General features: G+C 26.9%; 10 protein-coding genes and 3 long non-coding RNA genes across 37 annotated transcripts; 6 read left to right on the plus strand and 7 right to left on the minus strand.

The window, feature by feature from the left end:
- Positions 1-13,107: 13,107 nt before the first annotated feature.
- Positions 13,108-18,175, minus strand: LOC114120758 (uncharacterized). Its single transcript, XR_007603454.1, has 7 exons — positions 18,076-18,175; positions 17,927-18,018; positions 17,559-17,695; positions 17,228-17,480; positions 14,288-14,425; positions 14,167-14,223; positions 13,108-13,149 (listed from the first exon to the last, which is right to left on the minus strand). It is a non-coding gene; the product is annotated as an uncharacterized LOC114120758 (long non-coding RNA).
- LOC114120869 (mitochondrial chaperone BCS1-like) lies at positions 15,127-25,313 on the plus strand. 3 transcript variants are annotated; one of them, XM_027982938.2, is made up of 7 exons: positions 15,127-15,416; positions 18,138-18,491; positions 23,408-23,547; positions 23,658-23,852; positions 24,068-24,304; positions 24,394-24,496; positions 24,569-25,313. In XM_027982938.2, exons 1-7 carry the CDS (start codon positions 15,412-15,414, stop codon positions 24,849-24,851), a joined length of 1,317 nt encoding a protein of 438 aa, XP_027838739.1. In that variant the 5' UTR covers positions 15,127-15,411; the 3' UTR covers positions 24,852-25,313. The 3 variants fall into 3 exon arrangements, with proteins under 3 accessions (XP_027838739.1, XP_027838741.1, XP_050054090.1); XM_027982940.2 differs by having other exon boundaries at positions 15,128-15,416; positions 18,162-18,491; XM_050198133.1 differs by lacking the exon at positions 15,127-15,416 and adding an exon at positions 17,360-17,502 and having other exon boundaries at positions 18,162-18,491.
- On the minus strand, positions 18,377-21,490 carry LOC126549313 (uncharacterized). Its single transcript, XR_007603456.1, has 3 exons — positions 19,278-21,490; positions 19,108-19,206; positions 18,377-18,503 (listed from the first exon to the last, which is right to left on the minus strand). It is a non-coding gene; the product is annotated as an uncharacterized LOC126549313 (long non-coding RNA).
- LOC114120868 (regulatory-associated protein of mTOR) lies at positions 24,941-35,812 on the minus strand. Of its 2 annotated transcripts, none has more exons than XM_027982936.2 (25): positions 35,393-35,812; positions 35,191-35,293; positions 34,848-35,089; positions 34,620-34,766; positions 33,649-33,815; positions 32,339-32,398; positions 32,150-32,250; positions 31,919-32,067; positions 30,664-30,852; positions 30,404-30,598; positions 30,263-30,337; positions 28,856-29,113; positions 28,276-28,419; positions 28,087-28,192; positions 27,806-28,009; positions 27,616-27,749; positions 27,471-27,541; positions 27,282-27,390; positions 27,004-27,209; positions 26,731-26,907; positions 26,366-26,628; positions 26,129-26,281; positions 25,507-25,660; positions 25,333-25,446; positions 24,941-25,256 (listed from the first exon to the last, which is right to left on the minus strand). In XM_027982936.2, exons 1-25 carry the CDS (start codon positions 35,543-35,545, stop codon positions 25,064-25,066), a joined length of 3,867 nt encoding a protein of 1,288 aa, XP_027838737.2. In that variant the 5' UTR covers positions 35,546-35,812; the 3' UTR covers positions 24,941-25,063. The 2 variants fall into 2 exon arrangements, with proteins under 2 accessions (XP_027838737.2, XP_027838736.2); XM_027982935.2 differs by having other exon boundaries at positions 24,941-25,259; positions 35,393-35,809.
- A 303-nt stretch (positions 35,813-36,115) lies between these two features.
- LOC114120768 (E3 ubiquitin-protein ligase ZNF598) lies at positions 36,116-44,283 on the plus strand. Of its 2 annotated transcripts, none has more exons than XM_027982790.2 (8): positions 36,116-36,399; positions 36,501-36,706; positions 39,273-39,521; positions 39,597-39,808; positions 39,900-40,012; positions 40,105-40,279; positions 40,477-42,076; positions 43,269-44,283. In XM_027982790.2, exons 2-8 carry the CDS (start codon positions 36,506-36,508, stop codon positions 43,401-43,403), a joined length of 2,685 nt encoding a protein of 894 aa, XP_027838591.2. In that variant the 5' UTR covers positions 36,116-36,399; positions 36,501-36,505; the 3' UTR covers positions 43,404-44,283. The 2 variants fall into 2 exon arrangements, with proteins under 2 accessions (XP_027838591.2, XP_050054087.1); XM_050198130.1 differs by having other exon boundaries at positions 36,504-36,706.
- Positions 44,284-47,585: 3,302 nt separating this feature from the next.
- On the minus strand, positions 47,586-51,957 carry LOC114120806 (transmembrane protein 104 homolog). 3 transcript variants are annotated; one of them, XM_050198131.1, is made up of 13 exons: positions 51,686-51,957; positions 51,489-51,624; positions 51,209-51,338; positions 51,022-51,143; positions 50,852-50,957; positions 50,646-50,757; positions 49,929-49,993; positions 49,730-49,860; positions 49,570-49,663; positions 49,402-49,495; positions 48,887-49,302; positions 48,510-48,623; positions 47,586-47,906 (listed from the first exon to the last, which is right to left on the minus strand). In XM_050198131.1, the coding sequence occupies exons 3-13, from the start codon at positions 51,230-51,232 to the stop codon at positions 47,685-47,687; spliced, it is 1,500 nt and encodes a 499-aa protein (XP_050054088.1). In that variant the 5' UTR covers positions 51,233-51,338; positions 51,489-51,624; positions 51,686-51,957; the 3' UTR covers positions 47,586-47,684. The 3 variants fall into 3 exon arrangements, with proteins under 3 accessions (XP_050054088.1, XP_027838646.1, XP_050054089.1); XM_027982845.2 differs by having other exon boundaries at positions 51,683-51,957; XM_050198132.1 differs by having other exon boundaries at positions 51,478-51,957.
- Positions 51,958-58,035: 6,078 nt separating this feature from the next.
- On the plus strand, positions 58,036-67,457 carry LOC114120831 (synaptic vesicle glycoprotein 2A-like). Of its 6 annotated transcripts, XM_050197244.1 has the most exons (14): positions 58,036-58,236; positions 58,412-58,536; positions 58,860-58,954; positions 61,588-61,656; positions 63,185-63,346; positions 63,484-63,646; positions 64,165-64,286; positions 64,359-64,603; positions 64,694-64,866; positions 65,203-65,332; positions 65,402-65,522; positions 65,777-65,933; positions 66,945-67,072; positions 67,158-67,457. In XM_050197244.1, the coding sequence occupies exons 2-14, from the start codon at positions 58,520-58,522 to the stop codon at positions 67,226-67,228; spliced, it is 1,653 nt and encodes a 550-aa protein (XP_050053201.1). In that variant the 5' UTR covers positions 58,036-58,236; positions 58,412-58,519; the 3' UTR covers positions 67,229-67,457. The 6 variants fall into 6 exon arrangements, with proteins under 6 accessions (XP_050053201.1, XP_027838681.2, XP_027838678.2 ...); XM_027982880.2 differs by lacking the exon at positions 58,412-58,536 and having other exon boundaries at positions 58,865-58,954; XM_027982877.2 differs by lacking the exon at positions 58,036-58,236 and having other exon boundaries at positions 58,298-58,540.
- Positions 67,458-69,136: 1,679 nt separating this feature from the next.
- LOC114120854 (cryptochrome-1-like) lies at positions 69,137-75,935 on the minus strand. Of its 3 annotated transcripts, XM_027982914.2 has the most exons (10): positions 75,499-75,930; positions 74,578-74,801; positions 74,390-74,498; positions 73,983-74,125; positions 73,514-73,698; positions 72,720-72,952; positions 71,327-71,494; positions 71,094-71,234; positions 70,811-70,962; positions 69,137-70,387 (listed from the first exon to the last, which is right to left on the minus strand). In XM_027982914.2, the coding sequence occupies exons 2-10, from the start codon at positions 74,748-74,750 to the stop codon at positions 70,141-70,143; spliced, it is 1,551 nt and encodes a 516-aa protein (XP_027838715.1). In that variant the 5' UTR covers positions 74,751-74,801; positions 75,499-75,930; the 3' UTR covers positions 69,137-70,140. The 3 variants fall into 3 exon arrangements, with proteins under 3 accessions (XP_027838715.1, XP_050053460.1, XP_027838717.1); XM_050197503.1 differs by lacking the exon at positions 75,499-75,930 and having other exon boundaries at positions 74,390-74,485; positions 74,578-74,704; XM_027982916.2 differs by lacking the exon at positions 69,137-70,387 and having other exon boundaries at positions 70,824-71,018; positions 75,499-75,935.
- Positions 75,936-79,843: 3,908 nt separating this feature from the next.
- On the minus strand, positions 79,844-84,502 carry LOC114120757 (facilitated trehalose transporter Tret1-2 homolog). The gene is made up of 6 exons (XM_027982771.2): positions 84,366-84,502; positions 82,257-82,634; positions 81,420-81,709; positions 81,067-81,297; positions 80,704-80,952; positions 79,844-80,116 (listed from the first exon to the last, which is right to left on the minus strand). The coding sequence occupies exons 1-6, from the start codon at positions 84,406-84,408 to the stop codon at positions 79,868-79,870; spliced, it is 1,440 nt and encodes a 479-aa protein (XP_027838572.2). The 5' UTR covers positions 84,409-84,502; the 3' UTR covers positions 79,844-79,867.
- Positions 84,503-87,186: 2,684 nt separating this feature from the next.
- On the plus strand, positions 87,187-97,940 carry LOC114120859 (repetitive organellar protein). Of its 6 annotated transcripts, none has more exons than XR_007603236.1 (15): positions 87,189-87,473; positions 89,868-89,979; positions 90,100-90,227; positions 90,410-90,486; positions 91,182-91,300; positions 91,371-91,459; positions 92,238-92,483; positions 92,729-93,245; positions 93,408-93,539; positions 93,928-94,470; positions 94,893-95,017; positions 96,538-96,684; positions 96,790-96,911; positions 96,977-97,078; positions 97,618-97,634. XR_007603236.1 is itself a non-coding variant. In XM_027982924.2 (15 exons), exons 1-15 carry the CDS (start codon positions 87,395-87,397, stop codon positions 97,740-97,742), a joined length of 2,667 nt encoding a protein of 888 aa, XP_027838725.2. In that variant the 5' UTR covers positions 87,190-87,394; the 3' UTR covers positions 97,743-97,916. The 6 variants fall into 6 exon arrangements, 4 of the variants coding, with proteins under 4 accessions (XP_050053463.1, XP_050053461.1, XP_027838725.2 ...); XM_027982924.2 differs by having other exon boundaries at positions 87,190-87,473; positions 96,973-97,078; positions 97,618-97,916; XM_050197505.1 differs by having other exon boundaries at positions 87,191-87,473; positions 90,076-90,227; positions 96,973-97,078; positions 97,618-97,912.
- A 17,710-nt stretch (positions 97,941-115,650) lies between these two features.
- Positions 115,651-120,527, plus strand: LOC114120739 (farnesol dehydrogenase-like). 6 transcript variants are annotated; one of them, XM_027982752.2, is made up of 8 exons: positions 115,651-115,804; positions 116,224-116,416; positions 116,482-116,652; positions 117,672-117,840; positions 119,561-119,690; positions 119,907-120,036; positions 120,210-120,344; positions 120,430-120,527. In XM_027982752.2, the coding sequence occupies exons 3-8, from the start codon at positions 116,521-116,523 to the stop codon at positions 120,472-120,474; spliced, it is 741 nt and encodes a 246-aa protein (XP_027838553.2). In that variant the 5' UTR covers positions 115,651-115,804; positions 116,224-116,416; positions 116,482-116,520; the 3' UTR covers positions 120,475-120,527. The 6 variants fall into 6 exon arrangements, with proteins under 6 accessions (XP_027838553.2, XP_027838554.2, XP_027838552.2 ...); XM_027982753.2 differs by having other exon boundaries at positions 116,224-116,342; positions 116,473-116,652; XM_027982751.2 differs by having other exon boundaries at positions 115,652-115,804; positions 116,473-116,652.
- Positions 116,659-117,299, plus strand: LOC114120741 (uncharacterized). Its single transcript, XR_003592150.2, has 2 exons — positions 116,659-116,807; positions 117,052-117,299. It is a non-coding gene; the product is annotated as an uncharacterized LOC114120741 (long non-coding RNA).
- A 2,968-nt stretch (positions 120,528-123,495) lies between the features above and the next one.
- LOC114120756 (kelch-like protein 1) lies at positions 123,496-132,460 on the minus strand. 2 transcript variants are annotated; one of them, XM_050203837.1, is made up of 12 exons: positions 132,309-132,460; positions 132,154-132,247; positions 131,350-131,442; positions 131,011-131,245; positions 130,160-130,335; positions 128,579-128,672; positions 128,326-128,523; positions 127,861-128,181; positions 127,562-127,717; positions 124,882-125,110; positions 124,584-124,816; positions 123,496-124,151 (listed from the first exon to the last, which is right to left on the minus strand). In XM_050203837.1, exons 2-11 carry the CDS (start codon positions 132,189-132,191, stop codon positions 124,593-124,595), a joined length of 1,764 nt encoding a protein of 587 aa, XP_050059794.1. In that variant the 5' UTR covers positions 132,192-132,247; positions 132,309-132,460; the 3' UTR covers positions 123,496-124,151; positions 124,584-124,592. The 2 variants fall into 2 exon arrangements, with proteins under 2 accessions (XP_050059794.1, XP_027838571.2); XM_027982770.2 differs by having other exon boundaries at positions 132,322-132,455.
- Between the last annotated feature and the right edge of the window lie 2,872 nt (positions 132,461-135,332).

The following is a 135,332-nucleotide window of genomic DNA, read 5'->3' on the forward strand; positions in this document are numbered from 1 at the left end:
AACGTGATTTAAAAATTAAAATTACTCTTCGGTTTAAACTTGCTTACGTGCATTTGGTCCGAAAACTCGAAATTTGTCCGATAGACTTCACCGAGTCATACGGTTAGTTGAATCCAAAAGGATTTTTCGGTCAGACGTATTTTATTACCCCCAAGCGACTAGACTACAAGAGTATATAGACTTATAATATGTTAAGTAGCGGCGTATCGTATTTCATTATGGAGTCGCGGCTATCAATTAGCATTAACGTCAACTGCGGTGAAATCCCCAAAAATTGTCTAACCAAAATCGGTGTAATCGTGCAAGCCGGCATTAATGCAACACTCTAAGCAATGTGTTGATTGTGGACATCGGACACAATAATATATTAACATTTAGGTAGGCAGGTACTATCCTGTATACAATATACATATCATCGTCTTTATATGTTGGTACGAAATTGTATAATATAATATTTAATTGATGTTGTCTGTAGAATTGTGTTTGAGGCTATTAAGTGTTTAATAGAGGTAGGTAGGTATTATACTACTTATATATTTTGAATTTTAATATATATGTTTCAATGTTAAACCCGTCCGTCTGACCGACGACGTCGTAATAAACTATAGATACCTACTCAATAGAATAAAATAATTAGTAAAACGTTTTTCAGAACAATTTTTTTTTTTTACTGAAACCAATTCCAGCGTTAAGGCCACGTGTTATAACCGCATAATGTAGCAAGACGTTATTTTGAATTGCATCTAATTAAGAATATTTTTTAAACTAATACTTTTAAGATTTGACACGGATAAGAACTATAGGTACAATTATACACAAATCATTAACATAATGTTTTCCTATATTAGGTATACCTATATTGAGTTTTAATTTTTATGTATACCAATACTCATAAAACAGCAATAATTATAGAGACTTAATAGGTATACAATTAGCTTGTTAATCGAACATTTATGTCTGACGATAAAACAAACTATAAATAATAAATTATAATGCACAATTTAAATAAAATACCCACCTAATTATTTTTTTTCAATCGATTGTTCTTAAATATCGAATAATTATTATGAAGCTTGATTGAACTTTATACGGTATATCAGTATGTAGGTATGATATATATTTAATATTTAACGAAACACTGTGGCGATTAACTGTTCTTGAGCCAAGGAAAGTAAATATTATTGTAAATTTATTTTGAAATGTTTGATTCGAATCACGTATCTTATTTTTCTTCTTGAATCAAAATCAAATTGAAATATTACGTCCAGTGTTATAGAAGCGCTGAAGGTATTATATTATTAATTCGAATATCCTATGACAGTATAATGTATAATAATATTAATAATGGCGATGATAATTATTAAGTGTTGTCGATTTCACATTTTGTGTTGACGGAAGACAGAATAATCACACGTTATAGAATAAACTCTAAATAATATAAAATAATATATATTTGTGTAGTACCTATATAATATCATCATTATGTGTATAAGTAATAATTTACGCCTACAAAGTTATATAGGTATGAACACATTATTACATTAACGAGCAAAACCGAAATAATTGACGAAGAACACGACGAACGAGTAAAACTTCCCACAGTGATTTATAATGCTCTGAGATATAAATAAACACAGCCACGCGGGACCAAAGAGAAAAAAATGATTTCTATAAGCAGCAAAACTCTGCGTCGAACATCAAATGGTGTATTATATTATACCAGTCGATATATATATATGTGTGTATTCTTAACACTAATATAGCACCATCGTATAAATATATACAGCGTCTTCTGCAGACCGAGACAACTACGTATATAATATATTAGTTTGGTTTTTATTACTATTACATACTTAACAGTTAACACTCTTCGACTAAACTGGCGTTAAACACGTAAACATATTATATTATATTAATAGTAATATACCTGTATATATAGAAATGTGCACTTAGCACATTATAGTGCGTAATGCGTACTATCGTACGCAATAAATTTTGCTGTACGATTATCTAGTCCTAGTGTGTTTTTGTATGCAAACTGTTCGATTTTCGAACTGAAAATCGCAAACACTATTAATAGTATCCAATCCTTACAAAGTATTGTACATAATGGTTGATATAGTTTAATTTGAAAATTGAATCAATATAAAACTATAAAACTGTCACCATTTTTGTTCACTTGCTATAGTAATATCAAGCAACCTATAGTTTATACAAATCTAGTAATGCAGGATAGTTAAAAACGGATTTATAGACTATAAGCACATTTTCAGTTGCCAGGGTATATAGCTATTGAACGGATATACTTCCTAAAGCCGGTTAAATTGTATCGTTACAAGAGACACAAACTATGACCCACAATCCAATGATTGTATAAATATTAACAACATTAAATAAAAAATAAAGAAATACATTCAATTTAATTGTGACTAGTGTTACATATAAAATAAAATGTCATCACGATATTAATTCTAATATTTTATATTATTTTAAAACATGATAAGCTACAAAATAACATGGACTAAAAGTTATTATTCTATTATTTTATATTTTTTCTAGCTGTTATAGTCTGACTAATCTGGATTAAAAAATGAACAAATATAAAATATAACGCCACCTACATCAATGTATTTAAGTTTTAGTTCACCTCAGTTCACGGGTAAATCAGTTTCGGTGTACCTATTATGAATTAATTTGACCGAGATAGGCAATCCGCCTTTGTCATATAAAATGCAGCACTCAATGTATTTTAGAACGTGATTTAAGCTATATATACTCAAATCTGTTTTAATATTATATCCTAGAACAATGCCTAAAATGTTCGTCGAAATCGGTTGAATAGTTTTTCAGTTTATATAAGTTAAATAAATATATTAATATATTTTTTATATTATTATATTTTATGTAACAAACAGCAACAATAAATATACAAAACTGATATTAAATTTTCGTGAGCCAACATTTACACGTAATCGGCTATAGGTCGCAATTCATAAACCAATGAGCATCAACCCCATACCTATAATGATATATGAATTCGATAGCTTCTGCGGTTTCCTAAATTACCAAGTATTAACAAACTACAATATTATATTTAAAATTAATAGTTTGAAGAGCATTAGTGTATATGCTATAATTAATAATTATCATGATATATATTAATTTTTTTAATTTAATTTTCACTGAATTAAATACATTATTGGCATACTAATATACCTACTATTCTATTATTAGATGTTCGGACAGCTTTTCCCTGCAATGTTATAGATGTATATTGTACATCGAGTACCTATCTGTATAGTTATATGTACGTAAAATCGTAACGCCTATTTCGACGTATGTATACGGGGATAAATTCTTTATTGAAACGTCAATCCAAAAACCACAACACCGCAAAATGTAAAGTGGCTTAAAAATGCGCATAGGTACCACTGACTGGTACCAAAGTACCTATGTATGTATGGTACACAGAATTTATTTTATAACAAAGCGCGCTGAGCGGCACGATAAAAATGAGTATAAATCTTAAAACATTTGCAACGGACTATTAAATCCGTTCGACTAATAATGCGTAGGTTATATAGTGTCGGTGATGAAACGAAATGAAATAAAAAAAAAATTCACACAATAGCCGAAAATCGGTGTCTGGCCCGCAAACAATAATCACCGAAGCCAATACAACATAATAATAATATACACTCATATATTAATATATATAATACGATGATTTACGCGTTATAAAGCTTAGCGGCCATTTTATTTTTTGGTTAATCGTCATTAGACCCAGTGGCTGAGGGGGGGAATCTCCCTCATTTTCGTTTTTCGTTTTCGTATTTTTTTTTTTTTTTTTGCAGCCGGTTTATATCATCCGCCTCGCGATGATCCGCTTATAGCCGAGACAGACCCGCTGCAGCGTTGTGTTGACTTATTCATGTGTAATGACCCTTCCGTCGCTGGTTTCGCACGTTTCTCGCAGCAGGCGCGACGTACATAATATATATATTCTTATATTATACGTCTGTGTGTACACACACATACACGAGCGTATGATACGTACCTATACAATATACATACGAATACAAATAGGCACACACACGTGTATATTATACTAGTTCTCCCCTGCGGGTAACCCCAGTAACCCCCCCGGTACATTGTTTGCGGACCGCGCGAGCTGGTAACCGAATTAGAGTACTTAGCGACACCCCTCGTGGCGGCGGTGGCGAGAGGGTTCGTGGACCATTGGCAGCACACACATACATATTATATATATTATTGTATTCACGAATGTCATATTACCGGCGCAACTACCACTATAATGCTCGTAGGAACTATTATTATTATTAATAATACTGTCTTCATTGTCGTGCAACACTAGGGCGACCGCCATTTTATCGACGATTGCGTGTTACGCGTATATATATGTATTATATTGTTCGTGTGCGGACTTATATTTGTGCATTTTTGTGTGTTTGTTTGTGAGTATACGAGTTAGGTCGAGTACCTACCTCTATAGTCGCGTGATGGTTAACCGGCCGTGTCTCTGCCGACGCAGAAGCCCTTATTATCGCTGTTAATAACGGCTTAATAACTGAAACGCCAAAATATGCTATCCTTGCCAAAGATCATACGGTCTGATACAGTCCATACAGACGACTTAAAAGGATGTCCAGTATTTAATAAGACAGTCTTCAACCGCCAACAAGCACCTCAAAAAACATAACAACAATCATAAAATAAAACCATCCGACTGCAGCGTCTCCTTACTCTGTCCAAAACATTTTATGGCTCATCCTTTGCTTCTGATTACTTTATTGTTAAAATTCCTTTCAATAAAAATGCTATCAATAATACTTCTTTAATACTTAATCTGTAATCTCATAATTAATTTACCTTCGTATAGCTATTTATATTGATATGTCGCGTATTATTATTATTATTTTTAATTTTAATATATTATTATTTATATTATACGTGCACATTGCACAACACTACAGGTTTTGAACTCAGTTTTCAGAACAATAAAATGTTTATATACTACCTATATACTTAAAAAATTTTATCTCGTTTGAACAATGTCTCGCAATACACGCATTTCTGTAAATAGTGTATTTATTTGTTTTTCGAAATCACCATGCATTTTTTTTAAATTCTTGTGTATTTCTAAAAAATCTATATCTAAAATCATATTCAGTAAATGGAAATCGATGAATGAACATTTAGTTAAGGACTATAATATTATGTAATATAATTTATATATAGATCATATTATATTATGTACTAGTAGTGTTGTATTTAGTCATAACTCATAGCTTATATTATGATTTATAATAGATATTATACGCGTCAACTTCAATAATAATAATAATTATCCTGACATTTTTATTTTTTTAATTAATAGATATTAGGTATACAATACGCGTATTTATTGAAGTGTCTACATTTTAAAGAAAAATATTTAGAATTCATGGATAACACTAAATATTGAACCATAATTAAAATTTAAACTCGCTGCAAGATTTGGTCACACATCTTCGTAAGAGTAGTAGAATTATCTTCAGCTTAAGTGTACTTAAAGTATTTAATAAGCAATTTCAATTTTTATTTACAAAAATCAGTAATTTATAATTGAATATGAGTACATTAGATGTTGGATTTATATAAATTTATATAAATTACTTAAACAATTCGACATTACAAATTATTAAAAAAAAACCTACTGGCTATTACCTTTAATCTTTATAAATAATAAATTATACTAAGTATGCACAATTAATATACTCAAATTTTTCAATGACATAATAATATTACAACACTTCGTTTATTTTCATGGCCATATTATATATAATATTCGCGTATGTGTTAATACTAACAATAAAACTTCTATGGTAGGTACCGAATATTAAGTGCTAAGTAGGTACCTACATTGCCAATAGAAATTTAAATTTATTCTCCGTAATGGTATATTTTTTTACGAACGATGTAGGTATTACTGTATTAGTATAGTTTTATATTACTAGTATTCAACGTCGTCATTTTAGATGATTTAATAATACATTATTTTAACTAAACAATTACTGCATACTTTTAATAACATTGTGAAACATTTAACTAATTATTTACCTACATACTAAATTTTAGTTATTACTATTGCTTACAATAAATACACCATATTTTACTACCTATTAAAAAGTTTTTAATTTAAAGGCTAGTTGTGTGTGTGTGTATTGATTGTATCCCAATATTTTGTTATTCAATATACCTAAACGTATAAGTAAACTAATGTTAGTAAACACCAAGCATAATATATACAAGTTAAATAAATAAATAAAAATTAGTGAAACACGATGAACTTAGCTATTTATCTGACGGTTATATGTCGGCCGAGTACCTATAGTACAGCGATGATTTCCACAATAATTTCGGTAATCACGGTAGTCGATCTGTGGTAAATGCGGTCATCAAATAAACTTTTTCTTGGTGTACGATGTGTAGTTCGAAATAATGTTATATGTGATCTATATTAACCTTAACAATAGTTGCAAAGATTATTGCAGTCTTATTGCGATAATATACACCGATGAATCATATATTGTAACGATAAAATATAGTAAAGCAGTGTTTTCTGTAGACTTCTTACAGCGTGCGATATTGTGATAAATTGATGTTGACACATATAAGAGCTATACAAGTACGGAAAGGGAGCAAATAAAATAGTTTCTTAAAACTTATTTAAGCTTTACTTAAATTTATAATCGTACGTAAATATCCAGTTTATTTTTTAAGATTTTAGTTATATTATTATCGGAATTAAGAAAAATGTAAACAGGAAATATCGCGTATATACTATAAAGTATAAATATCGTAATTTTAGTAGGTAGTCCTTATAGTTATTTGTGGTTTTTCTTGGAAATCAATAATCATTTTGCAATTAGAGATACCCACAAGTATAGTTTACAAACAATTTCCGATCAATAATACATGTTATGTCATGTATAAACGAACAAAAAAACGTAATTGCAATTAAAAACCACAAGCATCATCAAAACCTTACACCCGCCAAGCTATAATATATACCAAAACTGTTTAAGTAATATAAATTGTTAAGAATATAATCAAACATTTTGCTTATTAAATTAATTATTCTACATGCACGGTTTTATTAACAAAAATAATAACCTAAAAAATATATGTGTCGTAGTGTTTGAACGATTATGTGTGGTATTAATGTATGGTCATTGGTTAACGATAAGTACTGCGATCAAGCATGGTCAGGAATTGTTAGCTCCTGTTTATGGTTAACCACCCCCATTCTTAATGGTGAGTGGTGACACTATGTCCTACATACAAGAACACAATATTTTCTACAATCCTACCATACTATAAAAAAAATAATTCTTACATGCATATAGTTGCTAAAGTTTAAAAAAAAATTGTTTTCATAATATCATGGTTAGGTAGGTATATAAAATTTAGTCAACCGTGGTTTATATTGAACGATATTATATTAATAGGGCTGATTGGTATACTTAGATTCCAATAGTATTTGAGATTTGAAAGAGACTAGCTGAGGCTCAGGTTTGACGCTTTTCTATTATTACAAAACCCTTAATATAAAAAAATGTTGTAAATGTGTGAAATTTTCAGTTATTATTTATTTTTAAGGAGGTATAAAGATTGAATGCAATTAGTTCTCTCTTCCTCTTGATATTTGCACATATAATTGCGTACACATAAGACATTAACATACATATTATAGGTCATAGTATATGTATAAACTATGTGTCTATGTATTGATTTTATTTTAAGTATATGAAAGAACGGATGATGTTTGTAAATCAATAATCATCGATTATTAACATCAGGTACCTTAACATTATAATAATTCATCAGTTGGAGGTTGAACTGTATTAATAAAATAATATATCTGACTTCGACGGATTTTTCGCCAAGTACGACTAAAACATTAGCGCGTGACATTATTTTACATTATTTACGAAGACTGTCGAGGATGCTAATTTATAAAACGTCTCGATAAAATTGAAAATAAAAAAATACATGTTACACACACGATGTATATAATATATTATATTATATGCATATTATATTTGCCGAGGAATGTATACGGAGTATAATAATGAGGTAATTGAAGACATTGGAGACGTCCGATGGATACGTTTACATTTGAATGGCGCCTCATCCTCGTGTCGGTCATACTGATGAGTTAACAATATTATTTTACTATGGTACATACGTGATATTTTTGTACATATAAACTGCTATGGCAATAGTAATATTACATATTATATACACAGAAATAAGAGAGTATGAGACAGCTGTTCCATAGCGGTAGTATTTCGAATTATAAATATAATAGCCAAAAGGCAGTATACATATTATATATATTGGATAAGCAACGTCACGTGTATGCACACGCTCAAGATATAAAAAGAAAGACTCGTGAGAAATCGTAATGGACGAAAATGAAAAAAAAATCAACAGATAAAGTTATTATAAATTTAATATTATACCATTATATGTCTAAACCTTTCCTATCATTATAATATACACATTTTATTTTACAGTAAAAAAAAATTACATATAATATGTATAATATTAATTTAAAATGTAGGAATTGCGTGTGTATTTTATTTTTAGTTTAATAATATTATTTATTTATTTACTTATTTCCTTATCTTTCTTTTAGATTCTGAACGGAGTAATGAATGTATTGATTTTACAATGATGTGTGTTTTTTTTTTTTTTGTTTTTTTTTTTTTTATGTCTGTCGACAACATTTAGAGCAGTAAAAATGCTTCGATTTTTGACTTCAGCCCCTCTTTAAAAAGGAAATTGAATCTAGTTGGTGTTTTGGGGGATTAGGTTAAGTTAAAAATTTTCAATATTTTTAAAATGAATCGAGAAAAACCCCAAAAAAATGAGGGAAAAACGGGATTTTTACGCAAAACCAGTTATTACGTCAAAATCGAATTTTTCATTTTGCTATAACTCAAAAACTAATCGATGTAAATACTTGAAATTTTCACCAAATGTTTATATTAGCGCTCTCCGTACACAGTTAAATTTTCAAAGAATTTTCAATTTTTCTAAGAATTTTTTTTTTTAAATAACGATAAAAATTTTTTGGCTGACCTGAAAATCTTGAAAATTTAATACAAGGTTTCTTATAAGTTGTTCTTAAAGTAATAAAAAAAAATCCGAAATCGTTAGTCACAATTTTTTTTTATAAGTTCTTAAAGTTCGAATTTATACGAAATATGTCAAAATTGCGAAAATTTGCAAGTAATTTTGTGGTTGGAAAATCATAAAATTTTTTTCTTTTATAACTAAGGTTTAAAAATTTGGTACAAGGTTCTCCATACATTTTTCTTCAAATATCTGTAAAAAAAACTCTACCGGATTCAGACAAAAAAATTTTATGAGTGTTTGAAATTTAAATTTTTACAAAACCGCGTTAAATAACAATTTATCCTCAAACGATTTTAAATATTTGTTATTATTCAAAAAGTATAAGTCGTAGATACTTGAAAATTTTACCAGCTATTTAGATTGGTATTTTCTTTACATGATTTAATTTTCAAAATATTTTGAGTTTTTTTGAGCTATTTATAGACAACTGAAATTTTCAATTTTTCTGAAAAAATTTTTTGAAGTGTCGATAAAATTTTTTTGGCCCTATCAAAATACTTGAAAATTTTATACAAAATTCCTCATATGTTATTCTTATAGTGATTAAAAAATTATAAGAATACATAGGCATAATTTTTTTTTTTAGCATTTGAAGTTCAAATTTTGACCAAAACTTGTCAAAATCATGCATATTTGCAAATTATTTTGTAGCTCAAAATTCATAAAATTGTTTATATTTATATCTAACGTTAAATATTCTAGACTGACAAATCATCTCCGTTCAGAATCGTTTTTCGTATACAATGATACCTATCATTGCATTCAAATTTAATCTACCCTAGTCCGAAGTCCACCCCACCCACTAATGTACAGCAGAACGCGCGGTACCCACTTGCTCGCTTTTTTATATATTATGCTGAAAATAAAGATACATATTATGACTTAGCATGGACATTCAGATCTTTTCTAATTGTATAGATACCCACTTTCATTGATCTTAGATGTAAAATGTACGAAAGTTAAAAGTTGGAATTTATACCACAGCACAGCAGTTAGGGATTGGTTTCATTGATTTATACAGCTTAAAATTTTAAATCAAATAGACATTTTAATTGCTATAAAGTAATGTGTACCCAAATCATGCTTTTTGTAAATAAATTTAGAAAAAATAAAAGATTATTATTTAGAATAAATAAGTAAATTTTGCTTTAAAATATTTTATTTATTTTTTTATCTACACTATATTTGATTGTATAGCTATACGGTCAAAAATAAGTATATCAATCAAAAAATGCATCGACGTATGATATCGAGTTGTTGAGCGATATTTTTTAAGAGTACCTATTCAACTATTATTTATAATTCGTTATTTTTAAGAAATTAAAATGATATTTTTTCAATTTTTTCAAAATAATTATTTTTATATTATGTTTTTTAATATTTAATTTTAAGGTGGTATCCCCTAAAAAGTTTTCAGATTTACGACATGGTTTTAGACTTGTAGTATGTATGTTGACATTTCAGACGATTATCCGTTGTCAAAACTTAGAAAGTTATCACACTATTTTTTCCAACTCCTATTATTACCTACTCGTAAATAATAAATATTATGTAGTTTTGCAACATACGTGATTATAATAAGAAAAAACCAAAAACTTATTTTACCATTCTCGTGTTGAACATTAAATTAAGGTTTATTAAGTATTATGATTATATGGTTTTATAAAAATGTTAGCATAACTCGACGCGCACGCCTATAATAAACGATTCATTAAACACCTCTGCAGCTATCTATGCCACGTGGCAATTTCATTGTTTTGTCTCGCCGATATTATTACAACCTCGTTGATTCTGCACCTATCATATTATTTTTATTAGTATTGTTATTACTGTGACCTATCGCCCTATCCTCCTACTTAAATTACTTAAATTTTATCGACCAGTGGCGTATTTAGACGAGGTATTGCTGTACACATCGAGTGGGCAATCGAGTAAATTTAGATGCACATATATATATAATATTTTCTTATATTATTATAATATATATGTTATGTATATATTATCTTATAACTCTTAAGTGATATTATAATAATGTATGCGAATGTTGGTGATTTCCATATAATTAAAGGTTTATAAATACATTGTGCGTGTGTGTGCGTAGTTCTCAGAGTTTAAACTTTCAAGCGATGTATAATTATAATAATAATATACACATTTTGCAGATTTCGTTGCACCTTTAAAATATACATATTATAATATCATATAATATACAAATTTTGCCTACATTTCTAAACAATCTCAGGTCTCAGCTACTTCATATTTTTATATGATAATATCGTGTAGGCTGATTTCATTATATTTAAGACCTTATTATAATATGGGTATTGGGTAGGCTTTCTGAAGATTTTATCTTAACTATTTAAAAAAATAATAATAATTCCACTGTATTATCCGACTATAATTATCATTGAATCTCTATACCTATGTAATAATATAAAGTATTATATATATTACATACTTATATATATGTATAGGTCACATGGGACATCTAAAGCTTCATTATAATTACTTAATATTTTGTTTTTAAAATAGTTAACAAAATTATAATTGTTGCTCTTCCCACCTTGCCAATAATAACTTAGTAACATTATGTACTTTTTAATTTGTATTTATTACAACTTCCTAATTATTAATTATCATTACTCTTTTAAACGAAATAGGTTCAAACCGACTCGTTTAATTCCATATAAATTCAATTTTTTAACCACTTGTGACATTTTTTCTACCACAGAGTATTTAATACTTCATAGATTTTTACATAATAATCAGTTAAGGCTCGTAAGTCCATTCATGTAGAAATATATGAAGTATTAAATACGCTGCGGTAGAAAAAATGTCACAAATGATTGAACAATTGAATTTATATGGAATTAAACGAGCCGGTTTGAATCTATATTGTTTAAAAGAGTAATTATAATTAATAATTAAGAAGTTGTAATAAATACAAATTAAAAAGTACATAATGTTACTAAGTTATTATTGGCAAGGTGGGAAGAGCAACAATTATAATTTTGTTAACTATTTTAAAAACAAAATATTAAGTAATTATAATGAAGCTTTAGATGTCCTATGTGACCTATACATATATATATGTATGTAATATATATAATAATTTATATTATTACATAGGTATAGAGATTCAATGATAATTATAGTCGGATAATACAGTGGAATTATTATTATTTTTTTAAATAGTTAAGATAAAATCTTCAGAAAGCCTACCCAATACCCATATTATAATAAGGTCTTAAATATATAATGAAATCAGCCTACACGATATCATCATATAAAAATATGAAGTAGCTGAGACCTGAGATTGTTTAGACATGTAGGCAAAATTTGTATATTATATGATATTATAATATATATATTTTAAAGGTGCAACGAAATCTGCAAAATGTGTATATTATTATTATAATTATACATCGCTTGAAAGTTTAAACTCTGAGAACTACGCACACACACGCACAATGTATTTATAAACCTTTAATTATATGGAAATCACCAACATTCGCATACATTATTATAATATCACTTAAGAGTTATAAGATAATATATACAAAACAAATATATTATAATAATATAAGAAAATATTATATATATATATATATATATATATACCGCTCAACAACTCAGACCAGAATTAGACAAGGTTATCAAATAATTTCTTGTCAATTATTGATAATTTTTAAAATAATTTTCCCAATAGTTGCAGCTGTGGTGCATATGAACTTTGGTATTCCTGGACAGAAAAAATATCCTACCGCAATGACTACGCAGGTTTGTTGTAACTGCTGGGCATACGATGGACCAAACTCAGCTTTAGATTTATACACCTCTTTTGATTTCATCTTGATTTCTTTTTTCACTGGAAATTTTGCTTTATTTTCCGTGATACGTCGATGCATTTCTTGATTGATATACTTATTTTTGACCGTATAGCTATACAATCAAACATAGTGTACATAAAAAAATAATTAAAATATTTTAAAGCAAAATTTACTTATTTATTCTAAATAATAATCTTTTATTTTTTCTAAATTTATTTTCAAAAAGCATGATTTGGATTTGGGTACACATTACTTTATAGTAATTTAAATGTCTATTTGATTTAAAATTTTAAGCTGTATAAATCAATGAAACCAATCCCTAACGTTAAAAATTTACAAATGACAACCACGACTAAATAGAATATAGATATTTCCCTGGTGACCTAGGGACTAAAATATAATGAACCAGTATTCAAATGTTATCAATAAATCTAAAATTCAACTAAAAGAGCTCTTCAAACAGTTTAGGAAGTATTTGATCATCAACAATATCTGAATTGACTGAATTATAAAAAAAATAAACTTAATCAAAATAATTGATTATTGTATACTTGAATTTAAGTATTTAATCATTATCATTATTACAGGAATGTAAAAAGCTATTTACGATAAACTGATACAAATTGTATACGTTAATACACGCAATTATAGCAAGTTTATTACTAATTTTCAATTTATAGTACTTAAATATTTACCACCAGGAGAAATGTTATTTCAATATTTCCAACTTTAGAAGAAAGAAGGAATAATGTTTAATGAAAGAAGAACAGATATTTTTAACCCATCCATTCAATCCCCGCTAATCTTTGCGATACTATAGTCCATTAAATCCAGTGTTTATTTCTGATCTTTTATCCCGGGGGGTTGAGGGTATCGTACATTTTCAAGGGGGGTATGCCTTAGAAATTGCATCACAATATACAATTTACGTAATAATGTCATACCTTTTTTCGGAGGGGGGGGGGTATTACCCCCCCCCCCCCCGATCACCCCCCTGAAATAAACAATGATTAAATCTTTGTCCATGAAATTAACCAATTTTGAATTATATAATAACAATTATTGAAACAATCTGAATTCACAGGTTAATATTATTACTATATATGTACGTAGTGAAATTTAATATTACCTTAATCGACGAACGACAGGATGATATAAATCTCCACGAAAACGACTGAAGCTAGAACTATGTAAAAGAAAAACCCGATTTAAATAAATCATAAAATAAAACGTATTTTGATGCTATTTACGTGAGTTCTCTTTGTCGACCGATAATCCCATGGCTAACTTTCATAATCCTTGAATATATCATATCTAATTATTATACAATAAATAATAATAACTCCTAATTTGAAATAGGATGCAATGATAGGTTTGTATTAATTAAACTGTGAAATAATTGTTCAAAAAATTAATAAATTGACAAAATTATTAAATAAAAGCATATTATATAAATAAACATAGCGTTTCTAGGGACACTCAAATCTAAACAATATTTACTTTTACTTGGCCTAACGCGTTTAATTACAACGTGATTATAACGTATAATCATTTATTTATATAAACTAACCTCTGAAATATGTAAAACAGCAATATTTAGTATAAAAATACTAATTACTGATTAATATAAGATTATAAACTTTGAGTAATTTAAACTTAAAAGTTAAAATGGGAAACACAGCTACACCGAATAATAATAAATTGTCATTTGACTGCAATCATCTAAAATTCTAAAAGTATGAGTGAATTTAACGCATAATTTGAAATCGCTAGTTATATGTTCACGACATTTCTGGTTGATGCATTTTAAAGTTAAAAGCTTAAAAATATAATATAAGAGTGTAAGTTGTTCATACTTTAACTAAAAAAAAAAAATCAAAACAAGTGTGCCCCTGACTTATAGGCTACACAAATTACATTTGTGGTTATCGTGATACATAAAATTGTGGTTACCACAGACCACAGTTATAATTTGTGATAATAAGACGTGTGGTGGTAATTGTGGTGATACGGACTATCTCCACATAATCATAGATAATAAAGATCTTTATTATCTATGGTGGTAACGTGTCTCTTGTGTCGTTATCATTGCCGAAACAGACGGGACCGGTTTTGATAACACTTAATCTTTATTTTATTATATACTATTTAAATGTTGAACCTAGACGCCTAGTGTTATTAATTTATTACCTTACATAGTTGCATATTTTCGTTTTTGTTTTTCAATATTTCACCGTTTTTAGGTACTTTCGTAGGAATATTACTGTGCTCTAAACATTCATGTTTACAAAACTTCAAAAGACTATTGAACACGGCGTTCTTATATCCGTCACACATAATCATTTCTGGATAACATAAATCACCGTCAGCAACGATGTCGTAAGTAGTACCCACAAATTGTGTTATTATAATTTATTTTAAAAAAATGCATCTTTTATAAAGTTGTGAATTTCTTACAAATTTGCATTTTATTTTTGCATTGATGAGTAAAAACTTGGGAAAATAAGTGAAATAAAAAAAACGAATGTTCATTTTTCCTTTAAAACGAGTACCTATTGTATAATTTTTGTAATCGAAATTCAATGTCGAAATATTTAATTTAGTGGTGGAAAGGGTTAACTTTTAATAGTACATTGGAAACTTTATTTCTAACCAAGGGGGTAAAATCACTTTATCTTTACTTTTACTTAAATAGTGAAAATAACTTGAAACGTACATTTCTAGTTTGAACACTTCAATAAGTGGACCGTTGGATTTAATAAACATTGAACTGGATACGTTTGAAGTTAAAAATGATGCTCTCAAATGTTTAATAATATTAGGTATTCATGAGACGGTACTTCCGTGTTACATCGACTACCTTAGGTGTATAATTGTGTTATCTCGACTACTCAAATATTTCCTAGACTACCTTTGGTTTTTGGTTTCATTATCTTCCATAAAGGTTCTTAAACGTTGAACAGATTCAATTTCATCAATATCAAAACGCCTACAAATTATTTTATAAGTTATAAACCTAACCTAACCCTATATTGATTTCTTCTAGGTACTACCTCCAATTTTTAATTTATCTATTAAAATTAGAATTTTAAATTTTATTTTTGTATTAAATACAGAGATTAGAGCTCTAATGTTATTTCATAATTTAATCTACAGTACATTTTCGTTTCAGAGCCCAAATATGTGTTAACATATTTTTTTCTGTTTTCGTAATCAACTAAAAATTAAAATAATAATATCAATATATAATTTTAGGTACTGGTTTGTTATAGCCCCGCCACGGCAAGTGAAAACTTTATAGCCCCGCCATTCAGGTTTGTTATCGCCCTGCCATTCATATAACAACAGAATTTAAGTTATATTTAGGTATGTGGTGGCCCGTGGGCGGAATGCATTGTGGGGGCCCCTTATGCATAAACAAAAAAATATTTTTTTTTATTAAAATATCATAAAATTGTTGGGCCCCTGGGCTGCAGCCCACTCAGCCCTCCTTAACCTTAACTGGGGCAACGTAAACGTAGAGGAACAGATAGAAATTTTTTAGACTCGTATTTGGCAGTATTTATGTGGTGATCAAAACTGAAGAATAGTGATTCATTTGAAACCATTTTAAAAGATATAGCAGAATTTTGGGAATAACATAACGCATAAACATTTTTAATTATATCATTGTTTTATAATTTTATATTTATAATTATTCAATTTTTTTTTAATATTATATCAATATATCGTTAATAAATAAATATTTTTAATTATACCACTGTTTTATATTTATTATTATTCAATTTTTTAATTTTAATACATATACAAGTATATATATTTATACGATGTATTTATTGTTATATGAATGGCGGGGTGATAACAAACCTGAGTGGCGGGGCTATAAAGTTTTCACCTGCCACGGCGGGGCTATAACACATAATATATAATATAATATAATCACATAATCACCTTCTGCCACAACTCACAAGTTAGTGATACAGTGTAAAAAATTGCATATGGACACCAAAACACTATTTTATAAATTATAGATAGGTACGCATAATATACCTATAGGCTATAAAGGTATAATAACTATGTACCCTAAATCTAAAATGCCAGTATTATTTGTTGGCTACGTTATGCGATTTAATACCATTGCCGCGTAACCGCATTATACTATAGTGAACTAATAAACTTTAGTTATTTACGTATCACTATCCAAGTACCAAAATTGGTCGTCCACAAAATCATATAAATTCTTGAGTGTGTTTTCAATCATGCTCTCGTCTAGTTTAACGAACTACATATTGGCAGTGAAATGCTCGATTCTCAAAGGTTGTGCAGTGTGTGGTACGATGGAGCCATCAGAGTGGTTCTCAACTCCATGACAGACATGACGTGTAATCCGGGTGGAGGAAAGTCAATGGAATATATTTTATCAAATACACTGCACCTTACAATCTACATTACGAAAATATTTGAGGTATATAGTATATTATAATATTATTAACAATTACCACTGGTACAGTAGATACCAACCTTCTTCCGGAATCTCACTTAGCACTTGCCTGTTTCGGTCTCAAGTTGAGACAAATTCCCACTCCTCAACAAGGCCTTGATTATATTCCAGAAAACGTCTTGTTATGTTTACCACCAGTAGAATGCATCTCGTGGTACTGTAAGATAGTTACAATTATTAGATAAATGTCTATTAAAATATATAACTAAAATTAATTTTTTATGAATAGACTTAATGTATACTACTTTGTTGAATAATTCGTTTATAAATAATATTACATAGGTAATCAATTGTTGGGCAAATCCATTGTTAAATATTTTAAACTATTGATTGATACATCTAATTATAAAGAATAAACTACATACTTATGTTATTAGTTTATTTTTACCGTATTTTATGCAAAATTATTTTGTTGGAATGTGGAATATGAATTATTATAGAGGTGTCTTTGTACGCTTAATTTCCAATGCATTTTCGCTCCTTCGGGGTAAAATTTATATAACTAGGTTACAATATAATATATAATATGATATTTACCTAATTAAGTATAAATTACGCTAGTAATACTAGCGTATTTTTTATATTTGATTATACTTAAGGTACGCTTTGTGTTCAATCCACAGTGAAAAGATGCATTTATTAAAGCACGCCATAGTGGTCGCTGTATCCAGTAATTACGTGTCCAAAGTCGTAGGACTGGCCAGCCTAAGCTTGGCTTCGATAGTCATCGATGAGACAATAGGACTGATTAAACGGTACTTTTGGCAAAACTACGTTACCGAACTCGAAGTTTCCAACTCGGATAAGTGTTACCATTGGCTATTGCAATGGATTTCCAAGTACAATGAACACCTGTTGCACTTCAGTGTCACCACCGTCTGTCGGAACACTGAGTCCGGACACGCGACGTCAAAGTTCGACTACGAGCCAAGTTCCGGCGAACACATGTTCAAGTAAACCCGATTCTGAAACGATATAGCATTATGTCTTGGTAGTTAGAATTTTCAGTTGCAAAAAAAAAATATACGGAAAAAAATATGTAGTTGAGGTTACTAGAATTGTAATAATTTTAACTATATTTTATAGTTATATATAGGACAGCTATTATATTAGTTAATAATACTACATTATTATAGTTATCCTATTATAGCTATGGTAACTATAATATAGTAGTGTCAACTAAAACATTGTAGTAATTTTTTAGTACTGAATACTAAATGTTGTAGTTAGTCAACATAAATTGTATAGTAGCTTCTATACTATACAATTTAGTTAGCAATACTTAATCTTTAAAACCCTTAGTTCTGATTACTAAACGTTTTAGTTAATTAACATACATTTTTTAGTAGCTTCTATTATACAATTTAGTTAGCAATACTTAATCTTTAAAACCCTTAGTACTAAATACTAAACATTTTATAGTACATTGTACTATATTAATTAAATAATTGAAAATATATACCATTATACTTCAATAAATAAAATAAATAAAGTCAGAGATAAATGTAAGAATATATTTTATTGTTATTTAATTATAATTAGGTAATACAAATGATATAACATACATACCTACTTTATTTTAATGGTATAAATATTAGTCCTGCAGGTATGTTAACAAATAAATAAATGATGTAATTTTGCGACAACAAATGTAAACTTTACGACCATCTTTAAAAATGTATACTATAGTAATAATTAAACAAAAGTTATATATAGGTATTAGGTATATTTATACTTACATGTATACAAATGACAACAAAAACCTATGCAAAAACGTATTGATGACAGGTGACAAATTAAAATTTAACACTTAAGAAAATTTAAATTTCAAATGACGCAATGACGATGACGGACACGGAAAAAAAACAGTAAAAGGAAAAGCCGATTTTCGATCACTCAATCACTGCCATAGAGGTAAAAAACCCGAAATAGGTAAAAATAAAAGTAACAGTGTAACCACGAGCCGTTGTCCAGTATGACCGGCACCCGTTGTCAGGTGTAATATTGCAATAATTACTAAAACAATTTAAGCAATAATAAAATACTAAAATCTTTTAGTTGAAATAATCAAAATATAGGTAAAAAAACTAAAAATATTCAACTATAATTTTATAGTTAGGCTTACCATCTAAAATTAGTATTTCTTACTATAATTTAGTCAAATTAACTAAAATATTTTAGTACATATTTTTTTCCGTAGCAACACATCCGTGTAAAAACATCGCTAAGTAAAAAAATCACTTAAATTAAAAAGTTGTGATATCAAAAATTGGCTAAGTAATATCATAAATTCATTAAATATAGAAGTATTTATAACTGTTTTAATGTTTATATTTAATGTATAAGTACCTTGTGTGTTTATATTTTAGTGTAAGTAATAATTTTACTTAGCTTGGCAAATATTAGAAGGATGTATTTAAATATTTGTATTGTTCTATAATTTAACTATTATAAAGATATACAAAATGATGCGATTATTTACCTATGAAGAAATCGAGACATAGTGCATTTGGTTTCTTAGTCGTAGAAACTAGAAACATAAATAATAGTAACTGCGCAGAACAAAGTAAAATTATTATTTACACTAAATAAATACAAGTTACATTAAATACAAACAATTATAAATACTTGTATATTAATGAATTTATAAAATTACTTAGCCAATTTTTGATATCACAACTTTTATAATTTTTTTTTCTTAGCGATATTTTTACACGGAGTGTTTTTGATGAGATATCACTCATTTTTTTAATAACAATTTTGCAATTATGTATATAGTTAAATCTTTTATATTTGTTCGGGAGAGAGGAGATATATTATTATATAGTTAAAGTTTTAATTTCTGCTGGAGAACGATTTTATATGTCTTTATCACCACGTGGCCACCGGTCGTAATAAATATTAGAATCATTACATTTAACCCATTTATTAAGATGTCGGATAATGCATGTATAATTAGTTGATGTCATTGATTTACCATGGTGGCAAATCACCAAGTGTAGTTTATAGGTACACGTTGCCATCAATATTTATTTTTTCATTTGGTAATGCATTCATAACTAAGTCAGTGATTTAAACAAATCTAGAGTTTAATACTATAATTACTTATAAAATAATAATAGTTACGTAGACGTTAAAGCAAATTCAAGGCAGATCTGAGACAAATAAGAACATTACTAATTAGTAATTACTATACTACTGTCGGTTTTAAATTGTTTCGTTTAATACCATAGTGTTTATTTTTTATTTTATTTTATTTGCGGCCAGCACAAACACATACTTCGTGAAATTGTTGAATAAAATAGCGTTTTGTTTAATAATTATGCCAATACTTTAGCAGTTTAGCGCATTACTAAGGCTGTACTTGAATTTTTCACAGAATTATCTACACACCAAACTGAGCTATTCGTGAAAGTTTCAAGTCAATTGGTTCATTAGTTTAGGATACAGGATAGCTGACATGATTTTCGTAAAATAACATTGGTTGCAATGAATACAATGAATACAAGTTGGTTCTCTCGGCCTAATATACATCGTCGTCGCGCGCTGCTTTCTTTTTTTTTTACTTTGCTCTGCGCCGCGAACGCGGCGTTGGATATTTATGGATTATACATTTATATCATCAAAGAAGAGATGTATTTAATACCCAAAACGTTAATTACCAATAAACTGCTATATTACAATTGTATTATTTCACAGTGGTACGTCTGTAAAGTTCGCACCGACACCTCAATACCAGTTTTTGGAAAGAACGTCGTTCATGAACGCACGTTCACGCGTTCACGTTCATATGTAGTGAACGATACGTGAACGTCACTCGTTTTATTAAAAAAGAACGTGAATGTGAACGACGTTTATATTTTTAACGAACTTGATCGATTTTTAAGACGTTCAATTTATTTACTATTTAATAAATATATTTATAAAATATATTGATATCTTCCATTTTAATTCCTAGGATATATTTAATTTGAATAAAAAAAAATTAAATACGTGAAATTGACATACAACAATAATGTTATGATTTCCACGAATTTGTAATGAACCTAATCGGCTAATCATAATAAAAATGAATAGCTATAAGTATAAACCTATAGTAGACGGTATCGTGTTTAAGTCTGGGCTTTATCGTTGATCATTTATTCTGTACCGTCGAATTTAAATTTAATTACTGGGAATCCCAAAACGAGGGTGCGCAGTCGCGAAGAACTCGCACGGAATTTATTTATAGTTATGATTGTTGTGAAATCTGTACAATACTACAATGTACTTACAGTATTCTGTGAAATATCAGTTATCATACATTTAAAATTGTTCAGTAACAAGCACGGTCTTGGAATAAGAGGTATCTAGTATAGTGAATCGGTTGTTGTAGTGCACTAGTGCATTGTGCGTAGTGTGTACTTGTTTGTAGACCGTCTATAATATTTACTATTACAGTAGGTAAATGATTAATAAAAAAAAAAGTAAAAAAAATAAATAAAAGCGTTCATTTTTTGAAAGAACGTGAACGTGAACGCGTTCGTTTGAAAAAACACGAACGTGAACGTGAACGAGTTCCTTTTTTAAGGACTGAACGTGAACGCGAACGAGTTCATTTTTTTAGTGAACGTTCCGAACACTGCTCAATACATACCTTAATATACTAGGACTATAACACGACCAAGTGAAGAAGGTATCAAAAATATATTAGATTTTTCCTTTATTATTTTCAATATTTTCTAGTATAAATCGAAATACGATTAATATATCAATGCTATCTTGATTAGTTGAGATTGTTTCAAAAGTAATAAAAAAAAAATTGATAGGTTGTACAAATTTACTGCGTGCTAATTTATCCAGAATCCTGGAAAATAAAAAAAAATTCTCAGCACTGCCTTATCGAACGCTTATTAAGCTTTAAAAACATATTTTACTTTAGTAGAATAATTTTACGCAGCCCTCACTTCTCAGTTCTCTGCTATCAAATTTTTCTTCAAACCTGTAGGTACTAACGCATGTTGCAAATATTTAAAAACTAGGGAGAACAACACTATAAAATATTGTCTGTTCTTTTCCATATACATTCACTTATAACTATAGTTTACATTACATACAACTCGAAAAATTCTAATGGTAAATATAAAATCCAAGAAAATTGAAGAGCTTCAATAATATTTAACAAATTAAACTCTAAATTTTCAATTCAAATTCTTAAAATCAATTTATAGTGTTTTTATGTAAATATAATCACTTCGAACAATGTGCCGATGGTATGTCAAGTTAACATTATATTTAGTTTTTGATTTGCACTTTGAAGAGACATCAGTATAAAATTCTAAAAATATCATGTAGGTATTTGTAACTAGGTAAAATTAAAAAAAATTCTTAGCAATTTTATGATAATTCACTTAGTAATGGACCCTTGAATATATATGCTAATTCTAATTTCACTACGTCAAATTGATACATCAAAGTGGCATCTTATTGTTGTATAAGAACTTTGTTGTTTTGATATAGCCGTATAGGACGGTGATTATCCTAAGCTATTTCAAGCATCCCAGTAAAATTTAAAACTTAAATATTTAGTTAGGTATAGGTAATTATTTTATCAATTATAGCTTGTATAATGCAAGATCAATACAATTGGTCATAAAGGCTGTGTGGAGTAAAATATTGTCTTTCCAACTAAATACTTAAATATATTATAATCTACTTGTTCGGACAAATAATACCGAGAACCTCACTTCAAACATAGCTTACGCTCATTTTTCCATCCACGATAAAGTTCAATTCATTCAACTCCAGCTTAAACATTATAGATATTCAGCTATTACATTAATGATTTGTAATAATTATAATTTATAACTTATATATGTACTCTCTGCAGGTACAAGGGTCATACAATACGCGTTAAACGCGATCGCAGCTCGATGATATCTAGTGAATACGGTTCTAGACCGTACGAGACACTTAATTTATCTACTTGGGGCCGAAATAGACAAGTGCTGAATGAAATCCTAGAAGAGGGTTGGTATCCACTATATCGGTGGTAGTTATTAATTATTATATTATATTGGTCTTTTACATTGTGAGGTGTAGTGCATTTCATAAAATATATTCTATTGACTTTCCTTCAGCCAGATTATACGCCATGTCAGTTATGGAGTTGGGCACCACTCTGATGGTACCCTCGTACGACACATGGCACAACTTTGGAGAGCCCCGCATTCCACGGTCATTGTCGTCTGTTATACTAGACGAAGGCGTGATCGAAAATATACTCAAGGACATACATGATTTTGTAGACGACCAATCTTGGTACTTGGAAAGGGGTACGTAAATAACTAAATTTTATTAGTTAACACTTTAACATGGTAGTGGTACTAAATTGTTTGATAGTCAATACATAACATTGGCATTTTAGACTTAGAAAAAGTATCTAATCCTTAGTAAGGACATAATCTACACCAGACAGTAAATTGTTCGAATTAATACAGTAACAAAATAAAATTTAGCTAAAAAATAAAATGTTACCTTGGTATTCTAGGAATACCGTACCGTAGGGGTTACCTGCTCTATGGGCCACCAGGCTGTGGTAAGACATCTATGATCATGGCGTTGGCTGGCGAGATCAAGTACAACTTGTGCGTGTTAAGCCTGAATGACTCAAAAATGTCTGACGATCAATTAGTTCAATTAATGGGAGAAGTACCGTCCAAATCATTCGTGCTCCTGGAAGATATCGACGCGATGTTTGCCAACAGAGATGGGAAAACAGTCATAGGTATATTATGCGCATATCTTGTATTAAGTAAAAGAAATATTCAATATCCATACTCAATTTTTTTACACATTATTGTTAACTTGTGGCAGAAGGCAGTACTAAAGTGACATTGAGCGGTTTGCTAAACGCTTTGGATGGTGTCGTATCGTCCGAAGGCAGAATACTATTTATGACTACCAACTACGTCGACAGGTGAATAACAATAATAGTATAGTCTGTAAGAAATAATAAACCACTGCTAAACATAAATAATGGTTATTTTAGATTGGATTCTGCACTAATTCGATCTGGCCGAGTGGATTACAAACAGTACATTGGAACATGTTCAGATCATCAATTGTCTCAAATGTTCATTAGGTTTCGTCCAGAAGGTACAACAGACGACAAAAGTAGATTTGTAAAAGATGTAAGAAAATATAGCAAACCGGTCGTCCCATCTCATTTACAAGAATTTTTTTTGTTACATCGGCATAAAGAACTAAATTATGTGTTTGAACATATAAACGATTTATGGCAGAACGTACAAGACATTCAATTAACAGAGTAACAACAATAATATTTATAGTATTAATTTAAAAATAATAATAAATTAATTTTTTATGTACAGAAAAATACTAAGTACATAAAAAACCAATGTTCAGTCGAATAGCAAATTTTTGAGCACAATAAAAGAAAGTGTCATGAGTATTTAAAGTGTTAGAAAAAGAATAACAAAAATTAATTAACATGAAAAAAAAAACAAAAAAGTTTATACGTTCATTATCTTTTGGGATCAATTGAGTATAATGCTATAGTTCCGTCCATAGCCCCAGTAGAAAGTAGCACTTTTTGGGGGTGAAACTTGGTAGTCATCAATGGTGAATAACGTGTACTCATGAACCAGTCTGTCAACTTCAAAGAGTTCAACAACTGACCCTCGGTGTTGTAAAATAATAACATCTGATTTATACTACTGCTAAAATTAAAAAATTAAATTACTCAAAATATATATTGTTATTTTTAAAACAAATTTTATAGTTTATACTAACCATGCTATTATATTGCACATCGAGTGAATGGCTGCGGATTGCATGTTGTTGACATGAAATTCTTGCTGTGGTGCATTATGGCCAAACTCAAATGTTTTTATGTCTCCATAAGCACTATTATATTAATTAATCAGTTAATATTTTTCTTTGACTAAATTAGATAAACGCATTTACCTAGCAGATACAACTGTAGCATCTTGTAATCTTAAGGTAAGTATTTTACTATGATGTCCTATGAAAGAAGCTATTTTTGCTTCGTCTGGTGGAAGTCTTTTATCAAACACTTTAATTGAACCGTCTTTACAACCAGCAGCAAATATATTATTTTCTGTAAAAAAAAATACATAAAATAACTTTGGTATAGTACTATTTTAAATTGCCATGTATTTCAATGTTTGCATTGTTAAATTATTTGATTTATTTGATCAAAAAGGGTTATGAATTATCATATAAATATACATCTAAATAATATAAATGGTTATTTATATATACGTTTTCTCTTTCTTTATTAATTTTTTATCATGACCATATATTCTAAGCAAACAGCCATCAGAACATCAAATGTAAAAATGTAAAAATTGGTTTTTATTTAAATTCTGAATGCAACTTTTTAAATTTATGAGTGCTATAAAATGAAAGTATACTTAATATACGTTATGATCATACATATCTCCACTTCTAATCAAAATATATTATTGATTTGGATTAAATAAAGAGATTTTAAATGTATAAAATATATACTGTGTTTAGATGTTAAGTGATCTTTATTATTAGTGACAGTTAAACTCTTAATTACCTTTAGATTGCATGGACATGGTTGTCACAGAAGCATTGACTCCTGTTGATAAAGCAGTCAGTTTAGTTTCAGTCTCAATATCCCAAATTTTAATAACTCTTGAATCTCCTGCACAAATTAAATGGCACGACCTTTGATCCCATTGCATAGCCACTGATAATTGTTAAGTAAAACATTAACATATTATGTATAATATTAAATGATTCATCAATATTTGTTAAGATTAAATGTACTAACTGGAAGAACTCTCAAAACTAGGACTCTTGCAAATAGGTAATGCATGCCAGCCAGTAACTAATTTAGGAGGTCCGTCAATACATTGAGACCAAACTTGAATATTTCCGTCATTGTACCCCGCCAACACTAGAGGAACATCGTGGCTATTAATTAATTCTACAGCAGATAAATGTGGAGATAATCTATATGACGATTCGTTATTGTGACTTCTGACATCTGGTTTCCATTGGCACAACTTATAGCTACTATGATAATCCCATACTCTATATTCAAAAAATATGTTTTAAAAGCAATTATATCAGAAAATAGGATTTGTTACCACTGTTCTATACATCAATTAATAGTTTTAAAATATTATTACTTACGTTAAATAATCTTTTGTAGCTACAATGACATGAGGGTCATAAGGATAAAACACCAATGAGTTTGGTGATTGTTTACATTTTGATGAGAATATTTGATGTTCTATCTTACAATTTAAATTATTTACTCTGTTTTGTTCTTCTAGTGCTTCTTTACGAAGCATCATGTTTCGAGTATACCTATTGAATACATTTTAACCATTAAAATAATTAATATTACTTATTAACTATTATATCAAAAGTTATCAAAACAATATTTGTTTTAATATAAATCACCTCCAGTCACGTTCATAGTAAATTGCACTCTCAAAGTCACCTCCATCATTCATACCACTCAATGGATGAGCAAAATTTTTAGACACCCATTCGAAAAACTGAGATTTTAATAAACTTTTAGTTATATTTGTTGTGTCCTTTTCACAATCACTTTCTATATTTGGGGGTGAAGATGATGATGAGAGCATGGTATTTTCTTCTACAATCTAATTGCACGACGGATGTATTAATAGTTAATTCTTCTAAAACAATTTGTGTACATAATAGTAGTTACATACAGTGTTGGGCACAATGTTTTTTGTCCTAGAATTGGATCTTGATGGAGTAATAGGTACTCTCTGTCGAGTACGAAGGTCATGTACAGACAATGGAGGAGAATCTCCTTGACTAAAATACATCATAAAGACCATTTAAAAATACTGTACATAAATAAATAAAATAAATGTTTAAATTAATCAATTCAATACCTGAGATAACTTTTAGAAGACGGAGATGCAGGTAATGAATGTGATGCACGACTATCCGGCTTGTTTTTAAGCTAACCAAAATAAGTGATAATTATTGACAATTATTTTTAAATAAAAATATTGCATACACACATTAAGTACTTACCTTCTGTCTAATGTATTTAGTTAATTTTTGTGCAGTAGCTGCAACATCTGGAAATATATCATGCTCCAAAGCTGTCAAACCCTTCCATAGTTTAGAGTGATTATTGTTATAGGCTGATATTGTTTGATAAGCATCTAAGAAAAAGTACTTTTGAAATGATGTCTAATCCACATGAAAAATATACACATACCCAAGGTAACTATTGATGAAGACGAATTTGTTCTTCTCAAATGATCAGATTTTGATTCCTCTGGCATTTCATCGGAAATGCTAGGTCCAGGCGATATTTGAGGTGATGTTAAAGTGACTGTTACATTAGTAGACTGCATAGACTGCATCGACAGTTTCTCTCTTGATCCCTTTCTAGACAGACTAACTGTTTTACCATTTGGACCTGTAATAGGATTAATAATAATAATTGATTTTATTTTAGCATCTATGAATTAATTTACAATTCTTTATTGAACATACTTTTATAAAGAGATCCATATGATTTTTCGGTTTGTTCCTGCATTGCTATTTCTAAAAAGTATCTTTCAAATGTGATAACAGTCCATTGAAGAGCAATTACAACTTCCTAAATGTTAAATGACATTTATTATTATTAATGAATAATAACCAACTAAATAACAAAATGCAATAATTTATTTTGATTATTACCTCCCTGACCATAGGACTCATATCTTTAGCAACAGTATTTAATAAAGTCAAAGCAATATTTAGATCAACTTTTATAGCATAATTAGTACGATCCTTATCACAGCTTACATAAGTACCAAGAGCAAATACTGCTGCAGCTCGAACCTAAAATATAAATTTAATTGTTATTTGTTGATAATGGGTTTTATCTTTACTTTTTTAAATAATAATATGCTATTCATAACTTAATTAAAAATTTAAGTATTCTAAAAAACCAATAAAAAAATACAGATAATATTTTTACTTTTATGTTTAAAAACAAATTACATCATTCTAATATTTATGCTAACAACACAAAATTCAACTCTAATCCAAAATCTCTTAATATAAATATTATATAGAGCATTAAATTGATTTATCATCTTTTTTTTTTTTTTAGTTGAAAAATTAAACTTTAGTTGTTATCAAAATATATAATAATATATTAAATAGCAAAGGCGGAGTCTATTCAGTCTCATCCTAAATTTTCATCACTATAAATAACTGTTATACCTTTTGGAAAATTAAAAAATATTATTATTTTCATGAACAATCAACTTACTTCAGGTACTTTATCTTCTAGTAAAATGTAAAGTTTTTCATGAGCTATATCCCTTACACCAACCCAACGAGCTTTATCATAATCAGACCAAAGCTGTGCAAGACACAAGGTCAACCATTGTTTGTATGGAGCACTAGCATTGGCTAATTGTTCAAGACATATGCATACTAAATTGTTCTTAAGCCCAAGTTGTTGGCCATTTTTATAGTTTTGCATTAGTCGGGATAGTACAACAGTTCCCAACATCCTTTGTTCTTCCTAGTTATCATAAAAACAAAAAGCAATTTTTAATAAACCCACAAGATACGAATATATATATACATATAAACAATAAAATAATACTTCAATAATATTTGGTCAGTAACTGCTAAAAATATAAATTTTTAAAGTTGTGTTTCTAATATACTGTGTCGTGTAATGTTAATATTCATTATAAAGGTAAAGTTTTATCTACATATAAAATAAATATACTGAATACAACACAGTGTAAATAACCCAACTTAAGAATTATTAATTATTAATGACATCAAAAAATACTTGTTAGTTGTTTGTTATATTATTTTATTACCAGATGACTGTTTAAAATACTCGAATATTTATTTATAAACTGTGATAAAATTTCAAATAAAAATGAATAGTAATATAGTTAATAATACATATTTAACAGTAACACATAGTAAATACAATAAAATACAATAAAATAAGACAGTTTTTAAGTTAAATTTCACACATTTTAATTATATTAAAGATATGTTTTATTTTAAAAATTAAATGGTGTTATTAAATATTACAAGAAATTAGTCATAAAAATTATTTTAAAATAAATTAATAGCATTTGCAAGGTAGGTCCACATTTGATATTAGATAGTAGATATATACTAACATACTAACATGATAGTACATTTTTAAAATACAATATTGAAATATATTATAAGAAGTATTTACCTTTTTTCCATAAATATATCACATAACTACACTAGACTTAACCACAAAAAAGGATATCAATCTACAGAGAAATATTAATCATTAATATCAATTTTTTTATTAAAGGATGCAGGCAGATAATTATAGCTAGTGGAATGATACATTTTATACAATGTATTAGCATGTTGATAACAAACAAGTACCCATTTCTTTAATACACATAAAATCATTTAATCTGACATTATCATATGAGAAGAAATAAATTAGTTTAAGAATAAGATAAATATTTTCACATTTCTAATTGTAAGTATAAATTACTACAAATATGACAAAAAGAATAATTATGTACCTATTAAAAATATAACAATTATTAAAGAGTACAAAGAAAATCCAAACAAATACAATTTAATGAATTTTATCAAGCAAATTTTTTAAAGAAACGGAAAAAGTAAAAAAAAGTATTAATACAATTTTTATACTTACAGGTAACCGTATATCTTCAACCAGTTGAAAAAAATACTTAAAACCATTCTCCCTAACAATGTCAGTTTGACAAGTCTAAAAATAAATATAACCAATCATTTTTTTTTTCTATACTTATATAATTTTTTTTTGAACACTTACATGATCTACAGCCATTATTTTAGCCCAAATAAATGCCAACATTGGTCGAAGTTCAACAGCAAAACTTTGAAGTAGTTTCAAAATATATGGAAAAATACCTACAGATAAAGTCAAATTTACAGCCCATGGCCCTAAATCTAAAAATCTACCCAACAAGTCTAATGCTCGAAGTCTATGTGCTTGACTTAATAGAACCTGAACAACAACACATAATAAAATATTATACATCAGATAATAATATGCATTGTTGTTTTTATTACTTGGAGCACAATAGGAAGCTGTTCAGGTGCACTACGTTGTTGTGTTGGTAAACAAGATGTATGGTCAAGCCAAATTTCAAATGCAGTCAATTGTTCTTCAAAAAATGTTGTGCGCACAAAAAAACCATCACCATGTTCTTGAACACGTTGTAACTGAGACAAACACAAATCTAAAATATGATCCCAAGACTGTAAACAAAATATTTACAATTTAACAGTTTGTATAATTGAATTAAAATAAAGATGTTAAGAATCAAATCATTCATTAAGACAGTGGTTTTCAATCAATGTGCAGGCACGGCGCCAAGGGGGGCAAGGTGGGGCTCTAGCCCCCCCCAGAAAACAGATCAGCCCCTTCGCCAGCCCCCCCACTAAAAAATATGTACGATAGATATTGTGTAAAATATCAATATTTAGCTTATATAATATATTTGTCACAACTAAAAAAATTGAGGAATAAATTAAATTTATTATTTGTCTAATAAGGAAAAAATTTACTACAATTTCAATAAAATGTGTTTTGAAATTTGTAAAATAAGAAAAAATCTTTTATTTATTTTTTATTACCTTTATTGAGTAATAATTACTAGATGAAAATGAACAAATAAACGTATCCCAAATCATTGCATTAAAGATGATTGAAACAAATTGTTCATTACTAAACACAATTACTTTAATTTATATTTATGAAATGTAGGTAAGTAAAAGAAACATATTCATTCACAAAGGTATGTAATATTAAAGTCATAAAGAACTTATCATTTTTGTGTATCATGTCATCATTATGAATATAGTTGTTGAAGGTCTGTGATTAGACATTTTATTACATAAGGTACAAAAAAAAATATTTGACATTATTCTTAAAACATTTTTAACTATTCAAAAGTTTGTATATATTCTCTGTTTAGACTCTTAGAGTATACAATATAAAACGTATGTACTATATAGATAATAGCTATATTATGTTATATGATACGAAAATATTTATATTTCATTAAAATAACCTCAGTATTTGTTGAAAAATTTTAGCCCACGTAAAAAAAATATTTGCCCCACTCTGCCTCCCCTGGAAAAAAATTCTAGTGCCGTACCTGTCAATGTGCTGTGAAAAATCTATTAATAGTTGTATAGGGTATGTATTTACCAATGTAATTATTGATATACGGTGATATTATATAAATTGGTGTGGCGCATTGTTAAAAAGGTTGAAAACCATTGCATTAAGAAATATGTTTTATTTTTATTTTCTACAAACCTGCCACATGGGATGATTGTGCATTGCGGGTAATTTAGGTGAAGATACTGGTTCACAATCATATGTTCTCATAATACGTTCGGCTAGTAAAAAGTTTCTAAGCAGACTTGCAACTAACAAATCTTGCCGAAATAATGTTTGAAAAGTATCTTTATAATGGAAATAAAATTTAAATTAAAGTTCTCATATAGTGCTTATTTTAAATTGCGTTAATAATTCTTCTAATCATACCTCTAGGTAATATGTTCCAAGCTATTGTATCGGTAATAGCAGTAAATACCCAGTTTAATTCCCCTAACATTGTTCGACGATCATTTAATGTACCAGGAATTCTAATGGAAATAAAATATTTAATAAATAAATAAATAAAGTTGAATATTTAATTTAATTAATAAAAATCATTTTTAATACAAAACTCACTTATCAACAAGATCAAGAATTAATTTTGAACAATGTTTTGACATATTTTGCATTACAAACCTGGAAATATATTTACAATTAAATCTTACATATTACATTAATTTTTTATTCATATTGTTTATAGGGACTAATTTCTGTAAGTAACAACTAATATTTTTAAAAATGATAATTAACCGTCTATTTAAATAAATAGATTTTTAAAATACATAGTAAGGTGAACATCTAACTATCTAAGAATTGTATAACATTCTGGACACAACAGAACTTATCAGATGGATTACATACAAAAATTAACTTTATCAAAAATACTAAACATTATTAGGTTGTAGATAAAACAGTACATTATCTCTTTAATTAATCATTAAATATTATCACATACTAATATTTTCATACTAAATAGGAAATTTAATTGGAAAATATGTTCTGTAAATAAATTCTTATCTAAAATATGTAATGTATGCAAAATATGCGAGACACAAAGACAAAAATTATAAAATTTGACCTCTGTAAAATTTAAATTGAAGACAATAAAATAATACTTTAATTGAACTAAATGATAATAATATTATGATTATGAATTTTTTTTAATCTTTAATATAAATAAACTTTTTTCTAAATAGAAATAACAGTAGGATTATTGGTATTCTTAAAATTACTTATTTATTGTTTCCGAGTACTATTTTGTTTTCAGAAAGTTAAGAAAAAACATTAACTCCAATTTAAGGGATAAATAAATGGTTTAATTTTAAGTGAATATAAAAAACATTCAATTCATTTACTAATGAAATATAAAATGTATCAAAATACATTTCTGCATTACTCAACAGATATATTTCAAATTACAGTAACACAATTTTACAATGCTTTTTAGTCTATTAATTATTATTGTAGCAATAAAAATGTCTAACATGTTTATTTATCTGATAATATCTTTATTAGACATTTGAACTTTACACTCAAATGACGTAAAAAAAAGTGTTTCTTTAATTTTGAATACTAACACAATAATTTCCTAATGAATATTGAGACATAAAGCAGTAATATTGAGCCACCATAAGTCATAATGTATAAACAGTGATTTTAAATTACAGGTCACGCATTGATATAATTATAATTTGAATGTAAAATGATAAAAATTATAAAACTGCCTTTGTTAAGTATACGTACTACATAATTATATTCTAATCATAATTGATTATAAATTATAAAAATATATTGATTTCCACAAACTAAATAGCTTATGAACAGTTTTGTTTTATTTTAAAATCAAAAATAATTATAACTTAAAATAAATAAATATAATAAATTACCACCGAGCAGCCATTTTAATTGGTGTAGTCAAGCAGGAAGTAAACAAATCAGCAGGCAAGTCTGGATGCATTGGAAGTGTTTGATCTATTTGACATGCACCCAGTTGAATGCAATTTTTAAATTTTCCTTCTTTGCTTGTATACAATGGGTTTTGGGTAGCATTATGCTAAAAATTAAAGTAACAAATATTTTAATAAGTACAATGTGTATTGAGTATTCATTACCATATAATATGAATGAAAAAACATGTTTATGAAATATGGTTTGTTAAATAATATACATATAGCTTAACGTAAAAGCAAAATGGATATTACTAAAAAAAAAAATATTTTACTTTTTATTTTAAAAGTAGAAACAGAAGTTACTTTTTATTCAAAGTCAAAAATAAAATAATATGACAATAATATTTTAAAGTACATTGTATATAAATATTTAAATTATACTAAAAAACATTTAAACATTAATGGTTTAAATTCAATAAATAATAAAAATTAGATACTTTTTGTAATATTTTATGGAATTGAATCAATTTATTATTGATGAATTCAAATAATTGGATGAAACATTTGTACCTATAATTAGAGTAGTTATCATTAAAAAATTAATGGAGTCAGTACAAATATGCTTTTATTTTAGTAATTAATATAAAATTACATAAATTTAAAATAGGTGCTGTATAAAATTTGTTATTTTATATAATTCTACATTTATTAAAAATAATAAAACATGACTAATTAAAATATATATATATATTAGTTAAGTATCTTCTTACTATATTTTACTTGTTTTTTTTTTCACTAACTCAAGAGTTAAAACAAATTTAATTGCCAATTTATTTTTTTAGATAGAAATCAATATTATATAAGTATTTATCATATTATCTTAATTTCAAAGTTTAATTCTAAGCTAATAATCAGTAAATAATAATAATAGAAAAAAAACTATAATAACAAAACAAAATAATATATACCGAATCTTCTTTTGCATGCTGTTCAGCAAATTGGGCAAAACATTTTATTATCATTCCTGCATTTGAACAATCATAGACATAAATTGATGGTGATCCCATCCAATTTTGAAGATCATAAATGGACAATGGAATGTATTGGGTATATGTCTAACAAAATTGTTATGAATTATAAATATTAAAATGTTTATAAAAAATAATAGTTAAAAAATAAAAAATAAAACAACTAACCCTGTTAAAAACCCAAATTTCACCATTTACTGTAGGTTTTGGAACACCATGTCCATTATAGTGGAAAAGGACTCTTTCTTCTTTTGCATTTCGTCTCAAGGAATTGCATAATTTTTTTACTTCCTCTATAGTTGGGTCTAACGATTGTTTGTAACGTGCTCTTGGCTGCCACCTTTCGTATTGTTTTTGTAAATTGCCACCAATTACTTCCAATGCTTTCTGAGAAACCATCATCATTGGATCTAATTTTATTTAAACACGTTCAAAAGACCAAAAAAATTTATTAAATTAAAACATTAAATCAACATTGTTTTTTTTAAATAATAGTTGTGAAATTTAATACCTATCCAACACTCTAGTCGGGCGCAAGGCTGCACTTTTAAAACGTCTGGTGGGTCTACGCCTACATTTAGACACATGACAAGTGCAACACTCACAGTTTTCATCTGAATCCACAAAATAAAAATAATTTATAATAAAACAAAGTTAATAAGTTAATGAAAATTCAAGATGATGTTCTTCTGAACGACGGACAATACACTCACCCGTTCTTTGAGGCGCCATGAATTTACCACAGCATCCACGGGCTTGATCTCCTCCGTGTGACGTTTTTTCGTGAAGCATAACGGTAGTCTCCAGTCGGCGGACTCGACGCCGTCGGCGCTGCCGGATGATAATTTGGACGACGCTTCTTCCATTCATGCAGACGTCCACAAATGACATTCAACAGTGGTAAACACGCGTGCTTACGTCCTCAACGAAACGAGATTGAATGGTAGAAAATTGACACGCGGTGGTTTTTGTGTCTAAATGCGAATCTATTTTGAGTTTAGACCGTATCGTGGGCGTTGGTTGACGTGAAAAATTTGAAAATTATCGAAACCGCACACCTAAACAACAACAGACTCGCGGGTAGTTGTAATACGTCTTGTACTACGCCCGACCTCGTGTTTGCTATCAGACACAATCGTCGTCACGTTATCATCCGACCATCCCCTCCATGCCATAGATAAACCGTCATCTGGTTAGGTTCACGTTCGATCGTTATCTTGATGTAATGCACGGTCTTGAATCGTGGTGAAAATTAGTGATATTGTTCTGTGGTGATATCGTCACCGTCGTTGTTGTTGTTGATGTTTTTTATTTTATTTTTTATCACATTACCATTTTCACGGTTTTAATGGTAACAACGGTCACCTACCGAATCACAACCGAACGACGGGGCACCGTCCTCCACCGCCACATGTGATCGTGTGATTATTATTATTATTATTATTATATTTTTCTTGCAAATTTTTTTTTCTTATTTTGAAAATATCAATTTGGGTTTTAATTATCAATTTTTTTTTTTATTTTCTCATTCTACTCACTTCAAAATCGTCATTAAGTTGCCATCAAACGATTACATTATTCTTGACAGTTAACTTTCACTAAATACACACATTGACATGTATATATTATAATTAGTACACGTTTTTGTATTCGTACATGCGCAACATATATTTCGTTGATACATAAATTCTTCTTTTTTCCGTGAACAGTACCAGATACGGTAAGTTGACAATACTCATCTATGTCATGGACAACACATTTTAATGTTGAGGACAACTTGCTCGTATTAATAAATTATAATCGTTTGTTCTTTTTGATTAGAAGAAATGGACCGAAGACCGTCATCTTACAGATCGCGTCCAGCTTCGTCCAAACCAACAGGTCCTAGTTGCGTGATATGTTTTAAAATGCAATCAATTTATTCAATTGGTACGTGCGATCATCCAGTATGTTACGAGTGTTCGACTACCATGAGAGTGCTCTGTGATCAAAAAGAGTGTCCAATATGCAGGCGAATACTGACTAAGGTTTTTAATACAATATCTTAATCTTAATGTCTAATATCTATAGCATTGTTTAACTATTCTAATAATTATTATAATAATATGTAAATACTACTTACTACCATTATAATTTCAGACTTAAATGAGCCTTATCAGTTGTAATAGTAATATGTATGTATTTTTTCTTTTAAACACAACTAAGATTAATAGTAGATATCTGCCGAAATTTCTAACGTTTATTTACACAAATGAAAAGAAAACACTTTGAGTCTCAACGCTATCTACCTAACAATAATAAGTAATTTTCTGGATAAATAAAATAAAATAGTAATACTTGTAACAGTGAAATTTTTTAGACAAATTATTTGAATATTTTTGTTAAGACATACCTACAATGTTTGATAATTTATTTTCAGTATTTAATTATTACTGTGAATTATAATTTTGTTTCTTGTAAATCACTCTTTAGTCACTATATACCTTTACCTTAAATTTTTCTTAATCATCTACATGACCTACCAATAAATATATTGCTTGTCCTATTTTTCTAAGTCTGAACTTAACATTTTTATATCAAAATATTGATGTTAATAAATTATAATACTATGTAGTTTAGAAAAGCATTTTAATAAGCAATCTATTTTAATATACCATGTTTTTAATAAAAAATTCGATATTTTATTTTTAAACTAGACACTAAGTAGATATCGTCGCTTTAAGATATTTATATCATGTGTTATCTTCATTAAATATTTTGAAATAGCTGCTGTGGTATGGTAAATATATTATTTTTGGATTATTTTAAATTTTTAGTACACTTCTTTGTTTTCATAACAAAATAAATACAATTATAGTAAATTAATTATTAAAGTTTATAAGTTACAGGATGAAGAGGACATCATACCTGCATGTTGTCTCCCTGATCAAAATATACAAGCAACTTTGCGTTTAACAAAATCTATTTTGTGTGTGTTTTAATATTAAAGAGAATTGGCATATTATTAAACTAAAATTAAGACTAACATTTTTCTGTTTTAAATCAAAATATTTTTAAATTACAATATTTTATATTATCATAACTTATTTAAAAATTATTGTGCTATAAAAATGGATTTGGTTAATTTTTTCTAAATACTAAAATTAACAGTAAAAATTGGTTTTACTAAACAGTGAACATACATTTTTCATGTCATTTGTCAGGGACAACACGCTTGGGTGTGATGTCCTCATAAGAACTTTCATCAAGTTAAGTATATTTTAATAAGTAATTTTATGATTTTAAGTAGTTACATACTTACCTATCACTAACTTAATGTCACTATCCATCTCCACCAATTATAATTATTTTTATGACTTCTTACAAATTTTAAATTTTAACAAAATCTAACCTTATGGTTTAACCTGTCGTTACTCGCATAAGGTTAATTATTTTTATGAGTGTTATCGTCAAAATAAATATTCGTACATTTCTATAGCCTCGAATAATGTATTTATAGATAAAATGTAACTAGTTCTGTGTTATCTTGGATTTTCGTTCAGTTGCTAGAAGTACTTAAAGTAACTGGCATCAGTGTTTTGGAAATAATTTACCCCGTACGAGTAATTCATTCTCAGTTTTTTGTTCATTATAGTTTTTGATAATTTTTTTATAATGTAATTTTATTTTATGATAATGGTCTAAATAAAATTTGGATCAGTTATTTACATTTAGGTTGGTTTTCTTAACTTATAATATACGAAAAACAACTAGAAAAAAAATAGTAAATACCCCATGCGAGTAAAAGTGACAACAGAAACAATGCGAGTAAAAATAGGTTAATAGTGTTTATACCATTACAATTTAAATATACAACATTTATGAATTATATTTTATTGTTTATACTGTAATAATTGTTCACCAGTAAATTTTTATTTTTATCTTGACAACCTTAGGCTTATTTTCTCTACAATTTCTATTGGATGCAATCCCAATGTGTATTATGTATCACTCATGTTATATTACACAATCATGTTCATACATTTGTTCAAAGAACTTTATTCTTTTGATTTTAAACTATTGGCTACAATATTTTTATTGCATCTAATTTAAAATAGTAATCTAAATTCTAAAAATGCAGTTGGTGTATTCATAAAAAGCTATTTTCATCATACATAACATAATATTTAAACCAAGTACATAGTGCCTAATACCATATAATCAGTAAACATTTATTAAAATTAGATTTTTATTGAAATGTGCCATGTGGTATGGCTGTCATCAAATTTAAATTATCTAATAATAGTGTATACAATGTATAAAATAGATCTATAAATATAATTTACAAATACCTTGTTACATCTACTAAATCATGTAATTGCATTTTCAATCTGGCTTGAAATCTTCATTTGTGTTGTAGAAATAAATAATTGATATATATTGATTCTATATATTTATTTAATAGTATACAAAATAAAAAAAAGTATATTAAAAACTTTGAATACATCATAATTCACTGTGCTTATAATATATAAAGTTGATTTAAATTGTATTTTAAATACAATACACTTAATTTTTAAATTATTTTTATTTTATTTTATTTTTATTTTTTAGGTAATTTTTACAAAAGATGAGTTGGATTTGTTTAAAAATTTGGATGATCGTTCATATCCCCGATATAACAAAAAATATGGCATTGCATTTGGTGATCTTTCTGTGGAAAATTCATTTGATCAATTATTACGTTGCTACTGTAAAAAATGTTATGATCATCCAGAGTTCATGTCATTCGAACAATTAGCTGCACACATGGAACGAAATCATCGTCTTTATGCTTGTCGCCTCTGTGTGAATAATTTAAAGGTAATTACATCATACATTTATTTAAATATTTACACAAGTAAATTTATAATTGTATTTTTACTTAATTCATTATAGATATTTCCAAGTCAAAGACGTTGGTATAACTCCGATGAGTTAACTAGGCATGAAGAATGTGGAGACCCTGATAATACATCTCACCGAGGCCATCCTGAATGTCAATTTTGTAATGTTCGCTACTTAGACAAAGACGAACTTTATAAACATCTAAGGAAGGAACATTTTTATTGTCATTTCTGTGATGCCGATGGTATTCAAGACTATTATATGTTTGTATTAATTTGTTTACATAAATAAATTTATCAACCATTATATGTATTTTTACTTATTTCCTAACCGAAATGTGTTTATATTTTTTAGGTCATATGACTGGTTGAGAAAGCATTATTACGACAATCACTACCTTTGCGAAGAAGGAAATTGTGTAAACGAACAATTTACGTCAGTTTTTCGTACGTCGATTGACTTACAAGGTAAATATTATTATAAACAATATCATTTAGCCAATTTATAATTGTTGAATATTATTATCATATTAATGTTTTCATTTGTTTTTGCATCATAGCTCATAAAGCACAAACACACAGCAGGGACTTGGGAAAACAAGGATACAAAGAAGCACGTACTTTAAAACTTGAGTTTAACTTAAGACCGAGACACAATCCAACAGTTGAACCTGGTAGACCTAACCAATACCAACCACCACGCCAACCACCCCGTCAACCTACATCTGATAATTCGTAAGTATTATATTAATTCATACACAGTAATCAATTAAACTGTCTACACTAAAATTGTCTAAGTGTTAATTTAATTAAATTAAAAACCGATCGAAAATATTAGCATACTCCATTAAATAGCTCGACTATTTCAAATAAATATAATGATTACCTATTTTGCAACCCTTGTTTAACTATAATCAACATCATTTATGTAGTTATAACAACAACAACTATTCCAACGGCCACACGTTGCCGACGACATCATCAGATCGTGCCATCAACGTACGCAACACTGCAGACTTCCCATCTCTGAACGGTCAGCACACAACGGTGTTGCCATGTGCACGCACTAGGAAACAAAACCAATCGGTCAACACGCAAGACTTGCATTCATTCCCTGCCCTGGGACAGGATCCGCAACCGCCAGTGGCATCCAAGGCCCAGAAACCGGCAATGAACAGTATCCGAATGGCCGCGGTGTTGAAGAAACCAGCAGAACCTCCTAAACCGGACCGAAACAAAGACACTAAGGTGCCTTCAGGCCCACGATTACCCAACCAAGCCAGGGACTTTCCGTCGCTGGACGGCAATCATAACCACCAGCTACAGCAGCAACAAAATTTGCAACATCCCAGGCTGACCGCCAATAAAGAGATTATGGCGGCCAGCAGTTCGGGTGGCGGAAGTTGGGTGTCTAAAGCCAAGACGGGCAACGAGAACGACAAGAAAAAAGTGAAAAAAGAACCGGCAGCCATCAAGAAGAAAATAGCTGAGGCGCCAAAGGTACCAGGCCCATCGGATTTTCCAAATTTAAACAAAAAATATGAACCGTCCAAGAGCAACCTCGCCAAGTTAGGTGGCAACAAAAAGAAAACAGAGAACAACTCGAAGAAAACCCCACCTGCGGAAAATAATGTCAATGGAAGCGGTGTCGTTCAAAATGGGAAGAAAAACACTCCGACCGTGGACAGCAACAGTAGTAATAAGGAAAATGTAAACAAATCCAATACCAAAATCGTTGACGCTGTGCAGATGTGCAACGGTGGTGCGGCCGGTGACGTGTCGTGCAAGACTGCGACCGCAACAACTTCGAATAATAATAAGGTGGCTGCTGGCAAGACTGAAGTGATAAAGTCCGTCGTAACAGCCCCGGCCGAACAGCCTAAGAGAGAGCCGTCTAAAAAGAAAGAGGCTGCTGCTGTTGGCCGAACATCGGCACAACCTGATGAAGAATCCGTTTCTGACACCAATAACCCAAAAGACAAAAAAAAGAGGAAAAAGAACGAAAACCGAGGAGAACAACAACCTACATCCCAGGCCGTGCACCAACAGCAAGAAAATCAGCATCAACAACAACTACAAAACAATCACATCAAAACATCGACACCGAAAATACCGCCAGGATTCGAGAACGCGTATCACCAACAGCAGCAACAGGTCAGAGCACCCCCCGGGCTATCCGGTAATCGCGGACCATCTCCTGCAGCACAGAACCATCACAGGATCAAAGCTCCTCCCGGTCTGTCGTTAACCGACAGCGGTGGTGGTGGTAAATCGTTCGAGTACTTACATCCGACCGACTCATCAGTCCGAAATAAAGTGCTCATCAATAACCTAATGGCTGCGCTCATACCTGCTCGCGACGAACGTTTCGACACGTTTGAGAAGTTTAAAGAAATGTCCACGTTATTTCGCAAACACGTCATTACTGCGTTTGATTTTTACTCGTACTGTGTCGAAGCACTTGCCCCACACAGCTTCGAGTCCGTCTTCCAAGAACTTGTGTTACTATTGCCTGACATCCAAAAGCAGCGGGTACGTACTTACATTTAATATTTATTTTACTACTCAAATGGCTTATAACTTTGTTTATGATCAACGTCTTTATCTAGCTTTTTATTTATTCTTTCTTAAACCCCTTTACGTATTGATCTTTCAATAATTTATGTGTACTTTTTAGTTTCTGAACGAAATTATGAATGTATTGATTTTACAATGTGTGTGTGTGTTTTTTTTTTTGTTTGTGTGCACCATAACTTGTCGAAATAATGCTTTGATTTAAAACATCAGGGGTGGTTTCCGATGGCACAGTGAATATCCTTGGTGCATTATAGAGGTAATAAGTAAGAAATTTCCAGTAATTTTCTAAAGAATCTGGAAAAACCACAAAAAATAGGAATTTTTACGCAACACCAGTTTTTGACAAAATCAATATTTTTATACTGTATGTTGTAACTCGTAAACGATAATTACTGTAAAAACTTGGCATTTTTACCAAATTTTTAAATTAGCATTATATGGTTAAATTTTCAAAATATTCTAACTTTTTTTAGCTATTTATATAGACAACTGAAATGTTCGATTTTACTAAATTTTTTTTAAATGCGTAAAATAACAATTTACTATCATAGAATTTTAAATTTTTGTTATAGATAAAAATTACTAGTACTTAGTAGAAACATATACCAGTTGTTTAAATTGGTATTTTTTGTACAAGATTTAGGTATTCAGGTCTTTAAAACATACACCACCTTTTTCATCATCCAATGAAAAATATATATATCCTATAGCCTATAGGCTAGATAAATATGCTGATAAATCATCTCCGTTCAGAATAGTTTTTGGTATACAATGATGCCTATCATTGGATTTTAATTTAACACACTCATTATAGTGACCTACACGGCTACACTATCTCCGAGGTCCACTCAAAACCTACATCAGAGCGTTACCCACTTGACCACCCTTTTTTTTAACGTGCATTTTTCGCTTTAGCGTTTTAATTTCACCCTAATCATTCCGGTCAAAATTGTTTTTCGTATGCAGTAATTTATTATTGTATTTAAATTTAATATATGTATTGAATGAATTTCATAATTATGAAATGCACCAGAGTTCAACTGTGTAGCAAGAGCAGACCAATTTTTTTTGAATAAATAAAAACATATAAGTACTTCAACAAATATTAATATTAATTTAATCAGTTTTTTTTTTTTTACTTTTGAAGGAATTGCTGTATATTTACAACCGAAATAGTAGACACGAGATGAACGTAGAGGTGTGCAAATACTGTCGTCAAGTGTTGAGGACCAGTGACTTGGAATCCCATATGTCCGTTCATGATACGACTGCGCGTAGTTGAAATGAAACTGATTCGCTTGTGTCTGTATAGCACAATCGAATCGTCAACGTCGATCGTGCCTCCCCAATGTAATTATTAAATTATCATCATTATATTCTAATTTTAATGTAAACTTTTTAAATTGCGCTTGCAATTATAATAATACTACCTATATGTATAATTTTCTTTTTTTGTTCTTTTTTGTAATTATTTTTATTTAATTACTTATGTAATTAATTTTAATTTCTAAAGAGAGCTAAGTTTAGTGTTTAACACTTTTGAAAACATTATCAACAATAATATGTTTCCAAAGCTCAATGTGCTTGTTAAGTTTATATTCGTATATATATTATTTACCTATTATTATTATAGTTATTTGTCGGCTGTTCAAATATTTACAATAAGAAAATAATATTTAAAAAAATTAATATTGCCGTTTAAAAATTGACGATTAAAGTAAAATTTATTATCATACTGCGATGTATCATATATCTAATATTTTATGTATGATACAACTACACAATTGTATAATAACAGTAATAATAATACTAATAAATATATTGTGTATTTGTATATATGGGCAGGTCGTGGTGTTTAGCTCGGTAGCTCGAGTGATATTATACTTGTATCATGTACCTATGTCGTATGTGTATTTTGTATCATTTAGAAACTAATCGTTTTTAATACAGTATAATACACACTACAAATTATTATATTATTATATGTACATCCGACTACTTTCTATGGGTACAGATATTATGTAATGTATATTATTTTTAATTTTAATGTAAGGGAAACACATTGCATATTAATATATTATGTACCTATGTTTTCAGTCGATCAGACAATAACATTATACTAGACTGTAATAAAGAAAAATAAATGTGTATTTGTAAAAGAAGGGAACTTATTCAATTTTTTTAAATTGCGTCCAAACTATTAAAACTACCGCATGTTGGAGTATTCTCATGGAAGCCAGCAGTATCCTATACTCATAACAAAACATAATAATAATCGATTATTACATCATATACGAAAGTGAAGGAAAAATAGTTCTGATACTTTTATGGAAAATGTAATAAATAATAATTTATTATTACGGTTATGTTATTATTATCATTTTTGGGGTATTCTAAATAACAACTGTCTTAAAAATATTTTGTTTCTATCACGTGCAGAGGCGCTATTTAGGAAGGAAAAATATCAGATAGAAACATTAGCACCACTATTTTCTGTTTTTTATCGACTCTTCGTTGAATTATCTATCGTGCCGATGACCTACAAATAATCTAAATTATACATTTTTTATTGAAATTCCGGATCCTAGTTATAACATTAATCACATTATAATATGACTACAATTGCTAATATTCTAACCTTCGAGATGAGAAATTATATAAGTATTATCTATAATACTGTATGTTGATGTCGATTATTATCATTAATAATTGTCTACATGAAAATTAGTAAAAAATATTTAATTAATAATTAAAATGTATTATATAAATAATATTATATGTTTGGCCTTAATTGTTATCATTGGAATTTTCGACACGTCATGTAGCTTATTATTATCGTTTAATCATACTTTTAATAATATTGAGTGATTCATTGAAAAATTATCAACTTTCTAAAAAAATTTTATAGTTACCATTTTTTAAATTTTGGAAACGGACTGAGATAGTATCTTAGTCCGTGATTTTAGACGAGTATAATTTAAGAGTTATAATTGCTTAAATTATATCGATATGCTTATGGAGTGGTACACAGGAGTATCCCGCAAAATGTTGATCCACTATACTCAGCTCGCCAGAATTTAAAATACTCGTTTGAAATTTAAAATACTTATTTTTCTACTTCAGAATATGAAATTACAAATGTACGTTTTCATTCATAAGAATAATTAACTAAAAAAAAAGAAAATATAAAAAAATTAATTAACATATTTAATATACCTACCTAATTTTTTCCAAAAATGTTATTTTGTAACGATATTTAAAAGAAATAATACTTTCAAAAACGTTATAATGAGTGTTACATTAAATAGATCACTCCGTACAATAATATTATTTTATGTTTAACCTTTTCTAAAAAAAATGAACAATATTTTTGTATATATAATGCTAATACTGGTGTCTGGTGGTTTTAGTTTATTCTTACTTTATTTACTGTATTCTAAACTACGTACCTAGTTTTAAGTTATCTAAAAGTGTTTAATCATAACGGAATGGGTCAATATTAAATCAAGAAAATAAATAAATAAATAAATCACAATAATATTTTAGTATTGAATAATCACATGTATTGATTTGATAAAATAATTGAAACCGAATCAAATATTACTTAACGCATATACCTAAAATTGTGCTATTTTAAAATATTGATGTAAAATTTAAAAAACACAATCAATGTGTATATCCAAATGAATGTTGCTATGTCTGTTAATTTATTATTATACTCGTATAGATTTGATTAATTATTTAATTAGTGTGTAATTTTATTTATTCTTAGGTATATTATTTTTTATCAAATAAAAGCTTAAAGCACTTAATTTGCTTATAAAAGGATGTTCGATTTTGGCATTTAAACAAGAAACATTCCAAATTGATTTTGAAGTACTAATAATTATTGGCATTAGAGACTAATTTGGCTATTAAATATCAAGTAGAAATAAAAATAGGCCTTTTTCAAATTGGGCAATAAATATGGCGCCAAGTACAACAATTTTGACTGACACACGATTATTCTCACAATGACGAAGTAAATATAATAATAGTAATAACTTAATATACATTTAGAATTTTGAACAAAATATTTTCTGACCCAACCTATAATTATATAATATATTATAATATTATAATAACCTATAATATATATGTTCAAAGAATTTGTACCTGCCTAACATAATATAGAGTGCTTATTAAAGCCTAAAGGAATATATATATTAAGTAAATAAATTTTCGTTTAGTATAGGTAATAAAACATATAAAAAGACGATATGTCGCTATTATCAGTAGAACACAACAAATAACAATGTACCTAATTATATTGGACACGCGTTGGTATGTATTATTGTATATCACTTATTATTCACTATATTATCCTATGCAATATCAGTAAATGTACCTACTGGTAAATTCTAACTGCAATTGAAGTTGAAAGTGTAGTGCAAATTTCATATTCCATTTCGTTTTCTGTCGTGTCGCAAAATACATGTTGTTTTTATATTTTGGCGCAAATTACATACGTAATTAAATGATTTAAATATACATATTCGTTGCACAAAATAGTAAATACCATCTCCCAAGCCTAGACTATATTATAGTCCAGGGGTTGGCAATAGGTAGCCAGCGGGCCAAGTCCAGTCCGCGAAGAGGAAATAACTGGACCGCCAAAAATATTTTTCTTTAGATGGGTTTGAATTAATTTAATCAACTATTCAATCCTTAGCTCTATGTTCAATTCACATACAGAGCACTTGAAAAGTGTATGCTCGGCTGCATCACGGACTAAGATATATCTGAGTTCGTAGCTGTGCCTGAAGAGTTAGTAACTGTGCAAGCAGTGTGAGCAGCTTTAAGCTTTCCCCAATAGATAAAATTGTGGTGATAGTGCTTTAAGCACCCATATCTAATTAACATCTATGTGAGATCTCCAGAGAGTCTGTTTTAGGTCCAAGCCAAACCAATCTACCTATCCATGTGTAATGTGTATACTCAGCTACACAACAAACCTATGAAGGGATATTACCTGATTGCTACTCAATGAATTAAAGTTGCTGTCTTGATTCGTGAATGGAGTATAGAACAAATACAAATAATAATTAAAAACAATAATTTTAAATTCAACAAAATGTATTTTTTATGGTACAATAACTGTATGTATATGTTTGATGAAATTATCACAATAATTAATCGCTGGGACAAAACAAACAAAGCAACCATCGCAAATACAAAATTAGAAGAATTTATAAATAGTAAACATTAAACATTGTAATAACATATGTTGTAAACTTATATGTTAACTAGTAAAATCATGTAACATTTTATACATCAATTTTTTTTTTTTTACTTATGTTTTTTTTATATATAAAATATAATTGAGAAAAAAATATATATTTTTAATAATAACACTTATACTATGTTAAATATTATGTATACACATAACGTGACGTAAATAATCATAGTCTTTATATCTCTTAAATAAAACTTTAGTAAATTATATGAATGTATTTATTATAAGTTAAAACGGTAGACAAACATAATAAAGAGTGCCAAGTTAAAATGAGTGTGTGTCCATCTTTCAGTTCAATTCTTTACTTATTAAAGAAATGGTCAAAACTACCACACATATCACTGTCCATATTAGAATACATATTGGCCAGTATTTAGACTTAAATGGAGAACAATAATCGTTTTTAATTGCGGCAACTTGTTGTGGAATTTCAGCACGTGCAGCCATGACCAATAATGCAGGGGTTGCATACTGAATACCAGTGCCAGCGTATACAGCGACAATTGAAACCTGCAAAATTTAAAATCATCATTTTAAAATGCTACACAATCCTACTACTTTTGTTATAAAATATTCATATAAAGATGTTTATTAAATCAATAATTTTTAATAGAAATAATAATACAACTTTAGGTAAACAGTTGTTTTTTCTGTCTATAGGTATTTTAAAAGCAATTTTATCTGCAATACAATATAACTGTTTACATTAAATAATTTGTGTTCATATTTTGTTTTAATGACTATGATGAGTTACTAAATTTAAACATTTAAACAGATTAAGAGGAGAATGGCACCCATAAACCTCCCTGATAAAAGTTTATAAAGAAAATGAACCAATTAGAACTTTCTCGTTACTAAAAAAATAATTCACAATTCACATATCATAATTAATTTAAATTAAAACACAATATATAATATATTAGCAATGAATCTGTGTAAATATTAATTTTTATATTTTACAATATAAAGTATTAATTATAATTTCTTATACATGATATACATTTATAAAATACTGTTTTAACGTCGAAAACAATGTAAAAATGTCATTACATTTTAATTTTTAAAATATAAGCAATTAATGAATGTATTGTACAAAAATAATTAAGTATTTACCAAAACTTCAAGACGAGACACAAAAGCCGCTAATAACACAGGTGTAATTAAAGAAAACAGTGGAATAAATATTCGCTTCCAAGCCCAATGCGCATCACTTGGAAGAAACAGCACCTACAACAACAATATATTATATGTTACTTAGGTGAGTATACATGATTAGTTAACAAAATTTATTTTGGAATAGATTAACTTTAAAACATATAATTTAATATGCAGTAGTTTATGGTTTTAAATTTTTATTATTATTTATAATCAATTGGTAATATTTATGTTACATTTTTTTTAAATTGATATTATACTAAATAATTTTAAACCTTATGGATTAAAGTTTAATCCTATATATAGAAATGAAAATAAATAAATCTTGTGCTCACTTGGAGATTATTTCTTAATGTAATGGCAATCACTGGAAAACTAATACTGATTGTAAGTACAGGAAAAAGAATCAATATTAAATCAATCAGTCTATAAAATGATCCAGTATCTTGTGTTGGTGTGAAATTGATGGTATACAATTCATTTACTTTTGGGAATGCAAAAACACCCGTCATACACAAACACATGAGCAATGTGAATACTAATAAGAAGATAGCAGCCACTTTTAGCAGTATTTTGTTTTTATTTTTGATAGGTGAAATCACGGACGGGATTGAATGATGACACATAAACGCATAAACTGTTGCGCCTATTAATTGTGGCATAGCAATAAAGTTTGCTGTTGGTGTATGTCCATGCTTTTGGGTTGGAGACAACAGTCGTATTGATGCTAGACCGATCATTGTAGTAAAAGCTAAAAAAAAAAAATGGGTAGAATAAACCAAATTTAAAGATTTATACTAAAAAACCAAATAAGTAAAAATATATTTTATTTATATAAAATAAAACTTACCAATGATACGTATGAAGAAACTTACAACTTGTAAGTATTTAGTCTTTTGGGCATTAAAAAACGTGAATGGGCCTATTATTAAGATATACAGCAACTATTTTTAACAATTATTGTAATATTAATACGTATTATTTTAGTAAAATTATTATTATACAATTGCATACATACCAAATAGCTTAAATAAATTTCATGTTTAGTGTACGAAGAATCTTCCCAACACAAATTTGACTTATTAGCAGAATTATTATTCAACTTGTAATCACTAAATAGTTTAATAAATTCAAAATAATATTAAATATTTATTTTAATTAATCCACAAATAATTTACCAGGTAAAGTCTACAAGTGATTGTCCAATTGCCTTATAGTAAATTGATAAATCACCAAATAAATAACCACTGATGGAAAAAAAAAAAAAAACTTTGGCAAATGGAGGTAATAGCACTGTCACCATTTCACCCTGAAATAATTAATTATTAAAAAAATTGTGAAATACAAAAATAATACTTGAAAATATAATATTTTTACCAATTCTATCCTATTATCAAGTGAAAGTAATTCAACAGATTCAGGAGGAAAGTCCATTAAAGAACCTAAAACAAAAATAAATGTTGGAGTATATTACTTAAGGTGTATTATTTGTTTAATTTATTTTTTATTTTTAAAATTGAAATAATAAAGAATAATTTCAATAATAAATAGATAAAAATAATAGAAATAACTAAGAAATAATAATATTTAACAATCATTAATTAAAACATTAAAAGGAGTCTATTTTTTTCTTCTCTTTTTAACTCATATACAATATAGAAAAATTTATAATCAGACGACCTTATGTTAGTTTTAATATTAAAGTTAATTGACCCATTATACAGCTTAAGTTAAAAACATTATTGGTGCTTTTATTGTCTTTTTTACAATAATAAAATATTTACAGAAGTTACGTGTAAATAAAATATTTAGAATTTAGAAATTTCATATGAAATATAGGGTAGATCACAAAAATATTTATTATTTCTTATAACTTTAATTAAATTAATATTGATTTTATATTTTTTAGATTTTCCGATTATAGATAATAAATAATAAATAAATTGTAGTAATTCAATATTATCATGACATTTGTATGCTAATTATAATAGAATCCAATTTTATAAATGAAATGCCTATCATTTAATGATATACCTACTGTGTAGTGTATGATTATAAATTAATAATTATAATTATATTAAGTATGTTGCATACTGGATGTGGGTAAAACTGGATTGTCAAAAATAGGCGATTCATTTTCACTGTTATAACTATCTGTACTAGCATTTGAAATTCTGTCATAGTTAACTGATGAAACTTGTGGCAACTGAAAAAAAAATATTTTAAGTATTTTTATAGCAAAAACAGTGACATAGCATAATATTAAAAATACAAATTGTAGCTCAGAATATTTTACTTACTGATTTCAATACCCTGGTAACACTTTTCATCATTTGTAATTTACGAAGTTGTGTTATAGAATTTGTAATTGTGATTGCTTCTATAATGAATGAGAATGTAATGTAACTGAAAAATTAATACATGTTATTTAATCAGTTCTAAACATAACAATAATTAACCATTGTATTACCTTATAAAAGCCATAAGAGCAATTACTAAACCACTCAAAAGCCATCCAGTTTCTCGGACAACAGCTGGCAATGTCAGTGAACCCGGTCCAATAATTAGGTTAAAAACAAAGACCAAACCAATCTGGAGAAAAATAGATATTGATTAACATTTTATACAAATAAAAAGTGGGAAGCAACATTGCTTACAGGTGTTGAGTATTGGGAACTCATGGTTTCGTTTTGTACAGGGCAGTATCACTATATTATTATGCCCGTAATATCTACAGGTACGGTTTTAACGTGACAATAGCGAACAGCGACATGGTACACAACTTGTCTGCAACAGAAATATAAGGTAAAACGTTAAATTGCTCACAATATGTACAAAACAAACGAGCAAACGATCATAATAATATAGCACAGAATTTCAATAATGTAAATTAATATATAAAAAAAATAATTTAAAAGACACCTACTAACTACCTACCTCACATTACCGAGCGTCGATTTGTAACGACAAACGAATATGACCGTGACGGGGAAACACCAATGATGAATGTTTTAGAAGTCGACTACTACCAAAAATACGTCCTCGAATAACAACGGTAACGGTCTAATCTAATCTGTTCCGATTGGATTTTATTATTATTATTATTATTTATTATTATTCTTTCAACTCACTACTGTTAATAAAATATATTGAGATGGCCGTAAAGAAGAAACAAAAACGTGCAAATGTTAATCGCAGTAGCTGCTCCTACTAGACTATTCGTACCGTGTTGTGTCCGTTCAAACAAAAAGATATTTTGTTTATCTATGTATTATTATTTCCATTGTTTATTTGTGTTGTAATATCATAGTTTTAATATGTTGATATTAATGTTATATTTTGTAAAAACTAAAAAAAAAAGTAAAAACCGTTTTCAAGTGGCATCGGATATCAGATATCAGTCGTAAATCATTGTTTGAAACCCAAGTCATAGATAACACTATTTACGTACGGTGCTTATGCCTTATTGGGTAATCGTTTCTGCGACGCAACGAACAGTCGTCGTGCACAGTGACGCACGATTTGTCATTGTACGAGATTGGTTTAATTTTTACGTATTGTCACCAATTATTGTGGTATTGGTTACCACAACGGTTGTACTCATTGACCGTCCGCTGGATAAAAAAAAATAATATTTTACGAAATTCGTTTTTCTTCTTTTACCTTTCATACAGAATAGTAACGTGTAATAGTTGATTACACGGCGCCATGCATAGACTACTAAACGTATCTTTAAATCAAAGTCGCAATTATACGACCATCCAATAATATAGTAAACGTGCAAGCTCATATATGAGTATGATAAAACGGCGAACGTTGACAATTACCTTTTATTCAATCGGGTTGTAATCAGTTTTCTATTTTTAAAATAAATTGAATTTAAAAAATGTTAATAATTTTTACCTAAAGGCCAGAGGATGTGGTTCAAATTTAAAATAATCTAAAAAAAATTATTTTCATAATTTAAACGCCTATATATTATTATATCATATTGTTATTGTTATAAACATTTTATGTATGTTCTACGATTCGTAACAGCCGTAAATGAATGATTAAATAAAGTTTTAAATATTTATTTGTATATATTATTTTTTTAATGTTGCGTTGACAATCGCATCACGGCAACAATAATGACATCGAACAAAAATATCTCAAATTATCAAGTTCACTTAAGTCATTAATAATATGTAAATATCCTGTTAATCCTTAAAAAATGACTGGGACGTTTATATTTCAAAAAGTTTCTACACTTACCAGTTACCAGCGATCACTAGTTCTCTTAGAATAACTCAATAACGTTGGTATAAGTCCCAATGGTTTCTTTTTAGCTTTGCGGAGGCTATTTCATTTGTTGATTCATAGGTAGAGCACTTATACGGCCGAAATGTATAAGTTAAAACTTCAGATTTATTAACCGACATCGTCCTGAAAATCAAACAATCGAAATTAATATATAATGAATGATTTTATTTTCAAACAACTCTCATTATTTCAAATTGTATTAATGTTTTTGAAAATATTTTTCTTACATAATTTCCAGTCAAAGAAAGTAACATTTTTTTTTAAATAAATATTTTCATTGTTACAAGTTTCGGTTTTTTTACGTTTTCGAATGATGACATACATTTTAATTATAATAATAGAAATAAATTCCAATTAAAAGGTTTTTTTCATAAAAAGATACAACGTAGGTACTTACATATTATTCACTATATTCAAATAGTAAATATTATAATTCTATGCATAATTCATAATATATTAATTTTTGAAATATACCACCTCTCCACAATACTGAACAAATAAAATATTAGGTATAGCCCTTGTCCACCAAAAAACCTGTTACCTGTTACATAAAGCCTTTTTCAGCCAAAAACAAAAAAAGGTACTATTACCGACATTACCGTTTCTGTGAAAACGTATTTTAGTGAAAATATAATTTGGTAATTATGTACCTAATTATGTACAATCAAGTTATAATAATAATTTATTAAATTAAATTAAATTAAATTATAGGGTTTTTTAAAAAAATGACAGCCAAAAATTAAAATATAACATAATTAAAAAAAAAAAAAAGAAAATATCTTTGACAAAAGTGTACCTAATAATGGCTGACATTGAATTGAATCCCGCAAATACTTTTAGGTTATCGGAGTTCAGTCCGACCAATACTGTTATTTGTTGGGATGTTCGACTTGTTCGAATTGAGTCCCTTCAGCCTATTAGCGTTACCAAGAGAGTCCACCACGTGGAGATTGGTAGAGTAGTAAAATCGTAAAAAAATTTCTTTTTCTAATGTTTCTTAACATAGTATTTTTGTGTTGCTTCTTAATTTTATATATGTATCAGTCTGATATATTCCCAGAAGAGTATCCATAAAATAAAAATATTTGGATGGCCCGAATAAAAAAGGCATTTAATTTAGAGTGAAAACTTTCACAATTATTAGTGGTCCGATAAGTGGTTGCTGAAAATCCACTCCAAACATTGGGAGGGGGGACTGTGCAACATTATTGTAAACGTAATTATTTAAAATATAATCTGTAAAACTGTCAATTTTTTCGTCATCACGTGATTTTATCGCCATCAAATCTTGTATTCCTTTGACAGATCTAACTGCTGAATTGTACACCACTAGCTTTGGTCCAAATGGAATCGACACCCTTTAATTTTAACATCGGCCAAGACTTGTATAATTGCATTGTTGCGTATCCGATATTACGCTATAATATGATGTACAAAGTTCAAGGTCGCCACTGGTAGTTAGTTATGACATTTTATCCATACAAACTCAATTTAAAGATATTAAAATAGTAAACTGGACTTAATTCAAACATATAAAAAAAGAAAGGACTCAATTCGATATCAGGATATTCAATAATACCTATCTTATAATAATCAATTTTTATTTTGTTGCAAATTACATTTCCTATTTCATATTACATGCAATGGTACAAATTAAAAACTCTCCACAAAACTTGTGTTATTATCGCAGGTAACTGGATCTATTATAATATGTTACTATGCAATAATATTACAACTACGAAACATCAAAATGTATAATACAATGGAAACTCTAAATTCGTATCTTTAAATTATTAACAACAATAACTACTATCTATATAATGGTTATTAATAGTTATAAATATAATTATATTAATTTAATAATTCATTCTGTCCACAGCTACTTAATAAATAATTATTATTTTAATTTTCAATTAAAGTTATTCAGTGAATCGTTCGATGTATTTAAATATTATAATTTTGACTTATTAAAATAAAGTATTAAATGAGCTAAATTCAGCTAAGCTGCCTAACATTATTTTTGTTTTACAAAAATTTATATGATGACCGAATACTAAAAAAAAAATACTTTAATATTTACGTTTTAAAAATCTAATCTAAATTATTATGCTTGCACATATTATGTTGGACAGGTAAAAATTTTACTAAAATTTTAGTTATCTTAACACACATTTTTTCATTCTATTACTTAAAACAGTTAAAACCCAATTAAGATTTTAGGAGTTTAATGTGATTGATGTAATTGATATCTATTATGAATTTTTTTATTATAAAAATAAATCGTAAAAACTATCCAGGTGCATTGAGTTAGAAACTTTCTTCATATATTGTAATTTTTACTATTGGTTATCATAAAATTTTATTACTGTGATAAAAATTGCTTTAATTTTGCCCCTTATAATAATTAGCCGGCATTGGGCATTTTAAGGACGTTTCACTATATGGTATGAATTGTAATCTAACCTAACCTTGGTGATAAGTAGAAAAATATAAACCTACAACCAACTCATAATTACAAGCTAAAATTATTTGAACTTATAATCATATAATAATTTTAGAGGTTAATTTAGGCAATGTGAAATATATACATTTTGACTTGGTCATTATTTTTTCACTAGAAAAGTAAAATGTATCTAATACAATTGTATAATTTAACAAAAGTGATTTGTTTAGAATTTAATTAAAACAAAAAGCACATTTTTAATCATTTAGATCATTTTAATTTATTTAATTTAATAATATAATGTCTATCGTATATATTATTTGTATTTAATTATAATTAAATAATCAGAAATATTTATTATAAATTATAATATAATTTAATCGATTTATTAAGAAATAGAAAGGATCATATTGATATCATTCACATTAATATGAAATGATAATATTAGTATATTACTATAATATTATGTAAAAAAAAGGAATAAGATAATCAATCATTTTATACGGAACAATTAACAAACTATTCAAAAACGGTAAAGATTAATATTAATTCCTTTACACAAAAATTAAAATTTGAATAATACCTATTATTTTAAGATTTATTTTTCTCTCTCTCTTTTTTTCATATTAATACATATTGTCTTGTTTATGTACAAAAGGACTCAGCACTTATATTCTAAAATAAAATAAAGATACTTGCCTTAAATTAGTTTTGGATTTCAATTATGCAATATTGTCACAGAGGTAGTCAAATATAAGTAGATGGAATGAGAGAATATACTTTCCATAGTATATATATTATTTTTTTTTCAAAAATAATGTAAATAAAAATCAGCTTCATTGAGATAAAAAATAATTTCACCATCACTGGTGCCATGTAGAATAATTTGACCAAATTGCAGAATTATCATCCTTATTTTAAAAGAAGTTATCTAAATTTAATAATATTTTAGTACATCATATATATAGGTAAATACCTATATAATAATATTCAAAAGTTAGTTACTATCTGATGACTGATGAGTTTTCTAAAATAATTTGAATAATCCCTGTTTCAATTGGTACATTTATCGACAAAATTAATCTGTTGGTGGACCTAAGAGTCTATTATATTTTTCTTTCGATACAGACTACTTAGAGTGTAGGTACACCGTAAACTGTACACTGTAGTATTGTACATCTTTGTTTAGTAAATAGCTGTAATGGATGTCTTAAATTTGAATTCAATATTAAATCAGTGCATACGAATAACGAATCTGAGTGAAGATAGTGATTATTTTACTAAAAGTCTAAATTTTTATATAGTTTGGGGATTATTATTATAATGCACACAGAACAAATAAAGAATAGGTACTTAAATTTTGTGTTTATTAAGATTATACGATATTTGTACTAAAATAAAATATTATTAATGATTTTTTTTTTTAATTACACTAAAAATAAACTATAGTCTACACTTTAATTTTCTTATAGTACATCTCTACGATAAGTATGTCATAATAAAATCAATTTCAGGACCTAAATGCTCACTATAACAGGAATTTCACTAAACAAAGCTACAAACATGCAGAGTTTTAATAGCTCAAAATTCAAAAAATTGTATCAATTTCGAATTATATTTTATTAAAATCAATTATTATTTGTAATTACTTACAAATAATTTTTCTATACTAATTATATATTTTTATTACCTTTTCAATCATATGTATTTTCAAAACTTTAAAATTAAATATAATAAACAAAACTAAATTATGCTTATAAAAATTAAATAAAATTACGAAAATATAAATTCATATAGTTATTTACTATTTAGATTTAGACTGTTCGTTTGTAAAACAATTATGTTTCATTACCAATGAATATTTCATCATGTGATTAACATCCATATTGAAAAAAAGTATTAAGACATATTGGTGTAAAAAAATATCCTCAGAATATATTATTATCTATCATTTTTTAATAAATAATTTTACACAAAGATTATTAAAAAAAAATAAAAATAATAATTTTGAGCGAATGCGTTTTGTTTATGTTAACGTGAGCTAAAGAGAGAAAAAAAATAAAGCGGCTGGCATCTATTCTTCTTAAGTTTTAACCGATAATAAATTAATGGTAGGACCTTGAACCCCATTTGTACGCAGCAATATTATATTCTAACCAATTTTGTTTATAAGAGATTAAGTACAGTTAATGAAAAATGTAGTATTTCTGCCAGAATTTGGCGTTTTAATTGGTTTAAGGCTTTAAGCTAGATTTTGTTAAACTACACTTTGTATTATTAATTATTAGCTATTATCAGTTATCACCGTATATACTTAGTTGGTAATTAGTAAATATTAGAAGAAAAAAATTTGATTTTTGAAAAGTATTGATGGTTTTATTTCAATTGAGTATTCAAAACTATTTTGAAATTATTAGATTAATTGATTTTCTATTGTTGTTTTTGATTTATGTATAATACACGTTTTACTAAAGGTAGTTTTATTGAAATTTATTTATTTTTTGAATTAAAATTAAAGTCGTATCAATAAATAAGAACTACAAATTATACTTAACAATTAGAACGATAATTTTAATCATACGACGTAGTAAAGTATTTATTAAATTATACGTTACACTAGCGGGGGATGGTGGTGTCAAATAACTAATCACTTGATAGGTACCTATTTAATATACTTTATATGTTTGCAATTTTTTCAGTTTATAGAAAGACGCTGTTTGAGGTGCTGCGCTTATATATGTTTACAATGTTGTGTTTAAAACTGATCTTAATATATGTATGTAAACATTAATACTATAATATAGGAGTTTTGAATAAAAGTGTTTAGTGTTAAATTTTTTTTAAGCCGTTTTTATAATATCTAATATTAATTATAATTACATAATATAGATTCGATAACTGGAAGTTAAGTCATTGGACGTTCTAATTGATAATATATAGGTATCGTCAATCGTTTGTTATTTATAATATATTGTCACATGACACATAATAGTATACGAATGATTATGGTTTTATAATTATTTATTGTTCGGTTAAACGCTTGGCTCGTTATGTTACTATAATATCAACAGATTGTAAAGAGCAACGATGATGATACACTTCTGTAATATTATAGTTGTAATTACAAATCAATGGATCGACGACTTTTCGTCATAGATTTCATGCATTTCCATGTGATTATTATGACTACTCTATACCTATAGGGATTTAGGTCGTGTAAAATATGTCTTATGAGAACAAGTAGGTAATTTATTTTTGTCTTATACAATAGTACCGACCGAATGGCTTGCGCTGTAAAGTTGTTAATTAAAAATTAAAATATTATAATATTATGAAATTTATATCTGCACTCCCTACAAATAATAATAATATATTGTATATTCCAGTATTATAAATTAATATCAATATATTATTGTTATGTCATAATATATGCACAAAAACTACGTACATTTTTTGTTTTACTTTTGTTAGTTTACTTAACAGTAAAAACGGTCGGTATTTGAAATATTTATTGTAATTCCTCGGAAATAAAATATTTGTTTATAATATGTGTGTATTGGGAGGCCAGGCACTACCCAAATCATGATTTTGCAATTGGAAAATGACATTAAAGACAGTATTGAATTCCACGAAGATGGCAAGAAAACATCTGAAAAAGGTAAGAAACAATTTTTTTTAAGTTTATGACAATAATATTATGTTTTCCAATAAATGGATAATAAAAATATATAATATACATTTTTTTGAAAAAATGTTTTTTATATATGAATGAATATTTCATAAGTTAACAATAGTAGTAGTAAAGTATTTTATATATATAAAATTTCATCTCATTTATTATTGTTATATTTGTCCTATGATCTATAGACTATATTAATATAATTTTTGAAAAACGGTTTAATTTACAACTGGGAATTCCTTGCTGTATAGAAGGTTTTGACTTTTTGAGTAAATTTAATGATTGAGCGAATTACTGTACTGTGTTGGTTAAATTTTTAAAATACATGCATTTTATTTTATACCTATTAAGTCATTGTACTTGTACGAAAAAACGAAACTGAGTAAAGGATATGAGTGTATTAAAATTTAAATATATATTTCTAAAAATAATTTGTCTTATTAATTTATATTAGTTTTAACAACTTACGTTGGTTGATTTCATTTTCACAAAATAGATTACATATAATTTATAACCCAATATACCGGAACACTATCGAAAGGCATGAAAATAAATTTGTGTTAAAATATTGGAATAATTTTAACAGTTTTATAGTATGTAGAAAATTATAATATAATTATAAATCATTAATGGAATAAATTTATTTATTATTCAGTATATTATATTATCACCGATTTATGAATATGTATAAAATGAAATAGTTTAAAACAATAGTAAACCAAATACAATAAGAACATGGTAGAAGAAAAGAAATTCGATATTTTTTTGATTATATTCATATTGATTTTATATAAAACTTGACATATAATATGTCAAGCATACAAAACAATAAGCAAATTTCAATCTCATCCAAACTATATGTAAAAGTGACAACTTAAATCTAAATAAAGGGTTAAGGAAATTTCTTCAATATTGCTTTTTAATTATAAAATGGTGATGCAGTTATTCATTTTTCTTACAATATAGGTATCCATTGTATATTTTACTCATCTAAATCTTAATAATATATTAAATACACTTAATATAAAAAGATTTTATATTTCTTATAAAATATTAGTATTAGGTTATTATAGGAAAAATAAATCTCGTATAGCATTTTATCAATATCCATAATATTTGTGTACAATTTTAACAAAATTAAAATTGTGAATAATTAATATAACCAATAATAGATGTGTATGTGCAGTATCGTAAAAAACTTTTTATTGATTCAATCTATACATTATTATGATGTTTAATTACCTACTCTAATACTTATACTATTATACTAATGGTAATGATACTAGTATTATTTGTTATAGTTGTATACAAATTACGTCTCGAAATAAAAAATCTAGTACCTATATCTCAGTTCCATTTCCATTTTAATATGGTTAAAACAGATTATATAAGATCTTTATTAATTGTAAGAACATCATTTCTAAGAAAATATACAAGGTTCCCATTTTTGAATTAGATGAAATTGAGTATATTGTTTTGCTTATGATATTGTATAAATTTTAGTAATAAGTAAATGTTGGCTATATGTCTGCATAAGATGGAAAAGAAAAATTATGTTTTTACGTTGAGATGTAATTCGTGTAATGGTTAAAATATTCTGTCGGAACCCCATCATACAGTTGTATGTAATAAATTTAATTAAAATTGTTATGTTCAATATTTTTATAATAGGTTTTGTACAGTCCATGCATAAGTAAAATATAGCCATTAGCCATACACATAAGAACAACACACATTTTACTTAAAAACTGGAGATTTCAAAATATGAATTAAAATAATATAAGATAGTTATCATATATTTATGTAAAAATATATTTTTTTAAAATGGATGTACTAACTTAAGCTAATTATAATACATTATCATGTTTATTCATAAATCATGTCAGTTTGTGTACTCTATTATTTAAATATATTTACATAAATAAAGCGTTTCAAATGTTTGTATTATATTATATGATTTGTTAATCATGCGTATTTAAATAAACGTACCGTAAATGTCTAATTATGAACCATCTGCTTATAATCATTAGTAGAACATTGCTAAAAATCTAAAAATTGTAAAACTCTATAAGAACAATTCATTATTACTTACTAAATGGTATATATATTCGGTATTTTTATGAATTAACCGCGCGTTTGGTATTTATACCTATTGTACAGATATACATAAAATTATAGTATAATCAAATTGATTTAATATACATTTTAATGAAGGATAAATAGTTAATATATATTTAACAGGATTTCAAGTATTTAACAAGACATATAGCAATGACAGGTTACTAAAATCATACTGAACAATGTTTCATGATTATGTACGTGACCCTGTAATCACCTAATTATATGAACAACAAAAACAAAAAAACTAAGCTAAAATTCTCACAAGATAATTAATTTGCTATGATGTGTGCCTAATGTTAACTAGATACTATGTTTGCAAATTAGTTTAATTTTTACATATAATATATAACACATTCTGTAGACTCTTCCAGAACCATACTCATCTTTGTAAAACTAAGTAAAACCATTTCAGTTTCATGATCAATAATCAATATAAGCATTTAATAATATTATTATTTAAATTGATATTCAATCTGTTTTAATGGTTGTAGGAACAAAAGATGATATCGATAAAATTGAACCTACTCCGGCGGATTTCGAAACTGCAATTAGCCATACAGGTAAAATCTATATTATATTATACATTATTGAAAATCACAAAAATGTTAAGTTTAAGTTTAACAATGTTTTGTAACATTTTTAATTTAAATTTATTCAACTATTTCTATCGGTCCTTTATAGCAGATAAAATCATTAAATTTTTAATTTTTGAATGGTATAATAGTTAATGATATTACTTATTAATAATCTAGTATAATTAATTTCTCGGAATTTCGTATGTTAGTACATACATTGAAAAACGAACAAATGATTAATTAATTATAATTGTTCAACATTTAAATAAGAATATTAGTGAAGGGCAAAGTGCTAATATGAACCGAGATAAAGAATGTTTTAAGAGTTATTACTTATTAGTTATTATACTGTATAATATAATAGTCAAATGATATTTTTTAATATATTAATTTAACAATTCATAGCAAAATAAAGAAAATAATTTGAAAAACAATCAGAAATTTGTAATTCCATTGTACGTTAACCTTGAAGTATTGTTTTTCAATATTTATTGAAAAATTTTAATAAACGCTTAGCTTAAGCAAAAATAGTTTTAAAAAATTACACTGCATCAATTACCTAAAACGCCTACACCAAAATTGCTTATAGAGCATTATTTTTGTTTTTTTCGCAAAAAACTGTTTCCTAAATTTACGCCAAAAATGAAAAAGATACGATTACCATTTTCACAAAAATGCGTTTTTGTTAAAGACGTTTTTGAATTCTGACAAATATTATTTTGAAACCAATTACAAATGTAACAATCATGTGTATATATTAAAATAAAAAAAAGTACTAAGCATTGTAGCGTGCTTACTTTTTTTTGCTTCAGTCAAATTTATATTGGTTTGAAATAAGTATAAAATCAATGATACTTTTAAAATTGTTTATTAACTTAATTTGAATATAAAAATTCATGTGATGATGTATCATGCGTAAAAGTGCTTTGGACTCAACGACACTGGTACATCTGACTATATATAATGTATTGCATTATATCATATTATATCATATCCATTAAATTTAAATATTTAAAAATGTTATAAAAAATGTAATACAAGTAATAGTAATACCGCCAATTAATACAATTAAATTAGAGTTAAAAAAAAATAATAATCATAAATTTATCAGAGGAATTTTAATGATTTTAACTAGGCATTAAAAAAGTTAAATAGCTAAATCTCCCCTTACATTATTTTTCTATATACTTGACAAATATTTAGATGGATGCGATGTATTTTATATTTTCGTTATCGATTATTATAAATGATTATCATTGTAGATTTTAATTGTGTTAAGTCTTCATGGCAATTAATAAATTGCAAAGCACTTATAATGCACTATTATAAAATTATCGGTTATTAAACTTTTTTTAATAAATATATTCTTTGTTGGAAATGGGAATTGCGCCTTTTTCGTTTTTAGCAAAAAAACACTGTGGTGGAAACGATAATATCCGTTTAATATGTATTAATACTTAGCCACCTAAGTGATTACTATTATCGTTGTTTTTTATCGACACATGCATTTTAGGTTATGGTATTTATAATAAAAGAATGCTCGTGTTGTACATACCTTTAACGCTGACTTCATTGTTCTGTACCAGTTCACCGTCGTTTATATTGCCAGCGGTAAGATGTTACTTCGATTTGTCACCTCTGGAAGAGGGTTCGCTGTTTGGAGCTGTTTACGTAGGTCAGTTCTCAAATATTAGCACTGTAATATTACTTATACAGTATTGACGTGAAACATTGTAGTGGTGATTTGTAGTTATACTGATTATACTAATAATTCGTACGTATTGTTGACATTATAGTGATTTTTTTTCGCAGGTATGGTTTCAAGTGCTTTTGTCTGGGGTTTTCTCATCGATACGCTCGGAAGACAAAAATTGTTATTCTATGGCATACTGTTGAGTGGAGTTATGGAATTTCTATCGGGACTCGTTCAAAGATTTTGGGTATTGGTAGTTCTCAAATTCATTTGTGGAGTCGCGTGAGTATTTTGTATTTGCTCTTTTGATCAGATAAAAAATTTGGTATGAATTTAACACATCAAACATTATACCTGAAGGAATGAGCAACTAAAATTTTTAGAAGTGCCATTTTTTTAAAGTTTCAAGTATCACAGCTTGCATTGTTTGTTGAATGAAATTTTTTGCACATTGTGTGGCGACTAAAGCGGCTACGCCAGTTTTTACTTGTCCATCCCTGCACTAAATTATAATATTAAATGCAGTAGGAGACTACAGTTCTTCTAAAAATTTCAGGATAATTTAAAAAAGTTTTCAGTAATTTGTGAACGTATTAAATAGTACACTAATACTTAATCATATGTTAAGATTATAATTTATATGAAGTTTACTGTAAAAATAAAAAATGTTATTAATTTGTAGCACCGATGTCTAGTAACTAATGAATCTTAGTTAAGCCTCCCATATATTACAAGCTATCAGATCCTTTAAAGCAAAATCCTAGCTAAACTATTAATTAAATGCATCACCTTTTTTTTAGAACATGTGGTCCGTATTCTCTCGCATTTACTTTTTTGTCTGAGTTCTATGATAAAGAACATCGAGATAAAATCGTATTGTACGCAGGAGGATTTTCGTCCTTTGCTTTTGTTTTGCAGCCTCGTACGTTTTTTTTTAATAGATTATTTTTTATTATAACAATATTTATATAATAATTAATTATTGTTTGTACAGTTGTGGCTTATTTTTTAATTCCGATGGATATCAATTTTCAACTTTTTAATGGATATCTAATTATTGATAATTGGAGAGTATTCCTAATAACTTGCTCAGTCATGGTATTTTTAGCAGCATTCTTAGTTTATACCATGGACGAAAGCCCAAAGTTCCTAATGGCCGTTGGTCGCCATAAAGAAGCTCTAAATGTATTTCGAAAAATATATTCACAAAATACAGGCAATCCACCGGAATCGTATCCCGTAAGTATTAATACCTTAAATATAAAAATATTAATTAATTAATTTGAATTTTATCAAAATATTGTAATATATAAATAAAATATTATTTAGATTAACGTTTTAAGATCAGCAATATCAGAAGAACAATCTTTAAAATCTATGCCATCGATAACTATTTCGAAGTTTATAAGAAAAGGGTGGATCCAAATAAAACCTTTTTTTTTGCAACCATATCTAACCCCATCATCATTGACATTTTTGTTGCTATTCATGACAATGTTAACGTAAGTTTAAAATATTTAGTTAATAAAAATTAGAATAAAATCAACTTTTTAAATATATTTTATCAAACAATTTTTTATAGAAGTAGGTACTTTTATAGTTAGATAGAGGTAATTTTTCATTTTCTAAAGCTCTCCTCGTTCCCAATAATTATCTTACTATAGGTACCATTATAATTTATATGAATTGTTATATTGATTTTCGATAAATACTTTAGTACTTTATTTGACTTGAGTTCTCGGGATTCTAATTCAATTTAAAGTTTTGACTGTTAGATGGTTTTTTTTTAATATTTATAAATATCGCTTACCAACATCTTGATTAAATACAATACACAGATTGAACACCTTTCGATTAAGACTGCCAAATATGTACGCAACAATTATTGCAGCTAAAGGCGATCACTCGCTTTCAGTATGCGAATCCAGGACTTCAACTAATGTTACTTATACTGCAGCTTGTAGAGGAGTAAGTGCCTACCATAGCTGTAATTCATTTTATTTTTTTATTATTAAACACAATTGTTGAATATTTTAGACACTCGCTTTAGTTGATCCGGAAATCTACATCAAATCTATGATTGTCGGATCGGCAGTTTTTAGTATGTTTTGGGTCGCTATATACATTACAAAATACATGGATAAAAATTACTTATATAGTAAGTATATACAGAACTGAATTTAATCTAAATATTGAATTAGATCATTATAAACAAATTTTACATAAGAATTCAGTGCTTATATAGATTATTATAATCACTAAATCATAGCTGATGTTCAAGGAGTTATTTTTAACAATAATAATAATTTATCACTTTATAGTAACGTGTAAAGTGTAATTATGTGTGTAGCAAGTATGAATAAAAATAAATATAAATGTATGATTTGACTAACATATAAATTTTATTTTCAGTAATATTTTCAATATTAGGTGGACTTAGTATTTCAATATTTCCGTGGACAAATGGAATTGTCACCTTATCTCTATCAGCAATTTACGTAGCCATAATGAACATCAATACGACTCTAGTAATTAGTATTATGGCTTCGGCTGTACCTACCACACTAAGGTAAACGTTAAATTAAATAATTTAATTCATATATTGTATAATAAAAGTTAACTAAACAATCAACTAGGTATTTAAGTTCAGTATAATTATAAAATAATAGGTTTTATAATTAAAACAATTATTTTTACAAATAACGTTATCGTTTCTTTGTACACACCATGAAATTATTATATACGAAAAAATACGTCCAGCATTTATTATTATTATCAAACATAATAAAGGAAATTTAGTTTATTATGATGTGAAGTATCATTAGAAGACATTGCAGACTATACTTCCTTTATAAAATATTACTTCATCTATGTCAATCTTGTGACCAAATCTAATTAATTGTATTATACCCTGTATCTACTATCTACTCAAATAGTATGTAAGAAAAAATTATCCAAATAATAAAAACCTAATTATAAAGTAATTAATGAATAACAATAGTTTCATTTTTTTTTTTTACAACAGAAGAATTTAAAAAAATAAATAGTTATATAAAAATTATTTTTATAAAAATAAAACCCCCCATTAAATGTATAGTCAATAACCAATCATAACTTATAAATATAATATTTATGTCAACAAGTATATGTATATGTAATATTAAAAATATTTATTATAAGTATAATAAAATCAAAAAAAAATGTTCCCGAATTAAATTACATTATAAAAATAAAGACAATTATTTAAAACCAAAATAATGCTTTTTAAAATTTTATTAATTCGTATTTTTTTAAAGAACAAATGCATCCATTTTTTGAAGTTTGTTAAAATACGAAGTTTCAAACTCTCTATAAATATAATAATTATGTTAATAATATAAACGTCCTAATACGAATGTTTGGTAAAGTAATAAATTATTATGTTCAGATGTTTTATCTCGGCGAATAAGTGAAAATTCCATTATATTAATGCTTAAAAAAAATCCAATAGATCAATAAAGGTTGATTAGTATTAAATAATTTTAAAAAAATTATAGTTTTATAATTATTAACTATATATTTATATATATATATATTTTAGAGGTATGGCGGTAAACATGGTCATTATGTTTGGTAGAATTGGAGTTGTTTTCGGAAATTTAATCATACCTGTATTAGATAGGATCAGTTGCGAGTTGCCATATATGACATTGGCGATGTTTAATTTTTGTAAGAAAACAAATAATATATTTTATTTTAATTGTGGACGATATAATACAAAATGTATAAAAATAATTTTTATTCAATTTTTCAGCGGGCTTCCTTGTCATACTTATATTAATGAGACTAAAAAAAGAAAAACCAAAAATAATTTCAGCTCCTTAATTTATGTGTTTCATCCTCCGTGTTTTGGAATGCGTCAATTCAAAGCAACACTTTCAACAAAAATGAATTATTGAGAAATCAGATGACGCTGGTTTTTTAATTTTTTATACTTGTTAATGTATTATTTTAGTTTTTAATTTTCAAATTTAATTTGATTAAAATTTCTTTTACAACATAATGATTTTATGTATATTGTATATAAAATAATATAACAAATATGGGTATTATATTTAATTGAGTTATTTTTTATTTAACTTTTAAGTATAAAAAATATTTCTATTGTAAAAAAATTCCTTAATAAATATAACTACTATAATTTTTAATAATTAATTTCATACTTAAAATGGAATAACATATTTAGTTTGAGTTAAATAGTTTTACTGTATAAATATGAATATTTTTACTACTGTATTCTAATTATTTTTCTACTAAAAACTATGGTATGTATATAATCTCCAGTAGCATCTATTAGATTATTGTTAGTGTCGTACATAGGATTTTAGCTTTAGCTATTAAACAATAGGTTAGGATAGTTGGCATATAGCTTATAAAAAGCCATTCATGTTGCGACTAGCGTCAATCCACTAATATAGGAATGTATTAAAAAGACGCTAGCGAATCACTTCATTTAGGTATCTCATACAATCATATTTCTATTAAAAAATATATAAATTAGATATGAAAACGTAGATACATAATAATAAGTGTTTATATAACACAATTAGACAGTTTATAATAACTTTTTTAAACTTGTATTAATTTTAAGTTAATGTAAAATAATTTTTACTTAAATAAATTATTCCATTAGTAATCGATAGGTTATTTTGGATTGGCATAATACAAATTATTATTGGCATATATAATTCATGTACAAAAATATAAACTGTGTAATATTATGAAACAAATGAAATAGAAAATGAAGTTGGTTTTATTACATAGATATTATATGATGAGTATTTGTTTAAAATATAAATAGAAGAAATTTGAATTGATAAAAATGACTATTATCTATTATGTCCAAGATAGAATTTTATAGGTTCTTTATAATTTCTATTACTGAAAACAACATAGAATAATATTATTGAATATAAAAATTATAAGTTTTGTTTGATTTTAAATACGAATTTGTTAAATATATAAAAACTATAAAAGTTTAATTATTATTTACTTATAGTTTTATAATTTTTCTCTGTATATGATGATTTTATTTTAAATTTGCTTTTATTTATTTATTTATTAGTGAAAACTGAAAGATTAGGTTCGTTGTAAACATTTTAGTTATAATAAAAAGTTTAAATATTTTCGAGATTAAGAATAATTCACAAGACACCAATTTTACAACTATACTAAGTTACCCCTATATGTTATAAATTATAATATAATAATAATATACACAGCAATAAAAAAATCTTAAAGTTTTAAAAAATATTTTTTATCTATATTTATATTTATGATTAGAATAAAAAAGGAATTGGTAACAATTAAAAAGTATTATTATATTTATATAAAACCCATTGACGTGTTCCTTTTTTCTTTTTATCCCTTATTAGCTATAATATATAATATAGTTAAAAATAAAGGTAATAATTTTAATAACCTTATATATTAACTGCATATTAGTTATAGTTTTATAATAAATACAAATAATCATAATATTAGGTATTACCTATTTAATAATATTATAAAATGTTCTATAAGATGTATTATTATATCCGACATTTGATTCGGAATAAAATTTAATGATTTTATAAGAAATTATAATGTGGATAAACTAACACCAAAATAAATTACATATTATACAAGTAAATACCTGTAGTAATAAAGATTCAGTCATTAATAAATATTACAATATAAAATATACCTATCATGTTCTATTATAGTTGTATTTTAATAATAATAAAAATCATTAATAACATATTAATATAAGATGGTATAAAATATCAATTAAAGTTGTTATATACCTATAGCTCTTATCTATTAAATGTATATAATATAAAATGTTTATAAAGAAAACTATATAGTAGGTATATGCTTAGACAAATTGATATGTTAAAAAAATGATTATTAAATCAAGAATATAAAACACAGGCTTTTTAAATTTAGAGTAAACAAATAGCTTAGAGGCACCTGTATTATTTTTATGTACATGCCTATATTTCTATGTATTATGTTAATGACAATGTACTTTTAATGATAAATTCAAATGCACGAAACTCCTAAAAATATTATGTAATAAATTTCTACCAGTCAGTTACTATATGATTGTTTCAACGCACAGAAATTGCATCTACGGGGTTTTTTTTATAGTTTTTAATACCTTTTGACACTTAAATTTAAAAAAAAAAAAAATTTCTACCCAAAAAACACTTTATAAAATAATGTTTTGTTGGTAACATTTAGGAATACTATTGCATTCCATTACAATACCTATATAATTCTTAAAATAAATATGTTTATAAAAGTGTGTACAATTAATACATTCATGTTATTTTTATCATTAATTACCTTAATAATTTGATATTACTAATAAAATATTATAATTACAGTAGAACCTCTCTCGTCTGCCCTCGACTAGTACGCAACTCCGGCTGATCCGGCCATAGTATTATCGATATGAATACTTTAAAAATATCCATTACCTACTGAATTTTTTTCTAAGTAATTACCTAATCATACATTTATGTATACATTATGTAAAACTTTCATTCAATTTTTTTATGTTACACATATTATGTAGTAAATGATTAAATGTATGTATATAATTTAAAATAATTTTATAAAAATTTTTCTTAAAATGTTTCTGTACTGATAATCCGATCTTTTCGCGTTCCGACCACACCCCTAGTCCCGAAGATGACAGATAGAGGGGTTCTACTGTACTTATTTTTCATTATATGTGTGCAATGTTTCATTTATCTTCTTAGCGAGGAGATTAGAATTAATTTACCATTTTCTAACTGCGGTTGGCAGTTAGACAGCTGCTGATATGCCAGTTTCATTCGTTCGAGATTGATTTTAGAAGCATTGACATGATTGACGATCGGCAATGGGTAATCAATGCCAATTATACAATTTGCAGAAAATTGAATGGATTCAGGCGCCAACCATGGTTCGTGGATATATTGATTAGGCATATTATTCAACGCTGGAATGTATCTCCTATAAAAAAAATTGCTTTAAAAAATTCAATCGTTGAACTCACACTATTAGATCTACATAGTCAATTTTTTTAATAATAACGTTTCTTATAGTAGTAATAACTACAGAATATACATTAATTATATAATTATATAATTTATCAATCGATCTTTACGATGAAACTCATCAAACAGGAAAATATTATCAGTGTAATAAACTTAAAATAGCTATGTATTATAGTTAAACATTTATTATACTTATATTATACTAAGTAATAACTAATAGGTAAGAAATAATAACTCGTAGGTACATTATAGATATTTTCAAAAAAATTTTGATCAAAATATAACGTTTTATAGGTATTAACTCTAAATTTTGGAAAATATAGTAATATACTAAATAATATGCTTTAGGTACTTATAAATATACACTTATGTATTTTACCTTATATAATCACCATTTGGATCTACTTTTCGGCCGAACCTAACTGGACAATAGCAGTGAATGAACTCTTGGTAAAACGACGAACACGAATACCACATCCAATAACCAGCGTTTACAGACCAATCAGCATCCAACAATAATTCATCGAATACCTACGGATTTTCAGTCGTTTTCGTATAATTTATAACGTACATTAAACGTGATAAAACTAGAATAATATTGAAGTTCATATAATATAGTGACATTTGTTAAATGAACAGAGGGGTTTATTTCCCCTGTATACCTTCATTCCTTCTTCCCAAGATAGCCACAAGTCACCCCGAGTGAGAAAGCACGCGACTGCGTGTCTCGCTATACAGTGGATCCATCCTTCTTGCCTTAGCTGTATCATGATCGCATCGATCCACGGGTAACCGGTTTGTCCCTGAAATAAATTCAATTACTGCATTTTACTGCACGCCAATCATCACGAACCATATGTTTGCTTATATAAAAATACGCGTGAATATTATTTACGTTCGCCCACTTAGACAGGGCTCGAGGATTTTTGTCCCAAGGTATTTGCACGCAAATCGGGTTTCCGACCATTCGATCGAAGTTTGGATTGTTAGTGGACGCACAGTAGAAAAAATCTCGCCACAATAGTTGTCCGTGTAGCGAAAGTGGTGGTTGGGATTTTCGGATCTATACATAAATATGTAAACTATACATACTTTACTTATACATATTTATAAATTATAAGCTGAGTATTAAATAATATAATAGCATGAATTAGAATAGTTATAAATCGGAACAATTATTGTAAATGATATAATACCAATAAATGTATTTCATGTAAAATATAATAGTTACTAGGTAGTAAGTTATCATTATTATACATCATACTAGTCAATGAGACGAATGTTAGTAATGATTAGAAGACATTACGGCTTGGTTCAATAGCATTCTAAAAATGTGTACTAAAAATGTCTATACTTTTAATTTTTTTTTATTATTATTAAAACTTTAGTACAACTATTTGGTTCAAAAATTATAAAATATACAGAGAGTTAAGAATTAAAATGAACATAGTAAATACAATAAAAGACTTTTAACTTTTATTAGTACACTTTTTTAATATACATACTACCTTGTTCTGTTATTAATTGCACTTGTGAGTAATAGGATAAATAAGTGATGTTTTCTAATTTTTTATATATATATATATAGTTCAATGTATTATTTTTTAAATTTAATAATTTTCCCAACATTTTTGTATATATTTTAATTTTTCTTCAATATTAGGTATAAAAGATATTTTATTATTATGTTTTTTAATTTTAATTTTCAAATTGTTATAGATTTGGTACAGAGTAGATTAAAGTTGATTTATGCTGTGGTTCTACGATACTATAAATGTGTACCTACTGAATATATTATATTGCACTTACCTATATTATGTTTTTTAGGATCTGAATTACAAGATTTTTTTAAATTTCAGATACCTTTTTTGTCATTAAAGCAATGATATCCAAAATAATTTATAAATGGGTATGTTTTATAAAATAATTGTCATTACGTGTATAAATACACATGCCTCGTAAAATTGAATGTTTTACTATTTGATTGAACAATTTGAGAATATTTATTTTTTAATATTTAAATTCGTTTGGTTATAAATAAACTAATAATAAATATTTTAATTTATATTTACCTACAGTAAATATTTTACTTATATTTTTAATTAGGTGCAATAATATATAATTGTTTCTGATTTTTGTAATAGGTTTGATCATATCTAACCAATTATTTATTTAGGGAGTTTACCAATTGCCCCACTTCACTATTTCGTCCTACCTGTAATATGTTATTTAATTTTATGTTATGTACTTATGTGACAACTAAGTAAAACTAAATGATAAGTAGGTACCTTTTTATAAAGTTCGTTTAATTCTGAAAAGAACAATCTAGTAGATAAGCATCCGAATTTTAAGTACGGCGCTAGACCAGTGGGGCTAGCTATTAAAGATTGTGATGTCATTTTTGGTTTTCCATAAGATGCAATGAATGCTTTTCGTTCTAAGTGACATTGCAACCTTATCAAAGCTTCCGTCTCGCCCCCTATCCATACTTGTCGAGCTGGGTTGTTTATCTCTTTAAATCCTGTAAATGTATAATATTTTAAAATAAATACACCTACCAACATTAAAAATGTGTACATAAATTTGAACCATTTTCATGTAAATATTAAGAAACATTGATCATTTTTTTTTTTAAGATTATCAGTTATCACATATTAGTTGTTACATAATTATTTATGTCGCTGTTTTTAAATAACTATGTAATATTAATGTTCGTAAACTTTAATATAATCATGGATAAAATATTTAAATATACATATTATAGTATAGCAACTTGTACCTAATGCAGTACTACCTCAAAGTACTTATTTAAAAAAACATACTCTTCACATGCTGTTAAAGCTCTACTAAAAAATGTATACAAATATCACAAAGATCATTTTTATGCGTAAAAACTTATAATAAATAAAAGTTTAAAATCAATCGTGGTTAAAATTTGCTAAAATATTTTCTGGAATTTCTATTGCAACATCTTGAGCTAATTTATAGTAATTTGGTACATAATGTATTAACATATTATGATATACAATGTAATTAATTTGAGACACATATAGTCTATAAGTAACATATTATATATATTTACCAAGTTCTTCGAGTGTAGGGACACCAAATATTTCATCGTGGTCATATTTAGTGGGCGTAAAAGCATTACCAAGAAATTCTTTGTCTATACTAGGTACGGCTCTTTCTGGTGGATCAATACACTCTAATAATGTTTGAAACAAGTGATATGTCAATGGAGCTTTTCCACCATTCACGTTTATTATTCTGAAACCAAAAATTATAAGTTGAATTTAGACAATTTTCGATTACATATCCAAAATGAATTTCTAGTTTTAAAAACTCACAACTTTTTATACAAAAATATTTAAGAAATTAAAATGAGTTTAAGAAATTTACCCACATAAATTAATTATTTACTTAATTATTTTTTAAATATAATATCGCTTGTAAAGTATAATAACCTATTTTGTTTAATAGGTATTACCCAGGTGTTTAATACTAATCTACAATTAATAAAATTGGATTATTTTAAAGAGTTCAATATTTACTTGTCTAGTTGATACAAAGTGTGTGAACAACGAGTTATGACAGAAATTCCCATTTCACTACACATGACTTTAATATTTTGATCTCTCACTCGACCAAACGGTTCAGGATCTTCTTCAAACGTGAAGTTTGTAGTACCCCATAGCTAGAAACAACTATACTATACTTTTTGTACTACATAAATTATTATTATGAGTAATGTAATTTATTGTATATTAAGTTTATATCATTAAATCATTGTTATTAAAGACGCATGTAATACATAAAATAATCATGATGATATAATATTTTGCATTTATATCCAAACATCAAAAATCGATTATTATTAAATAAATTAGCTCAGAAAGAGTGGTAGAATTAATTAGTTTCAGCTAATTTAGAATCAGAAGTTAATAGAATAAAAACTTACTCTAAATAATTTAGGTAATGCTTCGGCTGGCTGTCCCTTGATAACAAAAAGTCTAGAATTCAGTTTTTTCAGGCTGTTATCCAAATCTACCAGACACTGTAAGAGAAATCTAAAATATAAATATTAAAAATCATTTCACACATAATATATTGACATTTGATTACGATAATCATAATTTTGATGTTAACCTCCATTTATTGATGCCAACATTTGACGCACCAGCGAACCATGGATCAAGTATGAAAATACATCGGAACGTTTTAGCATTAATCAGCCCTTCTCGTAAACTAGGGTTATCGTGTAGTCTCAACCCTTTACGAAACCAGTGAACGGTGTGTTTATTTTGCACCTTAAAATCCATGGTTGATAACACGAACTTTGTTGAACGTTAGACTTGTACAAAAAGTACTCTCTGGTAAATTTAAATTATATTGTTGATACAAATATATCTATAGTCTACTACTACTTAACTACTTCTACTACTAATACTAGTAAGCTACTAGTAGCATACTATTACTATCATTACTGCTATATATTATATTAGGTACACTGACTCTTTAGAGTTGCAACACGTTTGGAGTTTTGGTCATAAAATCATAATATATAGGAGTAGTATAGATAGGGGTATACAAAGGGGAATGTAGTAATATAAACTTAGTAAGTATCTTTTAATAAGTGGTAATAGTATACTAGTGCTAGGTGTAGCTATAATTTCCAAAAATTTATTTAATAATTAAATATTTTATATATCAAATTATCTAAGTTATTACCCAAACAAATTTGACGTAACACATTTTTCACATTTTTCACATATTTGAATTATCACCAATATTATTACTTATTAGTACCTATTATAGACTATAGTATATACTATATTGTATAATATGTAGAATGCAAATATATGTTATATTAATGTCATAACAAAAGTTTATTCTTTTTTTTTTTTTTTGATACCGAAAAGGTAAAAATACCCATTCGTATTACATCGCTCTTTACACGGTAAATAGCAAATCAAAATAGTAAATTATGAGTTAAATACCTACCCTGCAAAATTTCTCTGATGTTGGTGCTTATTCACTAACTACCTACTAATAATCTACCCAACTTACGTATCCGGGGATTCCGAAATTGCATAGTTTTTTCCTCTGAGCACATTTACAACAAGTAAACCAGATCCGAACGTTATCGTCGTGATTGATATTGTCTTGATTCTCGATAGCACAAACGAACGTTTTGTCAAAACAAATTATATTTTTGAAAAAGTGCAGAAATTACGAGAGGCACTCAGTAAAACCGTCGAAAACAATGTAAAAACGCATTTTATAAAAATATTCTCGTAACAAACACGAATGATTCGCACGCATACAAATAATAAATATACTAAACTAACATTATAATAATATAAACCACGTCCGACAACGATCAATGAGCAGCGCATGCGGCGACCGACTAACTGTATCGTAGAACATTTTTTCAACAGAATACGTTTTATATGCCTGGGTACATAATAATATTATGGTTATTGTCACTCGTTACAATAAGTATAATATTTCATTTATTCGGATTCGAGCTAGTCACGTTGCACAGCGGTGTGTCGCGGCCGGTCACGTTGACGGCGGCGTGGCTTAATAACAATAATATATTATACGTCATGTAGGTAGATATAATATATATTATTATTTACTATCATTCTCTGTACCAATAACGTCACGTGCATTCGTAGGGTACTAGACTACTAGAGTCCCGTTGTATACATTTTAATGTTTTTATATTATTATTGTTTGAACACCTACTACGATTAGGTATCTGTAGGGATGAACCATGAACGGTTTTCATTTGGAAGAATGACCCAAAATCACATATCGTTTATTCAAATCTATACATATCACTGATACGAAATTTATATGAATACCTAATAAGTGTCTAATACATTTTTAATTTCTATTTTTAGAATAACATAACAATTGTTAATTATATGAACATGTTACCATCACCTTTTTCTTTTTGAAATTCTGAGCAAAGCGATGCATTTAAGTAGATAGTTGAACTTGAAATCATCACCAAATCTTTACATGATAATTTTTTTATACATAGGTATTATAATATAATATAATAAAATATTATACGCTATTTTTAAACATTTGAAAATTAAGTTTATCATATTATGTTGTTTGTTTACAAATTAAAAAATATCGAAAATATATAATAACAATATGTTTTTTTATAAATGTTTGGATTTAAAATGTTAACAAAATTCGTAAAATCTTGAAAATTTTGAAATTATTTTGTTGTTGAAACTTCATAAAAAAAGATTTATATCTAAGATTTTAAAATTTAGTAAAAAGTTTTGTTTAAGTTTTTAAATTTAAATTAAAAAGCCAAATTCGTTTTGATATTTAGCTAATAATAATAGTTCATTCTCAAACGATTTTTAATTAATTAAAAATCAAATAATCGTTAGTTCTTGAAATTGTAATTAAGTATTTATATAATCATTAACATTTTTTCAAAATATTTAGTCTCTTTTTGAGGTAAATATTTACACTTTATTGACATTACAACCTTAATTTTTTTTAGTTTTTTATCTATAAATGCCGATAAAATTATTTTTGCTTTCTTTAAATGCTTGAACATTAATATAAGATCACACATAAGTTGTTTTTATAGTTGCGTAAAAAATGTTTGAAATTATATGAATAATTTATTTTTATAAGCATTTGATTAAAATTACGAAAATTTGTAAATCGTGTTGTAATTTAAAAATTTATAAAATGTGCAATTTTATACTTTAAGCTATTAAAAATTTAATAAAAAGTTCTTCATAAGAAATTCATACCAAAAATATCTAAAATATATATATAATCATAATTTTTTTTATATAAATTTTAATTTCAAATTTGGATGAAATTGAATACTTTGAATAACAATATATATTGTATTAAATTAAAATTGTAATAATATTAAAATATTTTATAATATTTTAAAATGTAATTCAAAAACATTATTGGGTACATAACACTTGTATAAATATTATTATATTTTTACACACTGCAATGACATATTTTTCATATGGTATATTGATGGCAAAAATTGAAAAATTATTCATGTTAGTGTATTACTTAAATAAAATAATTAAATTTACCTATACTAATAATATCAAATAACATAAAATGAAATATACTTAGTGAACAGTGATATAGGATAATAGACCTTCTCTGCTCAAAATAGTTTTCCGTGTACAATGTGTATTATTAAATTCAAATTTAATACATCCATTTTAGTAATCCATTCCTCCTTACCAACTGTACAACAAAGCAATACACACCTGTCTATCTATTTTTTCTTATTAAAAAACAAAATCGTTCATCCTTAAAATCAATTTTGTTTTAATATTATAAAGCTGTTTATAAACATCGTGTTTTCATCTATGATCTTAGGCAAAATAGGATAATGAAATTATTCATATCCAAGTAGTGTATATATCATTTTGTTGAGGAATTAACCAATCGTTATAATAATTATACATTTATACCTATACAGTATACACCTATATACTTAAGTAATAAAATTACAAAAAATAGATACATTTTATAGTTGCATAGTAGCCAGTAGAGATTATCATAGGCAAAATAATCAGTTAATTAAAAATTAAAATACTAGAACAATATGATTAGCTAAATTTGTTTAAAATATGAAAAATATTATTAATTAAAAACATATTTTTTAAAGAATATAAAAATTAATAATATGCTCAAAATATCAATTTTAAATATTGAAATTTCGTTAGTTTGCGTACATTTTTTTATCAGTTTTAGTTAATTTTTAGTGACATAGCAGGGACTCACTAGTATCAATCTATGAAAGTTTCATAGATTGATACTAGTGAGTCATCCACATTATCCTTTTTGTTTATAAATAATTAATAATTGGAAGTTTTTTAACTGACTATAATAGTTAATGTACATAAACAATAATAACATAACATAACAATATGTCAAACTAAAAAAAAGAGCTTAAAAAGATTTCCTACCATTGTGTTTTCCTTTTCTTAAAAATTCGATTTATGTAATTCCATAAGATTAAAAAATCTACACAGTTATATAATAATTTAACTTACTGTATAATAAGGTTCATTCAAATCATATCATAATAAATAGGTCGGATGACAAAATCCAATAATTATGTAATATGAATAAATAAAACACAATGAAAAAAGGAATAATAAAGGTCAACAACCTCTAAATAATGGGAAATCACAAAAAATAATGTAGATCATCGTTTCTCAATCTTTTTAATGTCGTGACCACCAAAATAGTTATATCACTTCACAACCCCGCCTACCCCCTTGTTCAGTGGGGTTTTAAATTAATTAATTTTAAAATACATTTTAATAATATAATAAGTAACGAAAAATACTACTCTTATTAAATTTAATATAAATTATATATTATATATTATTAGAATATTTAATATTTTTTTTACTTATTTACTCATTTTACAAAAGTTAGTTGGTAGACTAAGACGATAGATATTGAGTTTTATATCAGTATACCTACTGGTTAGCGACTAAAATGTTGATAAATTATATAAATAAATAAGTGAACATATATTATCCAATTGAGTTTATTTCAAATTTAAATAATTATAACAAACTGTTCGTTTCAGAGTTTTGAAATAACTATTACCAAATAAATATTCTACTAAAGGTACTACATATTTCAATCATTTTTTAACAATATAACAAATTTAATCAAATTATATAATATATTTTATTTTGAAGAGTAGAAAATACAAAATAGCTTACACCCTATAAGTATTTAAGGTAGTACTAAACAAGACTTTTACATACAAACACTTGGATAGACTATCAGTCAAAATTAAGACTTGTCAAAGGTCTCAGAGCATTATTACTAAGTTGTCTAGGTCAACGTGGAAAGCAGATACAATACTGTTATGTAAAAGTACTCTATCTTTTGTTTATTCGATAACGGATTACGGGATATTGTTCACCTATTTGACTTAGCAGTGCACATATAAACAAAATAGATAAAAAAAATTCAATAGACTTATAAAAAAAAGGTCTTTACTATAGGCCTCATCTAAAAAAATTTTCCTCAGGCCTAACTTCACCCTAAAGACCCGGCTCTGATTACTAATGTTACTAATTGAATTTTGTATATGACCTATATGGCTATATTGGTATTGTAAAGATCCATTAGATCTCTAGACATGTGAAAACAAGGTTTTTATAATGTGTTTAAGAAATATTAATATAGCAATATTTTAGAATGCTTTTTTATTACAAAAATAGTACGAAAATACAAACAACTGCAGTTATTCAACTACACAACAAACTTATTATATTATATAATTACTATATTATTAGTTTTGAAATTATATCATATATACTAGTTAAATAATATTTAGTGCTATGAATGTCCATAATAAACAATATAGTAGGTATAGTACTATATATTATTAAACTGGTATATATGATATAACTTCAAAATTAGCATCTATTTCCAACTGGATCTGTGTTAAGCTGATTTTTTTTGTCTCTGGTATGAACCACCACGCAAATAATGCACCAAACAAGCATAAAACAAAGCGAACCAAGAAGACATATTCGATTTCTAAAAATGTGTTGTTTTCGTTTGGAAAATAAGCACCTGCTAACATCATTAGCCAGTTTATAGCTGTGGCTAAGCTTACTCCGTACGGTTTTACCTAAAAAAATAATTATAATATCTATACATTTGCTATAAATTATAATTGATTTGTAAGTTTCTTTCAGAACTTTATATTGATTCATATATTTTAAAAAGATAATATGTATTATGTTATGAGTAGAGACCGGATTTGTATGTTTTTGCATATTTTATTCTTTTTTACTTTTTTTATATTTTTATTAATAATCATCACTAATCATACTAATTGTAATTCATTGCTAAATTTTTATTTCACATATTTTTATATATTTGACAGTAAATGCATATTTTTTCATATTTCAATGCGTTATCGCGAAAAAATGTTGGTCGGTAACAGTAATATTTATGTATTTATTTATACATTTATATTTTATATTTTTTTTCATACTTAAAACAATTTTGAATTTTTAAATATAAATTTTGTGAATGCATATTTTTTGCATATACTAATGATTTTTACTGCATATTATATGGCATATTTTAATACTTTTTAGTGCATATAAATCCAGGCTCTAGACTTTTGAGATATTATTGCAATTTGCAAGTATAAATTTTTATAGAGTTTTATTTTATAAATCGCATATATTTTATTAAATGTATACTTACTTTCATCGAAAATATTTCTCCCACTATAACCCAAGGCACTGGTCCAAATCCTAAAGAATAAGCCAAAATGAAAAACATAATGCAAATCATTGATATATTATTCAATGTAGTAGCATTTAGTTGCATTTTAAAAAAGTTGCAAAATGCCAAACTAGCAAAACAAAAACACATAATAACTGCCGAAGATATTAATAATATGCGACGACCTCTGCTGTCTATGATAATTATTGCGATACACATCACAATGACCTAAAATACATTAATCGATTTAATTTTAATGTATGTATATTATATTTACATTTCAGACGTGAGCTGAAATGTAAGAACCAAATTCTGACCGTAAAATACAAGTTTGTAACTAACCTGAACAATTTCTAATGTGATGAAAACCGTTTTAGGGTCTACATGAATGTCAGCCATTTTAATTGTATGAATCATGTATGATACCATTACATTTATTCCACACATTTGATGGAAAAACATGCATCCTACACCGATAAACAATGCTCTGAAATCCGTACGGTAATTATGCGATGCATCCAATCCATGCCATGAGCTCCGTCGAAATGCGTTATAGCAATTATCAAAACAACTCTATAAATAAAAAAACTTATAACCTTAGGAGGTTGTATTTTGAATTATAAATCATTCACTCATAAAACCACATATCTCTCTCTCTAACCCTTTCAATATTATTTTGCACAAATATAATATACCATTGAAGGTAAGAAAAATGCTTTTATCCAGTTGTGTTGACTCAACAAATTAATCGCATTTAAAGAGTAAATGTTGTGATGGTGCTGTTCGAAAAAACTTCTTGACGACGAATGCAGCGATTTATGATCAAAATATAATCCGATCACGTGTAATATAATGATCGAGCAACAAAATACGTTGAACGATATGTTGAAAGGTTGCTGATAATCATATTGTTTGAATGGGCCAAACACGTCAGATATCATGACGCCCATAACCATGATCATAGGAAACAATGCACTTAATCTGCCTACGAAAAAAAATTATAATTTTTAATAGTGATAGAAATCATTCAAACAACAATCGATCGATTTTCTACGTAAACGAAAAGAAAATATATATTATAAACAATAACAGGTATACACTACCAGGGCTTTTTTTGTTGTTGAAATAATGAGAACTATGAACTTAATATCATAAGGTAAGATATTTATTTCATCTCCGGTATACTGAAAATATCGAGTTATCAATAGTAATACCGAGTTCACAGCAACGACATTTGTCGTGTCATATTCCTTATATCGTAATCTGATGGGTCATTGTAATCATGGTATCATCCACTAACAATAATCTACCGTAAGTTGGACCGCGCTCAACTTCTAAACATAATATGATACGACAGATGATGTAGCTGTGAACATGGCTTAAATTTTATATTTCATACCACTAATCGTTTGAATACCATGATTTACCTGGCTTGGTAATACAGAGAGAGACACAAATTGTACTTTCTCTAAAGGCGTGACTATTCTTTTAAGTTCAAGAAAAAACGAATGTGAGTAGCTTATAGAAGATACCTCGGAATTTCGGATGCGAAATTTCACCAACGTATGCAGGTACGATAGCGGACAAACCGCCTGAACCAGTGCCGAGTAATAATCTACCAACGACCATCAGCTCTGTCGATCTGACAGGAAAACTAACGGCAAACAAACCAACGATCAAAATTGCGTCGAAAAACACCATGCCAAGTCGGTTGCAAAAACGCCTCCAACCAAGCCCCGCGAGCAATGCACCGTGTATGGCACCAAATACGAATAAGACTGGTGAAAATGACCACCACGGGCCATCGCCAGAAATCGATGATGAAAAAATCTGCGATCCTCTTTGTGGAAGCAGAGACGACCATTCCACTTGTCGCATTATTATGCCGATTATCATTGCCACTGATGATACTGAAAACATATATTTATTATAAGTTATAACTTATAACGAAGTATGAAAATATTTACAAATAGATGCAAGCTTAATGTATTTTTATTAATTTATTTATGTAAACAAGACTAAAATTATTTTCATAATATATATTATATAGGCTGACCAATTCACATTATCTCCATTAAAAACTACTTTATAATATGAAACATTATATTGTTTCTTGTATTTTTTTTAATCTTTATTTTTATAAAAGGCCAAGCCATTTTTATGTACCCATTTTGTGACGACGCTATTTAACTTTTTTCTAATTTTTTTCACAGAATTTTTCCAAATACCTTCCTAAATGTCACATCTTGCCCGATTTTCGAAATTTTGATTTTAAAGGGTTAAAATCGATAAAAAAATAAAACAAAATAAGTCAGGTTATTATACTAACTATATAAAAAATTTAAAAAAAATTAAAAATTAAAATAAAATAAATAAATAAAATAAGTTAGATTGTTTCACCAACTATACACGAGATAGCACATTATTATAGTATCTTATCCTACGTAGTAAAAAAAAAATTGATGTAACTTTGAAACTTAAGGATTATAAATTATAAACTTACGTACACATCTCGGGGAGTTCTCAAATTACCTGGTAATATTGTAATGATATGCTCACATTCACATATCGTGATTGTAAATGTATTATTTTAATTCAATAAAATAAATAACGGTAAAGTTATCGCGCGCATATAATAAACCTTATAACCCTAATAAATATATCATATCACTGATGAATGGAACGGTTCACATTGTTTAGTCACGTATAGGATTTATACGAGATTATAACGGCACGATGCAACACATACAATCTTTTTCATGTACATAATAACCAATATTCTTAACCAATAATTATAATCTTATTGATATTTTTATATTTCTTTCTTTTCTTTTCTTTTTTCGTTTTTACAATATACTGCTCGCATAATCATATGAGAGTCTCACGGGCAACGCCAAGTAGAGTGACTATAATATAACCTGACTAACTCACTGACTAATAAACGTAGAGCCTAAACAATAATAGATCAAAGCTTGCAATTTACATGGTACATTAATACCACAAATTTAGTAGGTATGCAATAAGAAAACATTTTACAAAATTCGCATTTTAAAGTGGTGCTTGCACAATTTTTTTGGAAATTCAAAATGGTCAATGAAAATGTCTAAGTTTTGAACACCGTTAAACCGAATATTAAATAACAAATTAATCAAAGTTCAAATCATATTATAGAATTGACATTTTTAGCAGGAAACGAAGTGAACGGATCCAGCTAGTATAATAATAAACCTACTTGAACTGCAATGAGCTAATATTCATATATTTAAAAGTATAAAATATAAATAATGGTTAATACAACTCGAAAAAATGTATGCATTTTTATAGTACCAATACTTTCAAATTTAAAATATTCTATATACAGGGTGATAATTATCTCAGTTTGGTTAGTTATCTAGCCAGCTTAAAGATTATAAAAACTATGAACTTCGAAATACGCCAAATATAGTCCAATTTATTGTTATTAATAATTTCAAATTATAAGACAATAATTTTCTCTTAAAACTTAGAAAAGTAATCGAAATTTTTGGGTAGATTCGGGAATTATTTGAGAAGACCAAGCTAGGTGGTAATAGTTATCTATAAAAAGTACCATTAAAAAGGTTTATGTTATTTGTAAATAATTTAAATAATTTTTAACGTACCAGTTAAGACAGGCGTAATTTTTTTTGACGATTCCATTATCATTAAAAAAACGCCGAATGAAGTTTGAGCAAAATCAAGTCTACTTATTTTTATAATAATTGTTAAGTAAACATTTATCCGTGGTTACTGAGTTACTACAATATAATAAAACACCGATTTCAATGACGTCATAAAAATGATCATTGTATTTTTGTTTGATTATTAATAATTATTAAAACGTAATTATTTAGTATCGTATAATATATCATCTCCATTATTATTTAGTTATATATTATAGAAGAAATGATTTTCGAGAACGAAAAATATGAAAACAAAAATATTTATAAAATTATACTTATCATGACTTTAAAGTAATCGAATAATAATAGATTCGTTAATATAAATAATAAAGTATCTCGCTGTTCCAACCAGCTGTAAATTATTGATAATTATTCAGATATTAGTACTTTAAAGTAGCCCATTTAACTATGATGAAGATTCTGTTATACATTGTGTACGCTATATGTAATATGTATGGACTTCTTCAACAAACCGGTATAAAAGGGCACTCAGTTAAACCTTGAAGCTTTTTAAAGAAATTCTAAGTTTTTAATAATTAATTTTTCTTTAACTAAATTATTTCTGATTAAATAATATTAATAAAATATTGAAATCATGAATAAATGATTAATGTATGTTAATTAATATTATATGTATTCTTGCGTTATAAAAACGCATAGTAAATATGACATTTTCACTTTGTATAAAATTTATTCCATTCCAACGCACATGACATATCAGTACAATTCAATATGTTTTAATATAATAAATTTACGAGTACCTTAACAATAAGTAAGGACGTGGAAAATTATATAACTGTATCAAGTATTCAAATATATAGCTTTAAAGAAACGAATATTTTTTGATTATGTAACACAATTATTCCTATAATTTTTAAAAGGCATGATATGCGTGAATATGCCAATTTATATATCCATCCATAAAATCCCCGATCTAAAATAAAACATACCATTTCAGTTTTCACAATAAAGCTTTTTTCATAAAATTACAAAAAAAAAAAAAATACGTTAATATACTGGGTAAACCATACGTAATCATAACTATAATTAATTTGTTACGAATTAACATATAATCACGAACTAACTAACAATGGTTAAATGATATAATGTATAAACTGAAATTGTAAAATCAGATTATAAAACCAAATATTATAACTCTAAAAAAAAATCACCAAACCAACAATGTAAAAAATATTTTTTCATCAATATGACAAAATACAATACACATCCAATAATATAAAAATGGTCCAATATACCTGAGTATAATTTGGCATAGCATCAATTGAAAAATTTTGATATAAATTTAAACCAATTCGATGATTGATAGTAGTGCAAAATAATTAGATGAAATAATCACACAAACAGAAAATGAAATAACTTACTCAAATTTGATTAATAAAATAGAAAATAATAAGCATGTTATGTATACCATAAGTGCCATATAAGTATATTTTATAATATACAATAAAACTAAGTTTATGAAAAATAAAAATAAAGAAGGTAGAGAAGAAGGTATTGTTTTGCTGCAGTACATTAAGTGTCAAGTAGGTCACTGTAATGGATGTGTTAAATATGAACTCAATGATACAACAATTGTATAAAAAATGATTCTGAACGTAGACAGTCTAAAGACTAATTATATTTAATAATATGTTTATTCATATTGTTATTAAAGTAATTTATTTTACTATTAGTATTACAGTAGGATGACTTAATTTTTGTCGAAAATATTGCATTTCCTATATTATTAATACATAACTATAACAAGTATAATAACATATATTTACCTATGCCATAATATTATATACTATTATTATAAACTTTTGAGTGAATGCCATCTTTCCATAAAGTTTGTGAAAAAGAGAATAGTATGAAAAGTTATTATTTATATATTAATCAAGATATTTTAAAAATGTCATTGTGTATAGAAAATGTAAAATATACAAAAAAATTTTAAGTCTTTATCATAACATAGTAAGTACAACAATGTTTTTGAATAATAAAAAAATTTATTAAAATTGCTATTGATTGTTTCAATGTAAACTACTTATGAGGAACTTCGTGTTACATTTTTAAGCCTTAGCTACGTATAAAAATAGAATATTTCATAAATTTTCAATTGCAAAACAATTTGCAACATTTTATGATTTTGACGAATTTTGTAAAAATGTTAACCTCAAATACTTATGAAAATTAATTGTGATACTGTATTTTAAATAATTGTATTATTCTTTTAAGCGGCTATACGAACAATGTATGTGGAAATTCATATTAAATTTTAAAACTTTTTGATCAACCATTAAAACGTTTTCGACATATTTTATAGAAATAAAATAAAATAAATTTCAAATTTCAAATGTACTTAAGTAACTCAACAAAAGTTAAAATATTTTAAAAATGTTAAAAATGTTATCATGTATAAAAAATTAATATTTCAATTTTTGGTTCAAATTTCAAGTATATACAATAATTAATTTTTGAATTACAATAAAATATAGGTATCTAAAACTGTTAAAGAAAAATAGTTATTTTACGTATTAAAGTTGTTTTAGTAGACATTCTCATAAAAATTGAAATATTTCAGTATTAATGTAAAATTATTTGATATTTTCTTAAATAGGTTTGTTTCATGAATAAGCAATACGAAAATATTATTAACATTAAAGTATTTATAGATACCGTAGCCACTTTATATGTACAACTGGTTACTATAGTAACAGAAACAGTCACCATAGCATTTATTTCCTATACACACCTACAACAAAAATTTGTCAGTCACAACATTATTGTATGTTGTGTAATTTTTAGTTTACCTAATAAATATAACAAATTAAATAACATATTATATAATATATGTTTATACAATTTAAAAATACTATATCTTTTGTTTTATTTGTTATTTATAGTTACTATAAACATTTTATTAACTTATAAAAAATTCTTTAAAATATGTAGTTTAGTGGGAATAAATGATTATGTCGAGTTTGAATACTGTAGTATATTTATGCAAAGAAGTATTTGATTCAAACTGTCAACCAACACAAATTGGTAATGTACTAATCTATATGGTATATACTATATAAATATATAATATATAAAATATTAAAATATAGATGTTAGGAATGTAAGGCATATTGTAATAATTTGCTAATTAGCGAAATCTACCTTGTCAGTTTTTCTTACAAAGTATTTAAAATTTATATTTTATATGTACATAAATTGTGTTTAAATTATTTTTACATCAAATCTCAGGCAGAATAGGAAAAATTGAGGTATAGAAAAGTTCAAAGAGTTTTTATCAAATTGTATATAAAAATAAATAAAATATTTAATAAATCGATTTTTTTTTTAACAAAAAATTCTGTTATTAAGTTTGTTTCCATTACTTCTGACTTTCTGTACAATGTCTACCAAATTGGATAATGCAGAAAAAGCTCCATTTTCATCTTATTACGTCTGTAGAAGTTTCAACAAAACGTGATGTATTTAGCTTATCAAATAATAACTAAATTGACTTCCTACACACTTTGTGATTTGTCTACGCTATGTAACTAAGTAGCTAAGATTTACGACGATTTTTAATAAAATTTCGTTATCTGACTCTGTTCTTACCATAATAAAAAATAATATTTACGTTCTCGCGATAACGAAAAAGGATTAATTTTATATCGAGTTATCAAAAGTATAATAGTTTCTAAGGGATTTCAATTTACTTTGAGATAACGAAAAATTCGCGATAGCTACGTTCAACATAACAAGAATCTACTTTATTTATTTATTATTTATTATTTATTGAATTCTATAATAATGTTTAAGTATTTTTTCTTATAAATAGCAGCTTAGTTTTAGATTCTGAACGGAGTGATGAATGTATTGATTTTACAATGATGTATGTTTTTTTTTTTGTGTCTGTGTACAGCATAACTAGTCGAAATAATGCTTCAATTTCAAACTTCGGGGGTGGTTTCCAATGGAAAAGTGAATATCCTTGGTGCACTATAGAGGTAAAAAGTAAACATTATCCAACAGTTTTCAAAAAAATCGAGAAAAACAAAAAAAAAATGACGGAAAAACGGGAATTTTTACGCAAATCCAGTTTTCGACCGAATCGATTTTTTTATATGGTTGTTATTCAAAAACTAATCACTGTAAATACTTGAAATTTTTACCAAATGTTCATGTTAGTGTTATCTATATAAAGTTAAATTTTTAAAAATTTTTGACTTTTTATAAGTTTTAATTAATCACAATTTTTTTTATAAGCCTTTATAGTTCACATTTTTACGAAATCTGTCGAAAACGCAAAAATTTGCTAATAATTTTGAAGTTGAAAAATCATAAAATGTTTTATGTTTATAACTAAGGATTAAAAATACAACACTAAGTTTTCCATAGGTTTTTCTTCAAGTAGCTATAGAGAAAACTCGAAACATCATTATAGGAAAAATTTTAAGTGCATTTGAATTTTAAATTTTTAAGAAATCGCGTAACGATAACGATTTATCCTCAAACGATTTTAAATATTTGTTATTATTCAAAAAGTATAAGTCGTAGATACTTAAAAATTTTACCAGTTATTTAGATTGGCATTTTCTTTACATGATTTGATTTTCAAAATATTTTGAGTTTTTTTGAGCTATTTATAGACAACTGAAATTTTCAATTTTTCTGAAAAATTTTTTGTAGTGTCGATAAAATTTTTTTTACCCAATCTAACTACTTGACAATTTTATACAAAGTTCCTCATATGTTATTCTTATAGTGATTAAAAAATTATAAGAATACATAGTCATAATTTTTTTTTTTAGCATTTGAAGTTCAAATTTTGACAAAATCATGAATATTTGCAAATTATTTTGTAGTTCAAAATTCATAAAATTGTTTGTATTTATATTTAACGTTAAATATTCTAGACTGACAAATCATCTCCGTTCAGAATCGTTTTTCGTATACAATGATACCTATCATTGTATTCAAATTTAACCTACCCTAGTCCGAGGTCCACCCCACCCCCTAATGTACAGCAGAGCGGTACCCACTTGCCGACTTTTTAAAATCTTTTTTATTATTTTTGGTAAAAACATTTTAAATATGTAATTTAGGCTGTTTCGACTTGGTTTTTGCAAAGCTAAAATCTGCTAAGATAAAAATACAAACATATAGTAAAAAAATAAAATAATATATTAAATTATATTACCTAAAATGGATGGCAAAATTGTATACAAAATTAAATGTTCTCAAATTTGAACTAAAAAGTGTTCAATTGATGATTTTTCTTATATTTTAAGAATGAAAAATGAATGGTTTTAATTTTATTAAGAAATCATTATATCTACTATATACCTAACCTAACCTAACCTACAGATATATACGCGTATACTTATATATATTATATTTATTTCAAAAAAAAATTATGGTAATTATTTTTTTAATTTTTTATAGAAATTGAAGAACAAGCATCACGATTAGGAATAGACTTAGTGAAAGAGATACATCTTTTGAGTATTGCTAAACAATGTTTACTTGAACCATTGCCTGTCGATTGGTTTCCTTGGTATTTTTTTAAAAATTAATTTACATGTACCTATTATTATAAACACATTCAAAATAAAATTAACAATTATTAATATTATTACTAAGATTTATTTAGGTTTATTATGTAATTATTTCGTAGTTATATCGAAAAAGAAAATAAGTATTTTTACTATAATAAACAAAGTAAAATATCTCAATGGGAACATCCTTTAGATGAATATTATAGACAAATAGTTGAAAAAACACGTTCAGAAGATTGTTCTACAGGTAAATTAAAATAAAATCTACCTTTTTTGTTTTACTGAAATTTTATTCAAAAATATCTGATGTTCATTTTATTTATTATAAATTAATAATTATTATATACATTATACTTATATAATATGTCGATATACCTACCTATTATTAATTAGCTACAGGTACAATTTAAATATTATTTTAATTTATAGGTCAAGACATATCATTAAACATAATTCTAGACGAAGAAAATTTACTCGACACTACTATGTATCTTCATACAAAAAATGTAAGTCTTAAAATTCCTTTGGAAAAATTTCAGATCACTCAGATGTATAAAACATCTAATAAGGAACTTGTGTATACTAGAAGCTCTATAATATAATAGCTCTATCTCATAATCTATTTAATATGTGGGTGTAACAAACAAGGAACTTCTGCTTTTTGGTCGTATAATACAATTAAACTACATACTTGCAATATTTTTTCAAATTTACTAATTGTATTATTTTTATATATATTATTATAATTATGTAAAACATTGTTATTTAAAAATTTATCTTAAATTAATTTTGTATATTATAATCATTAGTTTGATAACATTTTTACGAAAATTCGTATTTATTTTATTTTTAGGTAGTTCAAAATTTAATTTTAAAATTTGGAATAAAATAAATTACTAGAAACTAAAATTCACTGCGTATGTCCATTTTAAATAAAATTAAATCTAGTTATTAATTTTTAATTGAAAATTAGTATTGCTAGTACCAGTAAGCTGTATTATAATAGTTACTTGAAATTTTGATCTATTATTTTAAAATGTTTCAAAAATTAACTCTCAATAACTTAATCAAAGTTTTTGGGCTCTTTAATACGGTGTGTATACTATATTCACATCATAATTAAGAGGTTTGATCATTTTTGTTTTTTTTTTCATTTTATAACTTATGATTGATTAAATTTATCTTTGTTGTTATTTATAAGAGTAATTATGAAAAAAAAGCGGTTGCTGAAAAACGAACAGTACGTTTTAAAACTCCTATAGAAGAATCATTAGATCTTGATGATTCCGAGGAAAATATGAAGTTTTTAGGACCAATAAAGTAAGTTAAAATTGATTATATTTTAATAATTTTTTTAATGCATAATAATATTACTTGATTAATATACCAGGTTAAACACACCTTTCACAAATACATCATCTACTTTACACAATTTACCCCAATTTTCAACAACGAGTACTTATGATCTAAGAAATACAGGTAAGATTTTAGATGAAATGTATACTATTAGTTAATATTAAGTTATTTTTTACTTATCTTTTACTAGGTATAAGAAAATACATTTTAACTTTAAAATTTTTTATTTTATTTTCAAGATATTGTTACTAGGTACCTAGTTTATTATTTATACATTATCATTTTTATTAAATTAATTTTTATGACAACTAATAACAATAAAATATATTTTATACTTATTAATTATCTCATTATTAAATAAATAATTGATCATAAATAATCTCATTCATAAATAACAATAATTTAAAATATTGCGCTTGTCAATAATATTAAGCATTCAAATTTATATTTCTCACCCATTAATCATGAATTAGGAAGTTCGTTATACTAAACTACTTTCATTAAAATTCAAGAAAAACTACAAAAAATAAAATAAACATCATTTATAATTTTTAATTAAAATGTATAATTTCTAAAAATAAAATGTTACAATCAACACATTTATATAACTAATAACTGTACATAAAAAAGAATTTTATGGTTTAAAAAGTATGAGTGTTTTTTACTCCTTAATATTATTAAAGATTTATGTTATTATGTTGGTGAATACACTGTTAAAAATTAAAAATTTTCTACTAAGCTATTAAGTTATCGTAGACACTATCTAAGAAAAAAGTTAGGTATAAATAATAGGGTTTTTCAAATCGTAGGTGACATTCCTATCACAAATTTTTTATACGCTTATAAAATATGATAAATAGGTTCTAAATTATAAGATTCTGGGCGTTATTGATTGTCCTAGGTAGTCGGAGTGTACTTTCCAAGTACAATATATTACCAAGCAAAGAAGAACTGTCCAAAAAGTCTGAATTAGATGAAAATATTAAAAAAACAAATTATGAAGACTCACCTACGAATTTGAACTATACTACTGGAAAAGAAAATTTAAGAAAAATTGATATAACTTTGACGGAATCTTCTGATCGATCAGAGAGTACTTCATCTGAAATTCAAACAGATCATATGAATAGCGAATATGAAGAGAACGGTAATATATTTTTATACTAAAATTTGTATTTAAAATATTTAGGGCACGGCCCGTTTCGCCCAAAATCAACCTTTCCCGTTTGTAACTGCCTCGTCGTAAAGTATATTGTTTAGTTATATATTGCTTGAGTTTAGTAAATGTTTAGAATTTGATTTTTTCGTAAAAATAATTTTGTGCTAGTGTATTTTTTCAATAAAAAAAGTATTACGAGTAAATTTTAATTATACTTTTATCATTCAAAATAGGTCAAAAAGAAAAGGATAATATTGTAACATCGGTTCAATTAAATAAACGTCATGAAAAAATCGATACTATCGATGACGATGGGAAATCCGCAATCGATAATATTAATGATTTTCAATCCATAGGAACTGCAAAATTGTACAATGTTAAAAAAGATGATTTAGTTAGTGATAGTGGAAACTCTACAGCAAAAGATTCTAAAATAATACAATCATCAATAGCTTCTAGTAGTTTGTCTGCAACTAAAAGTAAAATGGCAGAAATAACCCAACGATTTCCACTTAATCAATTTTCAAACGAAACAAAATTATTTAAAAGAAAACCAATAATAAGTGATGAAGGCATTTTTGACTTAAAGTCTAATAATATAAAATCTAAGATTGAATCAGGAAATGATTTGGAAGACGAGAAACCAAAATTATTAGATGACACACATATTAAAGTTAAAATTGAAAAACATTGCGATTTAATGAAAAATAAATTAGAAGATACAATTAAAACAAACCAAAATATATTAAGGTAAGAAATAACTATTAAAATATATAAGTATATAATTGTAATTAAAATTATAAAATACGTCATGTTAAAATGTACAAGTTTAATAATATATTATTGTAAATTGTTATGATATAATCTATTTAAGTCTAATTATAATAAGTAATTACAATAATTATGCTTCAGGGAAGAATTGATTAAAAAGATCGATGAAGTTATTCAAAAACAACATGATAATTTTCAAAAACACGTTGAAGAACGACACAATGAGCTTTTTTCTAAAAACGAATTAGAATTAAAAAATATAATAAAAAATGTGTGAGTATCTAAACGTTTTTTTTTTTTTTTTTTAAATATACCTTTCTTAAAGTATATTTGTTTTTAGTATTACCTGTTTTATTATATTTTAGATTCTAAGTGTAAAAAAATAATTAAAATTAAAAACATTTCTAATGTATTGTCTTAATAGTTAAGAAAACCAACATAAAACACCCAGAAAATACCAAATGAGAATATATACCCAACACCAGTTTTCGACAAAATCCAAAATTGTTATTTTTTAATTCAGAAAATGATAACTTTAAAATTAAAATTTTCTCCACATATTAATAATAGCAAATTATTGACATGATTTTCAAAATATTATAGTTTTCTTAAAATAATGGTAATACCTATAAATATTACTTATTTTGTTACTTTTATCTAGGCAAGAAACTACTAGAAAATCATTAATCGAAGAATGTGACAAGAAATATATTCAAAATATTTCAAATACTGAACAAATGTGTGAAGAAAATTTAAGAAAGTTTAAAAAAGATTTAGAGGATTATACAGATTTATTCAAACATAAAATACAGTCTGACCTTGATGCAATATCGAATGAATTAAAAAAAGATTTTGCTAAAAATAAAGAAATAATAACCGATGGCTGGAACGAAGCATTAGGATCGTACAAAAACGACGAGTTGGCAAAGGCAAAACATAATTTTGAACAAAGTACAGAAAATATTAAACGTGAAACGGAAATTCAAATACAACAATTTCACTTAGAATTCCGTGAAAAACTCAAAATTATATCCGAAGATAAATTAAATAGTGTTTCTGAGCAATTAGATATAGCATTAAGAGAAGAAATCAATTTAGTTAAAAAACGTGTTAACGAAAGTTCTAAACATAATATGAATAATAAAACTACGAAACATATACCACAATCAGAAATATACAATGACTATCCAGAATTTAATTTAGAGTAAATAACGCTCAGTAAAAATATTTTCACTTATATTGTTAGGGATGGTTCAAACTTAAATTTTCACGAACTCAAACTTCATCTTATACCATCTAATACTATATATATAATACCTATACTAATCTTATAACTTTTAAACAAACAAAACATTTTAAAATACGATAGTATTAAAATAAATCTTAATTTTTAGTTTAAGCTTAATTATAAATATACAAATTAATCTGCTTTATACTTAAACGTTTCGAACTTGAATACACTGAACCATTTTAAACTATTCGAAATGATTGAGTTCGAATTCAAACCATAATCTTTCGCAAACTTAACTTTTATAATTTCTTAATGTTCAAGTGCCCAAGAACCCATCCCTAAATTTTAGTTAGTTAACTTTTTATTTATTATTTTATTTTATGATTTAATTATAGGTATCAAAATATAAACACGCATAGGATTAATTATAGCAACATAAGAAAAAAAATTCAACACTGTTCGAATGAATTAAACGATGCTCTAAAATTGGTTAACGAAATATCATCAACAAATGAAAAAGGTAAACTATTAAACAAAAACTGATTTATTAAAATATACAAAAAATGTATCGAAAATAAAGTTTAAAAGTGTATGCTATAAATAACATAATATAAAGGCGAAAGGCCGATATTTCCATAAGCTTAAGGTAGAAAAATAAGATTAGGTAAAGGAAATATTTTTTCTTTAGAGGCTTCACTCTTCATGTCTATAGGTATATAATATTATTGGCAATAATTTGTATAATTTGAAAACGGCAGAAATAGAATAAACAAAACTATTATTATCGTTGTCAAATGTCAATTAAAAAATATTAATATTTTTATTTTACACGATAATAATTTCTGAATTTCAATTAACCAAATAATAATAATTTAATCAATAAGTTGAAGAAAACAAGTCAAAGCCCAATAATACAGATAGTTTTATAAACTATCAGAACACCAGAATAAAATTTCAGAAGAAATAAAATACAATAAGTATCTTACTTAATATATATAACATTTACAATAATTATTTAAAATATAATAATAAAATTATTAGTCATACCCAGTATTTTATACAAACGTTTCTCGTAAGAACATTTTTATATCTCTTTTAAAGAATAGAAAAAAATCAACTCTCGTCAAGAGTTAAATGCCAAGAGCTATTATAGCCCTAAAAAGAATTGAATTTTTCAATAGTTTGTGCTGTGTATTGCGAGTACATTAAACATGGTTATAGAACGATTGTTTTTGGCTGGAATATTATAAAAAATACAATTTAATATACCAGGAGCATCAGTGATATCATTAATAGTTTTAAAATAAAAAAATATATCAGCTAGTATATTTGGAAGATAACGCTGGAATGGTAAGAGTATACCTAATTTAAATATAATCGAAGTTATTGATTATCATGTTGAATTTGAAGGCTACACATTTTAAAACTAATTTTGTACACGTTCAATAAAATCAATGCCAGTTTAAAATATGAACTCCAGGTAGGAGATCTGTATTTTGAATAGACATCGCACTAACGCGCATTACAAAAACTTAAATGATCTCAAATCTTTAAATTCAGAAAAATAGCACTTAATAAAACAATATTTTCAATATTTTTTTACAATACACTCATTATTGCTTACCCTATCGTTACCTTCAATCGTGGATTAATTCAAATTCTGATTCTTGGAATTTTTAAGTTTACATAAAGATTATATTTTAAACTTAGAATTGTATACCGTGAAATAAACTTTAGCTCCAATGTTATATCTATTTTATGTTTTTATAGATCCATTTTTAAGGATTACTATCATATATTATTAGCGAAATCACATTTTAATAAATCAAAATCTACTTATTCAAATTTCCAAAAAATCATTTGCTAAACAATATTTACAATAAAATAAATTAATTCTAATTTAAATAAATTTGTAAAAAAAATGGGGATGAATGTTGAGTGATATAATATATAATTGTAAACAATATTTGGAAATATAAATAAATTAAAAATTGCATTTATAAATTTAATGTGATTAGTATATTAAATTTTGTTTTACAGAACATAACACAAATGTATGTCCTAACAAATGTACAGTTTCATGTCAAACTGAGAATTTAACTAATCCATATCAAAAGCCAAGTGTAAAAGAATATATTTATCCTGTCGAATCGTCAAGCATGCAGTCTATGTTTAATAACCCATATGGTTTGTACTTTGTAATGTTAATAGATTATATCTTATTCTTTACCTCAAACGTGTATACGTATCTAATAATTGTTATTATTTTCAAATAAATATTGTGTATACAAGATGTCAACACAAAATACACTAATTATTTGGACCAAGCAAAAATATCCGAAGATCTATGTTCCAACTACTTGACATCATATTCTCAACAACTTAATTATAGCCCATTGCATATTTTAAGTCAGGTAATGATTTTAATTGACTTCTTTATCATACTTAAACTAATTTAATTTAATATTAAATCAGCAAGAATTAAAAGTGAAAGCTGCAGAACAAAATATATGTCGTTTAATCGATACGTTCAACAATTTCAAATACGATAATATTAATAATATTCCCAATAATACTAATAGTAAGTTATAATACAGGTATATTGTATATTCATTTTTATTAAATCTAAAATGTACTACCTATGTAAAGTTATACCTACAAGTCAATAAAACAGCATATAATAATTAATATAGGACTAGGATTTGTAAATATTTGCATAAACATTATTACTGATCGATTGTACATGATTCTTAACAATTTGGATCCAGTTTACACAATGTATGATGTATTTATCACATTGATGTAAATCTATAATAATACCTAATTGTAAATAATTAGTGGCTAGTTAACTTATACAATTTATCTTATAGGGTATAATTTTCATCATCAAATTATCTTGATAAATCATCTATATATTTCTTAAAGTGTCGTTGAACATATAATATTTAATCTGGCATTATTACTAAAAATTAACTATAGTGGTTGAGCCGTCGAGCATTTTTATTAAAACTATCCAAGTATTGGAATGCAAGTTATTTTTTCTACATAAAAAATAATTATAAAAAACTGCCCTGCTACTTAATTTATAATTTTTTTTTTTTTTTTTTTTTTTTTTTTTAGTTTCTGATGAATACAAGTTTACCAATATCTATCAGACGCTAACACCAAAACAAATAGCATACAATCGGACGAAACATTTAAGAGAATGGCTTTACAATACTGACTTAAAAAATAAAAATAATTGAATTTTCTAATATTACGTAGTTACTTTTAAAATGTAACTTAAATTATTAGTTATTAGTTTTAGGCTATGATTACTAACAACAATAAAAATAGTAACTTAATAAAAATGACCTACAATAATTATTGTTACTTGAATAAATACATCACTTTTTTATATGTTAAGCTAACCTAAACTATTTACTATACATTTATAAAAAAAAAGAATAATAGTTAATACGTAATAACTATAATATTGTATAGTTGCTTATATTTGCTTCAAAGTTGAAGGTAAAATGTATACGGAATCGTTTACATCAAATGTTCACAATTGCATACGTTAATTAAGACCATCATACGCAATCGTATTTTATTGTAATGATTATGACATTAGACAACCCAGTAGGTGGATCAGAATTTATTCCTGATAAAATGCCTCTCGTGGCACCACTGTGCCAGAGCTTTTAGCTCTAACAATACTAACCGTTTAAGAGCTCTCTAAACCACCACCTCCGTCACTCGTGATAGCCAGTAAGCCGTTGAGCTCTCCTTCTGCGGGTACCAAGCAAAATTCGACAACACTGCAAATATATTATTATCGAATTCCAACTACAACTGAACTTTTTAAGTTAGTGGTACTAAAGTCTCCCGGGGAGAAAAAGATTGAGAACGACTTTAGACTGGATAATATCAAACAGCGTTTTAATAATATACCTTCGACGTATGTCTGCAGCTATAACTACAAGAACGACCAAAGTGTGCCGAAAGCCCGAAAAGGTTTAAACTTTAAAAAGTTATAATAAAAACGTTATTCATCAATTCAGAATAAACATAATATATTATTTTAAACAAGTTATTATAACATTAGCACAAATCAGTATATAATCATGTTTATAACTAAATAAAAAAAATTTTAAAAATACAGCTTACTGAACTATCTATTTTTATTTGCTGTGTATAAAATTTATTTATTTATATGTTTTGAGTAAAATTTTAAAATATTATAATATTAGTTAATAATTATGCTATCATTAAATGTAGGTACTAGAACACAACTCCTCTTTATAATTATTATTTACAAACGTATAATATTATTGTATATATTCAATTCCATGTACTTATAGTATTTTAATTAGTCTGTATATTGTGTGTTAGGAATTGAACTAGCTATAATATAAAAATAATAATAATAATAATAATATATTAATAATATTCAATATGACACCAGCTATTATGCACACATAAGTGGCATGAACCGGGTAGGTTTCCACTGTTTCCAGGTCTGTCTCTATGCCGATAAGAAAGTATAAAATAATATATTTATTTAAAATAAGGACACTTCAACCACATGTGTTGTCTACATCTTACATAAGTCTTTACATAGTAAAAACCGTTTTACGCAGACAAGAACTATACTAAGGCTGTAGTCTAAGTTAAACAACTCAATTTTTATACTATAAAAAAGAAAAAATTAGCTGTGTAACATCGTTTTTAGTTTTTAAACATCTCTAATAAAAAAGAGTTCTTATCGTTTCAAAACCCATCATGTTTGTGTTTTTCAAACTTAAATAACTCTTTTTATAGTTCTGATATCGAAAAAATAAAACCATGTTGCACAATCTAAAATCTTTTTTTTATAATTTGAAAATTTATTTGGTCAATCCTCGCTTGAAATGTTTTTTAGTATATGATGTTAATTTGTAGAACTGAAACAACGCATGTGGGTGTAGCGTTCTTTTAGTCTAGAAAAAAAACAATTTTATAATATATTACTAAATATTTATAATTCGATGTTAATTTCTAATTATGATAACAAAAAAATATTATTCAGAATGGAGAAAGTTTTGTACAACATATCTATCGCAGTATGAATCCCGCTCCATTGAAAAATGTATAATTGCGCCACTAGCCCAAATAGCACATTATTACTTAAATTCACCGAACGATCGAATACAGTGTGATTGTTTGGTGATTTACGAGGATTTATGAATAACGATAGCGTTTATAAGCAGTTATTGAAATTTAAATAAAATTCTAGATTCTGAACGGAGTGATGTACCTATGTATTGATATTTGATTCTACAATAATATGTGTTTTTTTTGTGTACGGTGTACAATGTACACGATAACTTGTCGAAATAATGCATCATTTTAAAACTTAAGGGGTGGTTTTCAGTGAAAAATTGAATATCCTTAGTGTATTGTACAGGTCAAAAGTCATAAGTTTTCAGCAGTTTTCAAAAGAATCGAGTAAAACCACAAAAATTTGACGAAAAACCACGAAATTTACACATCATAAATTTTCGACAAATCATTTTTTTATTTTGTTGTAACTTTAAAACGAATCACTATAAACACTTAACATTTTCATCAAAGTCTTATATTAGTTTTCTATATACTAGGTTAAATTTTCAAAAATTTTCAATAAAAAACTTTAAAAAAAATTTAATACAAGGGTTCATTGTTCTTACTTCTTATTGTAGTTAAAAAAAATCAAAAATCGTAGGTCACAATTGTTTTTTATATGCGTTTAAAATTCAAATTTTTACGGAATATTTAAAAAAAAAATATTAAATATATTAGTTATTATTCAAAAAGTTAAAGTCATTGATACTTGAAAATTTCACCAGTTATTTAGTTTGGTATTATCTTTACAGAATTTAATTTTCAAAATATTTAGCTTACTTTAAAGCTATTTACAGACTTTTGAAATATTCGTTTTTTTTTACATAAATATCGATACAATTTTTTGGCTAAGTCAAAATACTTGGAAATTGAACAAAAAGTCACATCCACTGAATTGATCAATGCATAATTCATATAAGAAGTTTCAAATTACAACACTAAATCTTAAAATATTGAAATGATCGATATCGATGGTATAGATATACTGACGTATAGGTACTGCCTTCTATAATATGTAAATCGATAATCTATACTATACGTTTAATACGTTTAATAAACAAGCCGATAACGAAAACAATAATAATCGAAATAATCGAATACCTACCTATAACGCATTCTGGGTTTTTACGTTTCTTATTAATTCAATTATTTATTATTACTACTATAGTAGCATAATAAACATATAAAAAGTCAACAGCTAGAATAACTGAAAAAAGGACAAAAAGCATTTACATAAAAAAAGCCAAAAAACAAAAATAAATTGGTTTATTTGGAATTAACATGACGTGAAACGAGTTTATATATAAAAATTAGATTTCTATATCATCTGTAAAAAAAGAAGCATATTATGCTTTAAAATCCGAGCTAAATTGATCAGTAAATTTATTGTCTACAAATATTTTTAAATGTACAGTTATTTAATATTTAAATGTCAATATTAGAAAATAGTTTATAAATAATAACGCGGTGACAATCTATTTCAGTTAATATTTTGTGCAAAATTAAATATATTTTTATACTCATATTATTAAATAACATATTTATTTAATAATATCTATCTATTTATATTTATTTTATAAATTTTTTTAAAATGGCATATAAAATTTTAAATTCACGAGCTTGGAATTTAGATGTAGAAACCTGTACGACTTACGTACCTACTAAAAATTTAAAAACTAAAATGTTCAAAGGATTGATTATGTTTACAGATATAACTATAGTAGTATGTTTTGGTATGTTCTGTGACCCCCGCAAATCCCACGGATCCCATTACCCCGCCCTCCCTATCGTGCGCGTGCCATGCCCTGCCGTGCCCAGCCTTGCCCTTCCCCTCCATGCCTATCACTGCCATGCCCCTCCATGCCGTGCCCGTCCTTGCCCCTCCCCTCCATTCCAATACCTGCCCGGCCACCCCCCCCCCCAAAAAAAAAAAATTATAAGTAGTCGAATTCAATATACTCATTACGATTTAGTTAAAAATGTACTGATATTTAAAATCATGTGTAGAATACATTCGTTTTGAAACAGTGTATTAGTTAATTTTAGTTCATCGAGAGTTAGTAGTCGATTAATAATATAATATACAACATAAATAAGTAATTATTGATGAGGTCTCATTATCTTTTATAGATGTGAAAAATGAAAGTGTCACGTACACTTTCATATTAATTCATCTATATTATCATATATTACGTTATATTATACATAACATAGCAAACTATTATTATAATAAATTATTCATTATATTTTCGTATTTTCATTTACCTATATCAGAAATCAATAATCCTACAGTTATCAATAATCAGTCAGTACCTTTGTCTCCAAACTTATACTACACAGCACATAAATGAATATAGTTATGTCTTTTATTAGGAATATCAAACACATTTCCCTTGTTATATATTTTTCTTTATTTCGTTTTAAATTATATTAGGCATAATGATCAAAATCATTATCATACTTAGTAAGCATGATAAATAAAAATAACGTTCTATTTTACCCCCCCCCCCCCCAACCATATACATGTAATCGCAGCAAGCATAACAAACACAGGTCTACTTGATATATACTATGGATATAGTAAAAAAATTAAAACATTATATATTAACTACTTAAAATAAATGGAAATATTTTTATAGTAAATGGTTAAATTTCATCTCTTAGTTTAAAATATTATCATATACTATCCCATACCTAATATTATAAGCTATTATTATAATAGATGATTCATTATATTTTAATTTATTGAAATAATATTAAGTATAGTATTAATAGTATTATATTACACGATATGCTCAAAATTACTCTACTTTATAAATTAAAATAAATATACCTACAATAATATATCATTGTTTGAACAGCCCAGCTAGTTGTTTTAACTAGATTGATCTTATTTTAACGTGGTAAGTAGATATGAAATATTTTAGCAATTCAAAATGTTATTATTACTTAAATACATATCGCCATACACCATACAACTTGTAGTGAATAAATATATAATAATTTTACCGTGAAATTTATTTCATATGTTTTCAATAGGTAGCAATATTAGACTATCATTTCTAATATATCATGTAATTAATGCACATAGGTAGTTTACTAAATATATCAGTTATTCGTTTCTCAAGCTCGTTATTAGACCATGGGTACATAATCGTTTTTTTATATTCGTTCTAGCTCATAACGTGTAGGTAATCATCAATAGAGTTGTGTGATATTTATTCCAAGGTGTATTTTAAATAAAACACATATATCGTGGATCATATATTAAACAGGCATGATCAAATCATAATATAATATATTAATTAATAAATATGGATTGTAGTCAAATCCAATGTATGATTTAATATAGTATTATTTATATAGTTAAATTCTGATATACTCAATATGATATTTTAGTTAAAAATAAAATAATATGTTGGTATTGAAAATCGGGCATAGAATAGTTAATTTTACTTCATGGAAGGTTAGCAACTGATTAATAATATATATATATATATGAAAGATATAGTATATATAAATATATAAAATATAATATACTTAAATGAAATAATATAACGTAAACTGAAGTGGAAAAATATATTTATTGTAGGTATTATCGAAGTGTACAACAATAATACTTTATTAAAGAAATGTGTATACATTTATTACAACTATTTTATTTATAACAACGTCTATAAAACTTATTATATAATCGTAAAATCTTATGGTATAGGTATTCTATTACACTAAAAATATTGACAATGTTTAAAATTATTATATATTTTTCTACTATCATCGTAATCCAATTTATCTTATATACTAGAGAATATTTTTTAATTAAACAGTTATTAATAATTTGTTCACATTGTTGAATAGTTAACAATGGATAACGCCATTTGAAATCTTTTACAGAGTTTTCAGTATAAATGATATCATGGTAAAATGAACAACATGTACATCGATTAATATCTCCATATATACGGCCTTTTTCTTGAAAATTATTATCAATCAAATCTCCCATTAAATTAATATCGTTTAACATAGTTAATGATGATGTCACTAACGTTTTGCAAAATTTGAATGCCATACTTTTATTTAGATGTAATAATCTTTGAATCTCGATTAACATATTGGAATTATATAAATGTAATAATCGATAATTTTGATTAGGTTTAGTTTCTTTAATATGCTCAGTTGATAATTTTAATTGTGTTAAAGGATGTATATAATTTAAATATTGAGCCCCATAATTAATAAACTGTTTTCGTAAGTATAGTAGTTTCATTTTTAAGACATCTTGATAAAAGATTATATCGATTACATCATAGTCGTATATTATATTATTCTGTAAAGTTACCATGTCGAACTCCTCCCCTGATTGCCTCTTCGATCTTTTATCAGCACTATGTTCAGTTCTCATCTTGTTTTCTGCTCGCCTCTTCACCATTTGTAATATCTATATTATATTAACTGTAAGTCTGCCTTGGTAGGTCTTACTAGTGTAATATATTAGTGAAGTATACTGAGGAATATACAACAACTGAACTGTCATTTTATAGCCAAATTTTCAACATTAAATATGTTTCTGGTTAAACCTATTAAATCGCAAACATCTATGTATTCTAAAATAAAATATAATATAGAGCGGTGTTTAAATGACACGACCATTAGCAATAATATAATGAGCAATGATGGAAATAAGTATTCTAATATTTAAATTATATATATAATAATAAGTCACGATGTATTATGAAAGATATAGTATATATAAATATATAAATATATAGAGTTAATATTATATAAAATATATACTTAAATGAAATAATATAACGTAAACTGAAGTGTAAAAATATATTTATTGTATTATCGAAGTGTGCAGCAATAATATACTTTATTAAAGAAATGTGTATACATTTATTACAACTATTTTATTTATAACAATTTCTATAAAACTTATTATAATATAATCGTAAAATCTTATGGTATATTCTATTACTCTGAAAATATTGACAATGTTTAAGATTATTATATATTTTTCTACTATCATCGAAATCCGATTTATCTTATATATTAATCTTACTAGTGTAATATATTAGTGAAGTATACTGAGGAATATATAACAAATGAACTGACATTTTATAACCAAATTTTCAACATTAAATATGTTTCCAGTTAAATATTTATCTCATTTATAAGACATGTAGATATATTTAATAACTGCTGGGGCTCTCGCAAAAATTATCGACGGTGATCAAGCCATGCATAATTGTCATCGTTATCCCTAGCATTATCATAGAATAGAGTGCCGGGAAGGTCTAACACCCCCGCCGCGACACCGCCCCTCGGCATTCCTAAAAACGTGTGTGATTTCTACAACTCATATTGTTTCGATATGCTGTTAAAACGTATGTATAAGGAATAAATTGGAGATATAATAGATATTATATATTATATACTATGTTATATATTTCGAATTTATGTGTGGTATGAAATATTATAGAAAACAGATTGTTAGCGCTAATTGAGTGATATATTCGGGCATTTCACACCTTATGGCGACAATGACTTTGTTGTTGTTCTTGTCGTTATCATCGTCATAGTATTTTAAATATAGAAAGTTAGCGATCACCTGCAAATGGTGGAAAGTGTCTTGCATATATAAGGGTATCAGCTATTTCTGAGGAAGGGAATTTTGAATCACTTAAATATAGCCGATAACGATGCATTTAGTATCAGTCGTCCACCGTATACCGAGCAATTGAGAAGAATCAGCTATAAAAACGGAAACCTCCAACACGACTTCGACGATTACGAAAGCAGAATACTGATCGTTATAGCAAAAGCATATTACAGCAAATCACCTACAACTCGATAACTTGAGTGAGTATTCATTAGATATTTACATAATATTACGCATTATATAACTTAGTTATTTGTTATAACTCAAAATTTGATACTTCTATGTTTGATATATCATCAGAACCGGAAAATTTTTCATTAGATACTAAATATATGCTATCACAAATGATATCATAATTAAATTAGCCGTCACAGATTTCTACCAGTATAATGTTTTCTGTTTTGTTAACTTAAAAATCACGTTCTCGGTTAAAAATAGAAACTTAAAAATGATTTTTCTCAAAACTGGAAATCTAAATAATAATAATAATTATTATTATAATATTATAAACGAGTTATAGACAAACCTAGTAGAGTACTTAGTCGTCATACACTTTGCCTGTAATGGTTATAAAATCTGTTTATAGGCTATACGTCATGGACTCGTTGAAGAAAAGTTTAACAGTGCAGTGCAATGTAAAGTTTATCTCGGTCGGAGATTTAATCGTCGACATGCCTTATCCTATTACCAAGATGCAGAACAAAGACACGCAGTATGGGAGGACAGTACTGTGCACGTTAACCGGCGAAAAGGGGGAGTCGCTCGAGGTATATCTCCCGCGGTCCATTGAGCTCACTGATGAAGAAATTTTAGAGTTCAATCATAGGGATCTGAAAGATCTCAATTTATTGTTCAAGGGCCGGCGAGGGAGGGCATTTAATATAACTTTCGAATAGTTGTTACATCATGTTCGATGATTTGATGTGTATATATGAAATAAATTAAATATTATTACTTAAAAATTTTTTCATATTATTATTATTTTCTAATAAGTATAACCATCTCAACTCACTTGCTACGTTGTTTAATATGATGAATATACATAGTATAGCTAATAGAATTTTAGTTGCACTCAATTACCTAAACAATTATAATATCATGCGCGTAGTACGTAATGACCGTACGTACGCGTACTGACCCGATCAACACGTTTTTTGACAAAACGATTAAGAGCCATTTCATGTATTTAATATGATGAATACATACGAATAGAGCTAATAGATTTTTAGTCACACACAATTCTACAAACAGTTATAATATCGAGTGATAAGTAGGTATATATTGTATTTGATCGAAATGAGGTGTTGGTAGTGGCGATGGCGGCGACGACGTCAGTGACCGTGATGATGATTGGAATTTTCTCACATTACAAAATATTAAATATATATGTGAAATAGATGTGTAGAAATGTAGAATGGTTTGGTATAAAATACTTATATTTACATAATATAGTCATGTACATGGAAAGTAGGAATTAGCTCTAATGACGTTATTATGTTATTACTATCTATATCATAACGAACGTAGCATATTTCACTACATGTCTCCACGAGCTTTGATTTCGCTCAAATGTTACATGTATAGGTACGAGTGTTCTAATCTAATTGTCGAAAGTTACGGTAAAAATATATTAATACATATCACAGGGAACATCGAATAATACTAATAATAATAATTAAAGGAAAACATCATTATATAAGTGTTAGAGGGGAGGGACCAGGTCGAGCACGGTCGGATACGTACGTGATAGCATATCGTAGACTAGCTGGTTGAGCATACAATGAGAATCTTACTGTCATACCAGTAGCGGTTTTGAGGGTAAGGCAAGTGAGGCGATACCTCACCTAAAATTTTATAGTAAATAATACTCTAAAAGTATAATTCATAGCTCACCATTAGCCACACCATAGCACACATCTCACCAACAATTTTTGACGTATTTATGGTTTTATTTGAAAAAATAATCTTGTTTACGAAGTTTAATTATATGAATTATCATTTATTTTACTATTGTATAATATTATTCCGCGTTTATTATCAAAATAATGATAAACAGATAAGAAATGTACGAAATAATTATCACGTAAACAAACCCTCATATTTCAGCCGGCGGCAATATTCCGATGACGTCGGAGAGACACCATGTAACGTCGCCTCTGAATTGTTACTTGTGTACATGAATTACACACACACACGTAAATACGCAAATGCACGCGACTATTAAATAAGCAAAATTGAGCATGCGTAATGATCATCGTGAAGATCGTTTTTCATCGCCTCTGAGTACTAAAATTAGATGAGTAGGTAATATGATCAGCCCGCAGCTGTGATTGCAGCACGATAAACAACAACACATAGATATAGATAATCATAAACTGTTCCTATTGTCACAGAGCCTAATGAAACCGATTTCAATATAAGTTTAATTTTTGTTATGAAGGGGGGGGGGGGTAGTACATTCGTTGCCTCACTAAAAAAAAAAATATATCTAAAAACCGCCACTGTGTCCTACCCATACAAAATAGTGTCATTCATCTCACCAAGCTTATTTATATCAGATTTTTTGTTGATATTTTCATGTCTCGAGTTTAGATTTAAAACAATAACTTTAAAAATTAATTTAAGTATATCGGAATCTTAACACGTATGGGAGGTAACGTTTGCGTGTACGAGTCTAGCCATCTCAACCCATGACATGCTGAGCGATGGTGGTGGTGAGCGGATGCGAACTATGTCGAGCTATGCTGAGCCGAGAGCTTTCACCGGTGATAATATTACAAAATATTTCTTAATTCCACTTCTACGTCATAGCTTGAGTATTTAGGTAGCCAATGTTGTATCACATAGCCGGTCCTAGAAATACTTTTTATACTCTTCAATCGGATTTTTTTTTTAATATGATGATAATATTAGAGCGCGGGTGCGTCCGGCCGTCGGCCTGTGCCCGTTCGTGCCGGGCCGCGGTTGATATTCCAGTAACGTTAAGCACCAGCCGAAGGCTTTGGGCGTCAAACCGCGGCCCGGCACGAACGGGCACAGGCCGACGGCCGGACGCACCCGCGCTCTAATATTATCATCATATTAAAAAAAAATCCGATTGAAGAGTATAAAAAGTATTTCTAGGACCGGCTATGTGATACAACATTGGCTACCTAAATACTCAAGCTATGACGTAGAAGTGGAATTAAGAAATATTTTGTAATATTATCACCGGTGAAAGCTCTCGGCTCAGCATAGCTCGACATAGTTCGCATCCGCTCACCACCACCATCGCTCAGCATGTCATGGGTTGAGATGGCTAGACTCGTACACGCAAACGTTACCTCCCATACGTGTTAAGATTCCGATATACTTAAATTAATTTTTAAAGTTATTGTTTTAAATCTAAACTCGAGACATGAAAATATCAACAAAAATCTGATATAAATAAGCTTGGTGAGATGAATGACACTATTTTGTATGGGTAGGACACAGTGGCGGTTTTTTTAGATATTTTTTTTTTTTAGTGAGGCAACGAATGTACTACCCCCCCCCCCTTCATAACAAAAATTAAACTTATATTGAAATCGGTTTCATTAGGCTCTGTGACAATAGGAACAGTTTATGATTATCTATATCTATGTGTTGTTGTTTATCGTGCTGCAATCACAGCTGCGGGCTGATCATATTACCTACTCATCTAATTTTAGTACTCAGAGGCGATGAAAAACGATCTTCACGATGATCATTACGCATGCTCAATTTTGCTTATTTAATAGTCGCGTGCATTTGCGTATTTACGTGTGTGTGTGTAATTCATGTACACAAGTAACAATTCAGAGGCGACGTTACATGGTGTCTCTCCGACGTCATCGGAATATTGCCGCCGGCTGAAATATGAGGGTTTGTTTACGTGATAATTATTTCGTACATTTCTTATCTGTTTATCATTATTTTTGATAATAAACGCGGAATAATATTATACAATAGTAAAATAAATGATAATTCATATAATTAAACTTCGTAAACAAGATTATTTTTTCAAATAAAACCATAAATACGTCAAAAATTGTTGGTGAGATGTGTGCTATGGTGTGGCTAATGGTGAGCTATGAATTATACTTTTAGAGTATTATTTACTATAAAATTTTAGGTGAGGTATCGCCTCACTTGCCTTACCCTCAAAACCGCTACTGGTATGACAGTAAGATTCTCATTGTATGCTCAACCAGCTAGTCTACGATATGCTATCACGTACGTATCCGACCGTGCTCGACCTGGTCCCTCCCCTCTAACACTTATATAATGATGTTTTCCTTTAATTATTATTATTAGTATTATTCGATGTTCCCTGTGATATGTATTAATATATTTTTACCGTAACTTTCGACAATTAGATTAGAACACTCGTACCTATACATGTAACATTTGAGCGAAATCAAAGCTCGTGGAGACATGTAGTGAAATATGCTACGTTCGTTATGATATAGATAGTAATAACATAATAACGTCATTAGAGCTAATTCCTACTTTCCATGTACATGACTATATTATGTAAATATAAGTATTTTATACCAAACCATTCTACATTTCTACACATCTATTTCACATATATATTTAATATTTTGTAATGTGAGAAAATTCCAATCATCATCACGGTCACTGACGTCGTCGCCGCCATCGCCACTACCAACACCTCATTTCGATCAAATACAATATATACCTACTTATCACTCGATATTATAACTGTTTGTAGAATTGTGTGTGACTAAAAATCTATTAGCTCTATTCGTATGTATTCATCATATTAAATACATGAAATGGCTCTTAATCGTTTTGTCAAAAAACGTGTTGATCGGGTCAGTACGCGTACGTACGGTCATTACGTACTACGCGCATGATATTATAATTGTTTAGGTAATTGAGTGCAACTAAAATTCTATTAGCTATACTATGTATATTCATCATATTAAACAACGTAGCAAGTGAGTTGAGATGGTTATACTTATTAGAAAATAATAATAATATGAAAAAATATTTTTAAGTAATAATAATATTTAATTTATTTCATATATACACATCAAATCATCGAACATGATGTAACAACTATTCGAAAGTTATATTAAATGCCCTCCCTCGCCGGCCCTTGAACAATAAATTGAGATCTTTCAGATCCCTATGATTGAACTCTAAAATTTCTTCATCAGTGAGCTCAATGGACCGCGGGAGATATACCTCGAGCGACTCCCCCTTTTCGCCGGTTAACGTGCACAGTACTGTCCTCCCATACTGCGTGTCTTTGTTCTGCATCTTGGTAATAGGATAAGGCATGTCGACGATTAAATCTCCGACCGAGATAAACTTTACATTGCACTGCACTGTTAAACTTTTCTTCAACGAGTCCATGACGTATAGCCTATAAACAGATTTTATAACCATTACAGGCAAAGTGTATGACGACTAAGTACTCTACTAGGTTTGTCTATAACTCGTTTATAATATTATAATAATAATTATTATTATTATTTAGATTTCCAGTTTTGAGAAAAATCATTTTTAAGTTTCTATTTTTAACCGAGAACGTGATTTTTAAGTTAACAAAACAGAAAACATTATACTGGTAGAAATCTGTGACGGCTAATTTAATTATGATATCATTTGTGATAGCATATATTTAGTATCTAATGAAAAATTTTCCGGTTCTGATGATATATCAAACATAGAAGTATCAAATTTTGAGTTATAACAAATAACTAAGTTATATAATGCGTAATATTATGTAAATATCTAATGAATACTCACTCAAGTTATCGAGTTGTAGGTGATTTGCTGTAATATGCTTTTGCTATAACGATCAGTATTCTGCTTTCGTAATCGTCGAAGTCGTGTTGGAGGTTTCCGTTTTTATAGCTGATTCTTCTCAATTGCTCGGTATACGGTGGACGACTGATACTAAATGCATCGTTATCGGCTATATTTAAGTGATTCAAAATTCCCTTCCTCAGAAATAGCTGATACCCTATATATGCAAGACACTTTCCACCATTTGCAGGTGATCGCTAACTTTCTATATTTAAAATACTATGACGATGATAACGACAAGAACAACAACAAAGTCATTGTCGCCATAAGGTGTGAAATGCCCGAATATATCACTCAATTAGCGCTAACAATCTGTTTTCTATAATATTTCATACCACACATAAATTCGAAATATATAACATAGTATATAATATATAATATCTATTATATCTCCAATTTATTCCTTATACATACGTTTTAACAGCATATCGAAACAATATGAGTTGTAGAAATCACACACGTTTTTAGGAATGCCGAGGGGCGGTGTCGCGGCGGGGGTGTTAGACCTTCCCGGCACTCTATTCTATGATAATGCTAGGGATAACGATGACAATTATGCATGGCTTGATCACCGTCGATAATTTTTGCGAGAGCCCCAGCAGTTATTAAATATATCTACATGTCTTATAAATGAGATAAATATTTAACTGGAAACATATTTAATGTTGAAAATTTGGTTATAAAATGTCAGTTCATTTGTTATATATTCCTCAGTATACTTCACTAATATATTACACTAGTAAGATTAATATATAAGATAAATCGGATTTCGATGATAGTAGAAAAATATATAATAATCTTAAACATTGTCAATATTTTCAGAGTAATAGAATATACCATAAGATTTTACGATTATATTATAATAAGTTTTATAGAAATTGTTATAAATAAAATAGTTGTAATAAATGTATACACATTTCTTTAATAAAGTATATTATTGCTGCACACTTCGATAATACAATAAATATATTTTTACACTTCAGTTTACGTTATATTATTTCATTTAAGTATATATTTTATATAATATTAACTCTATATATTTATATATTTATATATACTATATCTTTCATAATACATCGTGACTTATTATTATATATATAATTAAATATTAGAATACTTATTTCCATCATTGCTCATTATATTATTGCTAATGGTCGTGTCATTTAAACACCGCTCTATATTATATTTTATTTTAGAATACATAGATGTTTGCGATTTAATAGGTTTAACCAGAAACATATTTAATGTTGAAAATTTGGCTATAAAATGACAGTTCAGTTGTTGTATATTCCTCAGTATACTTCACTAATATATTACACTAGTAAGACCTACCAAGGCAGACTTACAGTTAATATAATATAGATATTACAAATGGTGAAGAGGCGAGCAGAAAACAAGATGAGAACTGAACATAGTGCTGATAAAAGATCGAAGAGGCAATCAGGGGAGGAGTTCGACATGGTAACTTTACAGAATAATATAATATACGACTATGATGTAATCGATATAATCTTTTATCAAGATGTCTTAAAAATGAAACTACTATACTTACGAAAACAGTTTATTAATTATGGGGCTCAATATTTAAATTATATACATCCTTTAACACAATTAAAATTATCAACTGAGCATATTAAAGAAACTAAACCTAATCAAAATTATCGATTATTACATTTATATAATTCCAATATGTTAATCGAGATTCAAAGATTATTACATCTAAATAAAAGTATGGCATTCAAATTTTGCAAAACGTTAGTGACATCATCATTAACTATGTTAAACGATATTAATTTAATGGGAGATTTGATTGATAATAATTTTCAAGAAAAAGGCCGTATATATGGAGATATTAATCGATGTACATGTTGTTCATTTTACCATGATATCATTTATACTGAAAACTCTGTAAAAGATTTCAAATGGCGTTATCCATTGTTAACTATTCAACAATGTGAACAAATTATTAATAACTGTTTAATTAAAAAATATTTCTCTAGTATATAAGATAAATTGGATTACGATGATAGTAGAAAAATATATAATAATTTTAAACATTGTCAATATTTTTAGTGTAATAGAATACCTATACCATAAGATTTTACGATTATATAATAAGTTTTATAGACGTTGTTATAAATAAAATAGTTGTAATAAATGTACACATTTCTTTAATAAAGTATTATTGTTGTACACTTCGATAATACCTACAATAAATATATTTTTCCACTTCAGTTTACGTTATATTATTTCATTTAAGTATATTATATTTTATATATTTATATATACTATATCTTTCATATATATATATTATTAATCAGTTGCTAACCTTCCATGAAGTAAAATTAACTATTCTATGCTCGATTTTCAATACCAACATATTATTATATTTTTAACTAAAATATCATATTGAGTATATCAGAATTTAACTATATAAATAATACTATATTAAATCATACATTGGATTTGACTACAATCAATATTTATTAATTAATATATTATATTATGATTTGATCATGCCTGTTTAATATATGATCCACGATATATGTGTTTTATTTAAAATACACCTTGGAATAAATATCACACAACTCTATTGATGATTACCTACACGTTATGAGCTAGAACGAATATAAAAAAACGATTATGTACCCATGGTCTAATAACGAGCTTGAGAAACGATTAACTGATATATTTAGTAAACTACCTATGTGCATTAATTACATGATATATTAGAAATGATAGTCTAATATTGCTACCTATTGAAAACATATGAAATAAATTTCACGGTAAAATTATTCATATTATTTATTCACTACAAGTTGTATGGTGTATGGCGATATGTATTTAAGTAATAATAACATTTTGAATTGCTAAAATATTTCATATCTACTTACCACGTTAAAATAAGATCAATCCAGTTAAAAACTAGCTGGGCTGTTCAAACAATGATATATTATTGTAGGTATATTATTTTAATTTATAAAGTAGAGTAATTTTGAGCATATCGTGTAATATAATACTATTAATACTATACTTAATATTATTTCAATAAATTAAAATATAATGAATCATCTATTATAATAATAGCTTATAATATTAGGTATGGGATAGTATATGATAATATTTTAAACTAAGAGATGAAATTTAACCATTTACTATAAAAATATTTCCATTTATTTTAAGTAGTTAAATATATAATGTTTTAATTTTTTTACTATATCCATAGTATATATCAAGTAGACCTGTGTTTGTTATGCTTGCTGCGATTACATGTATATGGTTGGGGGGGGGGGGGGTAAAATAGAACGTTATTTTTATTTATCATGCTTACTAAGTATGATAATGATTTTGATCATTATGCCTAATATAATTTAAAACGAAATAAAGAAAAATATATAACAAGGGAAATGTGTTTGATATTCCTAATAAAAGACATAACTATATTCATTTATGTGCTGTGTAGTATAAGTTTGGAGACAAAGGTACTGACTGATTATTGATAACTGTAGGATTATTGATTTCTGATATAGGTAAATGAAAATACGAAAATATAATGAATAATTTATTATAATAATAGTTTGCTATGTTATGTATAATATAACGTAATATATGATAATATAGATGAATTAATATGAAAGTGTACGTGACACTTTCATTTTTCACATCTATAAAAGATAATGAGACCTCATCAATAATTACTTATTTATGTTGTATATTATATTATTAATCGACTACTAACTCTCGATGAACTAAAATTAACTAATACACTGTTTCAAAACGAATGTATTCTACACATGATTTTAAATATCAGTACATTTTTAACTAAATCGTAATGAGTATATTGAATTCGACTACTTATAATTTTTTTTTTTTTTGGGGGGGGGGGGGGTGGCCGGGCAGGTATTGGAATGGAGGGGAGGGGGCAAGGACGGGCACGGCATGGAGGGGCATGGCAGTGATAGGCATGGAGGGGAAGGGCAAGGCTGGGCACGGCAGGGCATGGCACGCGCACGATAGGGAGGGCGGGGTAATGGGATCCGTGGGATTTGCGGGGGTCACAGAACATACCAAAACATACTACTAACTATAATGCTATATACAAATCTTTGTTTTTGTGTTAAGATACTAAATACCTATTATAACACTTAAGTAAAAAATTTAAAAAAATTTAAAAAAAACTAAATAATTTATGATTATTGATTAGTATTTATACGTGTTTGATTAATTCATCATATATGTATAAATTGTATATTCAAATTTTATTTGAATAAAAGTAAGTATTATAAATTATTAGGATAACACTAAGTATTATGTTCATAGACATTATTACTCCTCGAACGACTACTTTAAAAAAAATCATAATTAATAATAACTAATAATACCATAAACAGTACTGCAGTAGGCATGTGTATTGCGTACCCACAGTATATTATAACGTTAGTAAGTAGTAACACCAATTGAGTCGAAAAGTAACTGGTTGGTTGGTATGCGGAATGTCTCCTACCACAACTAGAGCTGATTCATTATCATAAGTTGTAACTGCATGTTAGTAGTCGTACGGCATGTGCATATTGCATACCTACCTACCTACATAGTATACGGAACACAAGCGTACGATGACCTACAATTATAATCCTTAAAGGACGCCACACGCGTATATGTTGTCTCCGTTTTACAAAGGTAGGTATACAACCTGGTAAAAACCATTTCACACGAGCAAGAACCACTAGGGCTGTATTCCAAGTTAAGCAACCAAATTTTCACACTATGGAAAAAAGAGGTTTTGGACTGCGAAACATTGTTTTTATCTTTGCGATAGAAGATCTATAAAAAAATTATTCAAGTTTGAAAAATACAAACATAATGGATTTTAAAACGATAAGAACATTTTTCATATTAGTAATATCAAAAAATTAAAAACAATGTTTCATATCTTATGTTTTTTTTCTTTTTTCTATAAAAATTCAATTGTTTAACTCAAACTACAGTTCTAGAGGTTCTTATCTGAGTGAAACAGTTTTTACAATATTGTACGTTTGTAAGAAAGAGATAACACATACGGGTGTGGTGTCCTCTTAATTTAACAATTTATATTGCAGTATAATCGCGTACCTACCGCCTACCTTATAGGTAAATAAAATCATTGAATCGCCGAGATTAGTGTTACCATTAATACAACTAATGTACACATTGTTTGGACAGTCTATACAGTTCGGTGGTAAAAATATTAATGTTATTTAATTATTATACTTATAATATACAATATCGACGTGTCGAATTTTGTAAGATCAGGTAAGGTATATAAAATAATTTTATATTACCTTGATATAATACAATTATTGGTTTAGGTGTTTCAGAATTACAAACCCGTTTGAACTATAAACGTTTTCGCTGACATGGAAAGGTGGAATAATAGAGTGGCCATCGTGACCGGCGCAAGTAGTGGCATAGGAAAAGCCATTGCTATAGCTCTGTTGAAAAGTGGCATGGTCGTCGTCGGTATTGCCAGACGAGAAGATCTATTGAAGGTGGTTAAGTCTTACAGCTAAAAAAATGCATCGATACATTATACTCGTATAATATGTTGTCTCATACCTAAAGGGGAAACGTATCAATAGCAAATATTTCAGTTCAGCAGTTCCAATTTTGTGTTGTTAGGTTGAACAAAATCATTAATTTAAAAGTAAGAATGTTATTAAGTTTGATCTATTAATGGTTTCGTTTATATTTTTATTTTATAACGAGTATATAAAACTTATAATTAAAAATGCTCATAACTCGCATAAAAATTAAAATCTAGAACAAAACCAACGAGAGTACAGATAATGTCATTACTTTAAAATGTATAATTTTCTTAGTCAATTCACTCAGTTATTTAAACTAACAACACAAAATTGAAATTTCTGAATTTACATTTTGATTGATAGGTATGTTATATGCGTCTGTAAAGACAGAAACAACACATGAAGTGATAAAAACGTGATTACTAATACCAAAGCTAATACTCAATGAGCTCTATCGAGTACCGATTAGTGATTACAGAATAATAAATATTAAATTTATAGTTATTGTATATTATCAAATATCGATTATTGAATAATATCATTCGATACTTCAAACTCTCAAATCATTTGAATGGTAAATTCATGGACTAAATAATAAAAACTATTAAATATACATGCAGTTTAATAATTTTTATGCGAATAAATAATCGATAATTTTCATATAAATAATAACTAATACAGATAATAATAATCAAAAATCATATATCTATAATAATTAGTAACGACTATAAAGACCAAATGAAAAATTTCTATTGATTAGGTAATAGGTACCTACTTTTAAATTTTAATAGATCAAAACATTCAAAACTATTTAAACTAAGTACTTATTTCTTATTTCTAAATGTCCTACTATACCAAAAACAGTCGGCGGGAAATTGTCCGGTTACCATAATATTGTTAGGTAAATAAATAAATTGATACCTATATAATATTAAGTGTTGTGTACCCTAGCATTGTATTTTATTACTCGACGTTTTCCGTAGAAATTAAGCGAAGAAGTCGAAAGTTTTCATGGTAAGTTCTATTACAAATCATTTGATATCAGAAACGAGAAACACATAACTGAATGCGTTCAGTGGACCGTAACTACCTGTGGAAGTATCGACGTGCTGGTTAACAATGCTGGAGTATATGACGAAACTGAATTAGTCGGTAATATTTAAAAGCATATTAAATTACCATTTAATATTAATGTCTTAATAGATAATAGACGCAGCTATTCTTAACCTGTGGTCAGCGGCCCTCGGGGGTCCACGGCAACATTATAATACGTCGTGACAAGATGTGTATGTTTTGTTATATCTACTTATGTAATTGTAATATAAAATATTTATTATAATTTTGGCTATGTTAACATAAGATGTAAAGAAAAGGTAATCGAAAAAAATTGGTAAGGGGTCCGTGATCTACAAAAGGTTAAGAACCACTGCAATAGAGCTTTTATTTAATTAATTTTGTATATATATATATATAGCACAATAGCTATAACATAATATACAATATACTTAATACATGAATGGGCATGCTATTACTAGGTATAAAACATTTATTAGCACAATTTAATAATAAGATAGATAGTCTATTAATCGCGTCTTATAGACTATAGCGTGTGGGGCATATTGCCATTAGTAACGTCGTAAGGTGATATAGCCATATAGGTACTTATAATTAAATAGGTAATAATTAATAAGTAATAAAAAATTAACATACCTAACCACTGAAACTATTGTTGATATTATGATATAGGTAGGTACTTATAACTTATGTGTAAGCCCAATTATACGTTGTTGGTACTTAGGTACTACTTAGTATTGTATTTTTAATCTTTAGTTATAAACACAAAAAATTTTATGATTTTTTAACTTCAAAATTATTTGCAAATTTTCGCGTTTTCGACAGATTTCGTAAAAATTTGAACTATAAACGCTTATAAAAAAAAATTGTGACTAACGATTTTTAATTTTTTTTAGCTACAATAAGAACAACTTATAAGGAACCTTGTATTAAATTTTCAAGTTTTTTTGGTCATCCAAAATTTTTTTACCGACACTTCAAAAAAAATTCGCATAAAAATCGAATATTTCAGTGGTCTATAAATAACCCAAAAAAATTCAAAAATGTTTGAAAATTTAACTGTATATAGATAACACTAACATAAACATTTGGTAAAATTTTCAAGTAGGTATTTACAGTGATTAGTTTTTGAATTACAACCATATAAAAAAATCGATTCGGTCGAAAACTGGTTTTGCGTAAAAAATTCCCGTTTTTCCGTCATTTTTTTTTTGTTTTTCTAGATTTTTTTGAAAACTGTTGGAAAATGTTTACTTTTTACCTCTATAATGCATCAAGGGTATTCACTTTTCCATCGAAAACCACCCCCGAAGTTTGAAATTGAAGCATTATTTCGACTAGTTATGCTGTACACAGATACAAAAAAAAAACATATATCATTGTAAAATCAATACATTCTTCACTCCGTTCAGAATCTAATATTTATATAAATTTAATGTATAAATATAGGTAGTACAATAAAACTTCTCTATAACGGAATCGCTTGGGAGTTGGGACCAATAATTTTTTCAGTTATAGGGAGGTAGAATTATATTATATTATTTGAACAGGAATTATTGACATTTTCCGTTATAAAGAAGATTCTGTCTAATAGAATGTCAGTTATAGAAAGGTTTTACTATATATAGTATTATAATTACTGATTATACAATATCTAGGTACCTACTAATCTTGATCAATAAGTACTCAATAATCTTTAAAATTTAAGGCCATTATAAGAGCTAAGGCTAACTGCTAATAATCACCTTAAGGCTTAAATAAATTAAATACCAGATGAATATCGAACAAACAATTTCAGATGAATCAATGGAACATGGGAAAATGATTATGGAGACAAATTATTTAGCTGGATGTATTTTCACGAAAGAAGTGATAAATGAGATGAAGTTGAAGGGTATTGACGATGGACACATTATCAATATAAATAGGTTGGTAAATGGTTTTGGCTTTTATAATTAATATTAATGTTTAATACACAACTACAAAAGTACCTATAAGAATATAATAATTAATTAAGTTATATGAGAGCGCTAAATACCCACTAGCTCATTCCTATCACACCAAATGAGCTAAACATAAGATAACAGATTAAAAAATAAGTATTTCATTTTTACAAAAATCAAAACAAATATTTTGTGATTTAGCGTTGCAGGTCATTATAGAGCTGAACCAATAAAAGCACTTATTCATAATGCCAGCAAACACTGTGTTACATTAACGACCGACAGTATTAGAAGAATGTTGATTAAGGAAGGAAGTAAAATAAAAATAACGGTATGCAAACTTAGTTAAAATCATTTATTAATTTTTTTTTATGGTTATTAGAATAATCCGATAATGTGCAAAATAGTAATTACACTTATATAGTAATACACGTGGAATTTTAAATTTACCATTTAATAGTGAATAAAATATGGTGATGTTTACTAATTACTGGTTTATTTTAGAGTTTAAGTCCTGGGGTGACTATTAAAGAGTCATCAGAACAAGAATTGAAATCACACCCTGAAATAACATACCTAGAGACTGAGGATATTGCTAATGCCACACTTTACATTTTAGGAACACCACAAAATGTTCAAGTAAATATAAACATTTTGATCTACAACATTTTAATTTACTATTAAAGTAAACAATTAATTGAAATTGATTTTTGTTTTTATTTAGGTATGTGAATTGACAATCAGGTCTGTTGGAGAAATCATGTATTAATATTTATAAACAAACATTGTTGGCTTATAATAAAAAAAAACTTAATTATCATATTATCGTCTTTATATTTTTTACAATTTAATTTAATTTTTATTATTTTAAAGGGTGGTATATTGATATTAGCCGCATACAACAAATATTTATTACTTATTAGTATCAAATTGATACTAATTAGAAAATAAATACAATAATAATGAATGATGAAAAATATTATGTAGTGTGTTAATAATATATTTATATGTATGGGAGACGGGAGTGTTTCACTATTTATTTTATACCATAGGAATTTCATACTATTGTTTTTACGGAGTTAAATATATTAAGGTAATTTTAATTTTTTTAATAGAATTAATTATGTGATTAAACATCTGTGTAAATATGACTACATAAGATCAATCATGCCGCATTTTAAAAGTATTTATTTTAATTTTGAACACTAAATATTTAAAATTTCACAACATTTGAAAAATTGGCTAATCAATCTCGCGTAAGAAAAATAAAAAATTTAAAGTTTTCAAAATTATGATCACATTATTAGGTCCTTTGATATAATTGACAAACAATTGGTACATTTTAATTAAAATATCTACACAATTTTAATGATAATTTGGTACTTTGATGTGCTCATTATACAAAGAGATACTGGCTTTTTTTAATACCTAGTGATTATGACAACATCCAACTTACTAATTTATTTTGGAATTTATGTTCTTGACTGACTAGTATAAAGTTAATTGAACAACAAATGAAATTCTACCCTCAAATAATATATTATTATCTAAAAACTAAAGATATTGCTAATGTCTTACTTTTTATTTAAGGAACTCCAAAACATATTAAAATAAATATATCAATATATTGTAGTCAACAAAATCTTAAAATGTTTTGTTTGTAAATTGAGATTGTTTATTTTCACATTTAAGTATTTTAATTGACAACCAGATCTGTTGGAAAAATCAAAAATTAATATTTGAATACAAACAATTACTGGAAAACAAACAAAAAAAAAGTCGGCAAGTGGGTACCGCTCTCCTGTACATTAGGGAGTGAAGTGGACCTCGGACTAAGGTAGGTTAAATTTGAATGCAATGATAGGTATCATTGTATACGAAAAACGATTCTTAACGGAGATGATTTGTCAGTCTAGAATATTTAACGTTAGATATAAATACAAACAGTTTTATGGATTTTGAACTACAAAATAATTTGCAAAAATTCATGATTTTGACGAATTTTTGTCAAAATTTGAACTTCAAATGCTGATAAAAAAAAATTGTGCCTATGTATTTTTATATTTTTTTATCACTATAAGAATAACATATGAGGAACTTTGTATACAATTTTCAAGTATTTTGATTGGGTCAAAAAAATTTTATCGACACCTCAAAAAAAATTTTCAGAAAAATTAAAAATTTTAGTTGTCTATAAATAGCTCAAAAAAACTCAAAATATTTTGAAAATCAAATCATGTAAAGAAAATGCCAATCTAAATAACTAGTAAAATTTTCAAGTATCTACGACTTATACTTTTTGAATAATAACAAATATTTAAAATCGTTTGAGGATAAATCGTTATCGTTACGCGATTTCTTAAAAATTTAAAATTCAAATGCACTTAAAATTTTTCCTATAATGATGCTTCGAGTTTTCTCTATAGCTACTTGTAGAAAAACCTATGGAAAACTTAGTGTTGTATTTTTAATCTTTAGTTATAAACACAAAAAATTTTATGATTTTTTAACTTCAAAATTATTTGCAAATTTTCGCGTTTTCGACAGATTTCGTAAAAATTTGAACTATAAACGCTAATAAAAAAAAATTGTGACTAACGATTTTTAATTTTTTTTAGCTACAACAAGAACAACTCATAAGGAAGGTTAACATTGAGGAACTTTGTATAAAATTTTCAAGTATTTTGATTCGGCCAAACAAATTTTACCGACACTTCAAAACAAAATTTGCAAAAGAATCGAAAATGTCAGTGGTCTATAAATAACTCAGAAGTCAAAAATTTTTGAAAATTAAACTTTATATAGATAACACTAACATGAACATTTGGTAAAAATTTCAAGTATTTACAGTGATTAGTTTTTGAATAACAACCATATAAAAAAATCGATTCGGTCGAAAACAGGATTTACGTAAAAATTCCAGTTTTTCCGTCATTTTTTTTTTTGTTTTTCTCGATTTTTTTAAAAACTGTTGGAAAATGTTTACTTTTTACCTCTATAGTGCACCAAGGATATTCACTTTTCCATTGGAAACCACCCCCGAAGTTTGAAATTGAAGCATTATTTCGACTAGTTATGCTGTACACAGACACAAAAAAAAAAACATACATCATTGTAAAATCAATACATTCATCACTCCGTTCAGAATCTAAAATCATGATTATCATATTGTTTTCATTTAAACAACTTAATTTTATTATTTTTAAGGATGGTAAATTGACATCAGTCTCACGCGAGCAGTTAGCTAGCTTAATTTTAAATCCACTTTTTAAATTTAGGCTTTTATGGTTATTGTACACAAATTTACTCATTTCTATTTTCATACAAATTATTGAATAATATAATTGATTTTTCATTGATGCTAAAAAATTGAAAACCTGATTCATTTTAACACAACTATTCATTAATTCAAGTAAACAAATTCAATATTTAAGCTACATGTATAAAACTAACACACCATATTACCAAACTATAAAATATACAGGTATTCAAAAAGTATACAGATCTTTATTATCAATATGTCCTACTCAACTCAGGGGTGGTAAAAATATTTTGCATTTAGTATAAACCTGTTACTTTTATTCCAGTATAGATACATTAGAAGTAATTGTATGAGCTATAATACTATTATGCTGGTTTCTCTTAGATGGTGTATTTCACCTTCAAATAATGAGTAAGCAACTTATTTATTATGTGTTCTAATAACATTTACTAACACATTTTTTTGAGTATAGTTATTAATGTGCCGGTTGTTCTTTTAACTTGTATTACAATTAAGTACTAACAATCATCGAGAATATGGAATAACCTTTATTAATATTAATTAACAATTATTTTGTTCTAGTAACAGTGAGAGTTACAATACTCCATTCATGTTAAGAGAGAACCTCAGTGATAGTCAAATTTTGTTGGCAACGATCAGAAAACGCTTGTTTATTATTTACATATTTATAAATTTATATTTATATAATTTAAATGAGTATTACTTTTCTTTACAATTTATAATAATTATTACAATACATACTACAAAATTAATTAATAAATTACAACATAAAAGAAATATAAAGACAAAAATTAAAAATCATGGATAAAGAAAATCAGGGTTCGTATTGGCATTCAGCATGAGACGCCTCAACAGTTCATTAGATAAATAGTTAACAGAGCAATTTGGAACATAGAATGGAGTGTGAGATCTGGTTAGTTAATGAGGAACTTTGAAATTTAATTGTGATTATTTCCACTGAGTCTTCCATCTGTATTTGTACCATGAGTAGTAAAAAACCATGTCCCACACAAACCTCTGAGATTCCTTCTTAACTTAAAGGAAGTATAAGTATTTTCACATTTTCATTAATGCCAGAAGAAATGACTCAGTCATGAATTTCTTCTTTAATACCACCACTGACTCGAGTATTGATGGATTTAAACATTAAATGTATAATTTATCTATAAAACAAATATAATAATAATAATAATAGCAACAGCAATTAAAAAATAATACTTGAGTCACAGTATATGCTTACACAAGTATACAACCAATAAAAAAAAAATACAAAGGTACTATCTATTATAATATAACAATTAAAACTAATTCAAAATTAAAAATAATAGAAATACATTATATCATGAACACAACAAAAATATATACAAAACAAATAAATTTAAATTATCATAAATGTAATATTTAAAATGTATAGAATAATACTTATGAGATAATTTTGTACCACTCTTTTTTCTGTATATAATCTATATATATATTATACATACACACTTCTTATTGAATAATACTTAATAGTTTTGAATAAATATAAATGATTATATGATTTTGTCATTTAAATAAAATTAGTTTTAAATAATTTTAAATTAATTTTAACTCACGGCCATATTTTAATGAATAATAGTATTAGTTGATTCTTCAAACACTTGTTCATACAATTCAGAATTTTTTTCAATAACAATTGCATCAATGTAAAATCGTCTTTCTTCCATAAGAGCACTTGAAGTTACCCATTTGTTTTCATGAGGATGGTATATTTCAAATATATTCGAAAGGGGCGTCATTAACATTTTTCCTCCAAATAAATAAATATTACCATTCATTGCTACTGCGCCTATAAATACAAAATAATAATAATATCAAATATTTTTAATTAGGTACCAAGTTTTCAAATTTTACCAGAAAATGATTTAGGAAAATTTAGTTCAGCTAAGGATACCCATTCTTCAGTCAAAGTACAGTATGCCCATACAGTTTTGCAACAACTTTGCAAATATTCACCACCGATAATATAAATATTTCCATTTAATGTGCAAACTGCAGAACCCATATAATATTCAGGTATTGGATCAATATATTTCCACTTCTTATTACGAGGATCATAATATCCAGCTTCAGTCTTTCCAATCTAAATTAAGAAGTGAAACATCTTAAATCCTTTTTTGAACCATTAAATTTACCATAAATCATGACAAAAATACTAAAAACATTAAGATGGTGTAATATAAAAACTATAATTTTCGTTATAGGGACACACTTTAAAATTTAAATTTAAAGTAGTTAAAACTACTTTCTAATTTCTATATTTCATAAATTATGATTCTCTGATAAAAAATAGGGTATTATAACTTATCATTTAATAAAAATTCAAATTTAACGCGTTCGTTAAAGTAAAAATAAATAAATAAATAGAGGAATATTTTTTCTATTATTCTATAATTATACATAAATATTATTTAATGACGGGTAACATCCAAATTTACTATACAGCAAAGGTTATCTACTTGATGAATTTAATTTTTATATTAATTATAACAGCAAAATAAAAACACTGATAAAAAATATTATAACAACTATAAAGAATAATATAATAAATGGTTCAACAGGAGCTTTTTTAAATATTTAAATTTTTAAAACCGTTATAGGTACATAGTTAATTACATTTTTCTAAGTTATTTATAACTATAAAGAAATAAAAAAAAATTTCTGCGGGCGGCCTTGACTCTTAGCTACCTATACAAACATTTTTATGAATTATACCTACAAAATAATTTGCAAATATTCATAATTTTGACGAATTTTCATCAAAATTTGAACTTCAAATGCTAATAAAAAAAAATTGTGCCTGAGTATTCTTATAATTTTTTAATCACTATAAGAATAACATATGAGGAACTTTTTATAAAATTTTCAAGTATGTTGATAGGGCCAAAAAAATTTTATCGACACTTCAAAAAAAAATTTTCAGAAAAATTGAAAATTTCAGTTGTCTATAAATAGCTCAAAAAAACTCAAAATATTTTGAAAATTAAATCATGTAAGGAAAATGCCAATCTAAATAACTGATAAAATTATTAAGTATTTACGACTTATACTATTTGAATAACAACAAATGTCAAAAATCGTTTGAGGCTAAACCGTTATTTAACGCGGCTTTGTAAAAATTTAAATTTCAAACACTCATAAAATTTTTTTGTCTGAATCCGGTAGTTTTTTTACAGATATTTGAAGAAAAAAAGAATTATATAATTATAGTTATAAAAGAAAAAATTTTTACGATTTTCCAACCACAAAATTACTTGCAAATTTTCGCAATTTTGACATATTTCGTATAAATTCGAACTTTAAGTACTTATAAAAAAAAAACGTGACTAACGATTTTTAATTTTTTTTTTAGCTACAATAAGAACAACTCATAAGGAACCTTGTATCAAATTTTCAAGTTTTTTTGGTCATCCAAAATTTTTTTACCGACACTTCAAAAAAAAATTTGCAAAAGAATCGAAAATGTCAGTGGTCTATAAATAACTCAAAAAAAGTCAAACATTTTTAAAAATTTAACTTTATATAGATAACACTAACATGAACATTTAGTAAAAATTTCAAGTATTTATAGTGATTAGTTTTTGAATAACAACCATATAAAAAATCGATTCGGTCGAAAACTGGATTTGCGTAAAAATTCCCGTTTTTCCGTCATTTTTTTTTTGTTTTTCTAGATTTTTTTGAAAACTGTTGGAAAATGTTTACTTTTTACCTCTATGCATCAAGGGTATTCACTTTTCCATCGGAAACTACCCCCGAAGTTTGAAATTGAAGCATTATTTCGACTAGTTATGCTGTACACAGATACAAAAAAAAAAAAAAAACATACATCATTGTAACTTAAAATAAATCAATACATTCATCATCACTCCGTTCAGAATCTAATATTTAAAAAAAACTTTTGACAATACAGATAATGTTGTTCTTTATAATTTTTAAAACATCCTAATTTCAACTATTTAATCATTAGTAAGTAAAATTCGTAGAAGTTTAAACTAAATGACTGATATGATCCTGCCATATGTATATCGCCTGCATTCTCTCCTCATCTGCACATTTTGTCACTCTGATACTGATAGAAAAATATTGAGATAAAATGATAAGACTATGATTATTCATTGTTACGAAGCGAGCACTATGGCCGCGTGAGTCGCGAGTTCAAATCACATACAGTGCATAGTTTTATCATTTAATTCTCAATATCTCTCCTATGTCCAATCACATATTATGTAACTGTGCTGGACACATGTATAAGACAGAGAAAAAAATTACACTCACTAAAATTTTGGTTACGACTGTTATAAAAGTCCTAAAGGTTTTGTTTTTTTTATACAAAACAGTTTTTATTAATAATATAATTTATGAGTGTGTGACATTCTTTTAACAGTATAATTAACAACCATAATATTATATTTTAACATTAACTCATTATAATCATAATATGAATAATTTACTATATTTGATATGAAATAATTAGTAATATTTGATTTAAGAATCACTATATATTTAATAGATAAAAAAAAAAACAACTTACTATGTAAATTAATCCTTTAACGCAGGCAACATAAATACCACTTTTAAATGTCTCAATATAGTTTATTTCACAATAAACGTCGTACCATGCATTTTTTTTTAAATCATAATATTCTATAACACTGACGTTTTCTTCTTCTCCAGTATAACCGCCAATCTAATAACAAATTACACATTCATAATATTTCATTGTTTTAGTTTTTATTTTAATTAAATTTTTTTATAAACCAACACATTTATAATATTATAATAGATGTTATTAAATAGAAATTATTAAGTGTATATAAATAATATTTTTACCACATAAACATATGATTCAAGTTGTATTACATATGGCTTAAGACGTTCATAATGCATGTCATTTAATAATACCCATTTTTTAGTCTTTAAATCAAACATAGTTGCTGTTCTCATCCCATTACCATATACAGAACCTCCAGCAGTAAATAAGCGATTTTCATCAAGTAAAACCATTGTACAAAAAGGTCTAGGTGGTAATAATCGATACTGAAAGCTCATACACGGACAATTTTCACATATGCAACGCTGCCATTGATCTAAGGCAGCATCATACCACTGTGGAGTTGATGTATATGGCTGATGACTTATCACTAAAATTCCCTATAATAATAAGAGTAAATGAATGTACAGCAAAATCTAAAATAAATGCTTTTAATTTGAAGGTAACTTGTGTAATTTTTAAAAATTATTACTATAGTTACCATATAAACAAATAAAATATTAATTAATAAATTAAGCACTAACTTTTCTAAATGGTCTTCGATGCTCCGTTCGGAAAGAACTAAATTTATTAATTTTAGCACCTTGAAACTCATGAATCTTGTTGATTCCTTGGTAAGTATTTAAAACTAATGGTAATCGAACATACCATAATAATTCTGATGAGTACTTTGATCTGGTTATAGGATCATATTTTATCCAATTCATAACAACATCATAAATCTTTAAAATAAAACAGATTAATAACTACTAAATAACCCAATTAAAAAAATTATACCATGTCTTCTTTAGCAAATAAATCATCATTCTTGAGTAATAGCATTATTTCATCAAAATTAGTCTCCATAAATTCTTCAGTTTTAGCCACAAGTCTAACAATAATTAATGACATGAATTAATTTATGCACACAAACTATACTCTATTCAGAATAACTTTGCCCACTCCATCGACGAAAACTCGTCTTTTCCGCGCATGTCTGTTGCCATGGAAACACTGACGACAGCTAACAACTAATCACAGTGCTCCTGACACTCGCCAGGGAGGTCGGTCAACTGCCGGCGCCTCAGTTGCTTACGCGAAAGTGGGCAAGATTATTCAGAATAGAGTATAATAATTATGTTTTTTTTTTTTTTCTAATAAACAGCTATTATTTTTTAGTAAACTGTAATCAAACAATATTCTGTAAGACAAAATTAATAAATTAAGTATAATTATTAATTATCCAGCAATTCATTTTAGTCTTTTTATTATTGGTTACAAATATTTACAGGCTTATTTTAAAAATTAATAAATAGTTACCAGACCCAGAGATTTTAATTTAAAATTAACTCACTATAGTCAGTGCCAGATTGAGACTTTTTGGCCAACCAATATTTTAAATTTCTATCGTCCCTTTCATAGATGAAAATTTGATTAAATTTTATGGTAGGCTAAAATTATATTATATATGATAAGCTACAAAGACTACAAACCAAATCATCAATAACTTGAGGGTATTTGAAAATGTCTACCCCTTAAAACTTTTAGTCTATAGCATAATTACAGTCAATTGGAATTTATTTATTTTTATAAACAAGCACACAACTATTATATTTACTTGGTACATACTTTTACGCAACCATGTATTATCGATTAACGATGCTTGAGAATTGAATAACCAATACATTATACAGCAGTATTATATAGCAGACGCATTTATTGTTATTAACCGTGTATTTGGATCTATATCTTACTATATGACTATCTAAAAGGACTAGACTACTTTTCAGTGGCGTAGTTATGATTTTGTTCTGGGGGGGGATATACAATTTATTGGTTAAACATAAAGTGGGGGGGCTCCAATAAGTCAATGATTTAAACATTAAAAAAAAGGCTCTGGGGGGGATCTATCCCCATATCCCCCCCCATAACTACGCCACTGCTACTTTTGTCCAAAAATAATAACAGCCCAACGAGATTTTCCCAGTAACTCACCAGTTCAATCCGGGCCTGACTATAGTTAAAACTGGGGCTTAGGATTTTTAATAATCCAAAAAATTGCTATGTAAGATAAAAAATATTTTAAGTTGTAAAAAACTTTGAAGAATATATTTTTTAAAAACATGCATATTTAATGCATTGGGTTTATAGAATGTACTTCTTTTATTAATTTAGGGGCAATAAAGTATTAAATAATTAAATATCTTTAGAACTTTTTTGTATACTAATAGGTTAGGTTAATTTACAATCATCGTACAAAGATTTAACTTCTTATTTTTATTTAGTATACATATTTTAAATGTATCTTTATTTAAAATGTACAAACTTTTTTTTTAAATTAAAATTTAGTTTAAAAATAGGTTAAAATTTAAAAATTACCTGAAATTTTTTACTATATAAGACATGCATAAAGAATAAAGATCATTTAATCCTAATGTATTAGCAAAATCTTTCATTTTTATGCAATTTTCCGTGTCAATTATCTTTTTTATGTAGTTTACACAGACATTTTGGATTTCATCCAGTAAAAATATATTAGAACTTATCAATAGATCCTGAAATAAAAATAAAATTAGCATGTTTAACTATACTCCGATCCATAAGATAAGTAAACCATTTCACAGATTCAGACTCATGTCAGTGATTATCCTAAAGCATACATGTATGTATAGATGTACTGAGTTACCAACCATTGTCAATTGTGACTAGATAGGTAATCGTAATGTGACATTGAGCAGGGCAGAATGGGAATGCGCAAACTCAGACACGGTTTACTTCTCTTGTGGTCCAAAATATATTATATAATTTATTAATACAGTAAAATGTTATGGAGAAAATAAATAATAATAATACAGAAGAACTCCAATTATCCGGACTAATTAATGTCAAGGGTAATAAGCAAACATCCGGATGATTGACATATGACATATCAAAAGTTATAATATAATTGTTTGAATATATTGTATGTATGTATTTATTATTATTATGTATGCAGTATAAATTAAAATTCGTAACCATAAACAAATAATTTTATTAAAATATTTAACTGAAATAAAATAAGCTATAATTAATTATAATATGTAACATGTTTTAAAACAAACAAAAAAACCGACTTGGCACATTTTCTTTTTTTTTCTCATCCAGTTAATTGGACATCTGATTGATTAACGTTCGGATAATCTGAGTTCTACTGTACTAAATTGGATTGAACATATACAATATAACTATACCTGAACATTATTTTCTGTAATATATATTTCTGATGTGTAAAAAAAATTAACAAGTGTACTCAAAATTTCAAAGCTAACATCAGTTATATTTATTTCTATTTTATCTTCAAACCGCTCTTTAAAATAACTATCAAACATTCTATCAAAATAGTCACTCTTTGAAGCTAAAACGGCTTTGTGGGCATTTAATTTTTGGTTATTCACGACCAAAGATACATCCATTGTAGATTCATCTCTGAAATTAATTATATTAACAGATGTATTTTAATATTAAATTTTACATTAATATATAAAATTAATTAAATAATCAAATAATAATACAGTTAACTGTATACATACAGTTGCATCAAACGTAAATAAGGTTCATCGTTTATTCCTTTGTAATTTAAACCTTTAGATGTTAAAGCAATTTCATTATCTTCATCTGAATATCTAAAAATCATTATAAACAAACTGGTTAGATAAAAACTTGTACTTTTTCATATTCATAACTTATAATTAGATTTATATTTAGAATAAAATGTGTAGAAATCGATTATACTTAGGTAACAAAATAAACCAGTTCAAAAGTGAAATTGAAAAAAAAATAGTTGTTTTTTTTAACAAGAAGTTGGCACTACCTATTTGTTTTATCTTTCTAACTCATGTATAACAAAGTGATTAGTGTTCAACATTCGGCAGAACTTTTCTTATTCTTTATGTTTTTACAAAAGATTTTATGATACATGAGTATTTTTAAGTTATAATATTCTGCATGTCTACTAGTATAACTAAGACAGTATACAAAGAGAAATATTGTTCTTAACTAGATTCTAGTTATAAGTCAATTTACTCTTTAGGGAAAGAATTAGTAATCAATTCCCTATTATAGACAATTCAAAACAAGGTGGTAAATTCACTTTAATACAATTAATCCGGCCTAAACATAAATTTGCTATATAAATGGTTTTGAGAAAGAAAACAAATAGGTAATGCTAACATTCCTGTAAGTGGAATACTAAAATTAATTACATATTATTTTTAGCTACATGGGTAAGGTACGTTATTTATGTATACTAACACCAATTCAATTGTATAGTACTCAAATATAAAACCACAACTAGTAGGTATGATTAAAACAAAATGTAATGTTAACAAAAATACCGATTTGATTTCGATGAATCTTGGTTTGATGTTTCCATTGCAGTATTTATACTACTACTGTTAATAGCCAAAGATTTTCGTCCAAAATGTTCATCTACAGTTGAAAATCACATCAATCTTGTATCTATAGTAACGAACTTTAATAGCACCTATACCGTCAAATATTACTTAAATTTCGAAGTGTAGTAGATTCTTGAAAATCGACTCTGTCGCATAAAAGTTGCAATAATTCAACTTCACAAATCACAATTCACAGGAATTGGCTAGATGGACCTCGACCGAATATTATGCGCATGGCGCGCCTAATTAGTGATAACAACAGTATAGTGTTGCGGCAGTGTGGCCATATTATAAAAACCAAATTCCGCCACTAATGAGAATAAAAAGCGCTACGATAGCGCTACCGTTATTATTACTGTTATCGATGATTATTAGTAATAATAATAATTTTTTTTTACTTTAAAGTTATAAGTTATAACAAATAAAGAAATTATTAGTAAAAGTCACGTCATTATTAAAATATAAAGTTTAAATACAAATATACAAATAAATTAAAAAAAAAACAAAATATTACCGCAACAGTAAGTTGCGGGGCGGCTAATATACAGTTCGGCACCGAGATAACAGGCCGAATTATTTTCATGGAATAAACGCATAATAAATCAGTGCCGAACTCAAATGCAGGTGTATTATGTATGTATTTATTTAAATACAAAAACTCCCAATGCATTTCCCAAATTTATGAATTTTCAACTTAAAAAATTATTGTATAATTCAAATTTTTGTATTTTAGAAAGATATTTAGCTTACGGGCAGTTTTCCGGGAAAACCATGAAAGATAGGTCGAAAATCATAATAGATTAAATTGATCCCTGTATGGAACAACTGCGTAGGTTGTATAATTTAGATTTGTCAAAAACGTATTATTTTGGTTTTTAAAAACATCGTATACGTCAAATGGCTTTTAAAAAATAAAAGTTATATGGAAAATCTCGTTTACAAACTGCGTATTTTTAGTAGACTTTTGATAGATTTGAGGGCCTGCTAGCATAGTGCAGCGTGGGCCATTAGAAAAATTGTAAATGTAACAAAAATAAATAAGTAAATATAAGATACCTTTTACATCGGTTCAATAGAATTTCCTAAGTGGCTAAGTTTTATGTTAATTTGGTTTTCTTGCACATCTGCAGCTGTATCAATGTTTATGTCGCGATTCATTAATGATTATGACTTATGATTTAAATATTAAATGATAATATAATCAGGGGAGGATTCAGAAATTTTTCAAGGGGGGGGTAACCCAACGCTGAATATAACTAGTATCTCTCACAAGTCCCAATGTAATAGATGTGTATATGTTGTGTAATGTGTATAATGTGTAAATACTTAAGAAGGCTATTTTCTCTATTACCCCCCCCCCCTTGGATCCACCATTAATACAGTGAAAAATTAGAACATTCACTGCCTATATTTAAAATAATATGTAGGTAGGTATATCTACCTATATCCTATTATTTACATTTACAAATTCAAAATTCTAATAAACGAATTATTAAAGGATAAAATTGGCATGAGTTTGTACGGCGAAATACCCTGTAATGTGTAAACAGAATATATTATTTTGCGGTAGATATCTTAAAAAAATATATTACTGCGCATAATTTAACACTTAAATTAAAAACACGCTATACTTACATAACGAGTATTAAACGCATTTTTTTAATCTTCAAAATTTTTTATTAATTTATAAGAAAACTTTAATGGTTAACTTTTATTTTATATGATGCTTATCATATAGGTACATCAAAACGACTAAACCGGAAGCATAAAAATAATTGCGAGTCTGCTACATAAAAAAGTAAGTAGTTACTTACCTAAAACACATTCGTATATTATAATTATATACTTATAATTGCATATGAAAAACGATTCTGAACGGAGATGATTTCTCAGTCTAGGATATAATATAATATGAAATATATTATGTTTTAAATTGGGTGGTGAAAAAGATGATTAATGTTTTAATGACCTGAATACCTCAAAATTAAATAATATACAGAAAATGCCAATTTAAACAACTGGTGTATGTTTCAAGTTTCTACGACAAGTAATTTTCAACTATAACAACAATTCTAAATTGTTTGATAGTATTTTAGTTATTTTAAGAGTGAATTTTGGATTTTGTAAAAATTTAAAGTAAGGATAAAATTATTTTAATTGGCCAATATTCAAGTTCTTATATAATTACTGTAAGTCAAACTTATGGAAAATCTTGTATTACATTTTCAACTCTTAGCTACTTAATATTATACAACATTTTTTATACATTTGAACTACAAAATCATAAACAGCTAAGTATTCATTATTTTTAGGAATTTTTGTCAATGTTTGAGCTTCAAATAATAATAAAAAAAAAATTGTGCCTATATAATCTTATAATTTTTGAATAACTATAAAAATAACTTATGAGGAACTTTGTATTACATTTTCAAGTATTTCATTTTTTGACTTGGCCAAAAAAAAATGTACGATATTTATAGTAAAAAAAATTACACAAACAAATATTTCAAATGCTTATAAATAGCCTTAAAATAAATGAAATATTTTGAAAATTAAATTTTATAAAAAAAATACAAATCTAAATCACTGGCGTAATTTTTTAAGAATCTACGACTTTTTTTTTTTTACGGTCACTCATATTTAATCTCGATTTATGGCCATTAACAATATTACATAACCTTGTACAACCGATTGCTATAAACAAACACTGATTTGGAATTTTTCATTTGTCATGTTGGTGAATAGTCACTAATTTATATTTGCACTATTTTATTTATTATTATTATCATTACAATGATTTCAATGTGTGTGTCTGCGTACAACATAACTAGTCGAAATAATGCTTCAATTTCAAACTTTGGGGGTGGTTTCCGATGGCAAAGTGAATATTCTTGGTGCATTATAAAGGTAAAAAGTAAACATTTTCCAACAGTTTTCAAAAAAATCGAGAAAAACAAAAAAAAAGTGACGGAAAACGGGAATTTTTACGCAAAACCAGTTTTCAACTAAATCGATTTTTTTAAATGTTGGTAACTCAAAAACTAATCACTGTAAATACTTGAAATTTTTACCATATGTTTATATTACCATAAGTGCAATTATTATCATCAATAGTTTTT

The sequence above is a fragment of the Aphis gossypii genome, chromosome 1 (genome assembly GCF_020184175.1).
Source record: "Aphis gossypii isolate Hap1 chromosome 1, ASM2018417v2, whole genome shotgun sequence".
NCBI classification, from domain to species: domain Eukaryota; kingdom Metazoa; phylum Arthropoda; class Insecta; order Hemiptera; family Aphididae; genus Aphis; species Aphis gossypii.

Bases quoted from the DNA above. Each gene is read 5' to 3' on its own strand.
- LOC114120768 (XM_027982790.2), top strand. From the start codon at position 36,506: ATGGACCGAAGACCGTCATCTTACAGATCGCGTCCAGCTTCGTCCAAA. The intron at 40,280-40,476 runs GTAAGTATTATA...TCATTTATGTAG, and splicing joins CAACCTACATCTGATAATTC to TTATAACAACAACAACTATT. The intron at 42,077-43,268 runs GTACGTACTTAC...TTACTTTTGAAG, and splicing joins CTGACATCCAAAAGCAGCGG to GAATTGCTGTATATTTACAA.
- LOC114120757 (XM_027982771.2), bottom strand. From the start codon at position 84,408: ATGATAATGGAATCGTCAAAAAAAATTACGCCTGTCTTAACTG. The intron at 81,298-81,419 runs GTATATTATATT...TTTTATTTATAG, and splicing joins CATTTTTCTTACCTTCAATG to AGTTGTTTTGATAATTGCTA. The intron at 80,117-80,703 runs GTAAGTATACAT...TTATTTTTTTAG, and splicing joins GAGAAATATTTTCGATGAAA to GTAAAACCGTACGGAGTAAG.
- LOC114120854 (XM_027982914.2), bottom strand. From the start codon at position 74,750: ATGGATTTTAAGGTGCAAAATAAACACACCGTTCACTGGTTTCGTAAA. The intron at 72,953-73,513 runs GTAAATATATAT...ATACATTTACAG, and splicing joins CCCTACACTCGAAGAACTTG to GATTTAAAGAGATAAACAAC. The intron at 71,235-71,326 runs GTAAATAATATT...AATTTATTTCAG, and splicing joins CCCTGTCTAAGTGGGCGAAC to GGACAAACCGGTTACCCGTG.
- LOC114120859 (XM_027982924.2), top strand. From the start codon at position 87,395: ATGATTATGTCGAGTTTGAATACTGTAGTATATTTATGCAAAGAAGTA. The intron at 93,540-93,927 runs GTGAGTATCTAA...ACTTTTATCTAG, and splicing joins AAAAATATAATAAAAAATGT to GCAAGAAACTACTAGAAAAT. The intron at 96,685-96,789 runs GTTTGTACTTTG...TGTGTATACAAG, and splicing joins TATGTTTAATAACCCATATG to ATGTCAACACAAAATACACT.
- LOC114120831 (XM_050197244.1), top strand. The intron at 64,604-64,693 runs GTAAGTATTAAT...AATATTATTTAG, and splicing joins ATCCACCGGAATCGTATCCC to ATTAACGTTTTAAGATCAGC. The intron at 64,867-65,202 runs GTAAGTTTAAAA...TACAATACACAG, and splicing joins CTATTCATGACAATGTTAAC to ATTGAACACCTTTCGATTAA.
- LOC114120868 (XM_027982935.2), bottom strand. From the start codon at position 35,545: ATGGAAGAAGCGTCGTCCAAATTATCATCCGGCAGCGCCGACGGCGTC. The intron at 28,420-28,855 runs GTAAGTTGATTG...TTTATATTTTAG, and splicing joins TAGAAGATAAAGTACCTGAA to GTTCGAGCTGCAGCAGTATT. The intron at 25,260-25,332 runs GTTAGTATAAAC...TTTTAATTTTAG, and splicing joins ATGTGCAATATAATAGCATG to CAGTAGTATAAATCAGATGT.
- LOC114120806 (XM_050198131.1), bottom strand. From the start codon at position 51,232: ATGAGTTCCCAATACTCAACACCT. The intron at 50,958-51,021 runs GTAATACAATGG...TTAATTTTTCAG, and splicing joins GCTCTTATGGCTTTTATAAG to TTACATTACATTCTCATTCA. The intron at 48,624-48,886 runs GTGAGCACAAGA...TTGTTGTTGTAG, and splicing joins CATTAAGAAATAATCTCCAA to GTGCTGTTTCTTCCAAGTGA.
- LOC114120869 (XM_027982938.2), top strand. The intron at 23,548-23,657 runs GTTGGTATCCAC...ACTTTCCTTCAG, and splicing joins GAATGAAATCCTAGAAGAGG to CCAGATTATACGCCATGTCA. The intron at 24,305-24,393 runs GTATATTATGCG...AACTTGTGGCAG, and splicing joins AGATGGGAAAACAGTCATAG to AAGGCAGTACTAAAGTGACA.
- LOC114120739 (XM_027982752.2), top strand. From the start codon at position 116,521: ATGGAAAGGTGGAATAATAGAGTGGCCATCGTGACCGGCGCAAGTAGT. The intron at 116,653-117,671 runs GTGGTTAAGTCT...CGTTTTCCGTAG, and splicing joins GACGAGAAGATCTATTGAAG to AAATTAAGCGAAGAAGTCGA. The intron at 119,691-119,906 runs GTTGGTAAATGG...TTTGTGATTTAG, and splicing joins CACATTATCAATATAAATAG to CGTTGCAGGTCATTATAGAG.
- LOC114120756 (XM_050203837.1), bottom strand. From the start codon at position 132,191: ATGGAAACATCAAACCAAGATTCATCGAAATCAAATCG. The intron at 131,246-131,349 runs GTATGTATACAG...AATTAATTTCAG, and splicing joins TATTTACGTTTGATGCAACT to AGATGAATCTACAATGGATG. The intron at 127,718-127,860 runs GTAAAAATATTA...ATTTGTTATTAG, and splicing joins TTGAATCATATGTTTATGTG to ATTGGCGGTTATACTGGAGA.